This window comes from Humulus lupulus, chromosome 1 (assembly GCF_963169125.1).
Source record: "Humulus lupulus chromosome 1, drHumLupu1.1, whole genome shotgun sequence".
Taxonomy (NCBI): Eukaryota; Viridiplantae; Streptophyta; class Magnoliopsida; order Rosales; family Cannabaceae; genus Humulus; species Humulus lupulus.
The window spans coordinates 308497629-308641807 of NC_084793.1; the positions used below are offsets into that span (position 1 = coordinate 308497629).

The window sequence follows — 144179 nt, forward strand, 5'->3', positions numbered from 1 at the left end:
TTAGAAACTCTAAAAACTCAAAACTTAAACTTAGATTACCTTCGATTGGGTTGTTTTCCATTGAAACCTTCGGTTAAGAAGCTTCTAATCTTTCCTAGGATCGCTATGCCTCGACCCTCACTTGATTCCGACTCCTAGAACTCGAGATTTCTTCAAAAAGGCTTCGAATGGTAAAATGAGCTAACGAAGGAGAGAGGAAATATTTTCTAATGTACGTTCTATCTGACAAGCTACTTCAAGCTTAAGTAACCTCAAATAAAACCTAGTGCTCGGGATACAGGAAACACCCCTGAGGACATTATAGTCAAAACTTCCAGAATTTCCTCCTTACCTCAAATACTCCCAATTTATCATCAAATAAACATTTTTATTATCCAATAATTGACCCCGTTATGACAAAACCGCTAACTCATAATATAAGATCGTCTCATGCCGAATAACTCGAATATATCTCCATAATAATGAAATCTCATTCACAAATTACAATATGCACCCAAACATACAAATATGCCCTTATAATTATAAATACACCCATATGCATGCACTTATCATCATATAATAATATAATTCACATTAACAGGCATATATTCATTTTATATCATAATAAATCAATTATGGCCCTCCCGGCCTCCTAATCAAACTCCTAACCCTTATTAGGAAATTCGGGGCATTACACATGTGTTAAGTGTATCAAATGTGCATGATATGCCCGCTTTTATTTAAAGGGGACATATTTGTAATTTTGACTCGATGGGGGTATAATTATGATTATATTGTGTTATATGATTGAGACCACATTATTATGTGGATATATTTGAGATATTCGGCAAGAGGCGGTCCTTTTGAGTAAGATAGCGGTTTAGTCACAAAGAGGATTTATACTCAGCTCGGGGTAAGCCAAGGGGTATTTTGGTAATTCAGTGAGTTATCGGGTTATACTTGTTACGACCCAAATTCGCTAATAAGGCTTAAGGGCCTTGATTAGTGTGCCAGGAGGGCAGGTTGGGATTTATGTGTGATTTTATGAATTAAATGCATGATTATGATTTAAAGCATGTTATTTGGCTATTTGTTTAACTGAGATGCATGGCTATGTTTACTAGTATGCATGTAGGCCCGGATCGTGTTAGAAGGGCATAATTGTAATTTTGGCCATGTTGGGCATAACTGTATTGATATGTGATAACTGTATTCTGTGAATTGTACCACGTGGGTGTGGTTGTATTATTGTGATGCACGTGCCGAGACGGTTCTAGAGAGCTAGTTAACTCAAGAGTCACAACGGGATTTCTATACCCAGCTCGGGAGGAGCCTAGGGGTACCTCGGGAATTTTATGGTTAAGTTGAGATTTAGCGGGTAATGGTTATTGGAGATTTAGTAACCTGGGTAACCATTAGTTACTGCTGAGAGTAACAAGTTTTAGAAAGAAAATGGTAGAAATGAAATAGAAATGAAAAGACTTAAGTACCCTTGAGGTTTAGGTGGGAAAGGATAGGCAAGGAGGGGCAAAGTGGTCATTTGGTTGGGAATTAGATAAATGGCAGCTGGTTTTATGGGGTACACAGTTTGGGGCTTAACCATTTTGGTCTTGATAGTGTTTGAAGAGAAGAGAAAAAAGAGAGGGAAAAGCTAGGGCATGAGGAAGAAGAAGAAGAAGAAGAGAAGGAGAAGTTGGAGACCTAGGAGATGAAGGAAGCTTAGGGATGGATTCTCCATATGAGGTAAGGAATTTTATACACATTTAAGGCTTGATTATGTTATGGGTTAAGAATTTGAGCATGGGTTAAGTTTGATGCTTGAGTTTTTATTTTTTTCTGAAATTGAAATCAAGGATGTGGATTTTGGGGATTTGATTGGGTGTTTAGATGTTTTGGTGATGTTTATGGGTTGTTGGATGGTTTATTTGGAGTCTTGAGTTGGTTTTGGGGCTTGGGTGTGAGTTTGGGTTGATTTGGTAAGGTTTTAGCTCGGAGAAAACGCAGGAGAAAACCCAGAATTCTGGGTCTGCGAAGGCGTGCCGCGACACAGGTTTTTCGTGCCGCGGCAAGGGAGCCTCTGACTGATGGGTGCCGCGGCACAAGGATGTGGTGCCGCGGCACAAGGCTAATTTCAGGGCATCATTTTTAGGCAATTTTAGGCCTTTGCTCCGGGGGTTCGGGGGATGCCTTCGGGGTGTTGTTATAAGGTTTTAGGGGTCCCGAGAGTGCGGGATTGGTCCCGGAAAGTGGTTTTGGGTTGATTAGTAATGAGGGATGTTTCTTGTGTGTTGTGACTAGGTTCTTTGAGAGGCTCGTGCTAGAGGACCGTGCTCGCGACTTTAGTGCATCAGGAGGCTCGGAATGCAGGTAAGAAAACTATAGCACCCGAGAATAGGGCATGGCCCCAGATTGTATTATGTGCAAATGTTTAACCTTAAATGAATCATAATGTGTGTGAATGGTTATTTCGAATGTACTATATGTGTGATTATGATGAAATGAACGGCCGTGGGCCGAGTACGGCGTAGGCCGGGGCGGCTGTGGGCCGAGTACGGCGTAAGCCGGGGCGGCCGTGGGCCGAAAGTAACACCTAGCACATGGGATGCTATAGTCAGGGCGGGGCCCGGTGGATACATGTGTTATGCTATATTCAGGGTGGGACCCAAGGGATACATGAGTTATCCTCGTGGTGAGAACCGATACCCCAGGCTTCGGTAAGGCTCTGGGGCGGCTTGGCCGTGTTTGCTTAGTCTAATGATTGACTTGTTTATTTGTGGACTATCTGTTATGATAAACTGTATACATTGCATATGTTATGTTCTGCATGAGTTTTCTTGCTGGGCTTCGGCTCACGGGTGCTCTGTGTTGCAGGTAAGGGCAATGACTGAGTCAACCAACCATGAGTACGGAGAGCGTGAAGCGACGCGTACATGTTTGGCCTGCCCGACTGCTTTGGTTGGGGGTTTATTCAAAAATGGCTGTAATAACCTATGATTTTATGATTTCACAACTGTAACCTTATTTCAAGATGTAATTAGTTTTCAAACCTTATTTTGGGATCCCAAATGTTTAATAATAGAAGTTTTAATGAAACGACGCATTTTCAGAGATTACAGCCTTAACTTTTAACTAGTCACACTTTTGTTTCAAAACCTCGGTTAGCGAGTTCATTGCACAATGTTTTGTCTTAAAAACTCACTTAGTAACGGCTCTAAGGAAGTAGGGCGTTACAACTTGGTATCAGAGCGAGCCAAGGTTTATTGGTTCTGGAGATCGACCGAACATGTACGCTCGCTGTCAGTGACAAGCTCGACTCAGGGTTGGTTGGTATGAATGATTGACATGTTTGATTATATGTTGAATGCCCTGTTTGCCTGCTTATTTATATGGAGCATGAGGAATGAGATGACATATGCATGAGATACTGATAGGGCCTGGCCCTTGACTGTTGCATGTTGAGATCAATGTGTGCTAAATAACATTATTATGCATGTGGATGAAAATTGGCATAATGGTTCGCATATTGAGCGTATGTGGTTAGTTTTCTGAATTAAATTCATATGTTATATCTGTTTACTGGCTTGTATGAAGCATGATGAGTGTGGATACACTTAGTGGTGATAGAAATTTGGTAAGCTAAATGTATATCATTGTGGACTTGACCTAGTATATGCTTGTGTGTGCATTATACCTGTGGATATTTGGATTTAGATGTGAGTTGGTTCAGGGTATGAACCTCTGAGTTCAGGAGTTTGGTCGGTTTTGACGAATGAACTCGAGTTGTTGGTTCCTAGAAGGGTTTGGGGACCTGATATTGTGTTGAAAGGGGTTTTTAGATATAAGTCGGAGTTGAGATCTCCAGTTATCCCTGAAAGTAGCAGCAAAGGGGTCACTAGTGTGTGAGTAAGCTGTGGAGTTTGTTAGTTGAGATGGGATAGAAGAACAGCGGATTCTCTGGGGAGATGGCTGATTTAGATGTTTTAACAGTAAGGTTACCGGTGACGGTTTACTGTGAGGTATGAACAGAAAAGGGTATTAAATGAAAGGCTTAAAGGGTGTTAACCTCGGGTTTTGAGGAGAGTTCGAGTTGACAAGGAATTTATCAATAGATGAGCAGAGTTAATTCCACCCTTGGTTAAGAGGATGAGAGATCCTGATTAGAGGGTTGTGTTAAATATTGAGGCAGGGAGATGCCTGGATTTGGTACTCGGGCGGAGGTACTGGCTTAATGGGTTGGAAAGAACCTAATTGATGAATGGTTAGAAGAGATTTTAAAGACATGATTAGAACCGTGGAGACGGGCAAATGTGTGAGTCTGGTTTGGACTGTTAGGGGTAACAACAGCGTAGATCAATGGGTTTAGTGATTTGGATAGTTCATTTCGGAAATTTATATAGATGGATGTATCTGGGATTGGTGGCGACCCATTTAAGGGCATGAGATCTGGAATAGCCTAAGGCATTTGGGCTGCTTTGAGGAAAGAGTTTTTGTCTGCATGGGGATGGCGGAGAGGGCCATATTGTTTGAGGAACTGATGGTTGATGTATAGAGCATGAGTGCTAGAGCCGCAAGGGCGGTGCTTCCTTTGATGGAATTAGTAAAGATAGATTCGTGATAATCAAGTTGAAAAAACCCCGGATAGTGTTGTGGCTTTTGGATTGCCAAGAAAAAGGGGAAAAGTCTGACTGATAAGACGGTACTTTTGTTGATAGAACGCAGCGAGGTCGGATTCTCGATTGTTGAGGTAGAAGAACCCCAGACAGTGCTTGGGCACCTAATTTGAGATTTGAAAGAAGCCTGATTGAAAAGGTAGTTATCGAGATGGCGACAGGAACCAGGAGGTTAATTGGTATGCATATGAGGAAGAGGATGCCACCTGAGAGGAGGTCAGGTGAGGGCATGACTTCTACGTAGAATGACTCGAGATGTTGGGATGGATTTCCCATGGTGAGGGAACGGAGAACCAGAGTGCAGCGATACATTCAAAGTTCGAGGCTGAGTCCTCAAGGGTGAGTATGTATCTGACGAGCTTATGCTTTGGTCATGTAGCGAACTGGAAGGATTCGGTGTTGCGAATGCTCCGAGAGGGTGATGGACATAGAGAGGGTGCCTCTATGGTGCCATTCGAGAGGCTGAGGACAGTGATACTTATTGAGAAGGAATTAGAACTCTGGCAGATGGATTGTTGAGGATATCATCTGGAGTACGTAAAGGAGACGGAGCTGATCAGTGGGAAAATTATGTGGGTATGCAAAGGAAGATTTAGGGAATACTTCAAGGTCAGACTACGGATAGGATTGGTATAGGGAATGTTGTAAAAGACGGTTTTGGACGACAGAAAGTCTATCGAAGCAATTGAAGGAATCTGAGCCTGGTGTAGCCAGTGTGTTATACTGCGGGGATTGTTGGCATCGTCGGGTTTGAACGAAAAGTACAATGTTGGGTACCAGTGGGGAGGATGTCTCCAAGAGTTGATCTACGACCTGGTTATTGCCAGTTGGAAACCAAGGATAGAGACATTTCGGAAAATTTTCTATTCTGCACCGGGTTGGGTGTGAGGAGTTGGTAACAAAGATTCTAGAATGGTTCAAGCTACAGCAGCACAGGTAAGTTCTTTAGGCTGAGAATGCGTGAACGGTATGGGTAAGTCCCTTCAAGCTCACGAGCAGTACATGTGGATTACTCCCAGACGGAAATGGTGAGCAATGATTATGCGAAAGACGTTTGTACCCAGAAGGCAGAGTCTCAGGTAAGGTTCTACGGATTGTTGGTTTGAGCGTTGTTAGGAGTACTCAGATTAGAGCTACAAGGAGGAAGGACAGGTAAGAGAAGAATTGATCTGAAGTCGCAAAGAAGCTAATGAAGAACGTCCGAAGAATTGAAGGCATAACAAGACTGGTAAGCGCGTCATCTACTGCACGAGCATCTCCGGGAGACAACTACATCAGAGACGAGGGGAACAGTAAACTCGAGGTTAGACGGACTGAGTGGTATCAAATCAGAAAGAAATTCAGAAGACAAGGTGTGATTGTTTAGTATCTGCTAATGCGGGAGTATGCGTGTGATTTGGTTAAGTAAAGAGTGATTTCATAAAGGACCTGATCCATGGTAGGGTTATGGAAATGTGGGAGTGCATCACGGATTGTGCACGCCCAGGCGCAGTTGGCGCGAGGGTGGATCGAACCTTGCGGGAGGCGACAGAATGGATCATGGTTGATACACTTGGAACGTTAAGTCGACTGTTGTGTATGGCATAAGGTACTTGAGTTTTGGGTATTAGTAAGAAGGTTAACGTTGAGGCCCAGTTGTGGTGAAAAGTAACAGACTGATGATCAGTGTTTGAGTTCTCGATTGGACGAGGGGAAATTTAATTGGAGGCGGAACTCCTAGCGGTAAGGCGCGTGTCAGTCGGGGAATAGCGCCATAGATGGTATTGGGGTGGTCAAAGCAACGACTGAGATTGGCATGATGTTAATAGGTAAGGGTTAGCTGGTGAGCGTCACTGAGCTATGGAATCCGAAGTGTTGACTTGAGTTGAAACAGGGAAGGACCCTGTCATGGTGGTACAGTAGGATACCAGGATCGAGTGAAGGATCCAGGTAGGATATGGTTTTGAATGAGGATTCTGAATGGACATCATTCTACCTCCTAGGGTACGTTGTACCGGGAGGGTTGAGCGGGTGACAGAGTTTAGGTGATGTGGTAGTGTATCATGGGAATAGACCACATTAGACCTTAAGTAAGGTATTTGGACATGAAAAGTTTAACTCGGTTGTTTGAGTTAATGTTGGTTGGGTCGAGTGAACTGGCTTTAGGACGGAGCATCGATGATATCGAATTGAGACCCTTTAGTAGTTTAAATTTTGGAATGGACTTAGAGAACGAAAAGAACAAAGTGGGAACCTGGAATTATCAATTGATTGTAAGTGGAATAGCAGCCTGAAAGTTATCAGACATCTTAAAGAATTGAGCGCTAAGTAGGCGGATACTGGAGGTATTAAGGGAAGCGTAATCCCTGATGAGTTAGTCGTGGTAGCAGTTGCTGGTGTCTGGTTAATGAAACACGACATAGGACATGGTAAGAGGTAAAGGTTAGTGAATACTACGTTTTGGCATTGGTTCAGAGTGAAAGCCAGACAAGTGGTTGGAATTGTTAAGGCAAGAGTATCTGCCTATTTGAAAGGATAAAGAGCTTGTGAATGGTTAAATTATGAGGAAATAAAGCTCCGGAAGGAAAGAGTTGCATCTCTGCGTAATAACAGACGAGGATCTGTGAGGCGTTCAAAGAAAGAAGGGAGAGTTCTGACCCTTGATTCAACATAAAATTTCGAAGTTGTACTAGGTGTTAGGCCAGCGGGGCCTACAAGCTGATCCCACCTAGTAGAGGTGATGACGTTTGAGTATCTATGGAATCAGGAATAAGACAATGAATTGGTCATTGTAATCTAGGCAGACCCTGGGCTTCGGCAGGGTTGCGGTGTTAAAGAGGGGCTATCGAGAGTATGGCTATTAGACGAGATCTTGCGAGCCAAGATTGTTACTCCTGTAAGAGTGTTGTTGAAAAGTAAAGTAAAGGCGGTGGACCTTGGAAGTTATGGTCAGAACTGCGGGTTTATTGACTAATGTGTTTGGATAAATTTCGAGGACGAAATTTTTATGAGGAGGGGATAGTTGTTACGACCCAAATTCGCTAATAAGGCTTAAGGGCCTTGATTAGTGTGCCAGGAGGGCAGGTTGGGATTTATGTGTGATTTTATGAATTAAATGCATGATTATGATTTAAAGCATGTTATTTGGCTATTTGTTTAACTGAGATGCATGGCTATGTTTACTAGTATGCATGTAGGCCCGGATCGTGTTAGAAGGGCATAATTGTAATTTTGGCCATGTTGGGCATAACTGTATTGATATGTGATAACTGTATTCTGTGAATTGTACCACGTGGGTGTGGTTGTATTATTGTGATGCACGTGCCGAGACGGTTCTAGAGAGCTAGTTAACTCAAGAGTCACAACGGGATTTCTATACCCAGCTCGGGAGGAGCCTAGGGGTACCTCGGGAATTTTATGGTTAAGTTGAGATTTAGCGGGTAATGGTTATTGGAGATTTAGTAACCTGGGTAACCATTAGTTACTGCTGAGAGTAACAAGTTTTAGAAAGAAAATGGTAGAAATGAAATAGAAATGAAAAGACTTAAGTACCCTTGAGGTTTAGGTGGGAAAGGATAGGCAAGGAGGGGCAAAGTGGTCATTTGGTTGGGAATTAGATAAATGGCAGCTGGTTTTATGGGGTACACGGTTTGGGGCTTAACCATTTTGGTCTTGATAGTGTTTGAAGAGAAGAGAAAAAAGAGAGGGAAAAGCTAGGGCATGAGGAAGAAGAAGAAGAAGAAGAAGAGAAGGAGAAGTTGGAGACCTAGGAGATGAAGGAAGCTTAGGGATGGATTCTCCATATGAGGTAAGGAATTTTATACACATTTAAGGCTTGATTATGTTATGGGTTAAGAATTTGAGCATGGGTTAAGTTTGATGCTTGAGTTTTTATTTTTTTCTGAAATTGAAATCAAGGATGTGGATTTTGGGGATTTGATTGGGTGTTTAGATGTTTTGGTGATGTTTATGGGTTGTTGGATGGTTTATTTGGAGTCTTGAGTTGGTTTTGGGGCTTGGGTGTGAGTTTGGGTTGATTTGGTAAGGTTTTAGCTCGGAGAAAACGCAGGAGAAAACCCAGAATTCTGGGTCTGCGAAGGCGTGCCGCGACACAGGTTTTTCGTGCCGCGGCAAGGGAGCCTCTGACTGATGGGTGCCGCGGCACAAGGATGTGGTGCCGCGGCACAAGGCTAATTTCAGGGCATCATTTTTAGGCAATTTTAGGCCTTTGCTCCGGGGGTTCGGGGGATGCCTTCGGGGTGTTGTTCTAAGGTTTTAGGGGTCCCGAGAGTGCGGGATTGGTCCCGGAAAGTGGTTTTGGGTTGATTAGTAATGAGGGATGTTTCTTGTGTGTTGTGACTAGGTTCTTTGAGAGGCTCGTGCTAGAGGACCGTGCTCGCGGCTTTAGTGCATCAGGAGGCTCGGAATGCAGGTAAGAAAACTATAGCACCCGAGAATAGGGCATGGCCCCAGATTGTATTATGTGCAAATGTTTAACCTTAAATGAATCATAATGTGTGTGAATGGTTATTTCGAATGTACTATATGTGTGATTATGATGAAATGAACGACCGTGGGCCGAGTACGGCGTAAGCCGGGGCGGCCGTGGGCCGAGTACGGCGTAGGCCGGGGCGGCCGTGGGCCGAGTACGGCGTAAGCCGGGGCGGCCGTGGGCCGAAAGTAACACCTAGCACATGGGATGCTATAGTCAGGGCGGGGCCCGGTGGATACATGTGTTATGCTATATTCAGGGTGGGACCCAAGGGATACATGAGTTATCCTCGTGGTGAGAACCGATACCCCAGGCTTCGGTAAGGCTCTGGGGCGGCTTGGCCGTGTTTGCTTAGTCTAATGATTGACTTGTTTATTTGTGGACTATCTGTTATGATAAACTGTATACATTGCATATGTTATGTTCTGCATGAGTTTTCTTGCTGGGCTTCGGCTCACGGGTGCTCTGTGTTGCAGGTAAGGGCAATGACTGAGTCAACCAACCATGAGTACGGAGAGCGTGAAGCGACGCGTACATGTTTGGCCTGCCCGACTGCTTTGGTTGGGGGTTTATTCAAAAATGGCTGTAATAACCTATGATTTTATGATTTCTCAACTGTAACCTTATTTCAAGATGTAATTAGTTTTCAAACCTTATTTTGGGATCCCAAATGTTTAATAATATAAGTTTTAATGAAACGATGCATTTTCAGAGATTACAGCCTTAACTTTTAACTAGTCACACTTTTGTTTCAAAACCTCGGTTAGCGAGTTCATTGCACACTGTTTTGTCTTAAAAACTCACTTAGTAACGGCTCTAAGGAAGTAGGGCGTTACAATACTTATTTAAGTAGTTGGCGATCATCTGCATCGTCACTCTACTCTGGGGAACAACATGCCACTCGACATCTGGCTGAGCAGCGTATCGAGGACGGGCATGCCTTTGTACATTAGCATCAGGAACATTTTCACCTCGACCACTAGTCGAGGGGGCATCAGCAGTAGACTAGCACGAGGAGTTAGGGATTTTCCTTTTTTGAGCTTTTGTTTTTGTTCGAGTCATTCTCTGGGTTGGGACTGGAGAAGGATTTGGGCTAGGGCGAGAGAAAGGGATATCTGGTATCAGAGTAGAGGGGTTTTCTTAGCCTTCAAGCAGCTGAGCTAGGAGGTCGTCTTCAATGGGTCTTTCTTGTAGAGTCCCAGAATTTACTTAGCTAGTTAGATAATAGTAGTAATAGTAATAGCTAGTAGTAGTTATAGTATGTTTATTACTGTGGATTTTGATTCAAGCCGGGATTTAGTTGGAAACTCCTAGCAATAGTTATGGATTTTATAAGTTTAACCTATAGTTTAAGAATATTAATTATAACATAAGGTTTGATTAACATTGTTGGTTATTAATATGATGATTATTATAACCTAAGGTTTAGATAGAGCCAATAGGATTATGACACTTGTCATATGCATGATTATTAAGGAATCATTATTTTCATAAGGGAAATATAAGACTTAGTCTTCACCAAAATCTGTTAGGAGCATGGTATTTATTTAGATATTTAGACTCACAATTTTATTTATTTGTGGATTAGGTTGTTATTTAGATAATTAAATAGATTTTTTTTTCGTAATTTTAGGGTACTGTAACTTCCGACCTATTTTTGACCTAATTTATGTTATGAATTTCGAAAAATAGTATTTCTAAAAAGTTGTAGATAATTTAATTAGCTTTCTAACGGTATAAAGATATTTTAAATCGGAGTTCTACAGCTTTGGATATGTTGATTTTACTGTAGGTTAGTTTAGAGTTACGAGATTTTGAAAGTTAGAAGTTAGATTCTATTTTAAATTTAAATTTAAATTTGGATTATAATTAGAAGATTTTTATTCCTTAGGATTCTATTTTAAATTTAGATTTAAATTTGGATTATAATTAGAAGATTTTTATTCCTTAGGATTCTATTTTAAATTTAAATTTGGATTATAATTAGAAGATTTTTATTTCTAGAACTCTATAAATAGGACCTAGCACCAAGCCTTTTCATTCATTCTTCAAGCATTGATCAGAGCCTTATAGGTGCTAGTGAGACTATAGAGTGATAAACACTTGGGTTGGGGTTATAAGCTTTGTCATTCTAAGCTTATTAGACACTTGGGAAGTAAGGTTCATAGAGTGTATTTCGGTTTCGAGGTGTAGTTCAGTCATAGCAATTTCAAAGGTATTCCTATTCTTAGTTCCTTTTCTGTATTGTTTCATTAGTTCTTATAGTTTTTCTCTACTCAATTCCTAACCCAATCTTCTTTATTCTTGGTTAGGCATCTAAGTTCTTTGAACTTGAGATTTCTTGTTGGTAATATTCTTCTCGATGGTTTAGTTCATTCATCTTCATCTCTTTCTTTTAGAAAACTCACCTCTCTATTAATGGTTTTTAAGAGTGTTCCAAAATTCCGACTTTGTTCTCATCATCCCGGTATTTTGGTAAGGAAAATAGGCTAGATCTTGTATGTTTGTATGATAAGTTTATGTTTTTATATGTTATGTTATGATTTACCCTACCTCAAATATTAGACAGGGGACGTAGATGGGTTATCATACACTACATGTGATCTAACCTACCTCAAATATTAGACAGGGGACGTAGATGGTTTATCACATGTCATAATGGCCAGTATTAGTATAGTCTTATATAGTATATGTTATGATATGTTTTTAGCATATGTTATCATATGATTTTATGTGTATGTTTATGTGGTTAGTAGTTTTTCCTTGCTGGGCATTAGGCTCATTCCTTTATGTTTATATGTGCAGGAAAATAGTTATGGCGGCGGAAAGATTCTTGGCAGCTTGAGGATGTGTATTGAGGCAAGATGGAATCGGTGGATTGCGCGTTCAATTCGAGGATGAAGTTTTTAAGTCTTTTAGTTATGATTTCTATGTATTATTTTTCTGCACTTAATTCTGTAACCAATTTATTTAAGTTATGTTTTGTTTTCAAAACAATGAGATCCCATATCCTAAATGAATTTTTATGTATTTAACATTTACTTTACAGTTTTTAAATAAAGTTATGGTTATTTCTTATGTACGTTTTTTTAAGATTAGTATAGTAGTCATTAATGGTCCAAAGTCTAGAATAGTTAGGTCGTTACAAGTCTAGAATAGTTGGGTCGTTACAGTTGGTATCAGAGCAAAGGTCTATTCGCATGAAGTTCTCCTCGATACACACACTCAAAGCTCCAAATCTAACCGCCAATGTAAGTGTTTATGTTTTAGTTGTTTTGATTATGTGTTTAGTTAATGTTTTAGTCCTTATGTTTTCAGTTAATAATATATGTAAATTAGTTTATTTTTTTTCGTTATTTATTTTATTTATTATCTTTGAATTTATGATTGTACATAGTGAATTTTTTTTTCCAAATAAATATCATTGTTATTTTTGAATGACATGTATGAGTTTGATTTTTTTTACAATCATAATAAATAATAAATTTAATAAATAATGACCAAGTTCGGTGAGGGTGGATACAAATCAATGGACCGGGTTCTATATTGAGAGTTTAGGGGGCCATAGTAGTGGGAACGATTTTACTGATCCCAGCCATCCCTTAATTTGGTTAACTTTGGAACAACGATGAGTTTCGAGCTTGAGAATTAAGTCATATAGGATGATTAGAAACAGACCTAGTAAATTATAAAGATGGATTATTTTTCTAAGTTTAGGAACACACCCTAATTATAAAGAAGGCTCACATTTTTTTTCTTCATAAGAAGTCATAATTAATAGGTCCGAGTTATGTTTTCTTAGATTAAGTTTTGCCTTAGAGACTATTAGGATAAGTTCTAAAATGTCTCGACTGTTAGAACTTTGTTGAAGATGTCGCTCAGAAGATTTGCTCGCACCAACGGAAACGCCTCCAACACTGCTCCAATGAACAATGAAGCCCCTCCAGTTTGCAGAAGGGGAGTGCGTGCTACTGCCAGCCGCAACGCGCTGCCGCCACCAGCTGACAACACTGCGGAGATCGCCAGACTGCGACAACAAGTGGAGGAATTACTGCAGCAACATCGACAGCAGACTCAGACTCAGCCTCCACCTCAGCCGCAACCACTACCTCAGTAGATGGCTCAAGTACCCCATCAAGTAGGTTCTTATGGGGGATGGCCAATGGCGAACTATGCCCATACCCAGCTCAGTACATGGAGCCAATCTATGAGTGGTTTCGTAAGCAACACGCTCCAAACTTTGAAGGGACAACAGAACCCTTTAAGGCAGAAGAATGGCTCAAAAATGTAGAGCCGATCCTAGCACATATGAATCTCGGCAACGCAGACCGCATATCCTGCGTTTCTTCTCTGCTTAAGAAGGATGCTAGAATATGGTGGGACTTAGTTCAGTAGACTAACGATGTCACCACCATGATATGGACAAGATTTGTGGAGCTGTTCCATAAGAAGTATTACAACTCGGCAGTCATCGCTACAAGGGTCGAGGAGTTCGCTAGTTTGAAGTAGGGCAAGTTAACGGTAGAAGAATATGCTCGGCAGTTCGACAGATTAGCCAAGTTTTCACCAGAGTTGGTTCCAACTGACTTTTTGAGAGTGACCAAGTTCGTTAGAGGACTTAGACCAAAGATTGAATTAGGGGTTAAGCTAGCAAACCTGAGAAATACTACCTATGTCAATGTTCTAGAAGCGACAATAGAAGTAGAAAGGCTTCAGGCGAATGTTAGTAAGGAGAAGGCTAGTAGGCCTGAGCCTAAACAGCAGGGTCAACCTCAAAATGGTCAGAAAACAACAGCTGTCAGCATAGCAATAGTAATAGTAATGGTCAGAAGATAAGGCATCCAGATGATAAGCAGCCCAATGGTGATAAAAGAGCACAGACAAACAATGGAGGCAATAAGTCGGGTTATGTAGAATACCCGCAATGCTCTAAGGACCAAAAGAAACATCTTGGGGAATGTCATGCAAACATCAATGGATGCTTCAACTGTGGTTAGGAAAGTCATCGAAAGAAGGAATACCCATAGCTCAAGCAGAAGGAAAAAAGGGATTAAACGATGGTTCTAGACCAAAGTCTTTGCCTTGACCCAGGGAGGAGCCAATGCTAGTAACAAGCAGTTACAGGTCAGATTCCAATACTCGATAGTATATGTTCTAGTATTGTTTGATTCGGGAACAACATACTTGTATATCTCGTTAGGAATGATAGAGAAATTAGACAAACCTTGTAGAACTAGGTTTGTGACATAGTTGCCTTCGGGTAAAATAGTCCTATCATCACGGATAGTACGAGGCGTACCGATCAAAATTGAGGACGTAAGAATTAGAGGTGACCTGATAGAACTGGAGATTGAAGATTTCGACGTGATATTAAGAATGGACTGGCTAGCAAGGCATGGCATAACCATTGATAGCAGACGTAAGCAAGTGATGTTCGAGACTCCTGACGGTCAGAAACGATGCTATATGGGAAAAGTTTTAGGACTATGTACACCGCTTATTTCATCTCTCAAAGCTCAAAGGATGATAGAAAAAGGATGTCACGCATTCTTAGCTAGCGTTACGTATGTGGTAAAGGAAACACCACAAAAAGTTGGAGACTTCCTCAATGTAAAGGAATTCCTACAGGTATTTCCTGGCAACTAGTAGGATTGCCATCGACTCGAAAGATAGACTTCACAATCGAACTAGTACCGAGCACTGAGCCATTCGCTATGGGGAGCACCGGTACTATTTGTGAAGAAGAAGGATGGAAGCATGCAGATATGTATAGATTATCGCGAGCTGAATAAGGTGACAAATAAGAATAAGTACCCGCTACCCCGAATTGACGACTTGTTTGATCAACTCCGAGGGGTAACCATTTTTTTTAGATTGATCTATGGTCCGGGAATCACCAGCTCAAGGTACGGGAAGAGGATATTCCCAAGACGTCTTTTAGAACTCGTTATGGACATTATGAGTTTCTAGTTATGTCTTTTGGTCTTACCAACGCTCCAGCCGCGTTTATGGATTTAATGAATAGGGTCTTTAAGGACTACTTGGATAAATTCATCGTAGTTTTCATCGACGACATCTTGGTGTACTCAAAGGATAAAGTTGAGCACGAGAAACATTTAAGGTTAATCTTGCTACGACTGAAGGAGCATTAGCTTTACGCCAAGTTCAAGAAGTGCGAATTTTGGCTTTCACAAGTAGCATTTCTCGGCCATATATTATCCAAGGACGGGATTGTTGTAGACCCATCTAAAGTAGAGGCCGTGAAGGATTCGCCAAGACCAAAGAACGCATCCGAAGTAAGGAGCTTTATGGGATTAGCAGGTTATTATAGGAGGTTCGTAGAGGGCTTTTCTAAGATAGCCACTCCATTCACCAACCTGACCCGGAAACAGCAAAGATTCAACTGGAATGATAGATGTGAAGAAAGCTTCCAGTTGCTTAAGGACAAGTTATGCTCAGCACCAGTACTCTGTGTACCGACACCCAATGATAAGTTCGTAGTCTACTGCGATGCATCGAAGCAAGGGTTGGGTTGCGTGCCAATGCATAATGATAAGGTGATAGCCTACGCCTCACGGCAGCTAAAGGAGTACAAGCAATGTTATCCAATGCATGATATGGAGTTGGCAGCGGTGGTCTTTGCGTTGAAAATCTGGCGCTATTATTTTTACTTAGAGCAATGCGAGATTTATACGGACCACAAAAGTTTAAAGTACTTTTTCACTCAGAAGGAGGTCAACATGAGGCAGCGCAGGTGGTTAGAGCTAGTGCAGGATTACGACTGCGAAATCATATACCACCCGGGAAAGGCAAACATAGTTGCCAATGCGCTAAGTAGGAAGAGTTATGGAAGTTTAGCAGTGCTAGCAGGAATAGAAAAGTCGCTACAGCAGGAGCTGATCAGTGCCGGAATAGAAATAGTTGTTGGTGAGCTGGCTAATTTGTCTGTCCAGTCAAATCTGCTAGAAGATATACGGATTGGGCAAGGGCATGGCGACACACTAATGGCACAAATGGATGCAGTCAGAGAAGGCAAGGCCACATATTTCTCAATATCAAGTCAAGGATTATTGAGATGTAAGGATCGGGTATGCGTGCCAAATGACCAAAGGATTAAGATGACGATTCTAGAATAAGCGCACAGTACCTCGTACTCAGTTCACCCAGGGTCGACTAAGATGGCACATGACATCAAGGCAATGTATTGGTGGCCAAGGATGAAGAAGGACATAGCAGAATTTGTGTCTAAGTGTCTAGTATGCCAGCAAGTGAAAGCAGAACATCAGTGGCCTACAGGCTTATTGCAACCACTTAGCATTCCAAAATGGAAATGAGATGATATAGCCATAGATTTCATGACGGGTTTACCATGAACAAGTAAGCAGCATGATTCGACTTGGATAGTAATAGATAGATTAACCAAGCCAGTTCATTTCTTGTCTGTTAAGACTTCGTACACAACAGATCTTTACGGAGATGTTTAAGTCCAAGAAATAGTACGACTGCATAGAATCTCTAATAGAATAGTATTCGATAGAGGATTGGTGTTTACATCGAGATCTGGGAGTGAGTATTTGCTGCTGATAGAATTCTCCTACAACAATAGCTACCAGTCAACGATCGGGATGGCACCTTATGAGTTGCTTTATGGAAGAAGGTGTCGATCACCGCTGCATTATGACGAGGTAGGAGAAAGGCAACTACTTGGAACTGAAGCTGTTAGAGGAGCTCAGGATGTAGTAGCCCTGATTAGAAAGTGTGTGCTCGCTGCTGAAAGCTGTTAGAAAAGTTATGCGGATGCCAAGCGGCGTGATGTGGAATTCAAAGTCGGAGATCAAGTTTTCTTAAGAATATCTCCTATGAAAGGTGTGAAGCGGTTTGGGAAGAAAGGCAAACTTAGTCCCTGATTTATAGGTCCTTGTAAGATATTGGACAAAGTGGGAGCAGTTGCATATAGATTAGCCTTACCGCCAGCTCTAACAGATAGTCACAATGTGTTCCACATCTTGATGCTGCATAGATATTTGTCAGACCCATCTCACGTCCTCAAATACGATACGATAGCACTCCAGAAAGACTTGAGTTACGAGGAATGACCGGTTAGCATCCTAGATAGAGAAATGAAAGAGTTACGGTCTAAGAGTTTTCCGATAGTCAAGGTCCTATGGAGTAATAGTTCTGAACGAGAGGCAACGTGGGAGTTGGAGGAGGACATGTTAGCCTGGTATCCGGAATTGTTTGATAAGTAAATTTCGGGGAGAAAATTCTTTGTAGCAGGGGAGAATTGTAGAGTCCCAGAATTTACTTAGCTAGTTAGATAATAGTAGTAATAGTAATAGCTAGTAGTAGTTATAGTATGTTTATTACTGTGGATTTTGATTCAAGCCGGGATTTAGTTGGAAACTCCTAGCAATAGTTATGGATTTTATAAGTTTAACCTATAGTTTAAGAATATTAATTATAACATAAGGTTTGATTAATATTGCTGGTTATTAATATGATGATTATTATAACCTAAGGTTTAGATAGAGGCAATAGGATTATGACACTTGTCATATGCATGATTATTAAGGAATCATTATTTTCATAAGGGAAATATAAGACTTAGTCTTCACCAAAATCTGTTAGGAGCATGATATTTATTTAGATATTTAGATATTTAGACTCACAATTTTATTTATTTGTGGATTAAGTTGTTATTTAGATAATTAAATATATTTTTTTTCGTAACTTTAGGATACTGTAATTTTCGACCTAGTTATATTATGAATTTTGAAAAATAGTATTTCTAAAAAGTTGTAGATAATTTAATTAGCTTTCTAACGGTATAAAGATATTTTAAATCGGAGTCCTACAGATCCAAGCTCCAGATATGTTGATTTTACTATAGGTGTAGGTTAGTTTAGAGTTACGAGATTTAGAAAGTTAGAAGTTAGATTCTATTTTAAATTTAAATTTAAATTTGGATTATAATTAGAAGATTTTTATTCCTTAGGATTCTATTTTAAAATTAAATTTAAATTTGAATTATAATTAGAAGATTTTTATTTCTTAGGATTCTATTTTAAATTTAAATTTAAATTTGGATTATAATTAGAAGATTTTTATTTCTAGAACTCTATAAATAGGACCTAGCACCAAGCCTTTTCATTCATTCTTCAAGCATTGATCAGAGCCTTATAGGTGCTAGTGAGACTATAGAGTGATAAACACTTGGGTTTGGGTTATAAGCTTTGTCATTCTAAGCTTATTAGACACTTGGGAAGTAAGGTTCATAGAGTGTATTTCAGTTTCGAGGTATAGTTCGGTCATAGCAATTTCAAAGGTATTCCTATTCTTAGTTCCTTTTCTGTATTATTTCATTAGTTCTTATAGTTTTTCTCTACTCAATTCCTAACCCAATCTTCTCTATTCTTGGTTAGGCATCTAAGTTCTTTGAACTTGAGATTTCTTGTTGGTAAGTATCTTCTCGATGGTTTAGTTCATTCATCTTCATCTCTTTCTTTTAGAAAACTCACCTCTCTATTAATGGTTTTTAGGAGTGTTCCAAAATTCCGACTTTGTTCTCATTATCCCTGTATTTTGGTAAGGAAAATAGGCTAGATCTTGTATGTTTGTATGATAAGTTTATGTTTTTATATGTTATGTTATGATTTACCCTACCTCAAATATTAGACAGGGGGCGTAGATGGGTTATCATACGCTACATGTGATCTAACCTACCTCAAATATTAGACAGGGGACGTAGATGGTTTATCATATGTCATAATGGACATTATTAGTATAGTCTTATATAGTATATGTTATGATATGTTTTTAGCATATGTTATCATATGATTTTATGTGTATGTTTATGTGGTTAGTAGTTTTTCCTTACTGGGCATTAGGCTCATTCCTTTATGTTTATATGTGCAGGAAAATAGTTATGTCGGCGGAAAGATTCTTGGCAGCTTGAGGATGTGTATTGAGGCAGGATGAAATCGGTGGATTGCGCGTTCGATTCGAGGATGAAGTTTTTAAGTCTTTTAATTATGATTTCTATGTATTATTTTTCCGCACTTAATTTTGTAACCAATTTATTTAAGTTATGTTTTGTTTTCAAAACAATGGGATCCCATATCCTAAATAAATTTTTATGTATTTAACATTTACTTTACAGTTTTTAAATAAAGTTATGGTTATTTCTTATGTACGTTTTCTTAAGATTAGTATAGTAGTCATTAATGGTCCAAAGTCTAGAATAGTTGGGTCGTTACATTTCTCCTCCCCAAGTGTCTTGCATATGAACTGCAAATAGACAAAGGAGGAGATAAGACACATAGCCTGCAGAGTTACGTGGGAGATTGGGATAACGTTGCTCGCGTCTATTGACCAGCAGCATCCTACCCATACACTAAGTTTGGTGCTAGCAGTTTGAAAAATGGATCAAAAAGGAAATAAAATGTTTTATGAAAATGAACTTTTTCTACTCCTAAAGGGCGGGAAAAAACCCAGTTTTTTCAACTAGCTTAAAGATTGAATTTTTACGTCGATCTTACGCCCTAAACCTATGATCCTTACTATCGAACTAGCTCATAACTTATATAAAGCAGAAATACACTCTCTTACCAAACATCGGATGGTTTATACAAAATCCTCATAATTTCTACTCAAGAACGCAGGAAATCGCAGAGCACAGTAACAACATGCATGGCATAATGAAGAGTTTAAAAGACGATGTGATTACCTGGGCAAAGGGTGGAGATTAAAAAAAAATAGATATTTCGAGTCGGAAAGACCTTCAGCAGGATGTCTGAATGATTTCGAAATTTGGGGCTTTGAAGCAAAGTTCTTGATTGGAATGGTGAGTAAAAAATTATAAGAAAGATAAAGAGGTTACTTATAGAGGCTGAAGTATGGCAAAAAGTGGCAATCATGACTTTCCCATTTTCGAAACGTGGGGGAGTGTATAAGCCGTCGAATTGATTTCTTGAAAACCGAAAGGGCTTCACTACAACAAATGCAGGTAGTTGCGGCGAGGTCATTAGCGGCGGGCTCAGTCCGCCGCCATTGTAGAGGTTATTAACGGCGGACTAGGCTATTCCGCCGCTAATAATATTTAATAAAAGTAAAATATAAATATGGATATTTATATTTTATTAGCGGCGGACAGTCCGCCGCCAATACCCATAATAAAAAGCCCGGGAATTTTTCATTTATTATTAGCGGCGGGTAATTACTATTATTAGCCGTGGACTACCCGCCGCTAATAATATTAGCCGCGGGTATTTACTATTATTAGCCGCGGACGGCCCGCCGCTATTATTATTAGCGGCGGGTAATTACTGTTATTAGCCGCGGACTACCCGCCGCTAATAATAATATTAGCCGCGGGGACTAATAATAGCGGCGGGCCCCGCCGCTAATGCTCTTGAGCAGTTTAAATTTTCCATGCATCCCTTCTTCTTCCTCGCGTCTCTCCTCCCTTCTTCAACCGTTCTCTCTTCTTCATCTCCAACGTTTCTTCACAGTTGCAGAGAAAAACATCCGAGACAAGTAAGTTTCTTGATAAAACTTAAACCATTTTCTTCTTCGTTGAGTTCTTCAATATGATTCTGAGTCTTACACTACAAAAAAGAACATTTTCAGTGACTAACATTTTAGTCACATAAAATCACCAATTAGTCGCGGAAATATTTTTGCGACTAAAATTTTTTAGTCGCTCCATAGTCACAGAAAGTCGGTCGTAGAAATCTTTTATCGACTAAATTTTTTTTAGTCACTAAAAGTTACCACTTACTATGACTAAAATTTAGTCATAAATATTTTTGTTTTTAGTCACTAAAAATAGATTGAAGTACCAATAAATTGGTCACATAAGCACCATTTTTTTACTTTTTATGACTAAAAAAACTATTTTCAATTACTAAAATTTAGTCACTAAAAAACTAACTTTATATGACTAAATAATTTAGTCACAAACAATTAGATTGAATTAGTAAAATAAAATAAAAAATTATATAATAATTAGTCGTTAAATAGTTTTACATACTAAAAATATTAGTCACTATAGTGAAGCAAACTACACTATTAGTGACAATCATTTAATCCTGAAAAATCATTTATTTTAATATCACTTTTTTTTATCATGATAACAAATAAATTATTCAATATATATATATTTGAATAATAAAATAGCATTTACTCGCTTACATTAAAAAAAATCACTATATAAAAATTAAAATTCCAATACAAAATATATTATTTTCCAAAAATACAATACAAACAATCAACGCATCGACATAATATTTTCTTTTTTTTACATTTATATACTATCTTCGACATTCCCTCACATTCTCTGATGTTGCACTTTCCAGACAAGTAAATTTTTTACCATAGCTTCCAAGTAAAAGGAATAGAATTCAAGAGTAATAACTGCAAACAATAAAAACAATAATAATAAATTAGTTAATAAATATGTATTACCCAATAACTAATAATAAAATAAACATAATCTCCTAATTTTCTAGTAACATGTCAATTAAAAGAAAATGATAACACCACCTGAAAAATGCCTCAATTAATCTGCTACTTTTAGTTTAACTAGACTAGTATATTCCATAGTAGGCTACAGTAAACCTTACAGCAAAGTAAATATGATAATATTATATTGTAATGACAAAATGAACTACTAGCATGAAACTATACAACAAACCTTTATTTTCATTAGAATTTTTTTCTGGTTTTGAGTTCTTACTTTCTTTGACATTTTGTTATAGAAGTGCCATGCTGGGTACCCACCTGAATAACTTGAACTATAGTACTTGAATTTATACAACTATTAGAGAAAATGATTCCGAGGGAACAAAAAAGTATGAGGAAATAGAAACAAACAGAGAATAAAATCATTGGTTAGAACAGAGCACTAGACAACATATATTTAATTATATATATATATCCATATATATAAGAAACAAACAAATCCAAAAAATCCATTACATTTTCAGCTGAGATTCATATTCAAAATACACCAAGAAATCAATTTAACACTCAAGAAAAACAAATAACAGTCAAAATTAGATACACACATATATATAACAAAACCCATTAAGAATTCATATTAAGAAATCAATTCTCTGAAGCCACTTCTTCTTCATCTACAAAATGTGTTCTACTTCAATTTACACATATATATACCATTAACTATATTTCACCATAAAAATCTATGCTTTAACAGAAAAATATGAATATAGATACATTGTTATATATATATATATATGCCGAGAAAGTGGTTCACCTGGGTTTAAGCTTAGAGAAGAGGCATTTGGGTTCGCGTGTTTGTGGCGAACCAGCGTGAAGGACTGGAGAGGCTCGGTGTTAGGGAGAGAGAGCAGTTCGAGATGGAGCTTGGCGTTAGGGAGAGAGAGCAGACCGAGAGAGAGTCTACGTTCGGGAGAGAGAGCAGACCGAGAGGAGTCGGCGTTAAGGAGAGGACCGGGAGGAGACTCTGTGCGATAGAGAGAGGAGGCTGAGCGTGAGTGAGAAAAGTTTGAGAGGATTAGGGATTAGGGATTTGAAGAGATAGTGGAGAGTGAGATTTTACCTGCAAGCGGTGTCGAGTAGTCCCGGCCTCTGCGTCGTCCAGCCCCAATGAGCCTGCGCTAGCCCGTCGCAACCCCCACCGTCGCTTGACCTGCAGAGAGAAGAATGAAATGGAATGAGGAGAAGATTGAGATGAGATAGAGATGGTGAGGGAGAGGGAGAGGGTGCGGTTGTGATGTGAGTGAAGAGAGTTACAAACAAAAATTGTTTTAAGACTTAATTTGTGTTTTTAATTTACCCGCCCAAGTTTTTCAATCCCGCCTAATACACTACCATCTTTTTATTTTCTAATTCCTTTTACAACTTAACAAACATAAATCATATTTATTCTTTATAAATTTTCTAATTTCTTTTATAGCTTAACAAACGTAATCATATTTATGAAATATATATTTTAATTTGAATTCAAATGTTATAATATATTCATATTTATGAAATATATATTTTAATTTGAATTCAAATGTTATAATATATTACGTTTGAATTCAAACGTAATCATATATTTTAATAACAGCATTCAAACCAATTAGAAAATCAGTTATAAAAAATAGGTAATTTGAATTCAAATGTATATTATCTTATAAAAAGTATATTTTAAATTAAATTTTGAAAATAGTACCAAACGATTTGCCTATTTATAGTATTTATGATATCTCATTAAAATTTATTTTTCTATATCTTCTTCTCATCTCAAAGTTTCTCTTTTTTATCAATTCATGCTTTTCATATCTGGAAGTTTATTTGTTCATTCAAACCTTAGTATTTTGAAGACTGATTCACGTAAGTAATTTAATTATTTTCACACTCTTTTGTTGCAATAGTATTTTTTTTTTCAAGAAAAAAACAATTGTTCTATATAGATTATAGAAAAATATGTCAAGAATCCAACTAATCTTTAATGAAAAAAACATTACAGGTGTTGACTGTGAATTTAGCCAACGACGTGAGAACGTCAACTACGACAACCTTCAAGAGAATTATAAACGACAACAGACAGTTTTTTATGAACTAAAGTAAATAACACGAGGTTTTTATAGTGGTTCAGCCCCGATGATCGGTAATAGCCTAATCCACTTAGAGATTTTATTACTGTATTTGCACTCAAGATCAGATGAACCGTGTCAACTGAGTTTCTTCAGTGTGAGATATTCTAGAACGCAAAAATGGGTTTATCTTAAGAACAACACACTTTCTCTCTCTAGAATACAGATTCACTCTTGATTTTGCCAAAAAGTCCTTTTACGATCGTCCCAAGTCCCTATTTATAGACCTGGGTTCTCAACTGATATCCCCTTTTAATAGGGATATTCTATTATTTACCTAATATTTATATTACAAAATAAACATTCAAAATATAACTGATCCCTAATTTCGAGTGAGGATTGAGTGATTCCCGGATGCTTGGACCGATTCTCACTGAAGTAGTTTTGGGCAGTTTGACGTAGCTTCTCATGCATGTTGGCTATTCTTCAAGCTTTACGTAGGTCAAAGGTGGCATACGCATGGCTATCCTTGGACCAAAGGCCAACTATACTCGAGTTATACTCCTCCCTTGTGTCCGATCGGACACAATGGTTGTCTTCTTTGGCTTAAGGTGGTTCAAACCACCTTATTTGACTCCTTCAATCAAGGTCCAAAATGACCTTACACTTTGCTCCTCGGACCAACATGGTCCGAGCCATCTTCTTCCTAGCATATCTTCGGACCAACATGGTCCGAGCGCTCTTGCAGGTGTCTTGCGCGATCGGGGGAGGTCATGTGCGATCGGGGGAGGTCTTACGCGATCGGGCATAATGCCCCTTGGACCTAAATGGTCCAAGCCTCCTTTGCTTAACCAAGGTCCGATCGGACCTTGGTCCTCTCTCTTCGGACCTAGGTGGTCTGAGCCACCACCTTTCCTTGATCAAAATGGTCCAAGGTACTCATAAGTACCACGTCCGATCGGGCACACATCCTTCTCCTTGGGCCAACAAGGTTCGAACCTCTTCGCTCAACCAAATGCTCGATCGGGCATTAGACTTTTCTCTTCGGACCAAGGTGGTCCGAGCCACCATCTACTTCTCCTTGACTTGAATGGTCCAAGGTACCTCCTATGTGTATGTTCGATCGGTCATAGTCATCCCTTTGGACCAAAATGGTCCAAAGTATCCACACGCATCATGTCCGATCGGACACCACCATTTCTACTCACCTCATTCAAGCCCAAGTTCACTTCTTCCATATCATACCCGATCGGCCACTATGTGGCTTTCCCCTTGAGTAAAACTTGAGCCTTATTCTTTTTGAACTTATTCGAACCAAGCTTATCAAGAGGTCTCCTAAGCTTAGGTCCGATCGGACCTACTGCTTTTATATCTTGAACCAAAATTCATACCTCCCTTTCACTTTCTTGGTCTTGGCACCAATTTAATTATATGGGTCTTTAAACTGAGGTCTGAGCCAAGCAACCCCCAGTCTAAATACTCTCTTTGATTGGGCGTATTTGGCTTGACCCTCTGTCCCATTCCTTAACTAATGTATTAGGCTATTACTAAGCCAGATCTCCCTACTAACTCATGCCACGTGTCCATTTCACCGCCACGTCATTCTTTCCAAATTTTTGGGATAACATTTGCCCCCCAAGTTTATTATATGATTTATTCACGTAATAAACTTTTTCTTCAGCTGACGCCATTATGAAAAATAATAACTGTTCATCTTCATGCAGCAGACCCACGATCACTTGCAAAAATCCACCCAAGATCGTGGGGAGAAAAATTGTCCCAGAATATCAAAGGTCCAAAAGTAAATGAAAAACCCACTTTTTTCCCTTCAAATATCCCCACTTTACATTCTCTTCTTCACACATACAAAAAAAATATATATATATTCTAAAAACCCTTCATCTTCTCCCTTGGCCGAAACCCTCTCAAGGACTCCCTCCTCTTGCCGACTTTACAATCTTCAAGGGGAGCTCCTCATCTTCAAGCATCCTCCAAGCAAAATCAAAGCTCTCCAACCTTGGGTAAGTCTTCTTCTCCATGCCTCTTAGATTGCTACATTTTCTTTTCTAAAAAAAATGCCATGGCCGAATATGCTTGTCCCTTGGATGTTCTTGAAGTTCTTGAATATGTCTTGTTCAATGTGTTTGCTCATTGCCTTGATGAGGTTTGTGGCATGGGTAACCCGAATTTTCCCTTAAGCTTTTAGGAATTTCAAGACCTTTTTGGTATTTTGACATAAACATGAATATGGGTTTTGAGGGTTTTGATGGTGTAATGGGTTTTTAAGAACATGAAGAAAACCTTTCATTTATATGTTTTGATCTTGCTTTTTGTTTATGTAAATGATGGAATGTGTTTAGACTAGGGATTTTTAGGGCTTTGCCCATTTGGTTTGGATTCGGGGTAGGCAAAGTATGCCATTTAGGGACCATTTTGTACATGGTTTTTGCCCAGAAATTCTGGGCATAAGCGTGTGGTCCGATCAGACCACACTTTGTCCTCATGGTGAACCCATGTTCGATCGGGGATGATGAACCATGGTTCAAGCTTGAGGCGTGTATCTCTTCTGAACGAGATGAGACAACCACCTCCGATCGGGCCTTGAAAAGTTTCAGATAAATGTGTGGTCCGATCGGACCACACGCTCCTTCCATCGCTTTTAAGTGCCCAAGTCTTTATCAGTCAATTCCGAACCTCCCTAGACACCCATGCCCGATCGAACCTGACTTGTTGCTGCTGGTGGCTAGGAGTTTTGGAGGCACGAGGCACACCAGGCGGATTCTCAGACCCTGGGTGCACATCTTCTCCTCGGGCACGCTACGCCCGATCGGACGTCCTAGGGACTTCGCGTGAGGCTCGTGCGGTGGCGAGGCAGGACGTCTCCTGGCCAGAATGTGTCTGATCGGACCAGTTTTATTTTGTTCTGGGCGTGTGTGGATATATGGCTCCTCCCATCTGCTCTGAACACCCCTTTGGTAATGAGTATCCAACACATTTTGGCAGTCGATCGACTGCAATATGCTAAGCTATCCCCTAGAGTAAGCACACGGTCCGATCAGACCATTTTCAATTTTCCTTGGTTCATACACCTTTGTGGTCATGTCCACTTAGTGCCTCTAGGCATCCGATCGGAGGTATAAAACCATTCCTTTGAGCCTAAAATGTGGTCCGATCGGACCACACCTAACTCCTTAGACCTTGGCTTCTTTTCCTTCCAAATGTATAACCAACCTCTGTATGTTACTACACACATAAGGAACTTAGCCTTATAGGAAAATCCCAAAAATGCCTCCTTCTATAAGCTTTAATAAGTTCAATACTTTAAGTACTTTTAGGCACTTTTGAGCATTAAAATTATATTTTCCATATGTGTTATATTTTTATAACTTGGACAAAATTTTCCAAGTATATAAATAATTCTTATTTTTGATGAATTTTTTCTGTATGGTTACTCACCTCCCCATTTTTTATTCATTTTTGTAGATGAATCGCTCTGACTATAGGGGAGGTGACAATCATACGAACTCCGAATCATCCGCCCCGCAAACAATCGAGACTCCCTTGAATAACGATTCCTCACCAGGCTCGTCTACTGGTTACACTCCAGAGGACCGTCTTCGCCGCTTCAAGCAGATCCTCCCTCGCTCAGCCTTATATCTTCTTCACGAGGAACAATTTCTTCGACAGGCTTCTCAGTCGACGATGAGGGCGAAGCAATCTAACAGGCTCCCTCAGGAACACGATCCGCAGGTTGCCCGCAGAGCAGTACAGAAGGTGGCAAAGCGCAATCAAACCTGCACTACCACAGCTTCAAGAAAGCCTTCTCTGAAATTTGCTACTGCGATCCAGGATTTGGCTGTTCAGAAGCCACGTGATGAGGGAGAAGAAGAACCCTCCTGGTTCGTTGCCGAAGCCTCAAAACTTAATCCCGCTCTGTTCCAGAAACACATTGAAGCTTTAGGCTTGAGTGGGGCAAACGTGACGTGTCCGGGCTCGCATCAAAGAGCCAATAGGCCCGGTGGAAGGTACTGTGCCTGGTCCAGGCACCATGTACAAGCTGGAGCAACACTTCCGCTGCACATCTATTTCCGGTCCGTAGCAGACTACTTCAACATCTCCCCATTTCAGATCACGCCGAATGGGATACAGGCACTCTCTGCGCTGTATATTCTTTATTTTCTGAATGGTTGGGACGAGCCCACCCCTCATGAGGTGCATTACCTGTTTGATCTTCGGACCAACCCTTCTCACAACAACTCAGGTTTCTTCCATTTCTATCACAGGCATAGGGGGGTTACATATCTCAATGGCATCTCCCATAAGTCAAACGCCGGGAAATATCATAAGGAATACTTCCTCACATTGGATATTGAGGCCAACAACTTGGCTTTTACGCGCTCGGGTCCGTTTGAGCGACCATTGCCTACTGAAGGGATGTTTAGGCGGGCCAAGAAATTGGCTAACATGAGTCTTAAAGAGAAGGATGTAAAAAAGTTGGTCACGCTGGACCTTCTTCAGATGGTGAGTCTGGTGCCATGTGAGCAGGATCTGGTGGTGGAAAGTACCACCGGGGAGAACGACACGCCTGGTCGGTCTACCGAGGGCACAGAGCAAATGACTGATCGGCATTCTCCTGGGCCTTCTCCGCTTTCCCGTAGACCTGGCGACTTAGTCATTAGAGAGCCTGATCCTCAGCGTAGATCTACTATTCCCGCTCAACCTGGGAAAGGAAAAGCTATCCAGGTTGAAGGGGAACTTAGCTCATCCTCGGACGACGAGGATGAGTTCCTTGATCAGATCTTCAACGCAGGTAACACATGCTTAGTGAAAATAGGCATATTTTTTATAATTGGTAATTAGAGAGTATCACAATTGTAGTATACACTTGCATATGTTTCATTATGTTTATTTCTCTAACAATCTTGTTTTTTCATCCTTGGCAGATTCAGACATGTTCAGAGATTGCGTTGCTTCAAAGAGGAAAACTGGTAATGGAAGTGGCTCTATGCCTCCACAGAAGATTCAGAAGGTAGTACCGCCAAGTCAAGGGAGGCAACCTGGGGGACCGACTACACTTCCGCCACTGACCCCCTCTTCCCTTCCTCCTTCTGCGAGCCTAACTCCTACTCACCAGGGTAGTTCGAGTGAGCTCTTTCGTGCTGTTAGCGACCTGGGCAAGGGGCTTCTTGAGGATATTGGCCGTGATGCATCGACGCTTCAAAGCCTAGACTCCTACCCTCGACTTAGTGTCGAAGTTGTCTTGAAGAGAGGACTCGCTCAATTGATGAAGGTAAGCATTTTTCCTCGAGACACTTTGTTATTAGTATTTTTACTTGTATTAACTTTTTGTCTTCCATGCAGTCACTTGTCACCATTGGTCATGCTCAGCTTCGAGCCGTGGATTACAAGGAGCTGATCAAGGTGCAGGACGATCAACTGGTGGAGGCCAGGTCCAAGCTGGAGCAAGCAGAGAGAACTATAGCTGAACGGGACGAGTCTCTCAAAAAGCAGGCTCAAAACAATGCTTCCTTGACAACTCAATTGGAGAAGCAATCCCTTGATATTAAAGAGTTAGTTCGAGACAATGAGAGGTTGATTAGTGAGAACGAAGAGCTGAAGCAAGAAAAAGAGCTTGACTTGATTCGCTTTGAGGAGGCCAGTTTTGACTGCTTCTATAAGGTCTGGAAGCTGAACAAGCCTCTTAATCTTGATTGTTTCCCCAAGGAGGCCCAAGCAGAGGATCTTGCCAGATGTGAAGCAAGAGCCGCTGAAGAAGCTGCCAACCCTCCTGCATTCGCCCCAACCTGCTCTGCTATATCATTTCGAGCGAGAGGAGCAGCTGATGCAGAGGAGGGAGTCGATCAACCCTCTAGAGGAGCTCGCCTGTGACTCCCTCTCATAGTTCATCACAGTCTACTTTACTTTGTATTTTGTTGCTCGAACTAGTGAGCTATTTTGACATTTAGCACTTTACTCTTTCCTTGCTGACAATTTCAAACTTCTAAGTTTTTATTGTGCATAGCAAAGTTTTTGGATGCCTTTAATTTCACATGAGAATTTAGTTTTTTAACTTAGAAATTTTTACCATTCCATAAGTTCACACCAAATATACTTCCTCATGCTCTTATTGCTCTAACTTTTTATGAGCATAAATGTCTTGTTACACGAATATCAGTTTTTAACTTAGAATTTGAAAAATTCTAAGTTACTTAAGCTTTGTAAAACAAGTTAGCTTAACGGCTATTTTAGACTCCTAAACTTACAAGTCAGCCCAAAAACAAACATATTTGCTCGTGCTCTTATTGCCTGTGTTGAAATACATACCAGTATACCCTATGTGCCCCCCAAGTGATTGAGGGTGGATAAATCCTTGATCACTTACTACTTGATCGGATTTGTTCGAGTAGGTACTACTCGTGAAACACATGAAATATACGAAAATATATCAGTAGTTGACCACTACATAAATATTATCTAAACGTTGGTCCTCCATATTATGATACCGACCAGTTGAACACTGTCCAGTACATTAGTTTTTAAAAGACCTGTTTTGTTTAAATTATTATGACAGTTGAACACTGCCCAACAAAAATAATCAACACATATGCAAAGTTTGTAGCAAGGTACGACCACAATGCGTGTGGTCTCTTTTATTACTTGTAATAATAAATGACAAAACGTGTCTAACAACGAGTTCCAAACAAAATAACATTGTTCAAAATAATGCGACTGGGTAGCAAATAACCAGTTCACAAACAAAAAACTTAAATAACAAGTTAAGCACTTGATACAAAGCTACTACTCTGCAAGTAGTATTTATTGATAATATTTTCTCAAGTGCTCGCCATTCCAGTTGTTTCTGATCAGCTCCCCATTCAATCGAGCAAGCTTGTAAGTGCCGGGCGGTAAGACCTGTTCAATTTGATATGGTCCTTCCCAGTTCGGTCCTAGCACACCAGCTGCTGGGTCTCTAACAAACACCTTCCTTAGGACTAAATCTCCGACCTGGAACTTTCGATCTCGCACTCTGGAATTGAAGTAGCGTGCCACTTTTTGCTGATGAGCTGCTACTCTGAGGCTTGCCTCCTCTCTTCTCTCTTCGAGGAAGTCCAATGATTCTGCCAACAACTGATGGTTCTCCTCTTGGTTGTAAACGGTCCTTCTATGAGAGGGTGGATCTATCTCCACAGGTAACATGGCTTCATACCCATACGCTAAAGAGAATGGGGTATGGCCAGTTGCCGTCCGAGCGGTAGTCCTATACGACCAAAGGACTTCTGGTAACTCATCTGCCCAAGCACCCTTAGCTTGTTCCAGGCGCTTCTTCAAAGTGTCCTTCAATGTTTTGTTCACTGCTTCAACCTGGCCATTGGCCTGAGGATGGGCCACCGAGGAGAAACTTTTGGTGATGCCATGCCGAGTGCAAAAATCGGTAAATATGTCGCTGTCAAACTGGGTGCCATTGTCAGACACTATCTTTTTAGGTAGACCATAGCGACATATTATATTTTTAACAACAAAGTCCAACACTTTCTTCGATGTAATCGTGGCTAATGGTTCGGCCTCAGTCCATTTAGTAAAATAATCTACTGCGACCACAGCGAATTGCACTCCTCCCTTTCCTTTGGGTAACTTCCCGATCAAATCAATGCCCCATACTGCAAAAGGCCACGGACTTTGCATTTGCCTCAAAAGATTTGGTGGTGCTCTGGGTACCTTAGAGAATCTTTGGCATTTGTCACACCTTTTCACATATTCCATAGAGTCTTCGTTCATAGTAGGCCAGAAAAATCCTTGCCTCAAGATCTTTTTAGATAGACTCTGCCCCCCAGCATGATCTCCACAAAACCCTTCATGCACTTCAGCTAATAAGCTCCTTGACTGGTCGGGGGTTATGCACCTGAGGAGAGGTAAGGAGTATCCTCTCCTATATAACACTCCATCCACCATGGTGTACCTAGCAGCTTGCCTCATAACTTTCCTTGCTTCATTACGACCATCTGGGAGCGTCCCATGTTCAAGGTAGGCAATGATGGGAGTCATCCAGGTGTCGACTATCGTAATCGGCATGGCCTCTTCTCTATCAATACTTGGCTCTGCCAAGTACTCTACTGGAACTATATTCAGTGTTTCGGCATCTTTCGCACTTGCAAGCTTTGCCAGAGCATCAGCATTGGAATTCTGCTCCCTTGGTACTAGCTTAATGGTATACTCCTCGAACTGGGCTAGTAAATCTTTAGTTTTGTTTAAGTATGCCACCATGCGTAGGCCCCTCGCCTGGTACTCCCCTAATACTTGATAAACCACCAATTGGGAATCACTGTTTATCTCCACCGACCGGGCACGTACATCTCTAGCCAGTCGCAAGCCTGCTAAGAGGGCCTCATACTCTGCTTCGTTATTAGAAGCATTGAATCCGAACCTCAGTGCACAATGAATTCGGTGCTTCTCTGGTGTGACTAGTATAATCCCAGCTCCTGAATGGTGCTCGTTTGACGATCCATCAACGAAAAGTTGCCAAGCAGGAACTTCTTCTTTTAACCCAGTAACACTCTCCTGTTGATTAGGGACCTCAACGATTCCGGTACACTCAGCGATGAAATCCGCCAAGGCTTGACCCTTAATAGCAGTCCTTGGTTGGTACTTGATTTCAAATTGGCCTAGCTCGACCGCCCATTTAAGTAGCCGACCAGACGACTCCGGTTTTTGCAAAACTTGGCGAAGAGGCTGGTCAGTGAGGACCTTGATGGGGTGTGCTTGGAAATACGGCGTCAACTTTCGTGATGCAAGTACCAAGCAGTAAGCCAACTTCTCAATCATGGGGTATCGGGACTCCGCTCCTATCAAACGCTTGCTAACGTAATACACTGGGTGCTGCACCTTATCCTCCTCACGTACTAAAGCAGCGCTAACAGCGTGTTCCGTGACTGCTAGATATGCAAGTAGGTCCTCTCCATCAATTGGTTTAGAAAGAACAGGAGGTTGAGCCAAATGTTCCTTTATTGCCTGGAAAGCTTGTTCACACTCTGCGGTCCACTCGAACTTCTTTCCTCCTTTAAGCAGGTTAAAAAACGGGACGCACTTGTCCGTTGATTTTGAGACGAACCTGCTTAGAGCCGCAATCCGCCCAGTCAAGCTTTGCACCTCCTTTATTCTTGTGGGAGACTTCATCTCTATGAGAGCCTTGATCTTTTCAGGGTTTGCTTCTATTCCTCGGGAGTTGACAATAAACCCAAGGAATTTCCCAGAACCCACTCCAAACGAACATTTGAGGGGGTTTAATTTCATGTTATACTTCCTCAAGATTGCAAAGCAATCCTCTAAGTCTCCCACGTGCCCCCCAGCTTCTTTCGACTTCACCAGCATATCATCTACGTATACCTCCATGCTTTTGCCGATTAAGTCACGAAACATGCCATTCACCAGGCGCTGGTAGGTAGCTCTTGCATTTTTTAACCCGAAGGGCATCACTCTATAGCAATAGAGCCCTATATCCGTTCGGAAGCTGGTATGTTCTTCATCAGGAGGATGCATGCTGATTTGGTTGTATCCCGAATATGCGTCCATGAAGGACAAGGTCTCGTGACCAGAGGTTGCATCCACCAACTGGTCTATTCTCGGTAAAGGGAAACAATCCTTCGGGCATGCTTTGTTTAGATCAGTAAAATCTACACAAGTCCTCCACTTTCCATTGGGTTTAGGCACCAAGACTGGGTTTGAAACCCAAGCTGGGTAGTATGCCTCTCTAATAAACCCGTTTTCCTTCAACCGCTCTACTTCCTCCTTAAGAGCCTTTGCTCGATCCTTGTCAAGTAACCTCCTCTTCTGCTGTACCGCTGGATACCTTTCATCTACGTTGAGCACATGGCTGATCACAGTTGGTGAGATACCCACCATATCCTTGTGAGACCAGGCGAAGACATCCTGATTCCTTCGCAAGAACTCTATCAGCTGTGCTCTCACCTCAGCTTTCAATTTCTTCCCAATCTTGACCCCTCTTGTCGGGTCATTCTCATCTATAGGGACCTCTTCTAACTCCTCGGACGGTCCCACATTACTCTCATAATCCCCAAAGCGAGGATCGATATCTCTTTCCTCGCTTTGGGCAACGCCCTATTTGGTGACTTCATCACCTGATGGGGTCTTCTGCTCTTTCAAACTGGGAGTGCTCTCCTGGTCACACTCCTTCAACACCTCTTCATCGTTTACTACGACAAGACTCTGGTCTACGTCCATCTCATCCACTTCCCCTCCTTCAACACACACAATCATGTTGTTTTCCTTGGCACCTTTCTTTGCCTTAGCTATGGAGGCATTATAACACTCTCTAGCTTCCCTTTGGTCTCCTTGGACGTAGCCTACGCCAGCGCTGGTCGGGAACTTCATAGAAAGGTGCCAAATTGAAACTACCGCATGCAAGTTGGTGAGTAGTGGTCGACCAATAACCACATTGTAGGCAGACGGGCAGTCAACAATCAAAAATTCAGTCATCACGGTTTCATGCTTGGGAGCTTCCCCCGTGGTGACTGGTAACTTTATTGTTCCAGCTGGTGATAGTCCCTCTCCAGTAAACCCGTAAATGACGTGAGAGCATGGTTTCAAGTCATTGATGGATAGCTTCATTTTTTCAAAAGAGGACTTATAAATAATGTTTACGGAACTTCCCGTATCAACCAGACATCTTTTCACCTTCATGTTAGCTATTTGAACTGTCACTACGAGAGGGTCATTGTGAGGATACCTCACGTGTTTGGCATCCTCCTCAGTGAAGGTGAGGGACTCACTTTCATACCTTGGGTTCTTTGATGGTCTCTCCTCCATCGTCATAACCTCGGATGTGGACGCTGCCTCCAACTCATGACGAAGGGTGCGAGCATATCTTTCCCTCGCCTTGCTGCTATCACCCGCAAGATGTGGTCCTCCACATATTGTATCTAGTGTGAAGTCCACAGGTTCAGGTTGCAAAGGTGGGGACTGTTGTCGCTTGAACCCAGGATTATTGTTGCTTCCCTCTCCCTGGGTTTTCTCTGCCTTATATTTTTTTAGTTTCCCCGAACGGAGGAGAAACTCTATCTCATCCTTAAGGTGGTTACACTTGTTCGTGTCATGACCATAGTCTCCATGGAAACGACAGAACTTTTTCTTATCCCTCTTACTCATTTCCTTCTTGATTGGAGGGGGCCTTCGGTAAGGGACCTCCTGATGGCTGGCTAGATAGATCTCCGCTCGGGTTGCCGAAAGAGTAGTGTAGTTGGTGAATCGAGGTTCATACTTCGTAGGTTTGTCATTCGATCCAGACTTAGCTTTCTTCTCACTGCGGTGGTCAGACCCGTTATTCCCACGTTTCTTACTACCGCCTTGATCATTTCCGCTATCCTTTGGAGTATCCCCCGATCCACTTGGGTTGTTCAACCCGTTCTCTCCTTTCTCAATGGCATCGTCCAACTTCATGTACTTATCTGCACGGTCCAAGAATTGTTGTAAAGTTGAAATTGGATGGCGGTGAATGCTGTCCCACAAAGGACTTCGATAAATAATACCCGAGGAGATCGCAACCATCTTCCCTTCATCTCCAACAGCGGTAGCCCGATTGGCTTCTCTCATAAACCTCTGTATGTAGTTCTTGAGAGATTCATCTTTGCCTTGCCTAATATCCACCAAGTGGTTGGCATAAACTGGAGGGGTTCGGGCAGTGCTAAACTACCTGCAGAACTCCTTCCTAAAGCTCTCCCAAGAGGTGATGGAGTCGGGTTTGAACTTCCAGTACCACTCTTGGGCAGTGTCTGACAAGGTGGTGGGGAAGACTCTACAGCGGTAATCGTCACTCACCCCAAGCAGCTCCATCTGATCCTCGAACTTTCCAACGTGTCTCACCGGGTCTGCCTTTTCTGTATAAACTGGCAATACAGGCGCCTTGTATTTCCTTGGTGGTTGGGCTGCTCTTATTCTAGCACAAAAAGGGCTACCACTTCTGTGGTCTACTGGATCAATAACTGGTTGTTTGGATAAACCTTGTACTGCCGCCGTCAAAGCATCAAGCTGGGCTTGGATGGCTGGGGCCACTGCTGGGGATGAACTTTCGGGACCGCTAGGTCGGGCACTCCTATCCAGCGTATCTACGTCAAGTATTTCTACTCGACTAGTAGGACGGATTGGCTCCTGCCCTTCGAACGGAGCGGTCCTCCTTCTGTCATCAATGATGTCCCTTAGGTCCTTCTGAGCAGTGTTCTTTCCCAACCGGTCGAACACCGTACTCCGAGTCTTTTCGGAGGGTCTATTAGGTGGAGCGTGCTCCTTGCCATTACGCTGGTTGGGATGTCGTGGTGGCTTCCCCGTTTGAGCTGGTTGATTATCTCCCCCTCGTCGGTTATTATTCTTCTCTTTCGACTGGTTGGTGTGGTAACTGTCACCTTCATCACGCCCATGTCCATCTTTGAAGTGTGAAGTTTCCTTGCCACGAGGGGCTTTGTTGTGCCCCTGCTCAGAAGGTGTTTTCTTACTGCCAGACTTATGACTTCCTGACCTGGAAGTCTCTGATCTATGGCTCCTTGAGGGGGTCTTAGAATTCCCCCTTTGGGTAGAGGCAGTGCGTGATCGTACTCCCTCCTCCTCATGACCAGGCGGGTTACCACCACCTCTTGCTGGTCTATCAGCTTTCTTTTGACCAGCCTCTATGGTCCTTGCTTCTTGAGTGGGTATCACCCCAGGCATAGCTTGAGCATTGGCTCGGGTCAACTGCGCAGCTGCCTCCAGAGCAAGTGCAGCTTCGCGGTGTCGCCTGTCGGCCTCCTCCTGCTGTCGACGGATCTCCTCGCTCCTAGCGTCCATCTCTTGTCTCTGCTTGGCCATTTCCTCAGCAAAGGCCTCCTGCCTAGCATTGAACTGGGCCAACTCATCCTGGAACGCGCTCATGGTCTCCTGGAGCTCCTCAACTTCAGGAGCTACATCCTCAAGCACGACCCTAGGCTCATTCTCACGATCTTGAACGTTAGGATTTTCCGATCTAGCATGCTCCCTGGAGGTGCTTGCCCTCTTGGAGGCCGCGGTGGTGTTCTTAGGCGCCATATCGCTTTAGGGACTGTCTGTTTTCTCTTCAGGCTCTCAATGAAAGCACCAAAATGTTGACTGTGAATTTAGCCAACGACGTGAGAACGTCAACTACGACAACCTTCAAGAGAATTATAAACGACAACAGACAGTTTTTTATGAACTAAAGTAAATAACACGAGGTTTTTATAGTGGTTCAGCCCCGATGATCGGTAATAGCCTAATCCACTTAGAGATTTTATTACTGTATTTGCACTCAAGATCAGATGAACCGTGTCAACTGAGTTTCTTCAGTGTGAGATATTCTAGAACGCAAAAATGGGTTTATCTTAAGAACAACACACTTTCTCTCTCTAGAATACAGATTCACTCTTGATTTTGCCAAAAAGTCCTTTTACGATCGTCCCAAGTCCCTATTTATAGACCTGGGTTCTCAACTGATATCCCCTTTTAATAGGGATATTCTATTATTTACCTAATATTTATATTACAAAATAAACATTCAAAATATAACTGATCCCTAATTTCGAGTGAGGATTGAGTGATTCCCGGATGCTTGGACCGATTCTCACTGAAGTAGTTTTGGGCAGTTTGACGTAGCTTCTCATGCATGTTGGCTATTCTTCAAGCTTTACGTAGGTCAAAGGTGGCATACGCATGGCTATCCTTGGACCAAAGGCCAACTATACTCGAGTTATACTCCTCCCTTGTGTCCGATCGGACACAATGGTTGTCTTCTTTGGCTTAAGGTGGTTCAAACCACCTTATTTGACTCCTTCAATCAAGGTCCAAAATGACCTTACACTTTGCTCCTCGGACCAACATGGTCCGAGCCATCTTCTTCCTAGCATATCTTCGGACCAACATGGTCCGAGCGCTCTTGCAGGTGTCTTGCGCGATCGGGGGAGGTCATGTGCGATCGGGGGAGGTCTTACGCGATCGGGCATAATGCCCCTTGGACCTAAATGGTCCAAGCCTCCTTTGCTTAACCAAGGTCCGATCGGACCTTGGTCCTCTCTCTTCGGACCTAGGTGGTCTGAGCCACCACCTTTCCTTGATCAAAATGGTCCAAGGTACTCATAAGTACCACGTCCGATCGGGCACACATCCTTCTCCTTGGGCCAACAAGGTTCGAACCTCTTCGCTCAACCAAATGCTCGATCGGGCATTAGACTTTTCTCTTCGGACCAAGGTGGTCCGAGCCACCATCTACTTCTCCTTGACTTGAATGGTCCAAGGTACCTCCTATGTGTATGTTCGATCGGTCATAGTCATCCCTTTGGACCAAAATGGTCCAAAGTATCCACACGCATCATGTCCGATCGGACACCACCATTTCTACTCACCTCATTCAAGCCCAAGTTCACTTCTTCCATATCATACCCGATCGGCCACTATGTGGCTTTCCCCTTGAGTAAAACTTGAGCCTTATTCTTTTTGAACTTATTCGAACCAAGCTTATCAAGAGGTCTCCTAAGCTTAGGTCCGATCGGACCTACTGCTTTTATATCTTGAACCAAAATTCATACCTCCCTTTCACTTTCTTGGTCTTGGCACCAATTTAATTATATGGGTCTTTAAACTGAGGTCTGAGCCAAGCAACCCCCAGTCTAAATACTCTCTTCGATTGGGCGTATTTGGCTTGACCCTCTGTCCCATTCCTTAACTAATGTATTAGGCTATTACTAAGCCAGATCTCCCTACTAACTCATGCCACGTGTCCATTTCACCGCCACGTCATTCTTTCCAAATTTTTGGGATAACAACAGGTATATATCAGTTAAAGAGGAGGTGAAGGTATGTTGTTCTTAATATAATTATTTATTTATTATTATCAAATGTTACTTTTTATAATTTTTTATTGTATTGCAAAATTAATATTAATTTATTAGTTTGATTTATTTCATTGTTTACTAATTTTTTAATAATTTGATGCTCATAGATGTCAATTGTTTTTTAGGTTTTTTAGTGTTTAACATACAAATACACAATTTTTAATTTTAATTTTGTTTGTATTCATAACTAGTAATTTCGAATTAAATATTTAGAGAAAAAAATCAATTAAATGAGTTCGAAAATATTTAGATTGAAAACTTCTCAAGTGGGAAACTTATTGGAAACTAACTCAGTTATGTTTGATATGTATATCATGTTTATATTGTTAAACAAAATGTTTGATACAATTATAAAATGATTTCAATTTCAATATAAGATTATATTCCTTATATATTTTGATTTTTTTTAGTGAAGTAAATATATGAATGACCTATTCTTTTGACAAATTTATATGTTACACGTTTTCTATAAATTATATATATATAGTTTTTTTTTTAGTCAAAATTTAATATAACCAATTACTATATTTGTATTCATGTGTGTATCTTTTATATTTATTATATTATTAAATTCTCCTTGCATAACAACTTTTTTTTTTTCAAATTTCAAATCAAAATATCTTTCCATTAATTTGTCAAAAAGTTTGAAATTTAGATATCAAGCTTCAAGAAAGTATATTCTTGCTCTTTGTATATGTAAACTATTTATGGGTAACAACATGCAAACAAAAGAAAATTACTAAATTACTAAAAGATTTTTTGATCATTTGTTTTTTGTTTCCAAATAGATCTTTAAATAAATGTATTTATATTTTGGTATTGGAGACCATTTGCGGTATCCTAAGTCTATTTGAAATTGAAAATTTATAAGTTTTATATACTTAAAAAAGATTAAGCCATATATTTTGTTCTTACAATTAATAATTGTGTTATTTGAATAGTGTTAGATATTTTAAGAAATTATGTTTTATAGTAAGTGATTTGTGGATTTAATAACTAATGAGAGATTATTTTTATTTAAATTTGTATAATCTGTTATGTCTCATATTATTATAATTAATTTCGGTTAATTGTATTTTTCATGATGAATTTATAATTACTTTGTTATATATATATTTATATATTATAAATGTGAGTTTAGCATAAATTGTTGGTTTCCATTAGATTAAATATTTTTATTTATTATTTTTTAACAAGGTTAGTTTTAAAATCATCTAAATAAGGTCAATACATTAAAAAAATAAAAATAATAATAAAGTTATCTAAATAAAGTAAATAAATTAAAATAATAAATTAGCCATAATAAATTTTCATCACATATTTTAAAATTTCATATTAAATGATTTAAATTAATTATATTTTAACAACTATAACAAAAAAATATTTATGTATTTAAATTTATTTTTTCTTTCTTTTATTAATTATTTATTTTGTCACTTCATATATTTTGTTTGTCCAAACATATATGTAATATTTTGTTTTAGTTGTATTTTTTTTATTAAAAAAAGGTTTGATGACAAATATTTAAATTCACATGTTATAATCTTTAAAAATAAGTGTAAAATTATATAACTTAACAATGGGTATATTGCTATATTGTTATTTTTTTTTATAGTTTGCTGAAGATATCAAATTATAGAAGTGGAAAACAAATTAAGGTATGTATTTTTTTTATAATTAATTTTTGTTTTAGCACCAAATAACTTATGTCATTATTAAATAGAATTTCATTATTGTTCGATAATGTAAATATTAAAAGATATAAGGATATTATTGATAATTAAAAGTAAAAATTTGTAAAGAATAACATATATATATATAAAATATTATTGTATGTAAATGATATAAAGAAATTTAGTTTGATAAGTTAAAATTTAGATGACGATATGTTAGATGAAGGATCAGATGTAGAAGATCCCAATTTTTAGAATAGTAGTTTTCATTGTTTGTTTTATTTATTTCTTTGTTTATGATTGTAATAAGTGAAAAACTTTCCAAATAAATAACATGTTTTTTTTTTTTATCATGTATGAGTTTGATTATATTTTTGTAATCATAATAAATACTAAATAAAATGAATAATGACTAAGTTCGGTGAGGGTGGATACAAATCAATGAACCAAGTTTCTTTATTGAGAGTTAGGGGGCCATAGTAGTGGGAACGATTTTACTGATCCCAGCCCTCCCTCAATATGGTTAACTTTGGAACAAAGATAAGTTTCGAGCCTGAGAATTAAGTCATATAGGATGATTAGAAACACGCTTAGAACATAAAGATGACTTGTTTTTCTAAGTATAGAAACCCACTCTAAATAATAAATAAAGACTTATATAATTTTTCATAAGAAGTCATAATAAATAGGTCCGAGATATGTTTGTTTTAGAATAAGTTTTTGCCTTAGAGCCTATTAGGTAAAGTTCTAACATGTTTCTTTCAATTGTTAGAACCAATCAAACCCTAAGCATTTTTTTACTTAAATTCAAGTAATTTTATAATTATGTATTAATTATAAAATAATATATTTGATTATAAATTAAAAAGATACAAAAAAAAATTTAGAGTTCAATGTATAGATAATGTAAATATTAAAAGATATAAGGATATTATTGATAATTAAAAGTAAAAATTTGAAAAGAATAACATATATATATATAAAATAGTATTGTATGTAAATGATATAAAGAAATTTAGTTTGATAAGTTAAAATTTAATATCATGTAATATTTCTTTACAATTATTAAATTAGTTTTCGGATTTAACTGAACTAATCACATATTCTGATATTGTTATATTTTCAGATTTTCTACCAATCACAGATTCAACTTTTTAAAACTCCAAAACAATTCACAGACTATGAATCAATCATATGTTCATAAATATATTTTCAGTAACAGTTTTTAAAACTATTGTTTTTCAATCACGAACCAATCAAACCCTTAAAATCCTATATCAATTAGCTTGAAATTGTCATTTTGTATTGTATATTTTGTAGGGGTAATTACAATTTGTGACCACTTAATAGTGGGGTTTTTTTTTTTTTTTTGTAGTGTATATGAATAACAATGGATAAAAATTGGATATGGTCCAATGATAAATTGTCCATGGAATACACCAATGGGGTTAGTAATTTCATTACACTTGCACGTGGTCACTTGAATGACGAGAATAAAACTCGTTGTCCATGCACCCAATGTGTGAACTTCTATTATTATGAATTAGAAACTGTAGAACGACACCTATGGGTCAATGGATTTTCTAAGTCGTATACAAATTGGGTATTCCACGGTGAGGACAAGACTAGTTCTAGCTTCAATGTTGATGAATTAGAGTCTGACATAAATGAAGATAGCGTAGATTCTGAGGATGATGACGACATGATAGAGGCAATTCAAGATGTGGCTGGTGGAATAAATTTTGAAACTTTTCAAGATGAAGAAATTGTAGAGGAAGAATCTCATTATGAACCGACAAAATTTAAAGAACTATTTGAAGAAGCAAAGAAAGAGTTATATCCTGGGTGTTCGAAGTTTTCTTCTCTAACATTTTTGGTAAAAATGATGCATATCAAGGTGCTAAATAAATTAAGTAACAAAGCTTTTGACATGATACTTAATATATTTCGTGAAGTTCTTCCAAATGACCATAAAATACCAAGTTCTCATTACGAAGCTAAACGAATGTTACGCAAACTTGGATTAGGCTATGAGACAATTCATGTATGTGAAAATGATTGCACTCTATTTTGGAAAGAACATAAGGATGCTACTGAATGCCCTATTTGTGGATTTTCAAGATACAAACTCAAGGGGAAAAGGAGAAAAAATGTACCAGTAAAAAAAATGCATTACTTTCCAATTACTCCACGTCTACAAAGACTCTTTATGTCACGGCATACTTCAGAAGAAATGAGGTGGCACAAAGAAAAACGTCTAAATACTGAAGGTGTGCTTAGACATCCTGCAGATGGAGAAGCTTGGAAAGATTTTGACAAACAATATCCAGAGTTTGCAATAGACCCAAGAGATGTCAGATTGGGGCTTGCAACCGACGGATTCAATCCATTTGGAAATATGAGTACTAGCTATAGTATATGGCCTGTTGTGTTAGTACCATACAACATGCCACCATGGAAATGTATGAAAGAAAATAATTTTATAATGGCATTATTAATTCCTGGTCCCAAATCCCCAGGAAAGGACATCGATGTTTACTTACGACCCCTAATTGATGAGCTAAAAGAATTATGGGAAAAAGGTGTAAAAACATACGATGTATCGAGTAAAAAAGAATTTATGATGCGTGCTGCAATATTATGGACGATAAATGACTTTCCAGCTTATGGTACAATATCTGGGTGGAGCACAAAAGGCTACAAGGCATGTCCTGTTTGTAATGTGGATGCTTCTTCGTTTCCGATATTAGGTAAGATTAGTTATATGGGGCATCGTCGTTTCTTTCCTTTGGATCATCCATGGCGCAAAGATAAACGCTATGATGGTAAAATTGAGAATCATCCTCCTCCTAAATTATTATTAGAAGATGATATCTTAAAACAGTTGGATACTGTTGATGAATTTATACCAGGAAAAATACCAAAAGAAGATAATGGAAAATTATCTGAAGAAGTTGTACACAAGAGAAAAAAATTAAAGTGTGATGTGAATGATGGAGACAAACAAAAAAATAAGCCTATTTGGAATCGAAAATGCATTTTGTGGGAGTTAGAGTATTGGTCAAAGTTAAAGTTAAGACACAATTTGGATGTGATGCACATCGAGAAGAATATTTGTGAAAGTGTTTACGGGACAATGTTATGCATAGACAAGAAGTCAAAAGATACTGAAAAAGCACGACTTGACTTACAAAGGATGAACATACGCAAAGAATTGCACTTAAAGAAACAAGGAGATAAATGGTTTAAACCATAAGCATGTTACACATTACCATTAGTTGAGCGAAGAAACTTCTGCAAATGGTTAGCATCAGTCAAATTTCCAGATGGGTATGCTGCAAATATTTCAAGGAATGTCAACATAAGTGAAGGCAAGATTACTGGCTTAAAAAGTCACGATTGCCATGTTTTGTTGCAAAGACTATTGCCAGTTGGGTTGCGACCATATGTGAAAAAAGATGTGCTACTTGCCATTTCTGAGCTCTCATTATTTTTTCGAAAGTTGTGTGCAAAAACATTACATGTTGAAGACTTGGATTCACTAGAACAAGGAATCGTAAAATGCGTTTGTAAGCTTGAATCCATTTTTCCCCCAGCATTTTTTGATGTCATGATCCACTTAGCAGTTCACTTACCTTCCGAGGCAAAGTTGGGTGGTCCTGTACATACACGTTGGATGTATCCAGTTGAAAGGTAAAATAATATATTTTGAAGTGTGCGTCTTATTTTAAAATTTAATATTTATTTCCCAAGTAATGAATTTTCATAATCAGGTTTTTAGGTTTTTTGAAAAAATTAGCCAAGAATAAAGCACGACCAGAAGGTTCAATTGCTGAAGGATATGTTGCTAATGAGGCTTTAACATTTTGTTCAATGTATCTTCATGGGATTGAAACACGATTTAATCGTCCAGAACGTAATTGGGATCTCAATGAAGTACGAAATACATCAACATTATCGGTTTTTTATCAACCTATGAGACTATTTGGTAGAAAAGAATTACTCGAGTTACAACCTATGGAGTATAACAAGGCGCATTGGTACATTTTAAATAATTGTGCCGAGTTGCAACCTTATATTGAGTATGGTTTCTTTTCATCACATATATATATTTGAGATTTTTCATAAATACTTATATTATGTCATTGTTTAATAGTGAGCACAGGCAATTATTACAATCTAAAGGCATAGTAGACATCATTCAAGCTCAAGAATTAGAGTTTCCATCTTGGTTCAAAGAAAAAGTGAGTATTTTTTATTATTTTAATTTTTTAGACATAGTTAAATTAAGTATAAAATTTACTAAAAACTAATATCTTAAATAATTTTACAGATTGTTGCAAAATATAAATCATCTCCTCGTGAAATTAGTGAGTCAATGTTTGCTCTTGCAAATATGCCAGATCGAAGAATCTTCTCATATAATGGATGTATAGTTAATGGTGTGCGGTATCACACAGAAATTTGGGACATTGGACGAATCACTCAAAATTATGGTGTTTGGGTTGAGGGTGAACATGGTGGCAATACATGTGTTTTTTATGGTGTCATAACACAAATTTTAGAAGTATTGTACATATTAGACCACAAAGTGGTACTTTTTAAGTGTGAATAGTATGACACTGATACCAAAAAGAAAAGAAAACACCAACAATACCATATCACAAGCATAAATGTGAGCTCGAAATGGTATAATGATGAACCTTTCATCCTTGCAGACCAAGAAAATCAAGTATTATATTTGCAAGATTATAAATTTGGTAGAAAATGGAGGGTGGTGGATAAGGTAAATCATCGCCACTTATGGGATATTCCAGAAATAATACTTGAAAGTGTAGGTGCACAAGACGAGAATTCTAATACTTGTACTGAAGCTTACCAAGAAGAGAGATCAAATGATATTGAAATAACATTTGATGATACAAATGTTGAAATTCCTCTTCACCATGAAAACGCGGAGATGATAGAGATTAACTCATCACATATTAATCTCGAAATAAATAATAGTGATCAAATTTTGAATGAAGCTAATGTCATGGAAAGTGACGACGATGATGTAGGGGATTATGAGACTGATGTAGAGGATATCGATGAGGAATTACAACATGGCGAATGTTCAAATACAGATGAAACTGATGAAAGCTCATAAGTAATTTATTTTATGTTATTTTATAACTTTTTATACTTTAAAGTTTAAGTAACACTTAAAAATTAGTTATTTAAATTTTTATAGGAAAATGGCACCAAAACGGTTTCCATTAGAGACTCCCAATACCACTCCGTCAATCCAGGGTACTTCTGAACAACCATCGGAGATCCCCGCTACTACTCTGCCTCTACCTATTTCAAGAGTTAATACTTCTACTACAACACAACCAAGAGGAAGTACTGACAATGAGCAACAAGATTTAGAATCTATTGGTATGTTTTTTTTAATATTTAAATTTATATAGTTTGCATTAGTATATTTATCTAATGTTTTTATGATATTTTTTTCTTTTTTAATAGCCCAACCCAAGAAAAGAACTCGTGGACCTAACAGGAGTAAAGGCACGAGCAAAATTGTTGCTGACACAAAAAAAAAAATACCAATATCAGCTAGAGATGGAGAACTTCACCCTACCGGAGCCAATGCTTCACGATTCGCATCTGAAGTTGGTTTCATAGTACGAAATCATGCACCGCTTAGAGTGAAAGGGTGGAGCAAAGTTTCAAAAGAGGACAAGGCAATGATTCACACTCGTATTAAGGTTACTTATTTTATTCATATATTATTTCTTCTACTATATAACATCTCTCTATCCATAAAATATTAATTGTTTTAGTGTGTTTATGTAGGATAAATCCATCATTCAACCTGATAATGAAAGAACCATGTATGATGTCATTGAACGCCATTGTGCAAATCGTTACAAAAATTATCGACAAAAGCTTCATTGCCACTACAAAGATGTTGTCAAAAATGGAAAAAATCCCCGAATCAATCGACCTACAGATGTTAGAGTTACAGATGAAGATTGGAGTTGGTTATGCGACAATATCTTTAACAATGATAATTGGCAGGTATAATTTATATTTTCATATATTTAATTAATGACATAGTATTAACATAACATAATGTCATTTATTTTTAAATTATTTAGAAACGTTCGGTCTCAGCGGCTAAAAATAAAGCTAAAGTACCGTATAACCATCGAGGTGGATCCAAGTCTTTTTTCAACATCGAACAAAAGGAGTAAGTTTATTTACAAGACATAAATGACTTTATTTTCTCTTCAATATTTATACTAATAATTTTTTTTTTTTTTGAATAGTCTTCAGTTAATAATGTTGGGGAAATTGAGCTATTTAGGGGTACCCATTGGAATGTGGAAAATGGTTGGTGTAATGAGGAAGCAAGGACACGATATGTATGTCTTTACTTATTATATTTTTCCAAATTATATTGTATAATTTTCTTCTAACATTATTTGTTTTAAAATTACAGGAGCGAATGGATGAGTTAAGGCGACAACGTCAAGAGAATAACGAAGAAGTAATGGAGGATGAAATTCTTGCTGAAGTTTTGGGTAATGAGAGATGTGGTCATATACCTGGATTAGGACCCGCCCCTAATAAAAAGAAATCAGACCACCAAGTTGAGAAAATAGTTGAAGATCGTGTTGCCAATATGCGAGAAACAATACGAAATGAGATTCTTGAAGAGGTAAGAAATGAACGACACGAGTTTTTGCAACAATTAAAGAACATTATGGACATACCTAGCGATCATCCTGTTTTTGGCTTCCAACCACCACCCCCGCCATCACCACCACCACCACCGCCACCACCTGCAACTGTCAATTGATGTCGATCACTTATTTATGAACGACTTAGTACATTATATTATTTTTATTTATTACTACGCTTATGGATGACTTAGTACATTATATTATTTTGATTGTAGTCATTTTTCTTTGTCAACATTTTGATTTAATGGATTTTTCTTATTTTTTTACGAGACTATCATGGGTGATGATAAAAATTAGTTTTTTTTTATTCATATTAATATTCGTTTTATTAATCAATTTATTTTATATTTATTCAGGTTAATAAATTTTTTTAACAAATTTTATTAATATTTGTCAAATAAAATATATTTTAATGTAATAAGAAAATAAAAGTGAGATTATGTAATATTTATTTGTTTATTTTTGAAAGATATGCCATATGTTATAATTATGTTTGCTTCCTTGATACTTACATTATTATTAATCTAGTATTTAGTTGAGAAAAAATTACAATTTGTGGCAATGAATTTTGCTTTTGTTTTTTTCATTATTAAATCTTAGCTCTTCTTAGTGACTAAATAATTAGTTGGTAAATGTGAACTATCTATAATTATAAATTCCTAACGTTTTCTCCCACTAAATCATTAGTTGGTAAAAATTATTTAACTTTTGGCGACTAGTTGTTAGTCGTAAATACACATCCTTTAGCGACTAAGTAATTTTAGTCACCGAAACAAAGGATTCCCGCCAAAACAACAATTTGGCACCAAAGTTTCACTGACTAACAAAAAATTTAGTCACTAAACAAATTAAACAATGACTAAAAATTTAGTCGCTAGTTGTTTTGGTACAATTAAACCCTTGTCTTACAACTAAATCTTTCCACGACTAAATATTAGTCGCAAAAACTAACTTTTAGTGACTAACTCAATTTAGTCGTTGAAAACTTGGTCACTGAAAGTGGAGTTTTTTGTAGTGTTACATCTTCTCTTATTCATTCTTAGTCTCATTGTCTCTGCTCTTGCTTTCTCTGTCAAATATGTCCAGGTTCAGGGCTCTTTGCTCGCACTGCAATCTGATTCTCTCTGGTTTAGCTGCTTTCTACAAAGGTAAGCAAGCAAACTCCATTTTCATATTCTAATTCTCAGATTAATTTGTTAATTTATATTTTAAATCTCTGAGATTATTATTTGAACAGATTCTTTTATTATTGTTATTATTATTTGTAAAAAATGCTAATATTGATTGATATTATTAATAATGATTGCTTTTGCCATGGAAAATGTGTTGATATTTGCCTATTTTTTACGTTCATATTTCTTGTTCCACGTATTAGTGTTAGATTTTTTATTTGGTGCTTCTTAGATTTTTTTAAAAATTTTGCTCATATATGTTAGTGAGACAACTATTGAGAGATTTAGGAAATGTCTTATTCTCCTATCTCTTGCACTATATTTACAAAAAGAAGACAGGAAAAAAAAAAGTTTTTGGATTGAGATTGTGTGTGTTGTTTAAGGTCGGGGGGATTGAGATTGTGGGTGGACCGGGGGCATGGGTTTGGGGTTGTGATGTCAGGAGGTTTCGAGGTTGGGGTTGTGGCTGAGTGATGAGGTTGGTAGGGTATTAGATTATTATCTGTAAATTTTGTGTATAAGGTTTTAAATATTGTATTGTGGAAATATTAATTATATTTCATAAAAGTATAAAAAATTAAGAATAAATATAGAAATTGATAATTATATTTCATAAAAGTATAAAAAATTAAGAATAAATAATTATATATATAATAAATTATTTGTTGATTAATTTTTACTAATTTAATGAATTAAATAATAAAAGTTTGATATAATATTATCTAAATAAATAATTTAATTTAATTTGTTTATTGAATAATATTGTTAAATATAAATTACATGAATATAGAAATTGATAATAATATTTAATAAAAGTATAAAAAAATTAAGAATAAATAATTATATAAATAATAATTTAATTTTTTATTAATTTTTCATAATTTAATTTATTAAATTATAAAAGTTTGATATATTATTATTTAATTAAATAATTTAATTTAATTTGTTTATTGAATAATATTGTTTAATATAAATTACATTAATATAAAAATTGATAATTATATTTAATAAAATTATAAAAAATTATGAATAAATAATAATTTATTTTTAATTATTTTTTATTAATTTAATTAATTAAATAATATCTAATTAAATTATATAATTTAATTTGTTTATTGAATAACATTATCCAATATTAAATAGTTATAAATTACATGAATATAGAAATTGATAATTATATTTAATAAAAGTATAAAAAATTATGAATAAATAATAACTTATTTTTTGATTAATTTTTAATAATTTAATGAATTAAATAATAAAAGTTTGATATAATATTATCTAAATAAATAATTTAATTTAATTTGTTTATTGAATAATATTATCTAATATTAAATAGTTATAAATTACATGTATATAGAAATTGATAATAATATTTAATAAAAGTAGAAAAAATTAAGAATAAATAATTATTTAAATAATAATTTAATTTTTGATTAATTTTTAATAATTTAATGAATTAAATAATAAAAGTTTGATATAATATTATCTAAATAAATAATTTAATTTAATTTCTATTCATGTCAAGTTTTTATTTCATATATTTGTTAGTAGCTTTCATTTATATCAGCAATAATAAATTTCTTTATATTTTTTTATGTAACTTATCCATATCATATTTTATACTTTCATAAACTTAATTCCTAGAATTTAGTTACTCAATGTAATTGATTTTATTATTTTAATTTAAATCAAACAAGTGCATGCATTTTAAGCACTTGCAAAAGTTAGATTAATAAATTGACTAAAATAAATATACTTGTGTATGTCATTGTTGTAAGTGGTATAGAAACACTTGTTTTATACTAGCTACTTTTGTGCTCTCTCCTTTAATCATCTTCAATGGTGAATAATAGTGTATTTTATACTAGCTACTTAGTTTTATATTATTTTGGTTTGAATTTTTTTCGAGTATCTTTTGGTATTAATTTTTTTTTTATCAGGACAGCGACACACCCACGACCCCGACACACACACGACCTTGGCACACCCTCAACAGGTGTGGATATATTTTTTGTAATTAATATCTTTTGTATTTTTTGAATAATTTATTTTGTATTTGTTTAGTGTATAATATTTGAGTTTTGAGTCCTTTAGTTAGTATCCTTGGTATGTAAATCTTGACATCTATTGTTAAGATATATGTGTTTGTTCTTACTTTATTTTTTAATCTTGGTATGTAAATGATTATAGGACTGTTTTGGTTTAAAATAAAATTTAAGTGATAATTTAAATTAATTTATAAAATATAATAATAGATGATTTATTATTAAGTAAAATATAGTGTTTTTGTTAATATTGAATAAAGAAGATTTAAACTTGATCAGTCAAATTATTAGCACCCATATTTTCTTTATCACTGTTGACGCCGTTTTTCGTCAACAGATAAAAGAAGAGAGCACGTAAACAATTAAAGACAATGGCTAAAAAAAAACAAACGAATCAGACACACGGTTTTTACGTGGTTCAGCAGTTAAATCTGCCTAGTCCACGAGTCTCTGTTATTAATCTCAAGATTATCTCTGAACAATTCTTTAGCATGAATTCTCCAGAGTTTTCTCTCAAGAATCAGAAATTCGGTCCTTTACAATGGTGCATGACTTCTCTATTTATAGAGAAGGATGCAGAATACTATCCCACATATTTTGGGTAGTTACTCTTTTGTGAATAAAAATAAATGGCCTTAAATGCCAATAATCAGATATACAAGGAAACGTTTCCCAAAGATCAGGAAACGCACAACTGACTAAACAATATCCCACGATTCTTGGGGATTTATATCAATAAATGAGGATTACATCCTATATCTACAATACTTGTAGATATTCAAAATGATCATAGCGTATCTCCAAGGCTTCAGCATCTAAGGTTTCATGTCATTGTGCGAGCCACTGACATTTCCCGAGCTAACATCGCTTTCGAGATAGCATATCTAGCTCGAGACCCCTGCTCCGAAGTTGTTCCTGAAGATGAGGGGCTCTCAGAGCTATCTTTCGAGATCGAGTTCATTTCGAGGTCAGTACATTCGAGGTCTGTATCATACTTTGCAGGCTCCGATTTACAATCGTAGAGCATACCCTAACCCTCACGAGACCATTTAATGCGAACTCAGCTTTCGAGGTCATATTTGCTATGGCTCGAAATCTGGGTATAACATTTTGCCCCCTCAAAAGTATTTGTTCGAATCCTAAGAGAAGGAAACTTTTGAACTACTCTTTTCGGGAACCATACCGTCACACTCTTAAAACGGACACGTGCCAGATGGGTATTGCTCACTTTAGGTACTTGAGTACCTTGGGAACATGCCCACGATCGTTCGTCTGACAGCTTTTCGGCGCCATCTTATCATCGACTCCCCTCCATTCGATCTGATGAGCATTTTAATCAACGCTCCTGATTAATCCAGTTTTCCCACCTATTTATACAAGACCCCCTCTTCGTCTTCTTCACATTTGCTCATCACAGACCAGAAAAAAGAAAAACACTCCCTAAACCTCTTACCACAGTTTATGCTCATTGCATGTTTTCTAGGCCGAAGAAGCAAAAGAATCCTGGTTTGTACGAGTCAGTGAGTTCTTTCCTGCAACCTCTTCTCCACTCGACGATTTCGCTGCACTCCCCATCACTGTGTAAGTACGCCATTTTTGTTGTTCTTTTTATACTGTGTTTGCTGTGTATGTTAGTATGTGTTCTTTGCATGACGCGATATGAGGGTTTGAACCGATAGGTTTTTAGGCTTTCTGGATTTTCACTCTGGAAGTTCGTCTCTGGTTTATATCCAGATTCGACGTTTGAATGTGGTTTCAACTTTCTGGATTTTGATTCAACTTTCTGGGTTTTGAAAATTTTAGGCTATGTTTCTTGTACACCAAGTTTTCGGGTAAAAACCCTTATTCTTGACAATTACACGAAACCCGAAAAAGCCCTTTCCTGGCTAACCGCCACCTTTCTTTCCCTTGAATTTCGGGATTTTAAAAAAAAATCATCCACGTTCTTTTTCTTCCCTGTGGAACACGCGCTCTGACCCCTTAGTGAAGGTCTAAATTCTTAGTTTCTTGTCCTTAAATCTCCGAGCTCATTCTGTCGAGCTCGTGATCCTTGCATGCATGGCCCTCACCATTTTTTCTTTCTCGTTAGATGTCACAGAATCCGGAAAGACGGTGGGGGTCACTACGAGCAATTCCTTACGAGCCCAAATCTCCGAGCCCGGAATCGATCTTTGCCCGGAACCAGCGTCGGATTAAAGAATACGAGATCGCACGGGAGCAAGAAGACATTCGAGCCCACTATCGTTGCCAGATAGACGAGGTCATCGAAAAGAAGAGAAGGGTTCTCCGAGAAGCCATCTATCCGGAGCCGAACCCCGGACCTAGGCCAGTTCCCCTCGACCCCGCGTTAAAAGTCACGGTAGCATACCACCCGGGGGAACTCCAGTTTTCCCTAATGGCGGAACCTTCGTCTTCGCAACCTAGGAGGGAGATGTTTGAAGCCGAATTCTACCAGAGCTCGGTTACCACCTCCGACCAGATAACTGACATCCTGGCCATTCATGGCCTTAGCTCGCTAGACACACTGAAGTGTCGAGCTCCGACAAGGCATGAACGGAGCTGCTTCGCTCCTGGGGGCCGCGACTCCAGTGTGAAATACGTGGCCTGGAGCCAGGAACACTTAAAGGCAGGAGCTTTGCTGCCCCTGAAGTCCTTTTTCAGGGACTTTATCGATTTCGTTGGGTTGGCTCCATTCCAACTCAACACCAATTCATACAGGGTGCTGTCTGCCCTGAGGTCCTTGTTTCACGAGCAGGGGTGGACAGGTCCTTCACCCCAAGAGATTTTATATCTCTTTTGCTTGAAGAGTAATCCCTCCCGAGCTCGGGGAGGAGATGGTTTCTACTATCTTTCGAGCTATCCCAAAGAGACAAAAATCTTTGAAGATCTTCCAAACCATCCTCCTGACTTCAAGAGGGATTTTTTCTGGACAGACGGTCTGTTCCCGTCTCGACATCGTTCGTTTAGGCGAATTCGTAAGTATTCCCGTTACTTTCTACTTTTGAGCTCGAATTTTTAGCCCTTGAATCCATGTTTAGTTGAAGTGTATCTCGCCTTTCAGCTAACTTTCAGCGTCCCACCCCTGACGAGACAATGAAGGAGCACAGAGAGAGCCTGCTCCGACTCCCTTATGGCAGGAGGTCTCTCTCATTTCTGCTACATGAGGACAAGCTTCGAGCTTGTGGCTTGTTGGGACAGGGCCAGTCGACCTCTGACTGGTCCAGTAACAAATATGAACGCTGGGAGGAAGTGCCTCTGCCCACAGGCATCCTTCCTCCGAGGAGGGAAAGGAAAGCACCTCTCCCAATTCGCTCGAGAAGTCTGCGGTCAGGGAACGAGGCAAATGATGAAGCCTCTGGTTCGGACTCCGATGGAGGTAAAACCCTTCCTACTTCGCGAATGTGGTCTCCTACTTTATTAAAACACAGGCCCAATAGACTAGTCTCGTGCCCACAGGATAGATATCACTTCTACATATGGAGTTGGGTAGATGACTGTATCCATAGGTTTGATAGTGGGCTCGGGAAATACGACACTATGTATACCACAGACGAGATGTGGAATGGGATAGCTGTGCAGTATGGGACCAATGATTATAGGGACCTTTCAAGGTTATCACCAACTTATAGGGAAGGCCCTCCCCCCGCCTCTTCTGAAGACGGGGGAATTTCATGGTCCCCAAGCCCGAGCTCGGGGGAAAGTTCCAGTTAGGTTTTTTCTTTCACCACTCTATATAGTGTTGGAGTAACTTGTATTTCTTTTACTGACTCACTGTGATGACTTGTGCAGGCAACATGGACTCCGACCTCGACGCCCTCATCGACAATGCGGGTGCCAAGAGGAGCAAACGCCCCAGGGCAAGGGGACTGACAACCAGTCAGCCTGGGAAAAGCTCCAAGAGATCTAGGAAAACACCTCTTCCTCCCCCGCCGGCTTCGAGCTCTGCTGCTGCGTCGACTGGCCAGACTAACGTCCCCACGACGATACCACCCTCGCAGGCCGTCGTCTCTGTGGTGGCGCCGGCCTCGCAGACTGGTATCGCTGCCGTGGTCGAATCCCAACCTCCTGTGGTGGGTCAAATGCCTTCTACCCAGCTCGTCAAAAGACCTTCTGCTTCCCGAGCTCAGAAGCTAACCATTTCCACCCATATGGATTCGTATATGGTGGATAATGCCGCCGGTCCTCACGGGTCTACGCTGATCTCGGATGTAATGTCCCGGATTGGCCAGAGCTACGGCAATTTCGAGGCTCCTCAGTGGCAGTGTCTAACTGGCACTCGGGACCGCACTGTCCTGTACGAGAAGAGTATCGAGCACACTGCCGCGGTAAGTATCCTATATTCCCTTTGCTTACATTCATACTGTCTCGAGGCTAATGATGGTTTCTTCCTTTTTTCAGGCTCTTGCTTTCACTGCCCAGCTCAATTACGAGCTGAATAACGAGGTCCATTCGAGCAGGACCCTTGCCCAAGAGGAGAGGGACCTTCACCTTAGAGCGAATGATGACCTGAGGGCGGCGAACATTAAGCTCGAGGCAGTGGTTAAGGAGCGTGAGGAAATGGCCAAGGAGCTTGGGAAGCTGAAAAATGAACTCGAGGAGCAAAAGAGAGATAACATCCAGCTTCGGGAGACCAATAAGAAGCTCGAGGAAGACAAGGCCGTCACCCTCGACTTCATGGAGGATATCGAAACCCGCCTTACTGCCGAGTTCAAAGAAAAGAAGGAAACGGCGGTCGACTCAGCCATGTACCGGATGTGGGCTTATAACGAAGAGCTGGACACCAGCTTTTTGGGTCCCCACGAGGCGCCGTTCCTTGAACGATGGAATGCTCGGCTCGAGAAGGAAGAGGCTGAACGGCTTGAGAAAGAGAAGGCTGAACAGCTCAAGAAGGAAAAGGCTGCTCCGGGCACCGTTTCGGAGGAAGCTCAGGAGGATAGTCATGCTATTCGTCCTGAGGGGTCCGGTGCCACTGATGCTGAGAAGGCCAAGGAGACTACTCTTCACTGAATCTGACCTCGGGGAGATCAGTTATCGGGGCTGCGTCCCCTTCTGTAATTATTGTAATTTATGCCCGTGGGGCTGATACAATTTCTTTAACTATTCTTTTACATGCTTTACATTTCTTGGCTCGAAATATTTTGCACATTTTTATAATTGATGAACCGGTTATGTTTATTTATGCATACAAACATAGTTTGGATTTAGGCTCGAAATTCGATGCATTCATGCATAGTTTATTCGAATTATCCGCTTCCGACCTCGTTACTTATCAAGGTCGGATATTACTTTAACCATGAACTCGAAAGTACTTATATGGTATGTAATATGAATGATTTGGTTATCTTTTTAGTCACTTTTCCTCATCCTTAGTATCTTAGCTCCGAGGTTATGAGTTCGAAACTATTTTTCTTTAAGATGTTCCAGCCTCGATCTTGACATATTTCGTGATGGGTTTAGGCTCCCATTTTTCATCGATCGATAATTTGGCTGGTTTGTTCCAAACCTGTTATGCTTGCACATCTGGTTAACTCCAAACGTTTTTGGTTTTTGGTAGTTCGGTAATGTCCGAACTATCTAAGCCCGCGTACTTGGTTATTTCCAAATACTTAATGTTTTTGATAACTCGGTTAAGTCCGAACTATCTAAGCTCGCTCGGTTAAGTCCGAACTATCTAAGCTCGCGTATTTGGTTATATCCAAATACTTTTTTGTTTTTGATAACTCGGTTAAGTCCGAACTATCTAAGCTCGCGTATTTGGTTATATCCAAATACTTTTTATATTTTTTTATTTTTTAAGCTGGAGGTATGTATACCAATGATGCCCCCTTAATATCCTATGAGTGTGACCATAGGTTATTAAATTAAGAGAGATTGCAAAAATAAAAATAAACTACATGTGAAACAAAGTAGACATTTTATTTGATGAAATTCAAAAGCAAACTAACGTGGATAGAAAATCATGGTTACAGGCAACACTTTTCCTATACTATTGATAATAAGGTCTAAGGTGTTCGCCATTCCATGCTCGTGGTATGAGGCTCCCATCTAATCTCGCAAGTTTGTATACGCCAGGGCGGATGACTGATTCTATCTGGTATGGTCCTTCCCAGTTTGGTCCGAGTACTCCTGCTGCTGGATCTCGGGTTGCTAAGAATACTCGTCTCAAAATCAGGTCTCCCACTCCGAACTTTCGGTCTCGAACCCTCTTATTGAAATATCTCGTGGTCCGTTGCTGGTAAGCAGCATTTTTCAGCTGAGCCTCTTCTCTTTTTTCTTCGATCAAGTCTAAGGTTTCTTCGAGCTGAGTATGATTGGTACTTTGGTCGTAAATCTGAGTTCGAATCGTTGGAATCTCGACCTCAATGGGCAACATTGCCTCGCAGCCGTATGCTAGAGAAAATGGGGTATGTCCAGTTGATGTCCGAGCTGTAGTTCTATATCCCCAAAGGACTTGGGGTAATTCCTCAGGCCACCGTCCCTTCGCTTCTTCCAACTTTTTCTTCAAGGAACTCTTGAGAGTTTTATTAACGGCTTCGACCTGACCATTCGCCTGAGGGTGAGCCACTGACGAAAAGCTCTTGATTATACCGTTCTTGTTACAAAAGTTGGTAAATAAGTCGCAGTCAAACTGAGTTCCGTTGTCAGACACAATCTTTCTTGGCACTCCATATCGGCATACGATGTTCTTTACCATGAAATCTAGGATCTTCTTTGAAGTTATGGTCGCTAGTGGTTCAGCCTCTGTCCATTTTGTGAAGTAATCAACCGCGACCACCGCATACTTTACTCCTCCTTTGCCAATTGGGAGTGAGCCTATGAGGTCGATGCCCCATACCGCAAAAGGCCATGGGGACGTCAACATGGTTAGTTCGGAAGGTGGAGCTCGGGGTATCGTGGCGAATCTCTGGCACTTGTCGCACTTTTTCACGAACTCGAAAGAATCCGTTTTAATGGTTGGCCAGAAATATCCTTGGCGTATAATCTTCTTGGATAGGCTGTGCCCCCCGGTATGATCTCCGCAAAACCCTTCATGAATTTCTTCAATAATCTTCTTTGCCTCGGGGGGAGTCACGCATCTGAGCAATGGCATGGAATACCCTCTTCTGTATAGCCTTCCATCCAGGATGGTGTAACGAGGAAGTTGATACATTAGTTTCCGAGCCTGACTTCGATCTTTTGGAAGAATTCCATTTTCGAGGTATTCAACGATCGGGCTCATCCAGGTCGGTTCTGTCTCGATCATGCACACATCTTCCTTGTCTGACTCAGTAATGCTGGGTGCTGACAAATGTTCTATGGGTACAACATTTAGCTCCTCATTTTCGGTGGAGGTGGCGAGGCGAGCTAAGGCATCTGCGTTTGAGTTTTGTTCTCGGGGAACCTGTTCGATTGCATAAAACTCAAAAAACTCCAATGCGCACTTTGCCTTCTCCAGATAAGCTGCCATTTTTGTGCCACGAGCCTGGTACTCTCCCAAGATTTGATTAACTACGAGCTGAGAGTCGCTGTAGCAATGTATAGCTCTGGCCTTGAGTTCCTTTGCTATTTGTAATCCCGCCAGTAAAGCCTCGTACTCAGCTTCATTATTAGATGCTTTAAAGCCGAACCTTAATGCAGAGTGAAATTTGCTCCCTGCAGGAGTGATCAGAATAACTCCTGCCCCCGCTCCATTTTCATTTGACGACCCGTCGACGCAAAGTTTCCACAGCTCGTGGGCCGTGGTTGTTACCTCGTCGTCGGCTGTACCGGTGCACTCCACTATAAAATCTGCCAACGCTTGTGCCTTAATGGTTGTTCTCGGATGGTAGGTGATCTCGAATTGTCCGAGCTCAACAGCCCACTTAAGGAGTCGACCAGATGCCTCTGGTTTGGACAAGACTTGCCTTAATGGTTGATTTGTCAGTACATGGATAGGATGTGCCTGAAAGTAAGGGCGGAGCTTTCGAGATGAGTGGATCAGACTGAGGGCGAGTTTCTCCATCAGTGGATACCTTGACTCTGCCCCCAGTAATCTTTTACTGATGTAGTAGACGGGTTTCTGTATTCTCTCTTCCTCTCGAACGAGCACCGCGCTTATCGCGTGTTCGGTTGTTGAGAGATATAAGAACAGTACTTCTCCCGTCTCAGGCTTCGATAGGATGGGTGGTTCGGCTAAGTGCCTTTTGAGCTCTTGAAAGGCTAGCTCGCACTCGTCTGTTGATAACTCTACAAAATAGAGTTATTTTACCACTTTTTATGTGCTAATTGTTGCTTAATTCTTGAGTTTTTAATTGATTTATTAAGTTTTTAAGTAATTTTGAATTTATTAGGCTTATTTTAATTTTATAGATTTTTGTGTGTTTTTATAATTATTTTGTTGTAAAATGTTGTAGTTAATTATTTGAATTATTATTGTTAAGTTAGTGGTAAAAAAATGTTGTATTATTGAACTTAAATGTAAAATATAATTAAGTTATAATTAATATTTTCAAATAATTAAATTGATTTATTTTATAATTGAAAATATTGTATTATGATTTATTTTATATTTATTTTGTAGGGAATTTATGCTCTTGAAAGCAATGAAAAATGAGAGAAAAGTGGTATTTTTGGGAGAAAATATAAGAAAGTTAGCATTTTTGAAAACTTTCAGCCTCATGGGCCCTGCCACCTTCAAGGCCCAAGCTCCAAGGCCCACCAGCACCCCACAGTTTCCTCCTGAAGCTCACCATCACATTCAGCTGCCTACCTTCCAACAAAGCACCCAATTCCCACCATGAGTCATGACCAACTTCCTTCATCTTCACCATCACGTGCAGCTACAATCAATGAAGCTCCTTCAGCATATGCACTAATGCATTTCCTTCATCAATGCACCAAGAGACCATGAGCTTTCAGCACTTGCCGCCTGCCTCCTGCCATGCCATTTCACAGCTGCCAATTCTCATGCATGCCACTTTTTGAGCCCACAAAAAATGCTTTTGTACCATTTGTCCCCTATGACAAAAATACCACATTTTTACACCACTTTATACACATTTTACCCCAAAACATAATTATTACACCCTATAATTTACCCATATTTACCATATTATAATTAATTAAATTAATTTAATCAATTTAATTAATTTAAATTGATTATTTTAATACCTCATTTTTTGCTATAAATAAGGAATTTAGGGAGTGCATTTTGGGAAGAGGTTACTCTACACAAAGTTTCTACACATTCAAAACCTCTCAACTCTCTTCATCTTCTTCTTCTTTTTAGTTATTTTCTATGTATTTTTAGAGGAAATATTTGGGGGTTTCTCCTCCAAATTTTCCTATTTATGTTTGTAATTTTTAGTGTGTATTTGCTATTCTAGTTATGTGTTTCTAATCTTTTTAAGATTATTAAGGTGATGATGAAACAATTTGTAACTAGATAATATTTATTTTGTATGTTGATTTCCCATTTTGTGCAACAAAGTTTATGGAATTTTCTTCTTCAAATATCTTCTTTCATCTTAAATATCATGTATTTTGGATTGTTAGCACATATTTAAACTTTGTTCTTCATTAGTGCAAATATATAATCTTCTTTGTGTAAGATGTGTCATTAAATTGTACACATCCATGCTTAGAACAAAAATATTATGTTTTGCCTTATAAATAATGTTCATTGATTTATTTGTTATTTCATTAGATTGATCTACACTAAATGCTTTGAAATTATAATTTTGAAAAGTGAAGAAAAGTCTTATATTTTTGGAAGAAATTTGTGCTTAAAATTATAAATCTATTTAGAAAATGATAGTTTGATTTATCTTAACTATCACTAAAATTTGGGAATCAATGTACTTATAAATATTATTGAACTTATATTATGTGGATTCTAATCCTTAATAATCTTATTTTACTATCTTGATTTCTACTTTTAATTTATATTTATATATATTGTCTTTTATTTATTTATATATATTGTCTTTTATTTTATTTTTATTGTTACAAATTTGCATCAATCTTTGGAACTAGGTTAGAATTTATTAATTTTGGTTTAAAATAGTTTCTCTTTTTCGATTTTAGTCAACTCCTTTGGGTTCGACATCCTTGCTTACACGATCACTATTCTATAAATACGATTCGTGCGCTTGCGAGTATAAATATTTAAACATACCCGTTTTGGGTCCATCATCTGTCCATTCGAACTTTTTACTTCCTTTCAATAAGTTGAAGAATGGGAGACCGCGGTCCGTTGACTTCGAAATGAACCTGCCCAGAGCTGCCATCCTGCCAGTCAAGCTTTGAACATCTTTATGCTTCCGAGGTGAAGGCATATCGATCAGGGCCTTTATTTTATCGGGATTAGCCTCGATTCCACGAGAGTTGACAATGAAACCCAGAAATTTCCCTGAAGACACCCCAAAAGTGCACTTCTGAGGATTCAACTTCATGTTGTACTTTCTGAGTACGCCAAAGCACTCTTCGAGGTCATCAACATGGTTCTTGTTAAGTTGAGACTTTACAAGCATGTCGTCAACATAAACTTCCATGTTGTTCCCTATTTGCTCTGAGAACATCATGTTTACGAGCCGCTGGTACGTGGCTCCGGCATTCTTGAGTCCGAATGGCATGACATTGTAACAGTAGAGCCCTTTATCTGTAACGAAGCTCGTATGTTCTTGGTCGGGGGCATGCATGGGGATCTGGTTATATCCAGAATAGGCATCCATGAACGACATCAGACCATGCCCCGCCGTGGCATCCACGAGCTGATCAATTCTCGGCAGGGGAAAACAGTCTTTCGGGCAGGCCTTGTTGAGGTCTGAGTAGTCAATGCACGTCCTCCATGTCCCATTGGGTTTCGGGACCAACACTGGATTGGCCACCCAATCAGGGTAAAAAGCGTCCCTTATAAAATTATTTGCTTTCAGCCTGTCCACCTCCTCCTTTAGTGCTTTCTTTCTGTCTTCATCCAGCTGCCTTCGCTTTTGCTGCTTTGGGGGAAAACTTTTGTCTATATTCAATGCGTGGCTTGCTACATTAGGGCTTATTCCCACCATGTCAGAGTGGGACCACGCGAAGACATCCTGGTTTTTCTTCAGAAAGCAAATTAATTGCTATTTTGATTCGTCTAGGAGGTGTTTCCCGACCTTCACCTTTTTTGAGGGATCAGATTCATCGAGCTGAACCTCTTCGAGCTCCTCCAAAGGTTGGAGGTCAATCTTCTCTTCAATCCTTGGATCGATCTCCTCATCAATTTCTAAAACTGTCCCATCTTTATTCTGTATGACAACAAGTGCTTGCGCGCTTGTTTGTTTCTTTCCCCTTAAGGAAATGTTGTAGCACTCCCTTCCTGCCAATTGATCTCCTTTCAATGTTCCGACCCCGCTTGGAGTTGGGAACTTAAGGGCTAGATGCCTTACAGATGAAACTGCCCCCAGCCCGACCAGGGCGGGTCTCCCGAGCAGTACATTGTAGGCAGATGGTAACTCTACCACCACGAACTCCATCATCTTGGTTACCGAGACTGGATAGTCTCCCAAGGTCACAGGGAGTTCAATGGACCCCATACAGGCGATTCCTTCTCCAGAATAGCCGTACAAAGTGGTTGCACAAGCCCTCAGGTCGCGAAGGGAGAGTCCCATTTTTTCTAGGGTTGCTTTATAAAGAATGTTAACTGAGCTCCCATTGTCTATGAGAACTCGGCGCACTCTTTTGTTGGCAAGCTGTAGGGTGATGACGAGTGGATCATGATGAGGGAACTGGACGTGGGAGGCATCCTCCTCGGTGAAGGTTATAGGCTGAGTCTCTACCCTTTGGCTTTTTGGTGCTCTTGGTTCGGGTTCATATGGAGACCCGTCCCCTGTCTTCAGCTCATTCACATATCGTTTTTGAGCATTTCTGCCCCCTCCTGCGAGATGAGGACCTCCCGAGATGGTTATTACGTCCTCTCCATCTATCGGCGGAGGCCTGTCCTCATCCCGAGACCGGGAATTATTATTCTGTGCTGCCGGAAGCGCGGCTACTCTCTGGCTAGCAGTAGCCTGTCCAGTATTCTGGTTTTTGACGTACTGCCGGAAATAACCTCTCGAGATTAACCCTTCGATCTCGTCCTTCAGCTGTCGGCACTCATCAGTTGTGTGGCCGGTGTCCCTATGAAATCGACAGTATTTGCTGGAATCCCTCTTGGATTTTTGATTCCTCATAGGGTCCGGACGCCTGAAGGGGACCTGGTTTTCATTAGCCAGGTATATGTTTTCCCGAGACTCGTTGAGCTCGGTGTGCACTTTATATACGGAGAAATACCTTTCTCCTTTTTTCTTCTTTCCTCCATCAACCTCGGGATTATTTCCCTCACTCTTTTTCCTCTTGGAGGGATTCTCCGAGGTAGGCTGTGTAGCTGCTGGGTCAACCGAGGTTGAGGCGGAGTTAATGTTTATCGTTGTAGTTTCGGTCTGCGAGGTCGCCTTGAGTGTTGACCTCGCCTCCTCTACATTGACAAATCTCTGCGCCCGTCTGTTAAATTCGGTTATCGACCTCACTGGTTTCCCTTGCATGTCATCCCAAAGGGCACTCCCGGGCAAAACACCAGCTCGAATGGCCATCAAATGCCCACTGTCATCCACGTCTCGAGCTCGGGTGACCTCTAGATTAAATCTTGTCAGGTAGCTCTTTAGTGTTTCGCCCGGTTGTTGTCGGACGTTAGTCAAAGTGGATGCTTCGGGTCTGACTCCCACCATAGCCCGGAACTGCTTCTTGAAGTCTCTAGACAATTGATCCCACGAAGTTATAGAATGTCTCTTGTACTTCTCGAACCAACTCTTGGCAGGCCCGGCCAATGATGTCGGAAACAACATACATCTGAGCTCGTAACCCACGTTACTAGCTCTCATGATAGTGTTGAATGTACTCAGATGGCTGCATGGGTCAGTTTTTCCTTCAAACGCTGGGACGTGAGGAATCCGGAACCCTTGGGGGAACTGAGTGTTAGAAATATTGGGAGCAAACGACTCGAGCTCCTCATCAGAGTCCTCATATCGACCGTTTCCTCGCTCATTCTTCAAAAGCCTAAAGGCTTTTTCGAGCTGATCGATCCTTTCTTGTACTGGGTCCTTAGGCGGTGTTTGGAATTGACAGTCGTTAATCGCGATCCCAGGCTCGCGTCTCCGTGAGGGATCTCTACGCCCGTTCAGATGATTCCTAAGATCCGGGTTTGTCTGATCTCCCTTTCCCCTGCTCTGATTCAGATGATTGCGCAGGTCAGGATGGCTCTTGTGATTTCCAGTATTTTTACGACCCCGGTCGTGTTTACTGACAGACCTAGTTTCTCCGGACTCATCACTAGTGAAACTCATCGATCGGTCATTTCGTGGTGGATCCTTTCTATGTCGCCTCGTCTCTGCAGTGCGAGATCGGGACGTCTGACTTCTCTCGGATGGCGCGCCTTTCCGCCCCTGGAACGTCTCCCTGTCTCCTTGTCTCTCCCCTGTACGCCCTTGATCCTGATCTCGACCAGGTTGAGCGTTCCTGCGGGGAGGTGAAGGATATCTTATGGGAGACGGAGGAAATCGTATAGGTGACGGTGGTTGCCGTCCTTGCCTCGGCCTGGAAGGTCCGGAATTTGCCCAAGATGGGCCGGTTGCGTTTGGTGCGCTACCAGGAACCTGAGTCCGAGCCTCGACAGGAGCTCGGTTGTTCTCAGTTCCTGCAGGCACTTCCACAGGTGGATTAGGCGGGACCCGAGCTCGGGTACTCCTCTGAGGCCTAGAAGGAGCAGATGGCTCTGTTGGTGCTGGAGGTTGCGCTGGCCTCCTTGTGTTAGCATTTTTTCATGGACGCCCACGGGGCCTCCGGGGAGGAACGTGCACGTCCCTTGGAGGAGGGACTTGGTCTTCGCGCGGAGGTGGGGGCTGAGCCACCTGCGCCTCCGCGGCTATCCTAGTCAACTCCTCGTTACGTTTGTTGGCATCTGCCAGCAGTTGTTTCAGCTGCCGATTCTCCAATTCTACAATAGGGACATAACGCTCAGGGTTATAGTACATGTCCTCATCCCTTGGTTGTGGAGGTGGTCCCCGGGAATCGGAGGATCCACTCCTTTCTTCAGCGTCCGGGTTCTCCATCGGTTGTTTTCCAGGACGCCTTGGGTAATTTTCTTCAGGAGTGTTCTGATTGTTTGTAGCCATGAATCTCTCTGGGATGGATGCTTGAGGCTCTCAATGAAAGCACCAAACTGTTGACGCCGTTTTTCGTCAACAGATAAAAGAAGAGAGCACGTAAACAATTAAAGACAATGGCTAAAAAAAACAAACGAATCAGACACACGGTTTTTACGTGGTTCAACAGTTAAATCTGCCTAGTCCACGAGTCTCTGTTATTAATCTCAAGATTATCTCTGAACAATTCTTTAGCATGAATTCTCCAGAGTTTTCTCTCAAGAATCAGAAATTCGGTCCTTTACAATGGTGCATGACTTCTCTATTTATAGAGAAGGATGCAGAATACTATCCCACATATTTTGGGTAGTTACTCTTTTGTGAATAAAAATAAATGGCCTTAAATGCCAATAATCAGATATACAAGGAAACGTTTCCCAAAGATCAGGAAACGCACAACTGACTAAACAATATCCCACGATTCTTGGGGATTTATATCAATAAATGAGGATTACATCCTATATCTACAATACTTGTAGATATTCAAAATGATCATAGCGTATCTCCAAGGCTTTAGCATCTAAGGTTTCATGTCATTGTGCGAGCCACTGACATTTCCCGAGCTAACATCGCTTTCGAGATAGCATATCTAGCTCGAGACCCCTGCTCCGAAGTTGTTCCTGAAGATGAGGGGCTCTCAGAGCTATCTTTCGAGATCGAGTTCATTTCGAGGTCAGTACATTCGAGGTCTGTATCATACTTTGCAGGCTCCGATTTACAATCGTAGAGCATACCCTAACCCTCACGAGACCATTTAATGCGAACTCAACTTTCGAGGTCATATTTGCTATGGCTCGAAATGTGGGTATAACAATCACCATTTTCTTAATTATATAATATTAATTAAACTAAGTGCTAGAAAAATATACAAATTCAATTAAAATTAATTTAAATTTTAAAATATTTTTTTAATGTTTGAATCATTTTTAAATTTTAGTAATAAATTTTGAATTATTTTTTATTTTAAAAAAAATTGTAATTATTTTTTAAATTAAAATTGAAACAAACTAATTATATCACGTCTGTGTTACTCCATTGCCATTATTAACGGCCACACCAAATTTTTTGAACTACTTGTTAATTATTGTAAAAAAAAAATGTATTTAGTCAAATAAGTGAAAGTTTTTATACTACTAACTAACTTTCACCGCAACTTGATATTTTTAATAGGGAAACTAATTTTGTTTAGATTGTGAAATTTTTTGAAACAAATTTAAGATAGTTTATTTAATAAAAAAAGTGAGTATAGAAAAAAAAAACAACAATAAGTGCATATTATCATGTTATTTTATTCTTTTTTCTCCTTTTTGCTTGAACATATATTATTATTATTATTTGTAAAAATAGAACAAAAAAATTAATTAGTAGTTAATTTATTTTCTTAGTATCGGTATGTTTGTGATTGATGGTTGTTGACTACAACCATCAATTACATGGATATCGACACATAAATGATAAGTTTAAAATATTATTAATAAAATTTATCTAATTATTTAAAAATATAAATTAGTCTTAAAGTCAAATAATAATTAATTTATAAAATTATTATTATTATTATTACAAATTAAAAAATTATGAATAAATAATAATTTATAAATTACATGAATATAGAAATTGATAATTATATTTATTTAAAGTTTAAAAAATTAAGAATAAATAATAATTTATTTTTTAATTAATTTATAATAATGTAATTAATTAAATAATAAAAGTTAGATATAATATTTAATAAAATTTTAATACATAATAAATTAGTTTAGGAAAAAAAATTAATTTGTTTATAAATAACATTATCAAATAAAACATCATAAAATAGCATAAAATATTATAATATTGCATAAGATTTCAAAAATGATAACAAATCTCCTTTGTTATCCATTTCCATTCACATTACTAAAACTCACACTCTTATAACACTTTAGATGGCGATTGACAAGACTTGGACAACATTGAGAAATCGTGGTTGTCAAGAATATTGGAATGGTCTGCAAGCTTTTTTGAGGATGGCGTCGGAACATAAAGATTCTGATGGAAGAATTAGGTGTCCGTGTGTGAGATGCAATAATAATAGATTTGAATCTTTGGATGTAGTTCGGGCACACGTATTCGATAGGGGTTTTCATCAAGCTTATGATAAGTGGATTTTTCATGGTGAGGTGGAAGAAATTGTTGCTGATGAGGTGGTTGATGAGAATGAAGACGATGAGATGATTCAAGTTGTGGAAGACTTCCTTTTACCGACAACTGAGGAAGTAGAAAGGGATCCCGGTGGGAGTCAGTATTATGACGAGTTATTTGAGGAGATTGAAGCGGAGTTGTATCCTGGCTGTGATTGGATTTCATCCCTGAACTTTTTAGCAAAGTTATTGCATCTAAAAGTTAGAGGGAAGATGCCTAACAACATATTTGATGAATTGCTGAAGTTGTTAAAGCTTGCATTTCCTAAGGAGAACAAAATCCCCGGATCGTACTACGAGGCGAAAAAGAGATTGAAAAAATTAGGGTTGGGATATGAGTCCATTCATGTGTGTCAGTATGATTGCTGCTTATTTTACAATGAGCATGCATCTAAAGAGACATGTCCAGTATGCGGAAGTAGTAGATGGATTACTTCCGAAATGACGAAAGGAAAAAAAGTGCCACACAAGGTGATGCGTTACTTTCCGTTGACTCCTCGGTTGAAAAGATTATACAGTTCAAGGATTACAGCAAAACACATGATATGGCATCACGCTGGGAAATCAAAAGATGAAGGGGTGATGCGACACCCGGTAGACGGCTCTGCGTGGAAGGACTTTGATGCCAAGCATCCTGATTTTTCAAGGGATCCCAGAAATGTTCGTCTGGGCTTAGCTGCTGATGGATTTAATCCATTTGGCAACATGAATCTTGCATACAGCATGTGGCCTGTGGTGTTGGCAAACTATAATCTGCCACCTTGGTTGTGCCACCTTGGTTGTGCATGAAAGACAATTATTTCATGTTGACCCTCCTTATTCCTGGGCCAAAATCACCCGGTAAGGACATGGATGTATTTCTGAGACCATTGGTGTAGAGTCCAAGAACTTTACTTAGCTAAGATAGATAATAGTATGATAGTATTTATAGCATTATCTTTGTTACTATGGATTTTTGGTTCAGACCGGGAATTATTTGGACACTCATAGTAGTACTTATAGATTTTCTAAGTTTAACCTATAGTTTAAGAACATTAAGTATAACCTAAGGTTTGATTAATGTGACTGATATTAAGGATTATATTATTATATTATAAGGTTTAGACATCAACCAATAGGATTTTAAGCACATGTTTTGAATGGTAATTAAGGATTAAGATTTTTGAGGATTAAATATAATAAGGAGTAAAGTTTGAATGTTATAGGGTCAGTCAGCAGCTTTGAGTACGTTGAGGGCTTAGTCAAGGCTGTTTACTCCATTCAAACTTAGCTAAAAATGTGTAATTTCGTGTTTAAATATTCAGCGTGTGCCGATATATCGCAGCTATAGGGGGCGATATGTCGCAGCACGTAGATACGGAAAACACGAAACGATGCACGGTCGCCTCGGGCATACTGGCCCAGGCGATATATCGCCTACAGGGGGCGATATATCGCCTCCTTCAGCATGGATTCAAACTCTTTTGAATTCATTTCCTTTCAGCCATTCAAACTCCTTCAACAGTCCAGCATCTTGTGAACGAGTCTTCAGCCTCTGCTGAACGATTATTCAAATGATTTTCACCTAAAAAGCCATTATTTTTATTCAAGTAAAATCAAGATATTTTCATTCCCAAACTCTATAAATAGGACCTAGTACCCAGCCATTATTCACCATTTGCTCTAAGTTCAGAAGCTGCTAGTGTTAAGTGAGTGTGAGAGTGTAAACACTTGGTTTGGGGAAAAACTATAAGCTTAAACATCATAAGCTTATCAAACACTTTGGGAAGTGAGTTCTATAGTATTTCGGTGAAGGTTAGATTGATCTTGCAATCTTTGAGGTAAACCCAAAACTCTAGTTCCTTTCTGTATTTTATGTTATTTCCTTTCTCAAAACCTTCTACTCAGTCCCCTAACCTTATTCTTATTTTGGTTAGGGAATCCAAGCTCTTAAGCATATAAGTTGGTAAGTATGTTTTTATGGTTTAGTCTTTCCATCTCTTTCATTTCATCTCCTTTCTTTAGACTCACTCTTTCTTATGGTTTTAGGAGTGTTCCAAAAGTCCCAACTCAGTCCATAATCCCGGTAACTTTGGTAAGGAAAATAGGCTAGAATTAATATGTTATGTGCTTATGTTATCTATATGTTTTATGTTATTAAAAGTGTTATGATATGTATATGTGTATGTTTGTAGGCTTGGGCATATGACCCATATGACTAACAAGACCCCAAATGGGTTATGGGCATATGACCTACTTAGCTAGTAGGACCCCATTAATCCCATGGGCATATGCTTGTTTAGTCTATGGGACCCCAAGTAATAATGGCCATTATAATAAGTGTAGTATGTGTTATGATATGTCTTTACGTTATTATGACATTATGTTTATGTTTATGTTTATGACTATGTGTTAGATTTTCCTTGCTGGGCATTAGGCTCATTCCTTTCTGTTTATGTGCAGGAAATAAGCTTTAGAGGCGGAAAGATTCGTGACGCTTAGAGGATGTGTATCGATGGTGAATGGAGTCAAGGAGCCGAGCGTTATTCGATTCGAGGATGTAGTCATGTTTATGTTTTTATGGTTTTAAATGTATTTTCCGCATTTTCTATGTAAATCTTTTTAGTTTTTAAGTTATTTTTGTTTTAAAGACAATGGGTACCCATATCCTACTTATTTTATGAAAGTAACCTTTGTTTCCATAAGTTTTCAATAAAATTATGGTATTTCTGCAAAAATGTAAGATTTATGTATAGATTCGTTAATGGTCCAAGTAGTCTAGATTAGTGGGTCGTTACAATTGGTGGATGAGTTGAAGGATCTGTGGGTTAACGGAGTTGATACAAGAGATAGTACGACCAACAGGATGTTCAAGATGTGGGCAGCCCTTTTGTGGACAGTGAACGATTTTCCAGCTCGCAATAGTTTGTCTGGATGGAGTGGTCAGGGATACAAAGCTTGTCCTACGTGTAATGAGGACACAACTTCCATCCGAGTGATCGGTAAAACTTCTTACGTTGGTCACAGAAGATTCTTGCCAAGTACTCATCGAATGAGAAGAGACAAAGAGTTCGATGGAGAAGTTGAGAGAAGACGTCCTCCGAGACGGTTTACTTGTGAGGATATACTAGAACAAGTTAATGCTCTTGCAGCGCAAGTTCCAGGAAAACATGTCCAGTTTGGGGGTGTGAAACGTAAAAGAGGAGTAGATGAAGGTAATTGGAGGAAAAAAAGTATTTTTTACGAGCTTGAGTATTGGTGTACAAACAAATTAAAACACAATATAGATGTCATGCATGTTGAGAAGAATGTGTGTGATAGTCTCCTTGGCACCATCTTAGACAGTGATAAATCTAAGGACACCACTAATGCCAGACATGATTTGAAAAAGATGGGTGTGAGAGAATCATTGTGGATTTATGAAGATGAGAATGGGAAGCTGATGAAGCCGCACGCTCCTTATGTGTTAACTCCGGCGCAGAGGCAACAGTTTTGTCAGTTTATAAAAGGATTTAGATTTCCAGATGGTTTTTGTACAAATTTGAAGAAGAAAGTGTCCGAGAATGATACAAATATTCTTGGGTTGAAGTCACACGATTGTCATGTGATAATGCAACGATTACTTTCGCTCGGTGTTCGTAAGTTTCTTCCAAAGTCTATATCGACCACTATTGCAGAATTGTGCAATTTCTTCAGGCAAATATGTTCGAGGACTTTAAATGTTAAAGATATGGAGGAAGCACAAAATGATCTTATTCAGATATTGTGCAAGATGGAGTTCATTTTTCCTCCAGCTTTTTTTGACATAATGATTCATTTGGTATTGCATTTGCCAGAAGAAGCAATATTGGGTGGTCCGGTATTTATGAGGTGGATGTATCCTTTTGAAAGATACATGAAAAAATTAAAGAATTATGTGGGAAATAAAGCTCGCCCTGAAGGGTCGATCGCCGAAGGCTATGTTGCAGACGAGGCTTTGACCTTTTGTTCAATGTATTTCAAAGGCATTGAAACAAGATTTAACCGTCTTGATCGAAATGAAGATGCAACTTATATCCCACGAAATCTTGTAGTTTTCCAATCTCAATGTCGTCCACTCACAAAGGGAACTTTGAAGACTCTCGATCATAAGACTCGTGAAATAGCTGAGTGGTTCATACTTGAGAATTCTCCTGAAATTGAGCCTTATTTAGAGTAAGTTTATTCTCTTATAAATTAGAACATGTGTGGTTATTATCATTTTTTTGTTATCAAGAATTGTAACACTATTCTAATTAACAGTGAACACCTACAAGAGATTAAACAAAAATACCCAGATGGTGATCATGATCGTTTGCATAGGAAAAATTTTCGTTCGTGGTTTCATAAAAAGGTAGCTTTGAACTTTGAACTTTGAACAGTGATTTTATTAATGATATATTTTGTGAATCTAATATCATTCTATGTATTTAGATATATGACCTGCACAAGCTTGGGTCTTTGGATAACGGTGATGAACTGTTAGCTTTAGCATCTGGGTCAGATCATTTGTCAACATTTTACCAAGGTTGTATAGTCAATGGTGTTCGATTTATTGCACACGATCGAGACAAAAAGCGCACCACACAGAATAGTGGAGTGTCTGCTGCCGGAACAGAAGGTTTTAATTTTTACGGCACGCTTGAAGAAGTGGTGATACTTTCTTTCACTGGTGCATATTCAGTGGCATTATTTCGGTGCAAATGGTTTAATACAAATCCAAGAATGAAGAAAACAGTCATTGAAAATAATGTCACTAGTATAAACGTCAATGGCGAATGATACAAAGATGAGCCGTACATACTTGCTACTCAAGCTAAGCAAGTTTTCTATCTCGATGATTTACTTAGAGGTCGTGATTGGAAAGTTGTAGAAGATGTGAATCATCGACAGATTTGGGACATTAAGGACAATTATGATGAGGTTAATGATGTTATTGATGTTGTACATGAAACAAGTTCATCAAATTTTCTGTTGACTGTGGACCTCGGAGAGTTGATTATGCAATCTGATCAACCTGCTGCATATGTTGGAGCTGATGAAGATGGTGACGACGAAGCTGATATGTCAGAACATGAGGACGTTGCAGATGCATAAGATGAATTGGTTGTTGAACTTTGTGAAGATGAAAATGTGTCTCCGATTACTGATGGAAATGATAGTGATTACTCTATTTAGTTTTTTTCTATTTGTGTAACAGAACTATGTATTTAAATATAATGAAGTGTTTTTTTGTAATTATAATATAAGATATTTGAGCTTTGTGAAGATGAAAATGTATCTCCGATTACTGATGGAAATGATAGTGATTACTCTGTTTAGTTTTTTCTATTTGTGTAACAGAACTGTATATTTAAATATAATGAAGTTTTTTTTGTAATTATTATTATTATGAATTCAATGTGATATACTTCTATTTAATGCTAATTACTAACTAATAAATTTTAAACTGAAGTATAATGTCAGCTGATATAGCTACTTATCATGGCGGAGATGGTGGGGGTCAAGACCCACCAGATCCTTCTAGGGTACCAACATCTTGCGAGTCAGGTTAAATATTGCATATCAAAATTATTTTTAGAAAATATATTGTTAGATAAATATAACATCAATACTAATACTGATTATTGTTAATAAATTTTAAAGCCCCGTCGACGAGAAGAAAAGGTCGTGGCCCTGCTAGTAATAATGTTCTTGAAGAACGAAGGAAAAAAGCTGGGAAACCATTGGATCTAGAGCTTGATCCTGTGACCAACAAAGTGGTTGGGCAGGAGGATCAAGCTTTTATTCGCATGTTGGGAACTCTAGTTTCCATGTTGTGTCCGGGGCATTATTTGGATTTTGCTGATGTACCTCAACAGTTTAAGGATCAAGCGCTTGATCGTATGAGGGTAAAAAAATTACAAATCTTGTACTTTTCATTATTTAATTCCATTATTTCCAAGTTATCTAATATTTTTTTTCCTAATGCAGTATTACTATAATATAGACGGTCATCCACAACGTGAGTCAGTTCTGGCAACTCTCAACAAGGAGATGGGGGAAAGATATCGCGAGAGAAAGAACTATAGACATAGACACTTCAAAAATCATTATGCTGGACCAGAAGATTTGGAGAATGTCCTCTCTAAGCCACCTAACCATTGCACTAAGGAGGCTTGGCAGCTTATTTGTGAAATGTTTTTGAGCGAAAGATTTTTGGCTCGTTCCGCTAAAAATCAAGCAAACAGAAGACAAATGAAGTATGTAACAACACAAGGCACAAAGTCGTTGGCAGCTAAGCGTCACGAATATGTAAGTGAAGATGTTAATTTAATTTTATAAAATAACACATTCTGAAACATTTTGTTTACATTTGTATAGGAGAACCCGAATGCGCATGTTGTTGATACTTGGAGGGATGCTCATATGAGAAAATCGACAAAATCTTTTGTCAATGAGGCAGCTCAACAAGATTATGTAAGTGAATATTATTGTTTTCTTGTTTCTAATGTTTATAATGTTTATAATATTTCTAATTTTTGTTTATAATGTTATCTTTATACAGGAAAAAATGGCGGCTGAGGTTGAGAGGTCACAGAATGAGAGGCAAAGTCAACAGCAGAGTGAGGCATCTCTAAATGTATCTGGTGTTGATTTGTCCCCGGTCGATCAATACGAGATACTAAGTAAAGTACTCGGGGAGAGATCTGACTACCAAAGAGGAGTGGGTTATAGGGCGAAAGGGAAGGCAAAAAAGACATCCTCTAGCTCTACAGATCAAAGTCAGTCCCAAGCAAATACTGCTGCTTCGCCTAATGAAGATATGAGAGTTATGGCTTTGCTGGTGAAGGCAATTCGTGAGACGTTTGAGACTTCGACAACTGTGCATCCCAGTAAACTGTATAACCCAATGTTTGACAGTTTTCTGCAGAGGCATTTGCCACCACAATCCGAAGGTGCTTCGTCTTCTCAGTCTCCGTCACAGCAGTATCAGCCTCCGTCACAGCAGTATCAGCCTCCTTCACAGCAGTATCAGCCTCCTTCACATCAGCAGTATCAGCCTCCTTCACAGCAGCAGTTCCAGTCTCCTTCACAGTATCCGCCGCAGCAGCTGTACCAGCCTCATCCAATGTATCCACCACATATGTCGTCGCAACAACCTCCTCAGTATCAAAACCAATACATTTTTGGACCCCATTCTCAGTCTCCTCCACAATATTTTAGTTTTACCGATTTTCCAGGAGGATCGATGCAGCCTCCGCCACAGCCACAGCCTCGAGATCTGTTTGGGGACCTCACGCTCAGACGATCATCACAACCACCATATATTCCTTCACCGCCACCGCCACGGCCGCCACAGCCACCGCCATCGTCACAGCCATCGTCCTCACAGCCAGACCAAAATGTTGAAGATGAGGACAATTTCAATATTAATCTTAATGATTTTCTTTAGTTACTAGTTTATATATTTGGACTGAATTAATACTTTATTTATTTTTAATGACTATAGTGATATTTACTAGGTTGATAAATATTAAAACTATTTATATTAATTTTAATGTTAGTTATGTTTAAATTAATTAAATGTTTATTTTTATTAAATTATATTATAAATTATTTTTAAAAATAATTAAATTTAATAAATATTAATTTATTAATTTATTTAAAATTTAATTTAAAAAAAATTATAAATACAATAATAGCGGCGGACCCCGCGGCTAATACTAATGCCTCGGACATAGTTATTAGCGGCGGGTTCCGCCGCTAATGTCCGCCGCTAATAATTGATTATTAGCGGCGGGTGCGTCAGTCCGCCACTAATAATCATTATTAGCGACACTTTTTTAGGCGCGGGGTATTAGCGGCGGAGGCCCGCCGCTAAAGTGTATTAGCGGCTGATGTGGCAATTATTAGCGGCGGAGTCCCCCGCCGCTAATAATAGAATTTGTTGTAGTGCTTGATTAGACATAATTATGTCACGGTTTTAAAAAACGCACGAGGATTCTGATAGATTTCGTGGGGCATATGAACGGTTGTTTCCCTAAAGTTTCTTTATTGCTAGTCGCACTAAACAAACTTGGGGGGCAAATGTTATCCAAAAAACAGGTATGGATGACATGGCAAACGTTTAATACACGATGCTGACATCTGGCAGGAGTCTTGTTTGACCATCGACTAGAGAGATGTCTACGGCGCAATGCTCAATCTTTATATACGACCAGCCTGGTCGTATACTCGCTATATTTGGAGAAAATCTTATGCAGTTATAATCATATCCGAAAGTATCTCCCATGATTTCCTAAGTATCCGATTATTTAGGAAAGAATATCTGTAACAAATTAATGTAATCTTCCTTGAGCTTATAAATAGAGAAAGATAGCTCAAGGAAGGGATTTTCGGCTTTCTAATTATTGGAGATTAGAGTTTTACAAATGTATTAGAACTATCACATTCAATATATTGTTTTGTTCTTCAGAGGTTGGTGAAACTCATTGAACCCTAGTTGTTTGATCACTCATTTGAAATACTATATCAATAACAGTTCAAGTGAACGTAGGACCTTAAATTTTTGTGTGCTTTATTGTTTTTGTCATCACTTTCATTTCAACATATTTGTCCACATCAAGCATTTTTGACTCCGTATCAGTTGGCCAAAATCAGGGTCAACATATACTGTTTTCGTTAAATTATCATGTTTATTTTAATTGTAAATAAAATAAAATAAAATATACAAACAAATTTAATTTATGCATCAAATTTAACAAATTAGTTTATTTTAAATTGCTATATGTGCATCAAACTAATTAGTTATAAATTAAATAAAACCAATTATTTATTATATAATTTTATTGTTCAATTAATAAACAATACTATATTGTTTAATGTAAGTTAAATTGTCATTAAAATAATCTTTTATATTTACTCAAGATACGTTTACGTTTTATTTTATTTTTTTAACAATTAAAATATTCATTTTATTGATTATATATAACCTAACCACTTTGCTTATTTCAGTATGTTAATTTTTAAAAATTGTTCATAATTTTTTTTAACGAGTTTGGTTGCCTTCCAAAATTATAAACAAAAAATACTTACAATCGTACAAATAATTTTTAATAAATACTTTTGTTTATTTCTTAATGTCACTACCTTCAATGTTTTTGTTTATGATAACATTAAAATTCAGATTTCTATTCGAGTACATTTGTACATCTTACAATTATTGAACGTAATATACTATTTTATATTTTTAATTCTATTTAATTTTGTGATGTTAGTTGTATTAGTTTTTTTTTTGTTATTATTATTGCATAATATATAATTATATAAAGTAAGTTGCTATGTATGACTGACACAACTAAGATGAAAATTTTATTTGTATGTAATTAATATTTTTAATTTTGAGCTATCTTTTGTAATATTATTATTATAATAATAATATACGAAATTATTTATGTACATCATTTTATAACCTAAGTACCCTAATAAATCTTCATCCAAAACTTGAAGATAAATGTAGAGACATTAGCATTCCATAAAAAAATAATTATAACTTTGATTAGGTGTGTTACAGTGGCGAATTATCCAAGTTAAATGAACTGACAAATGAACACCCAAGTTTATAATAAGTGCGTACTCACTGACGCAAACGACAACACTAATATACGTACTCAATGACGAAAGCTTCCAATTAGGCCAATTTGTCTTTAAGTTACAGCTACAAAAGTTATTTTTAAGATAATTATGGCTTAAGTTTATCTTTCAAAAGAATACACATATTGTCACGTGTTCAAATATGCAGATAATATAGGGCAGATCTGTTTAATTTATTAGATCTTTCACCCATTTGAATTTAATAATTATTATTGGTTATCGCTAACATATTATAAGGTGTTACTTCATGTGATGTTGCATAACTTAATGCGCCAAAGAACTCGTTTGGTCATTACCATTATTTCTTAAGAGAATTACTAGGAGGCATTATTGGTGCCCATGTGACATACAGTTGTTGGTGTAATCTAATATTAGGTCTCGCATATTTGAATTTAATAAATATTATGAAGTATCATTAACCAACTATGATGTGACATCTGTGTGGTGTTGGACACCATAAGATGTCAAATAACAACACTCAGAAGGTGTTTGGTATGGGGTAAAGTAAATATGGAAATAAAAATCTAAATCCCTTCCTATGTTTAGTTCAAATTTTAAGAGAGTAAAGTTAATAATTTGTGTGAGCCTCACATGTATTTTAAGGGTAGAGTGAACTCTTTTGTACACAAAAGTTTAATATTACCTTTATCCTAAGAGCATCTACAATACTAATACTCTTCCATGTTGCCAAAAAAATTAAAATATTAATATTTTTGTATTCTCTTTCATCCACATAATCAAAATGATTTTTTATTAAAATAAAAAACAAGTTGGGCAACGTTGCCAACTTTTGGCACTTTTTCTTGGCAATAATCTGATTTTGAGACCAATTTTTCTGACTTGGGACCCACAAATAACTATGGCAATCCTTCTAGCTTCAGCATTAAAATTGCTCTAAGTCTCTCTACACTTTCCAAGATAACTATAATATCATATTAACCTAACCTAACCTAACCTCAACTACTCAAACCTAACCTCCCTCAATTTTTAATATTCCACTCGTTAAAGTTTTATGATTATTAACAACAAACTATATCATATTATTACAGATTATATTTTTATAATTACCATTATTACAAATATATATCATCAAGAATAGTATTATATACGAGGAAGAAAAAGTTTAATAATCTTCTTCTTCTAAGAAAATAAATATTTTAGAATAAAGACAAAATGGATACAAAGCAAGTCAAAACTAATGGCTCATGTGTCTTGGACTTTATAGCTAGCCGAAGTTTATCTTCATATATGTTCTTACTATTAATATAATATATATACATATAAGTGTTCCTATTTTACACCAGTAAAAGTAGTTAAGTAGGGTGTTGACACTTAGCAATTCAATATATATTTATGACAATTTTATTCCATTGATTTTAAGCTCTACTGGTAGGGCTCTCAGTGTTTCTCGACCCATGTACAGTTTTCGGTGCGATTTTTTTTTATGACCGTATATATTGTAGCTATTTAGAGCATCTTGCAAATTTTCAGAAAATTTCGAATAGTTTAGTGTACTGAAAACTAGGTTCAAACATGTTATTTTCCACTCGCATAAAAAAAATTAGTCACGCGTGCAACAACATGTTTGAACCTAGTTTTCAGTATTGTAAACTATTCATAATTTTCTGAAAATTTGCAGGATACTCTAAATAGCTATAATATACACGGTCATAAAAAAAATGCACCAAAAACTATTCACGGATTGTAAATACTAAAAGCCCAACAGGTAAGGCTTAAAGTGAACCCCCAGAATTCCCCATTATATATATATATATCTCATATACATAGGGAAATTTCAATTTATATGCTTGATAAAAGTTATAATTACAAAAAAATGCTAGGCATATTAAAATTTTCAAAATAATGCTATTTTTTTTGTACTTTACCCAAAATACCCTTACCATTTCTTCCTCACTTTTCACTCCTCATTTCTCTCTTCTCTCTTCTCTCTTCTCTCTTCTCTCTCTATCTCTCTCTCTCTTATTTCACCCTCTCTCACCTCACACCACCACCAACACCACCACCACACTAAATATTATATTTCGAACAGATTTGGACATGATTTTTAGGTATTTTGGCGATTTTTTTTTTCAGATCTGAAACTCTGAAATCTGCAGAAAATCGACCTTGTTCGATGGTGGTTCGATGGTGCTCGATGCCAGCTTGATGGGACCTTCAAAATCATGATTTTTCATGAAAATGACTTAGCTCGATGGTGGTTCGATGGTAGCTCGATAGTGGCTCGATGCAATTCTTGCAAGAGACATAGTTTTTCACTCAGGTGTCCGTTTGGGGTGATTTTTTTTTTATTTTGGGTATTTTTTCAAGATATACACGTTTGACATATTAATATGCCCATTTGTGAAGTGTAACACTTGTAAAAAATACAAAATTGTAAACATACCACATGTTTAAGACATCTTTTGGTATATTTTTAAGTTTTAAACTTCCCAAATGTACATATGAGCATGTTAAACGTGTAGATCTTGAACAAATACCCAAAATAAAAAAAAATCACCCTAAATGGACACCCGAGTGAAAAATTATGTCTCTTGCAAGAATTGCATCAAGCACTATCGAGCACCATCGAGCCATTATCGAGCTACCATCGAACCACCATCGAGCTAAGTCATTTTTTCATGAAAATCTTGATCTTGAAGGCCCCAGCGAATGGTGGCTCGATGCCAGCTCGATGAGACCTTCAAAATCATGATTTTTCATGAAAAAATGACTTAGCTCGATGGTAGCTCGGTAGTGGCTCGATGGTGCTCAATGCAATTCTTGTAAGAGACATAATTTTTCACTCGGGTGTCCGTTTGGGGTGATTTTGTTTTATTTTGGGTATTTTTTCAAGATCTACACGTTTGACATGTTAATATGCACATTTGAAAAGTTTAAAACTAAAAAATATACCAAAATATGTCTTAAACATGAGGTATGTTTGCACTTTTGTATTTTTTACAAGTGTTACACTTCACAAATATGCATATTAACATGTCAAATGTGTAGATCTTGAAAAAAATACCCAAAAAAAAAAAAAAAAAATCACCCCAAACGGACACCCGAGTGAAAAATTATGTCTCTTACAAGAATTGCTTCGAGCACCATCGAACACCATCGAGCCACTATCGAGCTACCATCGAACCACCATCGAGCTAAGTCATTTTTTCATGAAAAATCATGATTTTGAAGGTCTCATCGAGCTGGCATCGAGCACCATCGAGCCACTATCGAGCTACCATCGAACCAGCATCGAGCAAAGTCATTTTTTCATGAAAAATCATGATTTTGAAGGTCTCATCGAGCTGGCATCGAGCATCATCAAACCACCATCGAGCAATGTCGATTTTCTGCAGATTTCAGAGTTTCAGATCTGAAAAAAATTGTAAAAAAAACCCAAAAATCATGTCTAAATCTGTTTGAAATATAATATTTAGTGTGGTGGTGGTGTTGTGAGGTGAGAGAGTGAAATAAGAGAGAGAGAGAGGGAAGAGAGAAGAGAAAAGAGAAATGAGAAGTGATAAAGAAATGGAAAGAACAATTTAAGTAAAGTGCCAAAAAATAGTATTATTTTGTAATTTTTAATATGCATAACATTTTTTTTGTAATTATAAAGAAATTTCCCTATAAATATATATCATCCCACCATACCTAGATATATAAATATATATATACTAGTTAATAAGGCACGTACCCGTAAAGAAAATATTAAAAATATATAAGTACTAATAATAATCTACTTGAAAATATTGGTCTTCTGGAGAATTAGTATTAATTTTTAATTATGTTTGCGTTCACTACACAATCATACACGCAAAGCTTGTATCTCAGCTTTTCATCACCCTGACATGTATTTTTAATGATCAATTTCAATAGCAACATATATAATTAATTATTAGTATGCATATATATATAATCTAAAGATATATAAATAAATCAATGGTAAAAATGAAGAAATAATATTAAATATGATAAAAAAGATATAGAACGGTTGATATAATTGCAAAAAACAAGAAGGTATACTGTTATATATTGGATGCGGCAGAAACGATGATGCAGGCCCTTCTAAATATATATATATATATATAAATATGTGGCATATAAATAATAAATAAAAAAAATAGAATTTAATATAAATATATATATATTTAACCTGTTATATACGAATGAGAATCTTAAAATTATGACATATATTAAAAAATCTTTTATGAATAGTCCTAAACTAATTATTCATCTCCACTGCTATATATTACTATAGATATCGCTATATTCATATCCAAATATTAATTGTTCTAAAACTTTGAAACCATGGAAGAAGAGCCACTACTACTTTACATGTCCCTTTCGTTCCTTATCCTCATCCTCATCCTCTTAGGGTTCAAGCTCTATTATCCCTTCATTATCCAAATTAAAAAACGACACTACAAAACCCTACCACCGACTCCACCGAACTCACTCCCAATCATCGGCCACCTCCATCTCATCAAACACCCCTTCCACCGAACACTCCACCACCTGTCTCGTAAATACGGCGACGTTTTGCTGCTCCACTTCGGCTCCCGCCGCGTGGTGGTGGTATCGTCGCCCTCGGCCGTGGAAGAATGCTTCACCAAAAACGACATCGTTCTGGCCAACCGGCCGCCTCTCCTCGTAGGGAAACACCTCGGCTACAACTACACCACCGTCACCCAATCCCCTTACGGCGACCACTGGCGCAACCTCCGCCGCATCGGCGCCATCGAGGTCTTCTCCTCGACCCGTCTCAAGTCGTTCTCGGGGATCAGAAGAGACGAAATCAAACGACTGCTTCGCAAGCTAAACAATAGTAATGGTGGGACTAGTAGTGGTGAGTTTGCGAAGGTGGAGATGAAGTCGCTGTTCTCGGAGATGACTTATAACATCATGATGAGAATGCTGGCCGGAAAACGGTACTACGGGGAAGATTTATCGGACGAAGAAGAGGCGAGGCAGTTTAGGAAGATCATGAAGGAGGCTATATCCCATGCCGGTGCGACGAATCCCGGGGATTTCTTGCCGGTTCTGAACTGGTTTGGTGGTAAGAATGGTTATGAGAAGAGAGTGAAGAGGCTTGCGGTGAGTACAGATGGGTTCTTGCAAGGTCTGATCGATGAGCATCGGAGCAAGAGGAGGAGTAGTAGTACTGCTACTATTCCTAGTCAACAAGACGATAGTATGATCCATCATATGCTTTCTTTGCAGGAGTCGCACCCTGATTATTACACTGACCAAATTATCAAAGGCTTTATGCTGGTACGTTATTACTTAATTATATATATATATATATAAATTAAGAAAAATGGGTGAAATGATTTTTCTATCTTGACTAATTTTGATAATATTTTGAAAAATAACTACAATAAAATTTAATTAGTTGTCTAAATTTTTTTTTATCAACTAAAATTTTCAACCCATTTAAAATTTTTGATAACTTATCTAAAATTTCCATATAATTATAGGAGGTTATTTTACAAATAATTATTAAAATTAGTCTAGAGGCAAAGCCTTTAAAAAATAGATAATTTTGTCAAAAGACCCTATATATTAATTATATATATTAAGAGAATTGCTATACCTCAAGGAGTTTTCATAATATTATCGGTACAATTTAATATCATGTTACACTTATATGAATTTAATAAATATTATGAAGTATCACTAACCAATCATTTAGTGCCACCTCATATGTTATTGGGCACCTTAATGTACCAAATAACAACACTCATAAATTAATATTAGTTGTATAAGAGCTAATTATTAGTGGTAGACATAAATTATAATAATATTATTTCTTATGATTTATTATTAAGAAATTTATTTTCATTATATTTTATATGAAATCTAATTATATGTATATTTAGAAAATAACTAATAAAAATAAAATATTATTTTATCTATATTTTGATTTGTATAAATTTTAAAGGGTGATTTTTGTTTTTAAAATTATAAGTTGAAAGAGCGAAATATTGAATTTTTTTTAAATAAAAAGTGAATGAATAAGTAAGAATTTAGAATTAATTATTACATGATTTTTTTTTTCAATCACTATAGAAGGATGATCATGTGTATGTATATTATCTTTTGTTTCTTGTAAATATTTAATTCAAGTACTACATGAGAGTTTTTTTTGACCTTATTTATGGAAAATCTAATGATCATGGCTAAATCAAGAAGAAGAAAAAAAACTAGTGGGGGCAAAATGAAAATATAGAGAAAAATAGTGTGAATTATTTTTTTTATAAGAATTAAACTTAATATATATATTTTAAATTAAGTTAACAATATATATCTTAATTTTGATATTTCTATAATAATATAATAAGTATGTAGTTTTGTAATAAAAATTAATGCATTTACTTATATATATAATTTATCAAGTATATTCTTTGATTCGACCGCTTATTATTAATATTTGCGATGTGTTTTTGATTTTTTTTTAAATGGATGTGTTTAAAAGTAAGTGTTTTTTAATCATATATGATTTCAAACTCAAAGTCGGTCAAGATATATTCTCATGCCCCATATAATATAAAACCTACGAAAAAGTATACACACATATACATACAGATATATAGGGGATATATATACATGACACCACTTTGGTACAACCATTTAACTATTTTGCCACTTAAATAATTTTTAATTTTTTTTTACGATGGTGTACATTATTGTCATCTAAGATATTCTGTAAATTTTTAAGAAATTTTGAATAATTTATAGTATCAAAAATAAATTTTGAATAGTTAAATTTTACTTGTACAACAATTCAAAATTTCTTGCGCAAATAAAATTCAACTATTTGAATATTGTTTTCGGCACCATAAATTATTCAGAATTTCTAGAAAATTTACAACTTGAATGACTATAATATACACACCGAAATACCTACTAACTGCACGAGTGCATATATTTATATATACGAATGAGAAATTGACAGTTATTAGACATAGATTCTATATAGGGTTTATACATTTTAGATCCTGTGTTTTATCTAATTACCTGTTTAGATTCTGTGTTTTCACAAATTACTTTTTGGACCCTATGTTTTATAAAATAGTTCAAATAGACTCTTAAACTCAATTTTGATCAAAGTTTTTTTTAACTAAAATCACAAATAATTCATTAAACTAACAACTAAGAACAAAAATAAATTAATTTTGCCTAAGAGCTGTATTGTTATATTTAATTTTTTGTTCATCAAAATCATAATTTAGGGACCTATTTGAACCATTTTACAAAATACAGGGTCTAAAAAATAATTTGTCAAAATACAGAGTCCAAACAAATAATGAAAAAAAACATTAAATCTAAAAAAGTATAAACCCTTATATATATACATGAGAATATCCGATATAGATGATATAATAACTCTAGCTCTCTAATTTTGCAGGTATTGTTTTTAGCTGGGACTGACACATCATCAGTGACATTAGAATGGGCAATGTCCAATCTACTTAACCATCCACACATTCTCAAAAAAGCCAAATCAGAGATTGATGATCAAGTTGGACAACACCATTTAGTTGATGAACAAGATCTTTCCAAACTTCCATACCTTCAAAGCATTATTTCCGAAACCTTACGACTCTACCCAGCAGCTCCACTGCTTGTTCCTCACTACTCATCAGAAGATTGCACTATTAAAGGATTTGACATTCCACGTGGCACAATCTTATTAGTTAATGCATGGGCTATACACAGAGATCCTAAAATATGGGGTGACAATGCTGAGAGTTTTAAGCCCGAGAGGTTCGACCTCGCGGGTGGGGACGAAGGTGCTGGTCTTGTCAACAAGCTAATGCCTTTTGGATTGGGAAGAAGGGCTTGTCCTGGATCGGGCTTGGCCCAACGTGTAATTGGCTTGACTTTGGGGTGTTTGATACAGTGCTTTGAGTGGGAAATGATCAGTGAAGAAAAAATCAACATGAGTGAAGGCAGAGGTGTCACAATGCCGAAAGCTATTCCATTAGAAGCTATGTGCAAACCATGTCCTATCATGAACTCGGTTCTATGTGACTCTATTCATGATATTTAATTATAAAAAAGAGTTTAATGCAAATTTTCATTACTTCTATGTTGAATATTATATATCAATGATAAGTTGAAGGTCGTGACTTGGTTTGAGGTTGTTGGGCATTGTTGTCTAAAAGTATGTATTTGTAAAGTTTATATGAAATTAAAAAAAGTGAAAACTTTCTATAATTTATGGATTATGTTATTATTGAATAATATATATATATATATATTTATATAAGGATGGATTATGTTTTTGTTGAATAATATATATAAATATTAGAAAATTTGTAAGTTAGCTAATGTAACTATGATATTAGTATAAACGAGTTATATACGAGAGGATTAACAACCTAGTAGATAATGAACTAAATAGTTTTGGGATTTATGCCCTTAATGAAACCATATTTCTCATGTAACACATTTTTATCATCAATAAAAGAAGTAGATTTCATTTTGTTTATTCAATCGCATTGTTCGCCTATTTTATTACATGTTTATTCAATTAATACAATCATTCATAAAATTCCGAACATATATAGAAAATTACAATTATAGTGACTAGGTCAAAGTGGATTATAGTTGTAATTATATGTTCAAAAGAATGAGTCACTACTACAAAAAAAGATTTTTAGGACTAGCATTGCGAGTCCTCTATTTGAGAGCCTTAAAACTAAGGTTTTTTAGAACTCGCGTTGCGAGTCCTAAAAAATCTGGTTAAGTGCCTTTAATTAAGTTTTTAGGACTCGCAACGCGAGTCCTAAAAAATCTGGTTGAGTGCCTTTAATTAAGTTAATGCGAGTCCTAAAAGAATGTTTTTAGTGAGTCCTAAAAAATCTGATTGAGTGCTTTAAGTAATTTTTTAGGACTAGCTTTGCATGTCCTTAAAAGTAATTTTTAAAAAAAAAAAATGCAGCTACAATTTTCATTTTGATTTATCAAAATATATTCCTTTGAGTGTCCAAAATGTATTATATATGTTAGATTTCTAAAATTTCAAAAGAAAATACAACAAAATAATTTTTTATTAATTACTCAAAAAGATCATTTCAGTATTTAGTCTACTCGGCTTACAAAATCATATTACATGACAGTTTATACTACAATCAAATTATATCATCACCACATATTAAACAAAAAATGTATACAATGTTAGTGAAATATATATTTTATTCTAAAAACTTCAACTGTCAATGTTGCCTAGCATTACACCAAAGAAATGCATCTCAATATAGACCTGTACATTATAAAAAAGTTATTTAATTATAAATATATTATAATTCAAACTTATAAATAAGTAGACACACACATCATCATCATTTGGCTTTTAACAATCAAATCAAAGTGAAATTGCATAATTAAGCTACGCAAATTGCATTCAAATCAAATAGTTTTGACGAAATTAAACATCTAATTAAGCATCTTTTAAGAGACCCTTTTAATCTTAATCCACCTCTTAATCTCTAATTTCGTTAAAACTTTAATGCAAACTTATTATTTATTATGATGTTATGGTTCAAGTGGGAAGGAGCTTAAGTGATAAGACATTAGTACTACTTAATTACTTGATTAATTAAGAAAGAAACATCACTAATTTGAATCCTTTCTTGGATGTATAGTAATTGGAACTTATGATGGAAAAAGATATTAAAACTATTATATTGTACATCAAATTCTTTGTTTATTTGCAATAACTGATGTTGGTTTTTTTTATCTCTTTATCTTTTAGCTAGGGACATTTTATGAAACAATTTTTCGCATTGTAAATACGATCAATTTTAACATATAACTTAATCAAAATCCTCCCCACAATTACACCTATTTCACGAAACGGAACCTATAATTACTAATAAGAAGAAACAAACTCAATCCACCAAAAACACATTTACATGCAAAGAGAGGAAGATTAATTAAAAAGAAAACCAAAACCATACCAATTTGAAAGTTGATTCAAGAAATATAAGAGTGAAAAAAATAACAGAAAGGCAATTGGTACGCGAGAGGAAGAGTAGAGGTTGCATCAAGCAGAGTATATTGATTTTGCCCAATTTCAGATAGCCACAAAATGGTTGTATAAGAGATAAGTACGTATAAGAGAACCGAAAGGCATTAACAACTATATTCTTATTACAAATAGAAAAATAAGATAAAAAGGAAAACATGAAGAATTTTTTTTTTCAGAATCTAAACCCAGAAACACCAAATACAAGCACAATTGAAAGAGATTGAAAAATATCATCAAGAGTTAGAGACACCTCAAGCCTTTAATGAAACCCTTTCTACACAACTAAAACCATCAAATATTTAAAAAAAAAATACTCACTTCAGCTGCCTGTGAAGTAACCCCAAGCGTTGATTCTAGATAATAAATTTCTTCATGCTATATAAATATATATTCCTAAAAACCAAATATCATATATCCTAAATCTATTTCAAATCATATAAACCCTAGAAATTAGGTTAAAAAGGTAAGAAAATAGGCCACAATCACCAACGTAAGCTTAGTTAAAGGTTCACAATAGGTGGCAGAACAAACACCGTTGAAGGATCTTTCTAAGATTAATTTTCAGAATGTTATATTATATGTATGATTCTAAAATCTCACGGACGGGGTTTATTCAGCAACCTGTTTTACTCTTTTGGGAGAGAAAAGATGAGGATTTGATTCAAATTCTAGAAAGACCTATCCTGCACTTATAATCTTGAAAGCACAAATTTGTGATCACATAGGGTCTGATTGGTTTGCGATTCAAAAACTGTATTTTTGAAAAGTGGGATTCTAAAATGAAAATCTGAATTTAGTGACTAAAAACATATTTCTGAAAATGTGATTGGTTCAATGTCAGTAAACTGTTTTTGAGTTTTAAAAAACTGAATCTGTGATTGGTATTAAATTTGAAAATATAACAGAAACTGAATACGTGGTTGGTAAATTTAATAATAGTGTATTAATTAATTCATAACAATATTGCATCCTCGTTAACTTTGATTTTTTTTTTTTATAAATTAAAGTTATATTTTTTAGATTGGTTCTGACATGTTACTCTAAATCGGCTCTTTTGAGGCTCGGATTAAGCAAATTTTGTGATTAGTAGAAAAATTTAAATTCAACTTAATTATTAATTAGGTGGTCAAATGTTAAATATCCGGATCACAAATTTATCATTGTGGCAGCCATCCTTTTCATATTTCCACACAAAACTAAGTACAAAAAAATCTATAGAAAATCGGACAACATATCCCCTAATTTACTAGCCTAGCCATATGTCACAATCAACACCATGTCAAACAAATCAAACAACACACATGTTTTCATCCATATATCACCGCAGCACACAAAATTCTCAGAACCTACTTCACTAAGACATGCAAGTTTTCAACCTTCCGTTATCACTGCAGCACACAAAATTCCCAGAACCTACTTCACAACGGATGAATATCTAAGATATTCAAACTCCACTAAGTACAAAAATATTTTACATATAGCCATAAATAAGAAGTCTTAACTCAACTAGGAAACTATTTTTTTATAATTCAAACTCAGATAAGCTCTAATAAAAATCTTTAAAATATATGAAAATAAAACTGCAATTAATTTCTAATGACATGAAACATGTTTGGTATTAATTACCTGTTCTACACCTTGAACTGAGGACCTTTCCTTTCTGGAAGCATCACCATGTTCAGCTTCAGCAGCTAAACTGTCATGGACGCCCACAACATCCTATTAACAGTGGCAAACATGAGAAGTAAAGGCAGTGAGAATATTTACAAAAGCAATTCATAGTGCTTATAATAACAGACCAATTTCAAGCAAAAAAAATATTCTAAATGTTATTGCTGCAGTGCAGGAATAAAATCCACAATAGCAAGAACTACTAAAAAAGACTCCAGCAATCAAAACCATCACACAAGAAAAAGAAACTGACAATTTATTCTTCCTTATGATACTACAACAAGTATCATAAGGGAATGAGGAGATTATACTTCTAAGCTGCTAGACAAGTCCTTTAAGTGTTTTCTCTTCATTTTGTAGCTGTGATAGCTCGGCCTCATCCTTAGCTATAGCTGTTTTTGCTAGTTCAATTTCATGCTTTCTTATTGCAACACCCTCTTGAAGTCACAATTTTTTTCATCAATTTGTTCCTTGCCACTTTCCCAGCCTCCAAACATGTATTAGGGCATTTCCCTTTATCATCATACTCATCACTCCCATCACAACAGTCTGAGATTAGGGACTAGTTAAAGCAGATTAGACAAGACCAGTATCCAGCTCAAAACAACAATTTAGTAAAAAGATCTAATAATGGAATTTAGTTGGTATTGAAAGCAAATTGTTAAAGTCAAAGAGAAGTTCAAAGAGCTTAACTTGACTCATTTCTGTCCTAATGGAATTTATAGGACAGGTGAAGGTTACAAAGCTCTTGTTCTGAATCATCAAAAAGTATCTTGGTATAGGGAAGTTTGGAATAGAACCATCATACCTAAGCATCGATTTATCTTATGGCTTGCGGTTCTAGACAGGCTACAAATGAAAGATAGGCTGTTTAGATTCAACACAACCACTGATTATCTTTGTCTTATCTGTGGTAGTAACAGAGAAACAAGAGAACATGTTTTCTTTGACTGTCATTTGAGCTCTTCTTGCTTGAGGAAAATCAAAAGCTGGCTGGAATGGAAGACAGCAACTTCTACTACGCATAAGTTGCTGAGATGGATTGCTAAAGCCAGGTTATCTCAGTTTAGGAAACAAGTCCTTATGGTGGCGTTGGCAGCTATGATATACCAGATTTGGTGGTGTAGAAATGAGGCACTATGGAATCAAAAAGTTTATACAAAAAATATAATTGTTCAAAGGATTCAATTTAATGTAAAGTACAGAATTAGAAGTATAATGCCTAACAATGTTCAGTTGATAGAAAGAACTTGGTTTGAGAAATTGTAATAGTTTTCAGTCAGGTTTTTCTTACCTTGGCTGTTGAGTTGTAAATTGAAAGTTAGTAATACACAGATCTTATTTACCAAAAAAAAAAAAAAGATCTAATAATTCTATATTACATCCTACACGCACGCCACATTTAATAAAACATGATAATCAGAGAAAAAAAAAGGCACATTACGATTGAATACCCATTACTAATTCAATAAGATTTTTTTTTATCCCTGATCAATGACATAGTTTCTTCTAAAATCACAATCCTCTCCAAATAAAGAACTCAAAATATAAGAAAATTAAACTAGGGAAATAGAACATGGAAGGAAAAACTGGTTCTTGCATCTATACAAGTTATTAAAGCACTAAATTTAAAGCTACTTACCGCATATACCATCATTCACTCTAGTAGAATAACACTTTAGGAGCATGCCCTGCATTTTGACAATAGAATCTTCCATTTGGACAAGCAGATGTTCCTACAACCCACCAAACAAATATGCATAGCATTTATCAAAATCAGTAAATCACATAGACACCCAATAGAAAAGTATAACATTTCACCAAACAATGCAATGAAAATAAAGGGAAAAGAAAAACCAAATGAATGATATACAAACTGTAGTAAAGTTAGCAAGTATAATAACAAAAAAAAACCCATCCCCATAAGAAATCAGATGCATCTTTCACCTAATATAGATAAATAATCAAATTCAGTAAAATATAGGAGAGGAAGATGATACCAGGCTTGTCGGTGCCATCGGGGCAGTCGCAGAAGTTGTCATTGAGCTGGGTTTTGGTGAATTTCTTGGATCCGTCTTTACATTTGATGGAATCAGAAGACTTGTAGTATTTTTCATCTGAGTAATGAAGCCAACACCGTCAATAATCAATCATTCTTCTCATCACATATACAAACAAATATAAATTGAAATGTAAGAAAAGAGAAAGATGATTCTTCTCATCACGTCATTTTTCATCTGAGGAAGATGATTCTTCTCATCACGTCGATCCCCATCCCCACCATTGAGCCCGCATCTGAGACGAGGAAGACCACAAGCCTAGACCCACACCTCTTCCCCGTCACTGTCGTAGCCTTGCCGTAAATTGATCGGGACTAATAGCATAGGATCCTCTCTTTGTGAGAGAAAACAAAGTGAGAAAGAGAACCATTTAAGATAAAACATTACAAACCCATATGCCAAAATAACATTAGAAACACATGTATGACTAACTAACTAATCACAGATCGTCAAACAAGAGGCTCGGGGTAGTTGGAATCTCACCGGAAAGTGCAAGAGGCGGACGGCTTCGGACCGTTGGTTGACAGCCCTGGGCAGCGCGTATGGTGGTGAGCTCGCGGGGGTCGACGTTTCGAGGGCCGGCGGTTCGATTGGGCTGGCGCGTGTACGGCTCCGGCGATGGGACGATGGCCGTTCGGGCTTGGCAGAGGCAACACAGTGAGAGAGAGAATGAGGCTTCGGGGAAGATAGAGGAAAAGAGGGAGAGAGAAATGATGTTTCAGATTTTTTTTTATTTTAAAATTTTCCTATTTATTTAATTGAAAAAAACTAATATCTAATATATAAATTCTTTTTAGTTAACACAATTTATTTTTTATTTAAATTAAAAAAATCTTGTGTGTGTGACTGAAATAGATTTCCAAAATGTGTATTTTGACCCATTATATATTTTCGAAACAAATGAGTGTTTTTATGCTCTTATACTTAACAATTTTAAGGACTTGCTTTGAGAGTCCTTAATACTTTTTTAGGACTCGCAAAATGAGTCTTTAAAAGTCATCATGTTTTTAGGACTCGCGAAGTGAGTCCTTAAAGAGTATTAAGGACTCCCAAAGCAAATCCTTAAAATTGTTAAGTAAAACACTCATTTTTTAGCCCAGATTTTTTTAGGACTTGCATATTTTTTTAAGACACTCATTGCGAGTCCTAAATTGTGTTTTTTCAGGACTCCCAATGAGTGTCCTAAAAACTCCAGAAATATTTTTAAGGACTTGCATTTATGTGCGAGTCCTAAGAAAGTGTCCCGTAAAGGGTATTTTGTAGTAGTGAGTCCTAAGATTAAATCAGTGCATTGGATTTTCACTAATTTGGTAATCTACGATACGATCTACTTACACATTCGGGGCATTGACCAAGTAGACAAGATCAGATGTATTTGGTTACATCGGATTAAGACCAATATTGATTATTAATAGATAAATAAGTATCATTATTATCAAATATAATTAATGTCACAACGTTGATCATATGTCAAGTCGATCTTAATTCTGAGTGATAATATGGTAATATATTATTTAAATCTTTTGATTTGTTCGTTATCAACTTACCCTACGCTTTAGCCTATACTTACATCATGGAGATTTAGTAGTGTAATTGAGTGGGAGTATTATTCATAGATATGGAATCTATAACTTCTGCATGAGAAGTGAAAAAATGTTTCCTTAATTACTTTGTTCAAAAGGTTAAATGATTGAGATCTCATTTCTGTGTTTCAGTTCATAGAAGTATCATTTATAAGGAACTTAGTGAGAGTTAAAAATAAAATACTGATGAGGGGTAAAATGGTAATTTTCACCCAACTCGTTAGTAAGTCATCGACAGAGGATTGACTGACTCTAATGGTGCAAGACTCGCTAATCAAGTCATTTTAATCAAACGTGTCATTAATTGAGGTGTTCTAGGGTTAAAAGATATTTTGGCCTCAAAAGATACATTTTATAAAGCATAAACCATTTACAGCAGGGATCCCCAAAACTACTTAGTGTTTACAAGCTGATTTACACAAATTCAAAAGTCAAAGACAACATTGGCCCTACTAAGGCAAAACAGGTGATTCTGGTCCTCCCGTCCCTGTAACTTCCTCAACCGTGGCGGTTGAGCAGCCTGACATGTACATTCACCCTGCGGAGCACTCCAATCAGGGCTGATCGATCTTGCCTTTGCCTTTACCTGCACCACACATCACCCATGAGCCAAGGCCCAGCAAGAAAACAACATACACAGCATAAACAATATTATCAAACAAATATTCCAATAAGCATGTTCAAATATTCAATCCATAGCATATAAGCATATTTCAAGGTACAAGTAACCTCATCTATACTTAGATTATTCAACAATCTCATTAATCACATTCATAGCCAGATATAATAATCAATTAACACAAATACTAGGGCCGACACCTTAGGTCGCACCCTCTGTTTAACCCACTGACTCCGGCCCGCTTAAACCGAGCTCAGTGCATAATAAGCTGTCCTCGGATACTAGTGTCCCAGCTGTGCCAATTGGACAAGTTAACCGTGGCACGTTTAGGCCATTGGTTTACAATTTACATGGCATAATACCATTCTTTCAATCATATATATCAGGGAGCCCTTAGTCCCGTTTAAATATTCAACTGGGTGTAGTTTTCTTACCTTTGGCTTCTAGATGAACTAGTTACGGGCGATACTCCTTGAGCGCGATCCGATCCCTGAGCCCTAGCTTAGCACCTAGTCACAACCATGATGAAGGATACCATTAACAATCTTAAATGAGTTTCTAAACCAAGTTCTAGTCCCCGGATCATTGAACTTCACCAAATATGGTAAAAGATTCAATCCCGAGTACCCTAGGTTAAATTCCCAAGCCTAAAATCTCAAAATCCCAAAATCCCTTAAGGGCCCCGGCATAGGCCATCCATGCCGCGGCATGGCCCCAACCAGAGCCCTCCTAAGGCACAAAAACAGGTAAGGGCCGCGGCCCTACATGGACCATGTCGCGGCCCGCCCTCCTTCCGCAGCACATCTCAGCTTTCAAGGGCCGCGGCTCACCAAGAACTATGCCGCGGCTCGACCCTTCGAACCCACCATTTTCAACCTTTAAACCTCACTTTAGGCCACCCCAAAGCTCCCAACTCAAAACCAATTAATAACAACATCATTAGAACGATTTAAACAACATAATTCAACTAAGAATCCAGCCTAACACTCACCAAAATCCCTTTCCCAATTTTTGAAATTTCAAACCCAAAAACTCAAAACCAGCCATGGAAACTCTAAAATTCAACCATCAAACTTTGAATTGAACCTTACCTCAGCTGTAGAATCGTTTCTCCAAGGATCCCCTGGCCTATCTTCAGAGTTTTAAGTCTCAACTCCATCTTGAATATCAAAATCACAACTATTACAAACTCAACCATTTTTCTTGAATTTCTAACCTCAGAAACGAAAATTAATGCTTACCTTGGCTCTAATTCAACCCTTGATTAGTTCCTTGAGCTAATCTTCTAGTTCAACCCTTCAATTCCCCCAAGTTTCAGTTAATTCCCCCTTGAAAATCAGGGTTTTTCCTTTGCTAAGAGAGAGAAGGAGAGAAAGGTCGGTTTAATTTCTGTGTATAGTATTTTCTAAGTCTTTCCAAGTATATCCTTAGGTGATTAAACTAATCCCAAAGCTCGGGGTACAGGAAATGTCCCTGAGGGCAAAATAGTAAAATTCCCCAGTATTCCGGCTTAAACATCCTAACCTCAAATATATCTCCAATTATTTATTTTCATCACCCGATAGTCTAAATCACTACCCGATACCTAAAATACCCCTGACTTGTCCAAAGTTAATTATAATGCCCCGTTGTGACTTTTCCCGCTATCTAGCCCTAGGATCGCCTCGAGTCGCCGGCTACAGAATTATCCACATAATAATGTGGTTCTCACATATATAACATATTTATTTCATATTATCACATAATATCATCAATTATCATATAATATCATTTAAGCACTATTAATCACATAATATCACATTCAAAACAAATTATTCATTCTAATCCCATTTATGCCCTCCCGGTACACTAATCAAGGCCCTTAAGCCTTATTAGCGAATTTGGGGTCGTTACAACTATCCCCTCCTAATGAGAATTTCGTCCTCGAAATTTACCTGAATAATTCGGGATACTATTCCTGCATTTCTGATTCGAGCTCCTAAGTCGCCTCCTCGACCTTACTATTCCTCCACAACACTTCGCTCCTCATAGGACAAATCTGTCTGGCTCTAAGTCCTCATACTTCAGCACATGTGTTGTATCAGACACATACTTTCGCAACATGGAGACATGGAACACATTATGAACTACTGACAGTGATGGTGGCAACGCCAATCTGTAAGCCACCTGCCCATCTGGCTCTCAATGCAGATATCATGGGTACGCGGGGTCCAGATACCGCACCCACGAATACAAACGGGTCCTTGTTGCGAAATTTATAGCTATGCAAGTGCACACAGTCGCAATTCGTAATAAAAATGGTAAAAACCGAATATCGTCCTCAAGGACTGATCTATCAATTACCAATCAATTAATCCCTTAATTCTATTTGATTAAGCAATTATCAGAGATTTTAAACTAAGAAAAATACTAACAAAGCGCAGTGAAGAATTAAACAAATTAACAAAGAAAACACAATTAGGACAATTATGATCCTCTATTTTTCCACCCTGTTATTTCCTAATGCAAGCATCTATATCTCCTTCTCTCTATTAAAAAATAAGTTGCAAAAACAATTCATAATCTGGTCAAGACTTATGAAATTCAATCTAAATGACAACTTCCTATATTTCTATGGTAAGTTGAATCATGTAGAGGGCATTAGCCACGCAACTCAGAAAATAAGCAAATAACCTAGATACTTTCGTTCTAAATTAAATTTGCATCCAAACAATCAAAGCATATCAAATTTCACTTTTCAGATTTTAATTTGATTCATAAAATAGCAATTAGAGGTGATCAATCAATAATCGCACAATTAACATAGACTGCAAGGAATTGAAAGAGATGAAGAAGAATATCAACTTTGCATTAAACCATAACAAGGGTTTCCAAAAGATTCACATAAAAGCCCTAAAAGAGAATTTAGCCTATGATCTTCATTCTAGCAATAAGATAATTCAATTACAAACATGAAAATTGACAGAAAAAGATGATGAAAACTCAGGGACGAATCCTCCAATATGGTGTTCTTACTCCAGCCGTCGTCGTCTCCTTAGCCCTCTTTCAGTCGCATATATGAATCCAAAAAAACCTACCAAAGTTCCCCTCTCGAAAAGACTGAATTGCCCATCAAAAATAACCAATTATGCCAGAAATCGCGACCCCAGCACTATAGCTAACATCGTAGCGCTGTAGCGCTAAACTCAGAAACAAAACAGGGAAAAAACTAGGCACCAGCGCTGTAGCGCTCTTTTGGTAGCGCTATAGCGCTAAAGTCAGGAACTATCTTCCTGAAAACAGCTTCCCAGCGCTGTAGCCCTGATGTTGTAGCGCTGATGTTGTAGCGCTGTAGCGCTTAAGTCAGTGCTGAAGCTCTTCAAGAATTCTTCCTAGCGCTACGGCGCTCCCAAGGTAGCGCTGTAGCGCTACTTACAGAAACACCCAAAAGTCACTAATCCGTCTCGATTTCATTCCATTTTCGCTCATTTTCAATATTTGCAACACTTAACATCAATTACCCTGAAACAAGAACAAACGAGCATAAATCCGAAATAAAACAATCCTAACTAAAGAAAAATAACCTAAAAACTAGAACCATAAACGAGCCTAAAACTCGTTTATCAAACTCCCCCAAACTAAATCTTTACTCGCCCTCGAGTAAATCCTAACTTAAACTAACAAAACGAAACAAACACAAAACGAACACATTAAACCATCATTACTATCTATACTACTTTGCCAAAACTCATGAACTCTCAATTGCAATAACAATAACCAGAATTTCAGCTCAATTGCCTTAAAGTCCGATTTGTAAAGTTCAATTAGGGAAATCACAAATATATCATGAAAATTACTGCAACAATTGGACTCTATCATATATGCTCAACTCCTTTCAGACAATTCCACAAACCAAATTTTCAATACGCTTTGCATCACTTGACCTTCTTCACTAATGTCAATAACATGTGTTTTGAAATCAAGAGGACTTTCACAGGTTATAGCTTGGCTTAGGCAGGGGTAGATAAAATTGTCATTTAAGCTCAGTCGTTACCATAAGCATAAAACCTTAAAACCAACCAAATTTTTTTTTTTTTACCACACCAAAAATCACCCTTTTATACAATTAGAGAGAGAGATGACAACACTTTTCATTATTTTCTTCTTTTCTTTTTCTAGACTTATCACTTTTTTTTTTTTTTTTTTTCAAATCACACTCCCCCAAACTTATTATTTTCTATATATAAATATGATCAAGGAGTGTGACAAAGTGATATTATTATTATTATTATTATTATTTTTTTTTTCAAAGACTTCTCTCTCTCTCTTTTTTCGTTTTTGTACAATCATACTGTATTCCCATCATACCAACTTCTTACTATTTTTTTTTCTTCTTCTTTCCCACAGATTATATGCTTATGATAACAAAAGGAAAGGAAAACAAAAATAAAGAAGTTAAGAAATTCAGGCTCAAAAAGTATGATCAAGAACAAAAAACAAAGTTTAAGGTTCAAAAAGGGTGACTAAGGATAATAATCAAGGTTGGCTTGAAAGGCACAATCGATCCAATAAAATTGCCTAAATCACTTTTCTAAACACATGTCATCAAGGATTTCGCCTCAAAGGCCAAACAATGCAAGTTCTATCAAATTCAAATTGTCATACCACCAACCCTAGTCCAACATATATAATAAACTCCAAAATGTTGCATTTTCAAAACATATTAAAAATTTCCCAAAAAACCTTTAAATTAAACGCTAAACCAATTGAACCAAGCACACAGTTGAATTCAATTTCCTTTTCATGAACAAAAACAAAGCAGCAACAGACACGAATGATGGTTTAACGATAACACTACAACTCAAAAACAAATAAAAACAGAAAAATAAAAACAGCATAAGCCCCCCCCAAACTAAAGATGCACATTGTCCCAAATGTGATAAAAAATAAAAACAGAGGAAGAGAACTTACCTGACCAGCCACATCAGTATGGCGGTGGTGGTGGATGGAACGAAGGGCCTTCGAAAGGCTGAGATTGCGGAGGTTCAGGTGCAGGAAAACCAGCAAAAGACGGTGGTGGAGGCGGAGGGTAAAACGGAGAGTACGGTGGATAAGGTGGAGGTGGAGAAAAATACGTGCGATCTGAATCATCTAGCGACCAGCGGTTCACCAAATTGTTTAGTTGAGCCACATGACTCACTTCATAATCATAACGCTGGCCTAAATATTGATTCACCATATGCTGCTGCTGAACCACATATTGATTCTGTTGGATTAGATAATCCAACTTCTCATTAACTTGCTGCAAGCTTGAATTGCTATCGCTACCCACTAAAGCTGGTTCATCGTCCTCCTCCACAGCAGCTTCCATACGGCGCTTTCCCTTTTTTCTTGCTTGTGGCACATATAAAGAAGGCTCGGGATAGTCATTCATCAGATTAATGGATAATGGTTGCTGCAGCGAATGATAGATATCAGTAACAAACTCTGGGACACCAGCCTTACAGCATAACATTGTGATGACTGATCCATGGGCCAAACCACCAGTAGTGTGCCCTTTTTCAATGAAATTGATGTTGGCCTTAATCCAAATACCCGGATTAACACTCATCCCCTGCATCAATGCGTACATTAATAAGGCTCGATCCTTAGTCATATCAGATACATGACTAACAGGCATGAATCGAGCACAAACAAGGAACGCCCAAAATCTCGCCTCCCTGTTAAGCTGGCATGATGCTATACTTTTAGGGAGGCTGCCAGATAAATTCCAAGGGGCGCCTTCAAAACACAGTTTATCAGCCACGGCCGCAAAATCTATAGAACCGCCCAAGAATTGGGCATATTCCTCCTCCTCTTGTTTGATATGCGGGACCTTGAACACCCTATTAATCGCTTCAGCAGTGAAGGGCACACGTTTCCCTCGAACAAAGACTGTGTCATTGTGTTTATCTCGTAGGTTGGCATAAAACTCATACACCAACGACACATTAGCCTGAGCCAGCCTTGTTACAAAATCGTCCCATTTCCTATTCATGAGGTTCACCCGAACCCGTTCAAAGATCGGATGAGCAAACGGTTCAGACTGAAATTCTACTTCTCTCTCGGAGATCAAAGGTTTCCTGACAAATTTCTCATACCGCTCCTGAGCCTGGAAATTGATAAATCGAGTCTCATCATACTCATGCTCAGAACTTTCTTCCCTGGATTGAGACGCAGAAGCTTGCCCCTTCCCCTTGTTTCTACCCGCTCTTTGCTTGGGTGCCATTATCTCTATGATCACCAAACCACAAGACAAAATTTTTACAGCACCTCCCCTCTTTATGGACCTTTTTCCTCTTTACAAACAGTAGCAATATTCAACCTTTCAAGCAAATCAACTAGAATCCCCAAACCCAAACCACAGAAAGGATTTACCCTCTTCAATCAAACAAGGCCAGCCAATCCCAAATATCACAGCAACACAAATCGTAAGAGAGTAGGAAAGAAAAACACTTACCAAACCTTGGCAATAAATTCCCTTACACTTGAATGTGAATACCCCCTTCAGAATTTCCTCTTTTTGCAAGAATTTGGATCAATGAAATTCTAGGGTTTCAAAATAGATTTGGGGCAAAATTGAAAGAGATTGGAATGGAAGGGAAGAAAAAAAAGAAAATAAGATGAAGAATGAAGGAAAAGTGAAAGGTGTGTGGGGAAATTTCTGGGAAAAAGGCTGTAATGGCAAGGCTATGGAGGGATGGAGAGGATAGGAAGAAAGAAATAAAGATGAAGAAAAAGAAAGAAGAAGAAATGAGGGAAAAAAAATCGCACCTTTCTGATTATTAAGTGGTTCACTGGGCCGAGCGCTATAGCGCTATAGGAGTAGCGCTATAGCGCTCATACGCGATTTGGGAGTGGGCCTCTGGAACCAGCGCTACAGCGCTGGTTTAACAGCGCTGTAGCGCTTGTTGAACCTCGAATCTCCTGTTCCTTTCTGAGAAGAGCGCTATAGCGCTGCAAGTGCAGCGCTGTAGCGCTATAGCTCCTGAAATCACCACTCTTTTTTTTTTATTTTTTTTATTTTTTTATTATTTATTTATTTATTTATTTATTTTTTTCACGATTTTCACGGTTCAAAAATACATAAAAAAAATAAAAATAAAAATAAAAACTAAATACAAAATCCCATCATTGTTCAAAACCAAATAAAATAAAATAAAATAAAATTCACAATTGAGAACTGCCTTCTCAAAGCGCTGTCTTTAACGTCATTTAGCCGGACGCTGGATCCCTCTTCAAAGAGGCTTCAGAAGAAGGACAGACTTTGCTTGATCGAAAGTACCACCCAAGTAAGGTTTCAATCTCTGGCCATTGACTTTAAATAAAGCACCTGAATTTCCCCGAACTTCTACAGAGCCATATGGAAAAGCTTGAACTACAGTGAAGGGCCTTGACCATCTTGACTTCAATTTGCCAGGAAACAGTCGAAGTCTTGAATTGAACAGAAGTACCTGCTGCCCTGGATTGTAGTTGTTGGAGAATGGGTTATTGAGTGGCCTCTGAAAATTTCCCACCGCTTGAACTTGGGCGTGATCCATTGGGGTGTTATTATTACAGATAGGGCACTGATCGAAAGAATGAGCACCACCACACATTTCACACCTCACTGCCATCTGAACCGCATTAGCAGACATACTACTCTGTTGCAACTGCTTGGTCAAAGAGGCTACTTGCGCTGTTAAAGCAGTAATCGCATCTAGCTCATGCACTCCAGCTACCTTTCTAACTCCTGATGATCTTTCCTCTGACCACTGATGGTTGTTTGTAGCCATGTCCTCCAGCAGCTCATAAGCACCAGCTGCACTCTTGCTCATAAAAGTACCACCTGCTGCAGCATCTATAATAGTTCTGGTTGTTGGACATAAACCATTGTAGAAATTCTGTACTAGCATCCACTGTTCAATGCCATGATGAGGACATCTTCTCAGGAGTTCCTTAAACCGTTCCCAAGCTTCATACAGTGACTCCCCGTCATTCTGGCAAAAGTTATTTATCTCTCCCCTCAGTTTAGCAGCCTTTGACGGAGGGAAAAATTTGGATAAAAATTTCTGAGCCAGATCTTGCCAAGTGACAATGGAGTTTGGCTGCAGAGAATTCAGCCAACTCTTAGCTCTGTCCCTTAGAGAAAATGGGAAGAGCCTAAGCTTGATTGCGTCATCACTCACCCCATTATATTTGAAGGTTCCACACAACTCCAGGAAGTTGGACAAATGGGTGTGAGGATCTTCAGAGGGCAACCCATTGAATTGCACAGAGGACTGCACCATTTGTAAAATAGCAGGCTTGATTTCGAAGTTGTTGGCCTCTACAGCTGGTGGGCGTATACTATTTTGTACTCCCGTCAGAGTGGGTAGCACATAATCTCTCAGACTCCTCTCAGCATTGGTCTGAGCCTGAACCCCTTGGACAACTCCTGGATTTATACCATTCCTGCCATCCCCATCATTCTGTGCCATCTTCACAGAATTCTGCGTCTCTCTCTTATTCTTTCTGATTTGATTGCAAGACTTTTCGATCTCGGGATTCAGAGGAACAAGTGTGGCTTTTCCTTTCCTGCCACGCATATACCAAAATTCACCTGAGATAGACAAATTAAGCAACTAAACAGATTAGAAACGAGAGAAATAAAAATCAAATTAGAATAAAAATTAATTAGACTGATATTGATAATTTTCAGTCCCCGGCAACGGCGCCAAAAACTTGTTGCGAAATTTATAGCTATGCAAGTGCACACAGTCGCAATTCGTAATAAAAATGGTAAAAACCGAATATCGTCCTCAAGGACTGATCTATCAATTACCAATCAATTAATCCCTTAATTCTATTTGATTAAGCAATTATCAGAGATTTTAAACTAAGAAAAATACTAACAAAGCGCAGTGAAGAATTAAACAAATTAACAAAGAAAACACAATTAGGACAATTATGATCCTCTATTTTTCCACCCTGTTATTTCCTAATGCAAGCATCTATATCTCCTTCTCTCTATTAAAAAATAAGTTGCAAAAACAATTCATAATCTGGTCAAGACTTATGAAATTCAATCTAAATGACAACTTCCTATATTTCTATGGTAAGTTGAATCATGTAGAGGGCATTAGCCACGCAACTCAGAAAATAAGCAAATAACCTAGATACTTTCGTTCTAAATTAAATTTGCATCCAAACAATCAAAGCATATCAAATTTCACTTTTCAGATTTTAATTTGATTCATAAAATAGCAATTAGAGGTGATCAATCAATAATCGCACAATTAACATAGACTGCAAGGAATTGAAAGAGATGAAGAAGAATATCAACTTTGCATTAAACCATAACAAGGGTTTCCAAAAGATTCACATAAAAGCCCTAAAAGAGAATTTAGCCTATGATCTTCATTCTAGCAATAAGATAATTCAATTACAAACATGAAAATTGACAGAAAAAGATGATGAAAACTCAGGGACGAATCCTCCAATATGGTGTTCTTACTCCAGCCGTCGTCGTCTCCTTAGCCCTCTTTCAGTCGCATATATGAATCCAAAAAAACCTACCAAAGTTCCCCTCTCGAAAAGACTGAATTGCCCATCAAAAATAACCAATTATGCCAGAAATCGCGACCCCAGCACTATAGCTAACATCGTAGCGCTGTAGCGCTAAACTCAGAAACAAAACAGGGAAAAAACTAGGCACCAGCGCTGTAGCGCTCTTTTGGTAGCGCTATAGCGCTAAAGTCAGGAACTATCTTCCTGAAAACAGCTTCCCAGCGCTGTAGCCCTGATGTTGTAGCGCTGATGTTGTAGCGCTGTAGCGCTTAAGTCAGTGCTGAAGCTCTTCAAGAATTCTTCCTAGCGCTACGGCGCTCCCAAGGTAGCGCTGTAGCGCTACTTACAGAAACACCCAAAAGTCACTAATCCGTCTCGATTTCATTCCATTTTCGCTCCTTTTCAATATTTGCAACACTTAACATCAATTACCCTGAAACAAGAACAAACGAGCATAAATCTGAAATAAAACAATCCTAACTAAAGAAAAATAACCTAAAAACTAGAACCATAAACGAGCCTAAAACTCGTTTATCAGTCCTCGCCCTCAGGCTCAAAAGTTACCATCTTCTTCCTGCAGTCAATGGTAGCTCCATACCTCACCAACCAGTCCATCCCCATAATCATATCAAAATCCTCTATACTCAGTTCAATTAGATCTACTGATAATTCCCTACCATCCACTACCACTAGCAGTGCCCTAATCCATCTCCTAGATACTACTAGTTCTCCTGTAGGAAAAATGGTCCCAAACCCTGAAGTACTATACACACTAGGTCTACACAATTTATCAATCACCTTATCAGAAACAAACGAATATGTAGAACCAGAGTCTATCAAAACAGTAAAAGGAGTGCCAGCACTAGAGAGCTGACCTGTCACTACCGAGGGACTAGCCTCGACCTCAGCCTGTGTCAAAGTGAATACTCGAGCTGGAGTCAAGCTATCCACTTTCCCTACTTCACATTTCTTCACTGTTGGGCAGTCTTTCCTGAGATGCCCCACTGTACCGCATACGAAGCAAGCCTTGGCCCGACACTCGCCCAGATGGCGTCTTCTACATCTCGGGCACTCTGGATAGATCCGCCATGCTTCACCACCACTCTGACGGCCACCTTGACCACCCCGACCCCTCCTATCAGGACCAGGAGTGGTTGAGGTGTCAGGAGTCTTCCTCTTTAAGTCACTGGGGCCTCCGCCCCTACCGGATCCAGAATATGGAGGCACCGCCCTGCGGCCCTCCCTTCTCGCTGCACTGTCTCTCCATATCTTGTTTTCTGCCTCCTCAGCGGTAAGAGCCTTCTCAACGGCCTGGGCATAAGTTGTTCCTATAGGTACCGTTGTAATTCTAACATCTCGGGCTATCATAACATTCTGCCCTCTAATGAATCTATCCTGCCTAGCTGCATCGGTAGGCACAAGGTCTGGTGTGAACTTTGCAAGTCTATCGAACTTTAAGGCATATTCAGTAACAGTCATGTTGCCCTGAACCAGACTCACAAATTCATTTACTTTCGCTGCTCTGACAGCAACATTGTAGTATTTCTGACTAAATAGATCTTTCAAACCTTCCCAACTCAATGTAGTCACATCCCTAGTCTGCGATGCCACTTCCCACCAGATACGAGCATCCTCTCTCAGCATATATGTGGCACAAGCCACTCTGTCGTGCCCCTCTACTCTCATAAAATCCAGAATTGTAATAATCATTGTCAGCCATTGCTCAGCCTTCAATGGTTCAAGTCCTCCTTCAAAAATTGGAGGTTGTTGCTTTCTGAACTGTTCATATAACGGCTCCCATCTGTTTCCAACATCTGCAGACAATACCACTGTAGGTGGTATACCAGGGGCAGCGCTTCCTGATGAAGCCTGCTGTCGCAATAAGCGAATCTGCTCATCTTGGCTCTGTAGTCGAGCCTGCATATCAGCCATCAACTATTGTCAGTTCTCAGGGGCTGGCGGAGGGTTTTGGCCCTGGTCATCATCTCTGGCCCTAGATCTAGTGCTGGCTAGTCGCGTAGATTTTCTTGGACGCATAGCTATCCAAGTCAATCTGCAATCAACGACTCGGCCATTAGACCATGATGATAGGGCATCAACTTCTCCTAGAATCCATCATTATACCATAATCAACCACAAGCATTCACAAGTTAAACACTCATCCACATGCATCAGCTGCTAATAAGCACGCTCCATAATCATCATACTAAGCTATAATATAAACATTCCCTAATAGGCAATAAACAATTTAACCATTAAAATATTCATTCACATGCAGTGCAGTGCTAATAAGCATACCTTAACATTTTCATGCAATAGTCAAGGGCCAGGCCCTATCAGTATCTCATGCTTCCTAATAATTCACTGAATAATAACATTCATATCTCATTTTAGGCATATAAGAAAATAAACACATATTCAGATTACCAAACCCTGAATCGAGCTTATCTCTAGCAGCGAATGTACATGTCCAGCCTGTCTTCAGGAACCTTTAAACCTAGGACGCTCTGATACCAAGTTGTAACGTCCTGGATAGCCAAGACCGCTACACTGTGTGATTATAAAGGTGCAAGACTCGCTAATCAAGTCATTTTAATTAAACGTGTCATTAATTGAGGTGTTCTAGGGTTAAAATATATTTTGGCCTCAAAAGATACATTTTATAAAGCATAAACCATTTGCAGCAGGGATCCCCAAAACTATTTAGTGTTTACAAGCTGATTTACACAAATTCAAAAGTCAAAGACAACATTGGCCCTACTAAGGCAAAACAAGTGATTCTGATCCTCCCATCCCTGCAACTTCCTTAATCGTGGCGGTTGAGTGACCTGACATGTACATTCACCCTGCCGAGCTCTCCAATAAGGGCTGATCGATCTTGCCTTTGCCTTTACCTGCACCACGCAGCAGCCGTGAGCCAAGGCCCAGCAAGAAAACAACATACACAGCATAAACAATATTATCAAACAAATATTCCAATAAGCATGTTCAAATATTCAATCCATAGCATATAAGCATACTTCAAGGTACAAGTAACCTCATCTATACTTAGATTATTCAACAATCTCATTAATCACATTCATAGCCAGATATAATAATCAATTAACACAAATACTAGGGCCGACACCTTAGGTCACACCCTCTGTTTAACCCACTGACTCCGGCTCGCTTAAACCGAGCTCAGTGCATAATAAGCTGTCCTCGGATACTAGTGTCCGAGCCGTGCCAATTGCACAAGTTAACCTTAGCCTGTTAATAACACTTAGAACACGTTTGTAACCAAAGGACTCGGGTAGCGGGTCAAATTTCTGGTTCACCGTAACTGTTCTGGTGTAGCCAGGGCGTCACATACAATTTCCTGAGATTCCTCACTCACGTCTTGGTTGGTCATCGTCTGCTGCCCGAGTCTTAATTTACCCTTCATGGAAATGTTGTAGCATTCCCTGGCAACGAGCTGATCACCTCGGACCGTGCATATCCCCGAGGAAGAGGGGAATTTTAGCGCGAGGTGGCGGATGGAGGTTATGGCTTCAAACGCTATCAATGTAGGTCGGCCCAAAATAACATTGTATGCGGCGGGACAATCGATGACCACAAATTCGAGGAGTATTGAGACAGTCTGGGGTCCCTCTCCCAAGGTGATCACCAGCTCGATTGTTCCTATTGCTGCCGACCCTTCTCCAGAAAATCCATATAGCATCGTGGAGGTGGCTTTCAACTCGGTGAAAAATAAACCCATCTTTTCCAGCGTAGACCGGAATAGCAGGTTCACCGAGCTCCCATTATTGACCAGTATCCTTCTAACTCTCCGGTTAGCGAGCTGGATGGCTTTGACCAGAGGGTCGTTATGGGGGAACTGGACATGACTGGCATCTTCCTCGGTGAATATGATTGGCTGCCTCTCCAATCGTTGCTATTTGGGTAGATTCTGCTCTCGGACGAACTCTACTCCGTTATGAGCTTTCAATTCGTTGACATATCTCTTCTGGGAACCTCTGCTCGTGCTGGCCAGATGGGGGCCTCCAGAGATCGTGGAGATCTCTCCTCCTATCATAGGAGGGGGGGTCTCTTGATTTATCGTAGACCCGGGCTGATTTATCGGAGCTTCTGGAGCGGGTTGACCGATGGGAACTCTATTCCGCGCATACTGAGCCAAAGGCCCGACTTTGATGAGAGTCTCGATCTCATCCTTTAGGTGCCTGCAATCGTCAGTGTTGTGGCCAATGTCGTTGTGGAATCGACAAAACTTGGAGGGGTCCTGCTTAGCCTTCTGATGCTTCAAAGGTTCCGGCTTCTTCCAGGGGGGGCAAGAAGAGTTTGCTAGGAAAATGTTCTCCCTAGTGTTCGTGAGCTTGGTGTAAGTCGCGAAGACTAGCGTAAACTTTTCTACGGGCTTGTTCTTCTTTGGGCCGTGCTGGCCGCCCTCGCTGCTCCCTTTTCTCTTTCCTCCACCCAATTGGTTATTCTGTGTAACGGTTTGGGTCGCTGTCATGACATCCGTTCCCACTCCAGCGGGATGATCAGAGGCTTGGCTAGTTCCCGCGGCCGATGCTTGCGCCTCCTCCAGGTTTATCCATCCCTGGGCCTTATTTAAGAATTCGATCACGGTGCTGACACCTTTTCTCTGTATCTCTTCCCAGAGTCTGCCTCCAACGAGGATCCCAGTCCTCAAGGCCATAAGTTTGGAACTATCATCTGCGTTCCTGGCTCGAGCCGCGACATTTTCGAATTTGCTCAGGTAAGCTTTCAAAGGCTCATCAGGCTGTTGCTTTACATTTTCCAGGGTGTCGGCTTTGACGCGGGCAGCCTGAGAAGCTCGGAATGCCCTCTTGAAGTCGGCAGAAAAGGTTTTCCACGAGCTGATGGACTGCTTTTTATTTTGTTTGAACCATTGCCTGGCCGGCCCAGTCAGGGTGGAAGGAAATATTAAACACCTCAGCTCGGGACCGATGTTGTGGGCCATCATTAGGGTGTTGAACATACCCAAATGATCAGACGGGTCCTTGTCTCCATCGAATTTGGACAAGTGAGGCATACGGAAACCAGGCAGATACGCCGTGGCTGCTATGCTGGGGGCGAAGAGCTCGAGTTCGTCCCCTGATTCGTACTCATCTTTTTCCTTTTCCAATAAGAGCTTCCTCATCATCCCCTCCATCTGAGCGAGACACTCCAGGGTTTGGTCCTTACTTCCTTGGTTGTTCTGGGGCTGTTCAACAGCTCCAATTCCATTGTACGCGTTAAGCGGGTTATTGTCCCTCCTATCTAGAGATAGGTTATGTGGGCCATTCCCACTGTCACGTACTTCTGACAGACCCTCCCCTTGGTGAGCACGACTATCATTTCAAGCTGGGTCTCCTCTCTGAGAGTTGAGGCGATCTCGAAGGTCGACCCTCTGGGTGGCCCGAGGGCTTTGAGCTGAACTCAAACGATGGCGCAGGTCTTCGCCGGACATGCCACTTCGATGACTCCTAGTCCAGTAACTTCCATTTGAGAAACTCGGAGCCTGCCGTTGAGGGTGAGGGTCCGAGATTTCCCCGCGCGCCCGGCTGCGATGGGAAGGTCCGGCGAAAGGAGGATTTCTCCTGCTACTCCCATGAGCGGGAATGTCTCGGACTGAACGGGGAGGAGATGGGTATCTTATTGGTGATGGGGGATGCCTAACTAGTGACGCGATCCTAGTCCCGTTAGGGCGGACTAAGCTAGGTCGCGGCCGCCCCGCTTTACCATTCCTCGCGTACTGCGCTCGGTGGTCTGACCGTGGTGCAGGACGGCTGGCCGGGGTGGGCTGTTGTCGTGAGCCCTCCCCGGATCTCCTTTGCGAGCTTCCTCGGGCCATCTTGGGTGCACTCGAGGGGGGAACTAAGCTAGGAGTTGAGGTCCAGACCGATCGGCTGAATCGCTGGTCGACCTTAGGAAGTTCCTCAAACACAGTTTCCTGGTGGTGTGCCATAGGAGTAGAGTTCGATGTCGAGGTTTTGGCCGACCGACTGGGCCTGGACCGGTTATCCCAGCGGGACTTATGAGTCCCACTATGCCTCTTTCCGACGTTAGCGTCGGTTGTAAGAGGGGGTAACCAGGCCAAGACCTCTTCGATATGCTTTTTTTCTTTCGATAGCTGACTTCTCAACTGTGCATTTTCCATTTCTACCGCCATGTAGAAATCCGGGTTCGGATTGGGCGGTCGGGAAGGCGAACTTCCAGTGTCGCCTTGGTCCATCGGCTGCTTTATTGGTCGCTACTGAACCTCGGGGTTTTGCTCATCGGACATGGCGGCATGGTGGGCCTCCTGCCCATCACGTTGATCCACTTCATTACCATGCCTCGAGCGAGTAACCACCATGGTTGGGTTTCTGCATTAGCACCAATCTAAATCCTCTCAATGAAAGCACCAAACTTTTGACGCAGTTCTTCGGCAACAAATAATTATACGAATAAACGGGATGGATTAGTGCTAGATGATGAACCATAATATGTAAATATTTATATTCCAAACTGGTGAAAATAGTATAGGGGGAAGGTTATAACTTCTTTCCTTTTAGGTGGTTCGAAGGTTAAAATCCCTCTAGTCTACCAGTCAATATTATTGATATATCTCTCTAGTATTCCTTACAGGGTGTTTCTTTACAAACTAGACGCCAACCCTTTGCAACGCCCAGGTTCTCCATATTTATAGGGAGAGGACACCTGGGTGTTGGTAAAGGGGGGCATCCCGTGACTTTCTTACCCATCATGTCACTTCTGTGAAACTTATGATTAATTCCTAAAACATGACAATGAAGTGTTGTCTAATCAATAGGTAAGGGGGATAATGGGCCGCATGGCCCAAACCAGTCGTGGGGTGCCTGAACACGCACGTTTATGTTGCGTGTCCAAGAATTCAGGAATGGAGTAGACACGTGATGTCTAATATGCGCACGTTTACATTGTGTGGTTGACTTCATGAATGTTCGGGGGTGTCAGCTCTATGTCGTACCTCGAGCTTGATGTAGTTCTAGCTCGTGGTGTCCACACCGCTGACCTGATGCCTTTGAGTATTCTTTCTAAACCTTTGACTACCTTGAGCTAAAGAGGTGGAGACTCGTAACAATAGCTCCAGGTAGGTGGCTTCCACGTGGCAGATAGAATTATGGCCTTTTTCAGCTCGCTAATAACCCGTGGATATTTAGGGCGTACAACATGCATGATTGTTGTTGAGGCATGTTGGTTGTTAAATGTGGACATTGATTGCATATTATATGCTTAGCGGAGCTTGCTTACTTGTGTATGACACTGATTAGTCAGGGACGACACTGGTTGCGTATTACTGACCTGAGAGTCAGAAACGGCATAAGCGTCCTGAACGCAAGGCCTATAAAAGATTAGATCTAATCGATATCAACATTGAATGACTCTAGGAGCATTAATGCTGGACTGACCCTAAGGTCGATGAAACTTATAAGCGCTTGGCTAGTCTAGGACTAGTTACTCAGAGCCAGGGTGTAACGACCCAAATTCGCTAGTAAGGCTTAAGGGCCTTGATTAGTATGCCTGGAGGGCTTAATGGAGATTATGTGTGGTTTTAATAATTTAGATGCATGATTATGATTTAAAGCATGTTATATGATTACTCAAGTATTTGAGATGCGTGACTATGTGCGTTAGTGTGCATATAGGCCCAGATTAGGTTAGAAAGGCATACTCGTAATTTTGGCCATTATGGGCATAACTGCTTTGATATATGTGATAATTGTTGAGACCACATTATTATGTGGATATATATTTGCGATCAGTGACTCGAGACGATCCTAGTGAGCAAAGTAGTGGAAAAGTCATAGCGGGGATTTATACCCGGCTCGGGGTGAGCTCAGGGGTATAAATGGGAATTTAGTGGATGAGCTGGAGATTATTGTAACATTGAGGAATGCTATTGGTGATTAATTAGGTATCGGGAATTAAGCGGGAAATAATAGAGACATTCGAGGAAATAGTGGGAATTGGGAAAAATGACTAAAATGCCCTTAAGTGGACTAAAGGATTAGAGTTAATTGGGAGGGCATAAAGGTCATTGGACTCTTAAGGATGGGTATTACTGAGGTTTTAAGTTAGTGGAATTTATAGAATATCAAGGAAGTCTGAAAAAGAAGGGAAAAGGAAGAGGGAAAACAGAGAGAGTTTTTCTAAGTCGGTTTACACTTTCCTTCACCTGTTTCTTGAGAATTTCTGGAGTAAAGCTTAGAGGAGAGCTGGGATAACTAAACATCAAGGATCTTGACCTAAGATTAAGGAATTGGCAGAGGTTTAGCAGGGTTTCACTAACACTTGAGGTAAGATTCTAGAGTTCATCCATTTTTGTTTCTGGTTTTTAAGTTGTGGTACTTGAGCTGAATTGAGTGGAACTTTGGGGAGTTCAGGCTTAAGGCTGAGGAGTAGCAAGCCAAGGGAGCCTAGGGATAGCTTGTGGGCGAAATTCTATCAAAGGTATGAATTCTAAGCTCTAATTCTGATGTTCAGCTGGTTTATGTTGGGTTTTAGAGTTTGGAGGTGGCTGTGGTAAATTTTGGGTTTGTGATTGCATGTGCTTGGGTTTTATATGTTTAGGGTGCTTGGGATGAGTGGAGTGTGGTCATGAGGTTGTTTTTAGGTTTTGGTAAGAGTTGGAAGAGGTTTGGTTGAGGTTGGCTAAAGAAAATCGCACAAGGGGAAATTTTGGTGTTGGGCTGTCTGTGACTAGCGCTACAGCACTAGCCTTTGGGCGCTGTAGCGCTAGGCCATTTTGCTGGAAGGGTTTTGGGTTCTGTTTGTAGCGCTATAGCGCCCTCCCAAGAGCGCTGTAGCGCTACCCTGCCTTCTGAAGGGGATTTTAGGGTAATTTGCAAGGGTTTTTGACCTAAGGTTTGGGGTTTGGTTCCACCACCTTGTTTGGTGGAATTAGGACATTCCGGGGGCTCGGGATTGGCCCCGGGGCTAGGTTTTGAACTTGAGGGTTGATGTTGACTTTGGCCATGATTGTGTTTAGGTGAGCGCTAGGGCTTGAGTGGGATCGTGCTCAAGGTGTCGAGGGATTAAAGATATTGAATTGAAAGGTAAGAACACTGCACCCGAATGTATGGTTGTGAATGGGACTAAGTGCTCCCGAAAGTTGTATTGTGTCATCGTTGGTATTATGCCAAGGGACACGTATAAGCGGTCTAAGAGTACCGTTCATGAGTTTAGCGCACGGAGCGCGAATTGGCCATTGAGTGCCGGAAATAATAGGATAACAGAGGGAGCTGCCTGTGAGCGCTAGCCCTGGTTATTGTCTGTGCATTATGTATTTGAGCTGAGATGCTTAATATATGAAATACTTGATTGATGATACACTTGAGTTGATGAGATGCTAAATGTGTAATTGATTTGTTGCTAGTTGTTCATGCTCTGTTGTTTCTATGTTTTCTTGCTGGGCCTTGGCTCACGGGTGCTTCGTGGTGCAGGTAAGGGCAAGGGCAAGCTGGACCAGGCCTCAGGTGGAGAGCTCCGAGGTGAAATGTACATAGCCAGCCGTTCGATCACCACGGTCGAGGAGTGTGTCAGGACAGAGATTACCTAACAGCTCGCTTTTGCCTTAGTATGGCCAGTTGATGTATCTAAACGTCGTAACTTTTGTAAATGGCTTTTTAAACTGTCAATTTTGGGATCCCATGTACGTAAACAATGTTTAGTAATGAAAACGTACTTTTGAGACCAAAACACTTTTAACCCTAGTTACTCTACTATTTCAGTAACACGCTTTTACTTTAATGATTTGATTAGCAAGTCTGGCACTTTATAAACACACAGTGTAACGGTCTTGGCTATCCAGGGCGTTACACAGGGCCTAAGGCCTAGGTGACTGCTTGTCACGTCGCTAGGGACCGGAATCCCATGGTTGTGACTCTATGGTTATGCGGTAGGATATATTGGTGACCAGTTCATCAAACACCTATCTTGATAAGCTAGTGAAAAAATCACTTATTTGAAAAGCCCAGGTGACTCCATTGTCACATGGCTAAAGGGAATGGAACCCACCTTAGTGACTTTTCAACTGTCACTCATCTGTTTTGGACTCAAAGTCCTAAATGATTATTATGATCATTGTTGATATTATATTCATGCAATATTGTGTTTTCTTGCTGGGCTTTGGCTCATGGGTGCTATGTGGTGCAGGTAAAGGGAAAGAAAAGCTCACCCAGCCTTGAGTGGAGAGCTTAGGTGGTGATGTGTACATATGCGGCCGCTTGACCACCACGGTCAAGGAGTTCTCAGAAGAACTAGGGAGTTTGCCCTATTTTTGCCGCTTAGGTCGGCGGGTTTGTAAATTTGAAACTGTAACGACCATTTTGAGTTGCAAATAACTTGTAAATGTTTTGATGGGCCCATGAATAGTTTTATGTTTTAAATAAAATATATCCCTTCCTTTTTAGTGGTTTTCCACCTTAGCCTATTAATAATACCTAGAAGCACGTTTTTAACCAAAGAACTCGGGTAGCAAGTTAAATTTATGGTTCACCGTTCACCGTAACTGTTCTGGGGTAACCAGGGCGTTACAGTTACTCTACACTCATGCTCACGCCTACACCTAGCATGTTCAAAATGGTTCAACCTATCTTAACATATTCACTTAGTTCAAGCCTAGTATGACACTTATCCATGCAAGTTCAAAATGAATAAAAAAACTATCCTATTTTTATGCTACACGCCCAAGACTAGGTAAGTCTCCACATGGTTCTTCAATTTAACTATATTACTTAATTAATTAATTCTTGAAAAATCCACTTATTAATTCTATAGAGAATTTCGGCATACTAGCTAAATTCAAATAATTTATGACTTATTTTTATGCCACATGTATACTTCTTAAGCTACCATTAAACATGTGTACATCATTCTTTAATAAAAACTTCAAACTATATTCTAATTTAATCTTATACTAAAAATCTCATAAACTGCTAGCTATAATAATTATAATTATTTCTAAGTCATAAGATCATACCTTAAAATAAATAATTTAAACTCAAAGCAATCTTTTTAAATTCCACCGCTCAAGTCATTATTATAAACTATTAAAACGTCTCATAATTAAGAAGCTTATAAGAAAATAATAACCTTGGTTATTACATGAAGTCATGCTTTGCCATCTCATATATATCAATATGTACCAGTGCATCCACAATTTCTACTGTCTAAATCATTTAACATATATATATATGTATGACATTATATTATTTTATCATTATGTATGTCTTTCACGTGTGAAAATTTAGAATGGTCCCAAAGTTTCTATAAGGCTTAGTGCATTGATTAGGGGGTCATGAGGGCATTATTGAAATATTATATGATTTAATCGAATATTTATGTGATTATGTGAATTGCATGAGTTATATTATGATATGACTGATGATGCATGTTTAAGTGTATCAAATGTGCATAACATGCCCACTTTTATTTAAAGGGGACATATTTGTAATTTTGACTCGATGAGGGTATAATTATGATTATATTATGTTATATGATTGATACCACATTATTATGTAGATATATTTGAGATATTCGGCAAGAGTCGGTCCTTTCAAGTAAGATAGCGGTTTAGTCACAAAGGGGATTTATACCCGGCTCGGGGTGAGCCAAGGGGTATTTTGGTAATTTAGTGAGTTATCGGGACTCATTGGAGTATGAGTCGTATTTTGGGAAATATAGTAATATTCCACACTTGGCGGAATTAATTGGAAATTTTGAGTTTATGTGGTATTAGAGAGTCGAAATGTCATTTTTGCCCTTGGGGGCTTAGAGGGGAGGATTAAGTGGCAAGGGGTATTTTGGTCTTTTGAGACCGTTAAGTACTTAAGCCAAGGAGGAGTTTATCAACTCAGAAAGTAATCTCTCTCTAATCTCACATATTCTCTCATTCTCTAGATAAATAAGTTTTCTCTCCTTTAAGCTCTTGAAGGGAAGCCTTGAATCATAAGTTGAGAAGTGATATTTGGGAAATTGGGAGCTATTAAGAGTACTAACTGTTATATTATTTTATAATATAATGTAAAATTATATTATATTATAATATAATGTTTTAGATTAAATAAATGTGACATAGAGTGTCACATATTGTAACATATAATAGAGAGTTACATTATTTGGATATATGTGAAATATCCAAACATGTAACATATTTGGTGTTACAAATTCATCACAAATTTGTAACTCCTAAATATCACCCATTATTGTGTAGATTTGTTGTTACACAATATTGAGATGAATTTCTTAAAGCCATATGAGAAATGACTGATAGAGATGTGATTTTAACTCCCATAATGTGTATGGAAGTTACAAAATCAAGTGGGAATGAATTTGGAACGTTTTGGAAAAGTTGGAAAATTGGTTGCTGAAAAAACGTCTTAGGCCGCGGCTCAAGAGGCAAAATAAGCAAAAAATAAACCGTGGGCCGCAGCTCGTGTTTTTCAGGCCGCCGGCTGAGCGGCTGACACCATTTTCCATACTTCGGTTTTTCTAATTTTGAACGTTTCCAACAGCCAAGTAACTCCCAAATCTCTATTTTAATTCCATAAAACACCCAATTAATCATTGGTAACAGCCATGGGGGTTGGTGGAATTTGAAATTCAAAGGGTGTCTCTAAACTCTATAAATAGGAGCCTAATGCTCACTTGTAAGACACACCATTTCTATCCACTAGAGCACTTGGCTAGAAACACCTTGAGGCTTGATTATTCCAGAAAGCATTTCCAAAATCTGTGAGAGATCCCTTAGTGCTTGAGTTAGGGGGAAATAAGCTTTTGGACAAAGGTTTCAAACCTTGTTCAAGTTGGTGATCCCCAATACTATTCACTTTGGTTGTGTGAGTGAGAGTTCTTTGTTCATTGTTCTTATTCTTGTTCTTTTATTCTATTGCTTTTCTTTTCTTCTATTATTCACTCTTTTACATGTATCTTTTGTTTTAGAGTTGTAATCTCATCTATATCTTTTCATTATACTACTTCTAATTTATTTGTATATTTTGTCTTAGAGTTGTATTTTCTATTTCTATCATCTTCTACCTCTTTCTTTATATTTACATGTATCTTTTGTCATAGAGTTGTAACACTTTTTAATCAATCAATATTTATTTGTAATATATTTTCTAGAGTTGTAATAGTATCTTACCAATTCCATTGAGGCAATATTATTTTTCCGAACACTAACAACTAGAAGGATTCAAACTTGTTGCAAGGGATCAAGAGGTAAGCTCTATTTTTCCTTAGCTTGGTTTCAATTTTTTAGTGCTCATGGGAAAGGGTTTGACTTTGGGTTTTGGTTGAGTTTCAGTTAAGTTTTAAGGTTGTTTATTGTGTTTTTGAGCTGCTGGGACCATTATTATGGTCAAAACTGTGTTTTGGGATGGATTTGGGATCAATTGTGATTTCTGAAATCATTGGTTTTTGAGTTCGCAGGGTCGCGCTGTGGCGCTGTTCTTGGGGTGCCGCGACCCTCATGAACTTGATCGAGGCAGGGGTGCCTCAAACTGCCTTAGTGCTTGGCGGGTTACGTCGCAACGCGTGTGTAGGGGATTTTGGGCACTCTCTGCCTAGATGCGTGTCGTGACCCTTAGTGGGGAACCTACGGCTCAAAATGGGGAAAAAGTCAGAAATTAGGTTTTAGGTTATGGGAACCCAAACCTAAGGGCTCGGAAATAGTTTTGCTACCTGCTTTAGTAGAATTCAAGGTCTCGGAGGCTAGGACTTGGTCCAGAAGCCTTCATTGGTTAGTTTCTTGATAGTTATTCCTTGTTATGGTTGTGACTAGGGTGAACCGTTAGGCTCGGGAGGAAAGGATTGCACTCGGGGTCGCCATACTCTACTCGCTCAAGACCTGAGGTAAGAAAACTGCATCTGGACTGTGGTTAGGGCTTGAGCCCAGTTATCGAACATGGTTATAACCATGTTTAGAATGTTTTATTAAACATGTTGATTGCGTTGTGCATACCTGTGTTAAGTGATGAATGTTTTTCTGATATATCTGATTGAAAAGCTCGGCTTATAAGTCAAGGGCGGCAACTGCGTGCTGAACGCAGACTGATGTGGTTAGGCCAACCCAGAAGCGTGATATACACTTGAACGACCCTATGGCCGCCTAAAAAATAAAGTGCAAGATGCGTTGGGCCAACTCTAAGGCTGGTTAGATAGGAATATGTCAATGGCCCCTGGTGTGACTCTATAGTCGCTTATGTGGATTAAATGCACGCATAAGTATGGCTATTACTGTCAGGCATGTTTATTAAGATTCTGTAATTTGTTGATTAACTGCTTATGAGCATGATTGTGTTTTCTTGCTGAGCCTCGACTCATGGGTGCTCTATGGTGCAGGTAAAAGAAATGAAAAGCTGGACCAGCCATGAGTTGGAGAGCTTCAGAAGCGGAGTGTACATATGTGGCTTGCTCGACCACCATGATCGAGAGTACTTACTGGAATTAGGGCTGGATCCTGATTTTTCCGCATAGGTCGGCCTTTTATATTCATTTTAGATATGCAACAGTTTCAAACTCTTTTTGGGGATCCCGTGTAAAGACTTAAACCTTTTTTTTAGTAAAATGGCTACTGTTTGACCACAAATTTTAGTACCCAAACCTTGTGTTAGTTTGCTCTTCTTCACAAGAACCCGAGAACAACAATAATCTTTCAATTAAAACCAATAAACATATACCCACACACATAATCAACGATACTCATAATATATGATCGAGATGAGAAAAAAAATAAGAACAAGCAAAGCCACAATAACATAGACAAGTACAAAATTTTTCATACACTGGTTAAGGTTGTTTTTCTGCTTGTAGGTTGGTGGAGTGTTGCTTTGACCTTTAGGTGGGGTGGAGATGCTAGGAGGTGGGTAGATATTCTTCTTCGTGTCTAGCATAGATCTTGGTGGATCTCTCTTCTTATGGCCAGTGACTAGTGTGATAAGAATAGCATTCTCATTGGTCATGGCTCAGTGGCCCCATTGGTCCTTATTCTCTCTCTTGGTGACAATAACTTTGTTGATGTGGCAGTGTTGGTGCTCAATGGCATCCGTGGTGGGTCAAATCTAGGGTCATCCATGGAATGAGAGGTCGGATATGCTTTTGGCAAAACCATTTCCTTCGATTTCTACTAGATTTTCATTTGTTTACCTTTCTCAATTATGATGTTTACACCTTCTATTACCCTGCCCTACTGATAGAGCTAGTGCCTTACTGATAGAGCTAGTGGTTGTGTCATGGTAATTCCTTGGCTCGTAGTATCTTGAACTATAACGTCGCTTATCATGGATCTTTTGGATTGTGTCTTTAGTCTTTATGTTTTTAGTTTGAATAATAGACTTGTTAATATTTTAAATTTTTTGAAAAATTATTAGCTTTTCATCATTTATTGGGGTTGGTTTGTCATTTCTCTATTTCAAAAGAAAATTTAATTTACTCCACACAATCAGAAAGCTAGTTTGCTTGCACCCAATTAGATTTTTGGTTGGAGTATATATGAATTTTTATGTTGAGCATTGCAATGACTTGGGTAGCCTCCCAAGTTTATGTTTGCTGGATTTGCATTTTCTGCTTGTAATGGACTTCCAATTAATCCTTTAATAGAAACTTCATTATATAAAAAAAGAACCTTAGATATTAATTTGGGCATCATCAATTATATATTCTATTTTTTTTTACATATTACCACTAAAGTTTTCTACATTTTCAAAATTCTTTTCAATCAATTTTACCTCGATGATTTACGGATGATCAACAACCATATTAATTAATTTCTATTTATATATATTAGAGAATATTACATTTTGGATAACAAAATATAATAAGATATACAATAATAATACTATTATTTCTAATTACACTTTTAAAGTTATATCATACCACAATTACATAAATATTGGAGCACATAGTTTTATTTGGATTGTGTTTAATTATGGTAAGTTAATGATGATGATTTTGATTTTTTCATTTATTTAAAAAAAAGTGATTGGAAATGGAAGTTGACAAGACTTACCTTGACATTCAGTATATACATTAAACAACCTATTTAAAAAAAACTTTCGGACTCCTCTCATTCATTTCAAAAAACAACCCATTTCTATTGAAATAAAATATTTATTTTATTTTTTTGTCCTTTTCGATTGATTTTTTATATGCTTTAAATTCAATTTTTTTAAATATATTTTTGTGTATATTTATTTCTAAGCCTTTTATTGAGTATTATAAACAAATTTATTTGAATATGTATGAATTATCATCAAAATATACGGAGATTAATATTTTCATATAAGTACGTTTAACTCCAATAAAATACATTAAAATTAATTAGTTTATTTTAATGATTATTTAATTCTAATGATTTAAACTATGCAAAATAAATTTATTTCTTATGCACAATTTAATAAAATAAACCAAATCATTTATTTTCTTGTGTTGTTTAATTTTTGTTATATATATTGTTTTCGTTAAATCATCATGCTTATTTTAATTGTAAATAAAATAAAATAAAATATACAAACAAGTTTTTATGCATCAAATTTAACAAATTAGTTTATTTTAGATTACTATCTGTGCATCAAACTAATTGGTTATAAATTAAATAAAACCAATTATTTATTATATAATTTTATTGTTCAATTAATAAACAAGTAAATAGACTATATTGTTTAATGTAAGTTAAATAGTCACTAAAATAATCTTTTATGTTTACTTAATAAGATGCGTTCACGTTTTATTTTATTTTTTTAACAACCAAAATATTCATTTTATTCATTATATATAATCTAACCACTTCGTTTTATTTCAGTATGTTAATTTTTAAAAATTGTTCATAATTTTTTGTAACGGATTTGGTTGTCATGTTGCATTCCAAAATTATAAACAAAAAATGCTTACAATCATACAAATAATTTTTAATAAGTGCTTTTGTTTATTTCTTAATATCACTACCTTCAATGTTTTTGTTTATGATAACATTAAAATTCAGATTTCTATTTGAGTAGATTTGTACATGCTTACACTTATTAAACGTAATACACTATTTTATAAAATGAAAGTTTTATTTATATGTAATTAATATTTTTGATTTTGAGCTATCTTTTGTATTATTATTATTATTATTAGGGTAGGAAATCATTTGGTATCCTATATTTTTACAAAGTATTATTTTAGTACCATCTGTTTTCAATAATACTCATATGGTACCATGCATTTTAAAATCGTACATATTTGATACCCTAAACTCAAATTTAATTAATAAAATTTTACCAATTTAGTCAAACTGTTGTCAATTATATAAGTTCAAAATTTATATTTAATTACTTAATTACATATAACTGATGACAGTTTGATCATATTGACAAAATTTTATCTATCAAATCTGAGTCTAGGATATCAAATATGTATAATTTTAAAATACAAGGTACTATGTGAACATTATTGAAAATAGAAAGTATCAAAATAATACTTTATAAAAATATAAAGTACCAAATAAGTAAATTCTTTTATAATAATAATAATAATAATAATAATAATAAGAATATATGAAATTATTTACGTATATCATTTTATAATCTAATACCCTAATCAATCTTCATCCAAAACTTGAAGATAAATGTAGAGAGACATTAGTATTCCTTAAAAAAATAATTATAACTTTGATTAGGTGTGTTACAGTGACGAATTATCCAAGTTAAATGAACTGACAATTGAACACTCAGGTTATAATAAGTGCGTCCTCACTGACGCATACGACAACACTACTATACGTACTCAATGACGAAAGCTTCCAATTAGGCCAATTTGTATTTTTAAGATAATTGTGGCTTAAGTTTATCTTTCAAAAGAATACACATATTGTCACGTGTTCAAATATGCAGATAATTATAGGGCAGGGTCTGTTTAATTTACATCTCTCACACATTAATAATGATTATGAGAGATGTTAGATAACTTAATGTGCCAAAGAACTCATTTGGTTATTACCACTATTTCTTAAGAGAATTGTTGGGGGACATTATTAGTGCCCATGTGACATACTGTTATTGATGTAATCCAATATTAGATCTCACATATTTGAATTTAATAAATATTATGAAGTATCACTAATCAATTATGAGGTGACATCTGTGTGGTGTTGGACACCTTAAGATGTCAAATAACAACACTCAAAAGGTGTTTGGTATGGTGTAAAATAAATGTGGGAATAAAAATCTAAATCCCTTCCTACGTTTAGTTCAAATTTTAAAAGGATAAAGTTAATAATTTGTGTGAGTCTCACATGTATTTTAAGGGTAAAGCAAACCCTTTTATACACAAAAATTTAATATTACCTCTATCCTAAAACCCTCTACACTTTTCAAGACAACTAAATTCCTCAAAACAAACACCCATCAATTTTTAATATTCCACTCGTTAAAGTTTTATGATTATTGACAACAAACTATTTCATATTATTACAGATTATATTTTTATAATTACCATTACAAATATATATCATCAAGAATAGTACTATATACGAGGAAGAAAAAGTGTAATAATCTTCTTCTTCTAAGAAAATAAATATTTTAGAATAAAGACAAAATGGATACAAAGCAAGTCAAAACTAATGGCTCATGTTCTTGGACTTTATAGCTAGCCAAAGTTTATCTTCATATATGTTCTTACTATTAATATAACATATACATAAGTGTTCCTATTTTACACCAGTGAAAGTAGTAAAGTAGGGTGTTGACACTTAGCAATTCACTATATATATCTCATATATATATATATATCAACACACCATAGCTAGATATATTCATATCCAAATATTAATTGTTGAAAAACTTTGAAACCATGGAAGAAGAGCCACTACTACTTTACATGTCCCTTTCCTTCATCATCCTCATCCTGTTAGGGTTCAAGCTCTATTATCCCTTCATTATCCAAACCAAAAAACGACACTACAAAACCCTACCACCGACTCCACCGAACTCACTCCCAATCATCGGCCACCTCCATCTCATCAAACACCCCTTCCACCGAACACTCCACCACCTGTCTCGTAAATACGGCGACGTTTTGCTGCTCCACTTCGGCTCCCGCCGCGTGGTGGTGGTATCGTCGCCCTCGGCCGTGGAAGAGTGCTTCACCAAAAACGACATCGTTCTGGCCAACCGGCCGCCTCTCCTCGTAGGGAAACACCTCGGCTACAACTACACCACCGTCGTCCAATCCCCTTATGGCGACCACTGGCGCAACCTCCGCCGCATCGGCGCCATCGAGGTCTTCTCCTCGAGCCGTCTCAAGTCGTTCTCGGGGATCAGAAGAGACGAAATCAAACGACTGCTTCGCAAACTAAACAACAATAATAGTAATAATGGTGGTACTGGTAGTGGTGAGTTTGCGAAGGTGGAGATGAAGTCGCTGTTCTCGGAGATGACTTATAACATCATGATGAGAATGCTGGCCGGAAAACGGTACTACGGGGAAGATTTATCGGACGAAGAAGAGGCGAGGCAGTTTAGGAAGATCATGAAGGAGGCTATATCCTATGCCGGTGCGACGAATCCCGGGGATTTCTTGCCGGTTCTGAACTGGTTTGGTGGTAAGAATGGTTATGAGAAGAGAGTGAAGAGGCTTGCGATGAGTACAGATGGGTTCTTGCAAGGTCTGATCGATGAGCATCGGAGCAAGAGGAGGAGTAGTAGTACTGCTACTATTCCTAGTCAACTAGACGATAGTATGATCAATCATATGCTTTCTTTGCAGGAGTCGCACCCTGATTATTACACTGACCAAATTATCAAAGGCTTTATGCTGGTACGTTATTAGTTAATTAATTAATTACGAGTGTTGCTATTTGTTACTTGAGTACCCAACAACACATGGTATGCTTATCATACTTCATAATACTTATTAAACTCAAATAAGTAAAACTCGATATTGAATTACAACAATAACAATATGACAGCTACTTGTGGTGTTGGGTGTTATAGTGGTGCCCTTTAACACTTCTCATTAATTATATATATATATATTAAGAAAATTGTAGTTGTCATTCTTTTTTTGGTATAATCTAATATCGAGTAACACTTATTTGAATTTAATAAATATTTTTTGATATCACTAAATAATCATGGGTGCTACCTTATGTGGTGTTGGACACTTAAGATGTCAAATAATAACACTCATATGTTATATTAATAGTAGTTATATTTTATTTAAGTTTAAGTGTTTATAAACTACCGTTAAATATAAGAATATTCTGTTAAATATAAAAATATTCCGTTAAAGTTAACATTAAGAAATAAAAAACTGTTAAAACTAAAAAATTTCATTATCAACTTCTATATATAATATCCGATGTAGATGATATAATAACTCTAGCTCTCTAATTTTTCAGGTATTGTTGCTAGCTGGGACTGACACATCATCGGTGACATTAGAATGGGCAATGTCCAATCTACTTAACCATCCACACATTCTCGAAAAAGCCAAATCAGAGATTGATGATCAAGTTGGACAACACCATTTGGTGGATGAACAAGATCTTTCCAAACTTCCATACCTTCAAAGCATTATTTCCGAGACATTACGACTCTACCCAGCAGCTCCATTGCTCGTTCCTCACTACTCATCAGAAGATTGCACTATTAAAGGATTTGACATTCCACGTGGCACAATCTTATTAGTTAATGCATGGGCTATACACAGAGATCCTAAGATATGGGGTGACAATGCTGAGAGTTTTAAGCCCGAGAGGTTCGACCTCGCGGGTGGGGACGAAGGTGCTGGACTTGTCAACAAGCTAATGCCTTTTGGATTGGGAAGAAGGGCTTGTCCTGGATCGGGCTTGGCCCAACGTGTAATTGGCTTGACTTTGGGGTGTTTGATACAGTGCTTTGAGTGGGAAATGATCAGTGAAGAAAAAATCAACATGAGTGAAGGCAGAGGTGTCACAATGCCGAAAGCTATTCCATTAGAAGCTATGTGCAAACCACGTCCTATCATGAACTCGGTTATATGTGACTCTATTCATGATATTTAATCATAAAATAGAGTTTAATGCAAATTTTCATTACTTCTATGTTGAATATTATATATCAATGATAAGTTGAAGGTCGTGACTTGGTTTGAGGTTGTTGGGCATTGTTGTCTAAAAGTATGTATTTGTAAAGTTTATATGAAATTAAAAAAAGTGAAAACTTTCTATAATTTATGGATTATGTTATTATTGAATAATATATATATATATAAGGATGGATTATGTTATTGTTGAATAATATATATAAATATTAGAAAATTTGTAAGTTAGTTAATGTAACTATGCTATTAGTATAAACGAGTTATATACGAGAGGATTAACAACCTAGTAGATAATGAACTAAATAGTTTTAGGATTTATGCCCTTAATGAAACCATATTTCTCATGTAACACATTTTTATCATCAATAAAAGAAGTAGATTTCATTTTGTTTATTCAATCGCATTGTTCGCTTGTTTTATTACATGTTTATTCAATTAATACAATCATTCATAAAATTCCGAACATATATAGAAAGTTACAATTATAGTGACTAGGTCACAGTGGATTATAGTTGTAATTATATGTTCAAAAGAATGAGTCCTAAGATTAAATCAGTGCATTGGATTTTCACTGATTTGGTAATCTACGATATGATCTACTTACACATTCGGGGCATTGACCAAGTAGATAGGATCATATGTATTTGGTTACATCGGATTTAGACCAATATTGATTATTGATAGATAAATAAGTATCATTATTATCAAATATAATTAATGTCACAACGTTGATCATATGTCAAGTCGATCTTAATTCTGAGTGATAATATGGTAATATATTATTTAAATCTTTTAATTTGTTCGTTATCAACTTACCCTACGCTTTAGCCTATACTTACATCATGGAGATTTAGTAGTGTAATTGAGTGTGAGTATTATTCATAGATATGGAATCTATAACTTCTGCATGAGAAGTGAAAAAATGTTTCCTTAATTACTTTGTTCAAAAGGTTAAATGATTGAGATCTCATTTATGTGTTTCAGTTCACAGAAGTATCATTTATAAGGAACTTAGTGAGAGTTAAAAATAAAATACTGATGATGGGTAAAATGGTAATTTTCACCCAACTCGTTAGTAAGTCATCGACAGAGGATTGACTGATTCTAATGGTTATTAGAATGGATAACATATTTGTGGTTTGGAAAATACGTTCTATGAATTCAAGAGTTCAATTTCGAATCTATAGTGAATTCATGAGGAATTAATAAATTGTGAGATAATTTATTTGATAAATAAACTCACGAGAATTTATTGAAGCTTGTATTCATGGATTCATGGTCCTCATGTCATCTCTTATTAAATTAAGTTTAATAGTCTCAAACAATTGATTTAATTATCAATTTTGACTCTCTTTTTCGTTATCAATTTAATAACAGAACTTAAAGAAAATAAAGAAGATAAACACCGAGAGTTTACGTGGTTCAAGTTATAGAACAACCCTACTCCACGAGTCTTTAGTATCAGTGTTCTTGAAGCTTGAGATAACAAGCTTCAATGGAGGTTTTCTCGGGTAGCGTATATATTTCTCTGAGTACAAAAGTCGTGAACCATTTTACAATGGTACTGTAACGTCCTGGATAGCCAAGACCGCTACACTGTGTGATTATAAAGGTGCAAGACTTGCTAATCAAGTCATTTTAATCAAATGTGTCATTAATTGAGGTGTTCTAGGGTTAAAAGATATTTTGGCCTCAAAAGATACATTTTATAAAGCATAAACCATTTACAGCAGGGATCCCCAAAACTATTTAGTGTTTACAAGCTGATTTACAAAAATTCAAAAGTCAAAGACAACATTGGCCCTACTAAGGCAAAACAGGTGATTCTGGTCCTCTCGTCCTTGTAACTTCCTCAACCGTGGCGGTTGAGCGGCCTGACATGTATATTCACCCTGCAGAGCTCTCCAATCAAGGTTGATCGATCTTGCCTTTGCCTTTACCTGCACCACGCAACACCCATGAGCCAAGGCCCAGCAAGAAAACAACATACACAACATAAACAATATTATCAAACAAATATTCCAATAAGCATGTTCAAATATTCAATCCATAGCATATAAGCATACTTCAAGGTACAAGTAACCTCATCTATACTTAGATTATTCAACAATCTCATTAATCACATTCATAGCCAAATATAATAATCAATTAACACAAATAGCAGGGTCGACACCTTAGGTCGCACCCTCTGTTTAACTCACTGACTCCGGCCCGCTTAAACCGAGCTCAGTGCATAATAAGCTGTCCTCGGATACTAGTGTCCGAGCCGTGCCAATTGCACAAGTTAACCGTGGCATGCTTAGGCTGTCGGTTTACAATTTACATGGCATAATACCATTCTTTCAATCATATATATCAGGGAGCCCTTAGTCCCGTTTAAATATTCAACCAGGTGTAGTTTTCTTACCTTTGGCTTCTAGATGAACTAGTTACGGGCGATACTCCTTGAGCGCGATCCGATCCCCGAGACCTAGCTTAGTACCTAGTCACAACCATGATGAAGGATACCATTAACAATCTTAAATGAGTTTCTAAACCAAGTTCTAGTCCCCGGATCATTGATCTTCACCAAATATGGTAAAAGATTCAATCCCGAGCACCCTAGGTTAAATTCCCAAGCCTAAAATCTCAAAATCCCAAAATCCCTTAAGGGCCCCGGCATGGCCCCAACCAGAGCCCTCCTAAGGCACAAAAACAGGTAAGGGCCGCGGCCCTACATGGACCATGCCACGGCCCGCCCCCCTTCCTCAGCACATCTCAGCTTTCAAGGGTTGCGGCTCACCAAGAACTATGACGCGGCCCGACCCTTCGAACCCAGAAAAACCCACCATTTTCAACCTTTAAACCTCACTTTAGGCCACCCCAAAGCTCCCAACTCAAAACCAATTAATAACAACATCATTAGAAGGATTTAAACAACATAATTCAACTAAGAATCCAGCCTAACACTCACCAAAATCCCTTTCCCAATTTCGTAAATTTCAAACCCAAAAACTCAAAACCAGCCATGGAAACTCTAAAATTCAACCACCAAACTTTGAATTGAACCTTACCTCAGCTGTAGAATCGTTTCTCCAAGGATCCCCTGGCATATCTTCAGAGTTTTAAGTCTCAACTCCATCTTGAATATCAAAATCACAACTATTACAAACTCAGCCATTTTTCTTGAATTTCTAACCTCAGAAACGAAAATTAATGCTTACCTTGGCTCAAATTCAACCCTTGATTAGTTCCTTGAGCTAATCCTCTAGTTCAGCCCGTCAATTCCCCCAAGTTTCAGTTAATTCCCCCTTGAAAATAAGGGTTTTTCCTTTGCTAAGAGAGAGAAGGAGAGAAATGTTGGTTTAATTTCTGTTACTAGTATTTTCTAAGTCTTTCCAAGTATATCCTTAGGTGATTAAACTAATCCCAAAGCTCGGGGTACCGGAAATGTCCCTGAGGGCAAAATAGTAAAATTCCCCAGTATTCCCGCTTAAACATCCTAACCTCAAATATATCTCCAATTATTTATTTTCATCACCTGATAGTCTAAATCACTACCCGATACCTAAAATACCCCTGACTTGTCCAAAGTCAATTATAATGCCCCGTTGTGACTTTTCCCGCTATCTAGCCCTAGGATCGCCTCGAGTCGCCGGCTACAGAATTATCCACATAATAATGTGGTTCTCACATATATAACATATTTATTTCATATTATCACAAAATATCATCAATTATCATATAATATCATTTAAGCACTATTAATCACATAATATCACATTCAAATAAAATTATTCACTCTAATCCCATTTATGCCCTCCCGACACACTAATCAAGGCCCTTAAGCCTTATTAGTGAATTTGGGGTCGTTACAACTATCCACTCCTAATGAGAATTTCGTCCTCGAAATTTACCTGAATAATTCGGGATACTGTTCCCGCATTGCTGATTCGAGCTCCTAGGTCGCCTCCTCGACCTTACTATTCCTCCACAGCACTTCGACTAACGGAATAGTCTTATTCCGTAAAGTTTTATCCTTTCGATCCAGAACCTGAACTGGTCGCTCCTCATAGGACAAATCTGTCTGTAGCTCTAAGTCCTCATACTTCAGCACATGTTTTGTATCAGACACATACTTTCGCAACATGGAGACATGGAACACATTATGAACTCCTGACAGCGACGGTGGCAACGCCAATCTGTAAGCCACCTGTCCAATCCTCTCTAGGATCTCAAAAGGTCCAACGAACCGAGGGCTCAGCTTTCCCTTAACTCCAAATCTTTTCACCCCTCGCAGCGATGAAACTCGCAAGAATACATGGTCCCCAACCTGGAACTCCACATGTCTACGCCTAGGATCAGCGTAGCTCTTCTATTTGCTTTGCGAGGCGAGCATCCTGGCTCGGATCTTTTCAATAGCCTCATTGGTCTTCTGAACCATATCTGGGCCTAAGTACTTCCTCTCACCCATTTCATCCCAATGAATAGGTGATCTACACTTTCTCCCATATAGCATTTCATAAGGAGCCATTCCAATCGTGGCTTGATAACTGTTATTATACGAGAACTCAATCAAGGGTAAATACTTGCTCCATGATCCCTCGAAATCAATAACACACGCTCTAAGCATGACGTCCAATACCTGAATGGTACTCTCAGTCTGTCCATCAGTCTGAGGGTGAAATGCTGTACTAAACTTCAGCTGAGTCCCCATAGCTCTCTGCAGAGCTCTCCAAAACTTGGAGGTAAAGATAGGGTCTCGATCAGATACAATAGACTTTGGAACCCCATGGAGACGAACTATCTCCCTCACATACAACTCTGCATACTGTTCCACTGTATAGGTTGACCTCACTGGTAGAAAATGAGCTGACTTGGTGTATCTGTCCACTATCACCCACACCGAGGCATGAAGTCCAACTGTCCTGGGTAATCCTCCCACAAAATCCATCGTAATGTCCTCCCATTTCCACTCTCGGATACCCAAAGGCTGAAGCAATCCCGCCGGTCGCTGATGCTCAGCCTTAACCTGCTGACATGTCAAACATCTAGCCACATACTCTACCACGTCCTTCTTCATCCCGGGCCACCAATATAATGTCCGTAGATCCTGATACATCTTCGTGGTACCCGGATGAAGTGAGTATGGCATAGTGTGAGACTCATCCAGTATCTCTTGTCTGATCCCCTCATCTGCCAAAACACAAATCCGTCCCTGATATCGAAGTAAACCTGTGTCAGATACAGTATAATCCTTAGCTGTCCCTGCTAAGACGTGTTGTCTAATCTCCTGCAACTGCGCATCCACCAACTGTCCCTCCTTGACCCGCTCTGACAAGGTCGACTGCAAGGTAATATTAGCTAACTGACCTACCACCAGTTCTATCTTTGCCCTGACCATCTCATCAGCTAATTCCCTCTAGATCTGGGTGGAACTATACAACTATCCTGGGCCCCTCCGGCTCAATGCATCTGCCACCACATTGGCTTTCCCAGGGTGGTAAAGGATGTCGCAGTCATAATCCTTAACCAACTCCAACCAGCGTCTCTGTCTCATATTCAGATCCTTCTGAGTGAAGAAATACTTCAAACTCTTATGATCAGTGTATATCTGGCACTTCTCCCCATACAAATAATGTCGCCACACCTTCAGTGCGAATACCACTGCTGCTAACTCCAAATCATGAGTCGGATACCGCTGCTCATACTCCATCAGCTGCTGAGATGCATAGGCTATAACTTTCTCATTCTGCATCAACACGCAGCCTAAACCCATCCTCGATGCATCACAATAGACCACAAACTTTCCTTCCTCTGAAGGAAGACTCAACACAGGTGCAGAAATGAGTTGTCGCTTCAATTCTTGAATATTGTCTTCACATTTATCTGTCCAGATGAACTACTGATTCTTCCTTGTCAACTCTGTCATTGGTGAAGAAATCTTTGAGAACCCCTCTACGAACCGTCTGTAATAACCGGCCAATCCAAGGAAACTTCGAACCTCCGAGGCATTCCTTGGCCTCAGCCAATCCCTTACTACTTCTACGTTGGATAGATCCACCTTAATCCCTTATGCCCCAACTATATGCCCAAGAAAGGTCACCTCTGGCAACCAAAACTCACACTTCTTAAACTTGGCGTACAACTGATGCTCCCTTAATCTCTGTAAAACCTGTCGGAGATGCTGCTCATGCTCTGTCTCTGAACTGGAGTAAACCAAGATGTCGTCGATGAAAACAATGACGAACTGATCCAAGAAGTCCTTGAACACCCTGTTCATCAGATCCATAAAAGTTGTCGGGGCATTGGTCAAACCAAAAGACATGACCAAAATCTCATAATGTCCATACCGCGTCCGAAAGGCCGTCTTCGGTATATCTTCATCTTTGGTCCTTAGTTGGTGATAACCAGATCGAAGATCAATCTTCGAGAATACCGTCTTACCCTGCAGCTGATTGAACAAGTCATCAATCCTTGGTAGGGGATACTTATTCTTGATGGTCAACTTGTTCAATTCTCTATAATCTATACACATCCTCAAAGTCCCATCCTTCTTCTTAACAAACAACACTGGAGCGCCCCATGGAGAATAACTAGGCCTGATGAATCCCAAATCCAGAAGTTCTTGCAACTGTATCTTCAATTCCTTCAACTCTGCTGGTGCCAACCTATATGGTGTCCTTGATATTGGTTCTGTCCCCGGTGCTAACTCAATCTCAAACTGAATCTCCCTACGCGGCGACAACCCTGGTAAATCCTCAGGAAATACGTCTAAGAATTCACACACCAATCTAGTATCTTCTGGCCCTGCTGGCAATATCTTGGTGGTATCAACTACGCTAGCCAGAAAGCCTATACATCCACCCTATAACAAATCTCTGGCTCTCAATGTAGATATCATGGGTACGCGGGGTCCAGATACCGCACCCACAAATACAAACGGGTCCTCGCCCTCAGGCTCAAAAGTTACCATCTTCTTCCTGCAGTCAATGGTAGCTCCATATCTCACCAACCAGTCCATCCCCAGAATCATATCAAAATCCTCTATACTTCAATTAGATCTACTGATAATTCCCTACCATCCACTACCACTGGCAGTGCCCTAATCCATCTCCTAGATACTACCAGTTCTCCTGTAGGCAAAATGGTCCCAAACCCTGAAGTACTATACTCACTAGGTTTACACAGTTTATCAATCACCTTATCAGAAACAAACGAATATGTAGCACCAGAGTCTATAAAAACAGTAAAAGGAGTGCCAGCACTAGAGAGCTGACCTGTCACTACCGAGGGACTAGCCTCGGCCTCAGCCTGTGTCAAAGTGAATACTCGAGCTGGAGTCAAGCTATCCACTTTCCCTGCTTCACCTTTCTTCACTGTTGGGCAGTCTTTCCTTAGATGCCCCACTGTACCGCAAACGAAGCAAGCCTTGGCCTGACACTCGCCTAGATGGCGTCTTCTACATCTCGGGCACTCTAGATAGGTCCGCCATGCTTCACCACCACTCTGACAGCCACCCCGACCCCTCCTATCAGGACCAGGATTGGTTGAGGTGTCAGGAGTCTTCCTCTTTAAGTCACTGGGGCCTTTGCCCTTACCAGATCCAGAATATGGAGGCACCGCCCTGCGGCCCTCCCTTCTCGCTACACTATCTCTCCATATCTTGTTTTCTGCCTCCTCAGTGGTAAGAGCCTTCTCAACGGTCTGGGCATAAGTGTTTCCTCCAGGTATCATTGTAATTCTAACATCTCGGGCTATCATAACATTCTGCCCTCTAATGAATCTATCCTGCCTAGCTGCATCGGTAGACACAAGGTCTGGTGCAAACTTTGCAAGTCTATCGAACTTTAGGGCATATTTAGTAACAATCATGTTGCCCTGAACCAGACTCACAAATTCATTTACTTTCGCTGCTCTGACAGCAGCATTGTAGTATTTCTGACTGAATAGATCTTTCAAACCTTCCCAACTCAATGTAGTCACATCCCTAGTCTACGATGCCACTTCCCACCAGATACGGGCATCCTCTCTCAGAATATATGTGGCACAAGCCACTCTGTCGTGCCCCTCTACTCTCATTAAATCCAGAATTGTAATAATCGTTGTCAGCCATTGCTCGACCTTCAATGGATCAGGTCCTCCTTCAAAAATTGGAGGTTGTTGCTTTCTGAACCGTTCATATAACAGCTCCCATCTGTTTCCAACATCTCCAGACTATACCACTGTAGGTGGTATACCAGGGGCAGCGCTTCCTGATGAAGCCTGTTGTCGCAATAAGCGAATCTACTCATCTTGGCTCTGTAGTCGAGCCTGCATATCAGCCATCAACTGTTGCCAATTCTCAGGGGCTGGCGGAGGGTTTTGGCCCTGGTCATCATCTCTGGCCCTAGATCTAGTGCTGGCTAGTCACGTAGATTTTCTTGGACACATAGTTATCCAAGTCAATCTGCAATCAACGACTCGCCCATTAGACCATGATGATAGGGCATCAACTTCTCCTACAATCCATCAGAATACCATAATCAACCACAAGCATTCACAAATTAAACACTCATCCACATGCATCAGCTGCTAATAAGCACGCTCCATAATCATCATACTAAGCTATAATATAAACATTCCCTAATGGGCAATAAACAATTTAACCATTCAAATATTCATTCACATGCACTGCAGTGCTAATAAGCATACCTTAACATTTTCATGCAATAGTCAAGGCCTAGGCCCTATTAGTATCTCATTCTTCCTAATAATTCACTAAATAATAACATTCATTTCTCATTTCAGGCATATAAGAAAATAAACACATATTCAGATTACCAAACCCTGAATCGAGCTTGTCTCTAGCAGCGAATGTACATGTCCAACCTGTCTTCAGGAACCTTTAAACCTAGGACGCTCTAATACCAAGTTGTAACGTCCTGGATAGCCAAGACCACTACACTTTGTGATTATAAAGGTGCAAGACTCGCTAATAAAGTCATTTTAATCAAACGTGTCATTAATTGAGGTGTTCTAGGGTTAAAAGATATTTTGGCCTCAAAAGATACATTTTATAAAGCATAAACCATTTATAGCAGGGATCCCCAAAACTATTTAGTGTTTACAAGCTGATTTACAAAAATTCAAAAGTCAAAGACAACATTGGCCCTACTAAGGCAAAATAGGTGATTCTGGTCCTCCCGTCCCTGTAACTTCCTCAACCGTGGCGGTTGAGCGGCCTGACATGTACATTCACCCTGCAGAGCTCTCCAATCAGGGCTGATCGATCTTGCCTTTGCCTTTGCCTTTACCTGCACCACGCAACACCCGTGAGCCAAGGCCCAGCAAGAAAACAACATACACAACATAAACAATATTATCAAACAAATATTCCAATAATCATGTTCAAATATTCAATCCATAGCATATAAGCATACTTCAAGGTACAAGAAACCTCATCTATACTTAGATTATTCAACAATCTCATTAATCACATTCATAGCCAGATATAATAATCAATTAACACAAATACTAGGGCCTACACCTTAGGTTGCACCCTCTGTTTAACCCACTGACTCCGGCCCGCTTAAACCGAGCTCAGTGCATAATAAGCTGTGCTCGGATACTAGTGTCCAAGCCGTGCCAATTGCACAAGTTAACCGTGGCACGCTTAGGCCGTTGGTTTACAATTTACATGGCATAATACCATTCTTTCATTCATATATATCAGGGAGCCCTTAGTCCCATTTAAATATTCAACCGGGTGTAGTTTTCTTACCTTTGGCTTCTAGATGAACTAGTTACGGGCGATACTCCTTGAGCGCGATCCGATCCCCGAGCCCTAGCTATGCACCTAGTCACAACCATGATGAATGATACCATTAACAATCTTAAATGAGTTTCAAAACCAAGTTCTAGTTCCTGGAACATTGAACTTCACCAAATATGGTAAAAGATTCAATCCTGAGCACCCTAGGTTAAATTCCCAAGCCTAAAATCTCAAAATCCTGAAATCCCTTAAGGGCCCCGGCATAGGCCATCCATGCCGCGGCATGGCCCCAAACAGAGCCCTCCTAAGGCACAAAAACAGGTAAGGGCCGCGACCCTACATGGACCATGCTGCGGCCCGCCCCCTTCCTCAGCACATCTCAGCTTCCAAGGGCCGCCGCTCACCAAGAACTATGCCGCGGCCCGACCCTTCGAACCCAGAAAAACCCACCATTTTCAACCTCTAAACCTCACTTTAGGCCACCCCAAAGCTCCCAACTCAAAACCAATTAATAACAACATCATTAGAACAGTTTAAACAACATAATTCAACTAAGAATCCAGCCTAACACTCACCAAAATCCTTTTCCCAATTTTTGAAATTTCAAACCCAAAAACTCAAAACCAGCCATGGAAACTCTAAAATTCAACCATCAAACTTTGAATTGAACCTTACTGATAACTCTACAAAAAAGAGTTATTTTACCACTTTTTATGTGCTAATTGTTGCTTAATTCTTGAGTTTTAAATTGATTTATTAAGTTTTTAAGTAATTTTGAATTTATTGGGTTTATTTTGATTTTATATATTTTTGTGTGTTTTTATAGTTATTTTGTTGTAAAATGTCGTAGTTAATTATTTGAATTATTGTTGTTTAGTTTGAGATAAAAAAATGTTGTATTATTAAAATTAAATGTTAAATATAAATTAAGTTCTAATTAATATTTTCAAAGAATTAAATTGATTTATTTTATAGTTGAAAATATTTTATTATGATTTAGTTTATATTTATTTTGTAGGGAAAATAATGCATTTTTGCTCTTGAGGAGAAAGAAAAATGAAGAAAATGTGACATTTTCAAGGAAAGTTGGCATTTTTCTCCTTGGGCCCACGCAAACAAAGCAAACAAAGAAACCAAACACTAAATTATAAGACATTGGTTATTTTTTGAGTATGAAAATGTACCTCTTGGAATAACTTTTTTAGAAGGCCATGCAACTGTGGAACCAAATGCTTCTTGTATTGTAAGCATCGCATGATTATGACGAAATAAGTAAGATTCTGGTACAATAGCAACATCAACCCATACTTGCATAAAGTCTGGTCCAAGAGGCTTTCGATGTACAGTTATCTTTGGATCACTAGAATCCCAAGGACCTTCAGCAACAATTACATCTGCCCAGTCAAGCAAGTAGCAAGCATTCTTCCCTTCTGTAAAGTTATGTCTTTTTTCTAGTGCAATACTCTACCAAATTTATTTTAAAGACAATATATTAGTTTCTGTAATTGTTCTTCTAAAATGAAAATTTAAAACAATAACAACTTTAATAATTTACCTTAGGGGACTGAATATTGTTTGACTGTGGTACATTGCGAGACTGTCCTTCGCTTGGTGTCACTTTACCACCAACCTAAATATAAAACCAAGATAAGTTTCATTGGAAGAAAAGAAAACTAAGGTTTATAAGTGCAAGATAGAAATACCACCAAGTGTTCTTTAAGTAGATTCATCATTTCAGTCATTTTGAGCTTCATATTATGTTGCTCTTCTTCTAACTTGGAGATCTTGCTATTACACATATTAATAACAATTAGCTTTGACCTTGTTACGCCTCTTCCTTGTCCGATTAAACGACTAGATTTTGGGTTACCAAACAATTTTGTCAAGGCATCCTCATCAGCGTTGTCTGTAGTTCCAGATTTTGGGTCTTCAAGGAGAATCTCATTCAATGAACCCTGCATATAAATTAGTATTGCTAATGTATGCATTATGGAAAATAAGTAAAAATTCACAAAAATTAAATGACTAATACTCACAAAAATATCAGATGCCGTTGGGTTTACAGGTTCACCATTCTTCTTGGTATGGGCTCTCCGAAAAGCATCGATTCTAGATATTTTAACATCCTCATTTTCTTTCTTCTACACAATACATCAATAGAGATTATAAAATAGAGACTACAATAATGGAAGCGAAAATAGAGATTATGAAACTTTATTATTACCATATCATCGATTGAGTACAATTAGGTATCTTGAGTAGCTAGAGCAACACTCAAGCAAAACATCAATTCAAATGAGCTACTGATTAATGTTTTTTTTTTTATTGAATGTTGAGCATAAGAAAGATAATAAATTGAAAAATTATCTTTTAAAGTGTACAAAGAAAAATTCGGTGAGGGTGACAGACAGGTCTGGAATTTTTATATTAGAATTTGGTTTGAGGTGGAGGAAGCAGTTATGATAAATGGTTGACCAAGGGACAAGCTTTTTAAGTTATTTAAGACAAGGGAATTGAAATGAAAAAATAGGACTAAGGAAGAATATAGAGAACAGGAAAATGAAACAAATAGAAAGAAATATTAGTTTATGTGTTATTTATTTAATTCTCAAAATATACTGTTACTCTGTATTTTTATAAAGATAAGGAGCTTCCTAAGGAGCTAATCGAAATATTAGTTTTATAGAGGCTTCCTTCAATGGTCCGTGGTCTGGATCTGGACAGGTCTGACAAAGGCACCAATCACCTTGATTTATGTGGTACTCTTCATTGTCAGAAAAGACACTGGTAAGGTCAAAGATGAGTGACAGAGACATTTGAGGTTTCATAGATTGATGCCCTCTTAGGATCTGTGGGGTCTTATGCAAGGTCACTGATATTTTGTGGATGGGCATTGCATTCTGAATCTATTGGTATGGGCAGTGAGGTGAATTGAAGTTGACACCCTACATAGGCACTGTGTGTTTCATGTGTAGCTGTTTTGTGGCTGTGAATATTTATTTGTTTAAGTCTGGAAATATACTAAACATGGCTATGCTTAGCTTCTTAAAGATAAATTTGTTACATGGTCTATGTGGTTATATTTTTATAAAAGTACGACCAACTCGATAGTAAATTTGTGTTTATAAAGGGCAGAGTATGATGAGATAGTTTGATTAGTTTTTTAAAATAGCTTTTACTTAGCTTAATAAGGACATGCTATTTATTGCCGAGCTTTTTTGGTAATTTATGATCATAAAATTGAACTTTGCTTCCTAGTCACTCCCTTGATATTTTCTTATTTTTGGAAAATTTTTCCTTCAAAGTGGTATGGATTATTTTGGTAATATGAGTGTTGACCGCGTTTTTGGCCAACGACGTGTGAATGTCAAAAACGATAAAATCTTCAAGAGAAAATAAATGACACAGACGAGTTTATAGTGGTTCAGCTCCAATGTGTTGGTAATAGCTTAATCCACTTAGAGTTATGATTATAAATCTGCACTCAAGATCAGATGAACCTAAGTCAACTGAGTTTCTTCAGTGCACATTACAAAAATACAAGAATTCTCTCAAATGCCAGTACTTTCTCTCTCCAGAAAATTCAAATCAAAAGTTGAAAAATCCCCAAAAGTCTAAAATGAAGAATCCCCTTTTATGATGCCATAAGCCTTGTATTTATAGGCTCAGGATCGTACAGATGATATCCCCCATAATCGGGATATTTTATTATTCTCATTATATTTAAATTACAACAATATTGAAAATGTAACAGTACACCAAATTTGTGGGATAAATGAGAGATTCCCGCGTATGCCAAAACCGATTCTTGTTGAAGTCGTTTCTGGGAATCTTGACGTAGTCCTCCTCTATCTGGTCGACCCATATCTCATTCAAGCTGGTCGAACACACCTTCACTGGGCAGTCACGCACTTGACTGGGTAGTCGTGCACTTGACTGGGTAGACATGCACTTGGCTGGGCAGACAGGTCATGACTAGTCGGACATGGTCATGACTGGTCGGACATGGTCATGACTGGTCGGACATGGTCATGACTGGGCAGACAAGGTCATGCCTGGGCAAACAATCATATGACTGGTTGGACAAGTTCATGCCTGGTCGGTCATGACACTTGACTGGCCAGTCAAAACTCTTCATTGGTCTACCAGGTCACTCCTAAGCCAGATCATTTTATCCCAACTCTGAGGAGCCAATATATTTATTGATTATTAACGTGTCGTTTACGGACCATGCACTGCCACTTGTCACCTCTATTGCCACGTCATCGATCTCCAATTTTTGGGGATAACATTTGCCCCCCAAGTTTATTATACGATTTTCTCGTATGATAAACTTTTCTTCTAACAAAATGTTCTTGAGGTCATTCAAAAGCTCCCATCCGGTTGATAACGTTCACGTAAACTCCCACGACTGAACTTGTCTTGTGATTTCTTCAAATTTTTTTTTTTTTTTTATCTTGTTGTAGTATGTGTTTTGGATGAGAAATGGTGTTTGTGCTAGATGGAATTTAGGGCCTTGCTTTTTTCGGCTTAGGGTTTATGGTGAGGTTTGGGTATAGGACATGGGGTATGGCCGTTTAGCCATTGGTTTTTTTTTCTTTATGGAAAGCATGGTCCGATAGGACCACACAACAGCCCCTCGGTTCCAGGGGCATCCAATCGGATGCTAGCTACACTCGGGCTAGGGCCCTCGGATTCTTGGACAACACCCTCGAATGCATGGGCTGCTTGGACTAGACCCCACAGAACCCTTGGACACGCATCCTCGGACATTAGGTGTTTGGTCGGATACCCACGCATCTGCTCCTCGGATGCCTCAACCAGCCGCTCGGACATGCACACAACTCGGATAAGGCGCAGCTCCTCGGACCCAAGTGCGCATCTCCTCAGACGTACGTACCATCTCTTAGCCAGCATTGCACGAACTGCTGCTCCTCGGACATACGAAAGGCAGCAACTCGGACACGGGCCATCCACTCGGACGCAGCTGCTCCTCAGACACACAGACCCTCGGACTAGCACAGCCGTTCGTACGCTCCACTGGCTCCTCGGATGCATCACTCAGCCCCTTCGGACAGCAGGCACGCACACATGGCGCACACACGGCACACTTGGTCACCATGCCTTAAGCACTTTAAGCACTTTTAGGCACTAAATTTATTTTTTCCCATGCATGCTAAAATTTTTCTTCTTAGATAAATTTTTTCTAAGTAGAAAAATAAACACTGCTCTATTGAATTATATTTGTATGGTTACTCACCTCCCCATTTTTATTTTTTGTAGAGGAATCGCTTCAACTATAGGGGAGGTGATAACCACACGAATTCTGATACTTTCATCCTGTAATCGAGCGATACTCCTCCAAGTAGCGACTCTTCGCTGTTAGTCATGCTCAACAATACAGTTTCCCACTCGACCAGTGATACATGCTCAGCTGACCAGGGAAGTTGTATCCCTCCCGACCAGGAAACGTTGCACCTGATCAACTAGACTTTGTACCTTGCCAGTAGTTTACTCTTTTTTGTTGTGAAGACAATTGTTGCTTTGCAGCTTTGACATTTTTCTCGTACAACCGAGCTGTTGGCATTTATACTTTACTTTTCTTTGTTAACTTAAAACATTCTAAGTCTTTTTAGACTTAAAAAGTTATAAGTTTTTTTTTTGTGAATAGTAAAGTCATCTGATGTATGCCTTATATTTTCGCATGAGTACTTAGTTTTCTAACTTTGAAATTCTAGACATTTCATAAGTCCATACTAAGTATACTTTCTCACACTCTTATTGCTCTAACATTTTATGAGCATAATATTTATTGTCACACGAATATTTGCTCCTAACTTGAAATTTTAAAAAATTCCAAGTTACTTAAGCTTTGTCAAACAAGTTAGTTTAATGGCCTTCTTGGACTTCGAAAATTTACAAGTTAGCCTAAAAACAGATATATTAACTCGTGCTCTTATTGTCTGTGTTAAATTATATACCAGTATACCCCATGTGCCCCCCAGGTGATCGAGGGTTGAAAGATCCTTAGTCACTTGCAGTTGAACACTGGTTGAACGTATCGACCAGTTGAACACTGCTCGGATAACTAACACACATGCATATTTGTAGCAAGAATCGACCACGTTGCGCGTAGGCTCTTTTATCACTCGTAAATTAAAAAGGACAAAACATGTCTAATAACGATTCTTAAACAATCAAAATTGTTCAAAAATAAAATGACTGGTTAGCAAATAACCAGATCATAAACCAAACTTAAATAACAAGTCTAACAACTCGAAATCAAGCTACCACTCTGAAAGCGGTATTTAAAAATAATATATCCTTCGATGCTCGCCACTCCAGTGGTTTCTGATCCTAGCATTCCCGCTCAGCATACTTCTCCTTTGCTACGTTGCTTTCCTCAGCCAAGTGTGGACCTCCACATATGGTGTCTAAGGTAAAGTCCACAGGTTCGGGCTGCAAGGGTGGAGATCTTTGTCGCTTGAAACCAGGATTGCTGCTACTTCCTTCTCCTTAGGGTGTCTCTGCCCGATACTTCCTCAACTTGCCCGACCAGAGAAAAAATTCTATCTCGTCCTTGAGGTGATTGCATTCATTCATGTCATGACCATAATCTCCATGAAAACGACAAAACTTATTCATATCTCTCTTCCTCATCTCTTTCCTGATGGGTGGAGGTTTCTTGTAGGGAACCTCTTCATGACTAGCAAGATATATCTCCGCTCGGCTAGTCGAGAGAGTGGTGTAGTTAGTGAATTCAGGCTCATACTTGGTTGGCCTTTCATTTGAATTCAACTTTGCTTTCTTTTCCTCATGGTGGTCAAACCCGTTATTTCCACGTTTCCTTCCACCAGAGTCACTTGATCCGCCCGAATTTCGTTTCCTACTGATTCACTAGTTTGTGTCAAATTTTGAGAGTAATCTCTTCTTTTTGAGCTGATCTAACATGCGTTGTAGTGAAACTCTTTGCTTGTACATTTGACTTGGTTGCCATTGTGTCTGACTCTCTTAACTTCAGGTGGCTGCTAATTATGTAGCCATGGTTCCATCTGGACAAATATTTGACAGGTAAAAAAAAATAAGCACATGAAATCACATGCCCTTTTCCTGAATTTGTTTTCACTAAACTGGTTTGTGTTAATTTGCAGCTCTCTTGAGAAGGGTCAGGTTTACATTTTTCGTGTTGGCTCTGGTCAGGTAAGACAAAATGATTTTGCAGATCAGTTAGATATTATATAGTTCCCAAGAAGGAGTGAAACCTATTTTCCTCTTCTAAAAGGAAAAAAAAAAGTGAAATGAATTCTAATATTTATCATTGTGGCTCAGGAAGTTTGTGAAGGGTTGACAATTCTTGGTACCAAAATTTAATTGACTAGTACCTTATATTTTTACTTAACTTATGTTTATGAAGTCTACAATGATGCTTCATCAACAAGTTTTTTAATTTCAAGAATACTGAAGTAGGAAAATTTCTTAAAGGCTGGTATTTGTCGGGTTCAACTTGTCATGCAGGAAAAACGCTTTTACAATTGGCTTGAGAATGCTAGAGACTAGGCTGTCAGTCGAAGTAGATTTTGGGGCACTCATTTGCTAGTGTGGATCAGTGATGATGGTGTGGAAATCATTGTGATGGACTCCATTAAGACACTTGAAGAGCTCTTCGGTGTTAAGGTTTCAGCTTCTCTTTCTCTTGCACACATATGAATATATATGATTACTTATTTTTTAATTCAACTTTATTAAATGTTAAAATTAGACAAATATATGCTATTTATGGATTTGATGAACAAAGTATTCAAGGATTATCTGGACCAGTTTGTGATCGTCTTCATTGATGATATTCTGGTATATTCTCAGACTAAGTCAGAGCATGACCAACATCTGAGGTTGGTTCTACAGAGATTGAGGGAACATAGATTGTTTGCTAAATTCAAGAAGTGTGAGTTCTGGTTGTCTCAGGTATCCTTTCTTGGACATATTGTCAGTAAGGAGGGGATTAATGTAGATCCAGCAAAGATCGAAGCGGTCAGAGATTGGCCAAGGCCAAAGAATGCTTCTGAGGTTAGAAGTTTCCTTGGATTGGTAGGTTATTATAGGTGTTTTGTGGAAGGGTTCTCAAAGATAGCTAGTGCTTTGACTGAACTGACACGTAAGAGTCAGAGATTTGTGTGGTCAGATAAATGTGAGAACAACTTCCAGGAACTGAAGCAGAGATTGATTACAGCTCCGATTCTGAGTCTTCCAACAGATCAGGAGAAGTTTGTGATTTATTGTGATGCTTCTCATCAGGGTTTGGGCTATGTTTTGATGCAATCAAAGAAGGTAATTGCTTATGCTTCTCGCCAGTTGAAGGAGTATGAAAAGAGATATCCTACTCATGATTTAGAGTTGGCGGCTGTGGTTTTTGCTTTAAAGATATGGAGGCATTATCTCTATGGGGAGAAGTGTGAGATCTATACAGACCACAAGAGCCTGAAGTACTTCTTCACCCAGAAAGATTTGAATATGAGACAAAGGCATTGGCTGGAGTTAGTAAAAGATTATGACTGTGAGATTTTGTATCATCCAGGAAAGGTCAACATGGTAGCTGACGCTTTAAGCCAGAAGGGTCCGGGACAGATTCATTGTATGAGGCTGATAGCCAGAGAGCTAGCAGATGATATGAACAGAGCTGGTATAGAGCTGCTGGTGGGCCAGTTGGCTAACATTACGCTACAGTCTACGCTGTCGGAGAGGATCAAGGAGGGTCAGCTAAGTGATCCACAGCTGATCAAGATCAGGGAAGCTGTTCTGGCTGGAGCATCTAGAGATTATACAGTGTCTGAGATAGGCTTGCTGCGATTCAAAGGTCGGATATGTGTTCCACTGGACACTGCTTTGAGGCGAGAGATTCTGGATGAATCTCATACTACACCTTACTTTTTGCATCCAGGCACCACGAAGATGTATCAGGATGTGAGATCGTTGTATTGGTGGCCAGGGATGAAGAAGGATGTAGTGGAATATGTGGCTAAGTGCTTGACATGTCAATAGGTCAAGGCTGAGCATCAGAGGCCGGCAGGGTTATTGCAGCCTCTGGATATCCCAGAGTGGAAGTGGGAGGACATCACAATGGATTTTGTGGTGGGCCTACCCAGGACTGTTGGTCAGCATGATTCTATTTGGGTGATAGTGGATCGCTACACCAAGTCAGCTTACTTTTTGCTAGTGAGGACTACCTATACAGTTGACCAGTATGCAAATATCTGTGTGAGAGAGATCGTGCGTCTCCATGGAGCACCTAGATCGATCGTGTCAGATCGGGACCCCACTTTTACTTCCAAGTTTTGGGGGAGTTTGCAGAAGGCCATGGGGACACAGCTGAAGTTCAGTACAGCTTATCATCCTCAGATAGATGGGCAATCTGAGAGGACGATCCAGATTTTCGAAGACATGCTACGGGCATGTGTGCTGGACTTTGGTGGATCTTGGAGTAAGTATCTGCCTTTGATAAAGTTCTCCTACAATAACAGTTATCAGTCAACCATTGGAATTGCACCTTATGAGATGTTGTATGGTAGGAAGTGCAGATCTCCCATTCATTGGGATGAGACAGGTGAAAGGAGATACTTAGGTCCTGAGGCAGTTCAAAGGACCAGTGAAGCCATTGAGAAGATTAGAGCTCGGATGCTTGCTTCTTACAGTAGACAGAAGAGCTATGCAGATTTCAAGAACAGAAACATGGAGTTCCAAGTGGGAGACTATGTTTTCCTTAGAGTCTCGCCATGGAAAGGGGTGAGAAGGTTTGGGAAGAAAGGCAAGCTGAGTCCTAGATTTGTAGGTCCATTTGAGATCCTGGAGAGGATTGGTCAGGTGGCTTACAGATTGGCTTTGCCTCCGGCGTTGTCGGCCGTGCATAATGTATTTCATGTCTCAGCTCTTTGGAGATATGTATCTTATGTGAGTCATATCTTGAGTTATGAAGATATGGAGCTTGAGCCAGATCTCTCCTTTGAGGAGCAGCCAGTTCAGATACTCGACAGAAAAGACAAGGTCCTCAGGAATAAGACGATACCTTTGCTTAATGTGTTGTGGAGGAACAACAAGGTCGAGGAAGCGACTTGGGAGCTGGAGTCAGATAAGTAGAGTCAGTATCCCGAGTTGTTCAGGTAAATTTTGAGGACAAAATTTCTGTAAGGAGGGGATAGTTGTAATGCCCCGAAATCTTCGATATGGTGTGATGGCGGGAATAGTAGGCCGGGAGGGCCATACTTGTTTAATTATGCCATTAATTGATAAAATGCATGTATATGTGAATTATATTATTATATGATGTTAAATGCATGCATGTGGGTCCGCATTTTAAATTATAGGGGTGTGATGATAATTTGGCCCGTTGAGGGTACAATTGTATATTTGTATGCATGTTGGTGATATGTTGTTGAGACCACATTATAATGTGGGTTTGTTCGAGCCATTCGGCATGAGACAATCTTGGATTATTGATTAGTGGTCTAGTCATAACATGTTTAAGTTCAAGGCCCGGGATGAGTCTCAGGGTGTTTTAAATGATTAGAGCGTTCAAGGAGTTAAAGGGTAACAGGATATGAATTATTGGTGTTTGGGATTATTGAGAATAGCGGGAATTGGAGAGCATTAATTATGATTAACGAGATAGGTTGGAAAGGAAAAATTTGCCCTTGGGAGCCTTTAGAAATCTTTAATTGACCTAGGGTTATAATGGTATTTTTACCCCTAGGATAGATATAAACTGAGTTAAGCTATAAAATAGAAGAGAAAACAGAGCAAGTTTGGAGCTTACCCGTACCTTCCTTCTCATCCATCTCCTTTGTGATTTTTTGAGCTCTTGTTGAGGATTCTAGCTTTGGAAGTAGACCTTGGGAGTTTGGGAGAGTGTTCCACCATTGAAGAGCACCACAACCTGAATTTAAGGTAAGTTTTTAGCCACTAGTTTCCATGTATGCTCTGTTTTGGTTGTTAGTTTCAGCTCTTGATTTTGATGTGGATAGTTGGAATGAATGGGAGTTTTGTGTAAGATTGATTGGGTTTTGATGAGGGGGTGGTGCAGGTGAAGTTTAGGGGTTGAATTGGATGTTTTGGTAAGGTTTGGGATTGGTTTGGAAAGTTGGTTTCAAGGGGAATCGCAAGGAGGGAAAACCAGTGGAGCTCCTGGTCTGAAGGTGGCGCCCCAGCGCTATGCAGGGCAGATAGTAGCCCTCTCTGTTTTTGGGGCAGCACCCCAGCGCTGGTTGGCAGCGCCTAGGCGCTAGGTCAGTTTCAGGGTGTGTTGTTTTTAGGGTTCGGGATGGTTTTTAAGGCTCGGGGTTTGGTTCCTTTACACCTTTTGAGTAGATTGGGAGTCCCGAGAGTGAGGGATTGATCTCGGGAGTGTGGTTTAGAATGTGAACCATTCATTGATTTACTTTATTAATGGAATATAATTGGTTAGGATTAGGTAACCACTAAGGAATCTAAATGTTGATCGTTCTCAAGGGTCGTTCTTATATTATTTCTCGCTCGAACCAGAGGTAAGAAATCTGCACCCCATATGTGACATGCATGATTATTCTTGAGGCATGTTGATTGTGTAAATGTGGACATGGATTGATTATTGAATGCTTAGCAAATCTTGCTCACTTGTGCATGGTACTGACTCATTAGTTATAATTGGCATAGGTGTCAGTA

At 38.3% G+C, this 144179-nt stretch overlaps 4 protein-coding genes, 1 long non-coding RNA gene and 1 other non-coding gene across 6 annotated transcripts; 5 read left to right on the top strand and 1 right to left on the bottom strand.

Annotated features, from left to right (window-relative positions):
* The first annotated feature begins 41629 nt into the window (after positions 1 to 41629).
* Positions 41630 to 45388, top strand: LOC133781794 (uncharacterized). Its single transcript, XM_062220875.1, has 6 exons — positions 41630 to 43482; positions 43591 to 43932; positions 44013 to 44279; positions 44396 to 44483; positions 44573 to 44688; positions 45004 to 45388. The coding sequence occupies exons 1-6, from the start codon at positions 41630 to 41632 to the stop codon at positions 45386 to 45388; spliced, it is 3051 nt and encodes a 1016-aa protein (XP_062076859.1).
* A 26758-nt stretch (positions 45389 to 72146) lies between these two features.
* LOC133782239 (uncharacterized) lies at positions 72147 to 74073 on the top strand. The gene is made up of 4 exons (XM_062221481.1): positions 72147 to 72429; positions 72512 to 72832; positions 72902 to 72997; positions 73086 to 74073. Exons 1-4 carry the CDS (start codon positions 72331 to 72333, stop codon positions 73971 to 73973), a joined length of 1404 nt encoding a protein of 467 aa, XP_062077465.1. The 5' UTR covers positions 72147 to 72330; the 3' UTR covers positions 73974 to 74073.
* Positions 74074 to 80460: 6387 nt separating this feature from the next.
* LOC133812795 (cytochrome P450 81Q32-like) lies at positions 80461 to 84394 on the top strand. The gene is made up of 2 exons (XM_062246616.1): positions 80461 to 81445; positions 83583 to 84394. The coding sequence occupies exons 1-2, from the start codon at positions 80483 to 80485 to the stop codon at positions 84225 to 84227; spliced, it is 1608 nt and encodes a 535-aa protein (XP_062102600.1). The 5' UTR covers positions 80461 to 80482; the 3' UTR covers positions 84228 to 84394.
* Positions 84395 to 85350: 956 nt separating this feature from the next.
* Positions 85351 to 90728, bottom strand: LOC133812796 (uncharacterized). Its single transcript, XR_009884027.1, has 4 exons — positions 90425 to 90728; positions 89524 to 89617; positions 87837 to 87929; positions 85351 to 85442 (listed from the first exon to the last, which is right to left on the bottom strand). It is a non-coding gene; the product is annotated as an uncharacterized LOC133812796 (long non-coding RNA).
* A 9338-nt stretch (positions 90729 to 100066) lies between these two features.
* LOC133813519 (small nucleolar RNA R71) lies at positions 100067 to 100173 on the top strand. Its single transcript, XR_009884528.1, has one exon. It is a non-coding gene; the product is annotated as a small nucleolar RNA R71 (small nucleolar RNA).
* Positions 100174 to 120483: 20310 nt separating this feature from the next.
* On the top strand, positions 120484 to 122887 carry LOC133812797 (cytochrome P450 81Q32-like). The gene is made up of 2 exons (XM_062246617.1): positions 120484 to 121492; positions 122076 to 122887. Exons 1-2 carry the CDS (start codon positions 120527 to 120529, stop codon positions 122718 to 122720), a joined length of 1611 nt encoding a protein of 536 aa, XP_062102601.1. The 5' UTR covers positions 120484 to 120526; the 3' UTR covers positions 122721 to 122887.
* Positions 122888 to 144179: the final 21292 nt, after the last annotated feature.

What these genes read in the sequence shown, in the direction of transcription:
- LOC133781794 (XM_062220875.1), top strand. Translation starts at nt 41,630, where the DNA reads ATGGATAAAAATTGGATATGGTCCAATGATAAATTGTCCATGGAATAC. An exon ending in GAGTATAACAAGGCGCATTG is followed by an intron (nt 44,280 to 44,395) that starts GTACATTTTAAA and finishes ATTGTTTAATAG; the next exon opens with TGAGCACAGGCAATTATTAC. An exon ending in TGTATAGTTAATGGTGTGCG is followed by an intron (nt 44,689 to 45,003) that starts GTATCACACAGA and finishes TAAATTTGGTAG; the next exon opens with AAAATGGAGGGTGGTGGATA.
- LOC133782239 (XM_062221481.1), top strand. Translation starts at nt 72,331, where the DNA reads ATGTTGGGAACTCTAGTTTCCATGTTGTGTCCGGGGCATTATTTGGAT. An exon ending in CAGCTAAGCGTCACGAATAT is followed by an intron (nt 72,833 to 72,901) that starts GTAAGTGAAGAT and finishes ACATTTGTATAG; the next exon opens with GAGAACCCGAATGCGCATGT. An exon ending in AGGCAGCTCAACAAGATTAT is followed by an intron (nt 72,998 to 73,085) that starts GTAAGTGAATAT and finishes ATCTTTATACAG; the next exon opens with GAAAAAATGGCGGCTGAGGT.
- LOC133812795 (XM_062246616.1), top strand. Translation starts at nt 80,483, where the DNA reads ATGGAAGAAGAGCCACTACTACTTTACATGTCCCTTTCGTTCCTTATC. An exon ending in TTATCAAAGGCTTTATGCTG is followed by an intron (nt 81,446 to 83,582) that starts GTACGTTATTAC and finishes CTAATTTTGCAG; the next exon opens with GTATTGTTTTTAGCTGGGAC.
- LOC133812797 (XM_062246617.1), top strand. Translation starts at nt 120,527, where the DNA reads ATGGAAGAAGAGCCACTACTACTTTACATGTCCCTTTCCTTCATCATC. An exon ending in TTATCAAAGGCTTTATGCTG is followed by an intron (nt 121,493 to 122,075) that starts GTACGTTATTAG and finishes CTAATTTTTCAG; the next exon opens with GTATTGTTGCTAGCTGGGAC.